We start from the raw sequence: 114,238 nt of genomic DNA, 5'->3' as shown, positions 1-114,238 counted from the left end.
TTTACTCTTGAACAAAATCTCTCAGAATTTGGTATGGTGGTAAATATGGTTTTGTTTTTGTATTACAGTTTTTCAGATCAAATGGTTTCATTAAAAAGACAATATATCAAAACAATTAAAATCATGAATACAATTCTTCCCCCATACACCCCCTCCCCCCCACCCCTCTGCACACTCATTTAACCTTTATGCTTACCCTAGGGCTTCTGTATAGGGGTGCCCGTTTAACCCCCGTGATTTGACTGTGCTTCTGTATGGGAGTGTCTGTGTAACCACTGCGATGTGTGCCATACCCCATTTTGACCTGTGGACCTCTGTAATACGGTCCCAGTGTAACCTCCGGCCTGCCTTTTAAAACCATTGTCTTTACTGTCAGTAGCACAGTTCAATGGCCCTCCAGCTGTGGTTGTTATGGTAACAATATAGGGCCCTCTATCAGGAGCAACGGTGGTGCTGGCCACTGTACAGACTAGGGATCTTCTGACTGTGGCAGTTGGCCTGGCTTGGGTTTTGTTCCCCTTACAAGCATATAAAGCAACACGATCCTTTGCAGGTCCTGCACTTCAGAGCCTGGGACTGTTGAAGACTGTAGTGCAAAACTATACTGTGCTGACAAATTAACACTACATTTAGAGCATAATAAACAACTAAATCACCCAAAATAGAAAAAACAACAATACATAAAAATACAAAATAAACATGTTGTGCTGTGCTACACCAATAAGAACCAAAGAAGCTGAATTACATTACATCACTTGGTGTTGTAAAACCAGTGCAGATATCTGCAGAGTGGATAGGCAGTAATGGAAATGTAAACCCCATTCCTGTCAACAATACTGTATATACTACCAGGCCTGGGATTTGCTATAGGTACCCATTAGGGGGTCAGAACCAGAGAAGTGCAAGTGACATTTTCAAGATATTAACATATTCAAATTGAGCTTTCATTTTATATACAAGATTTGATTCACTTTATTATTATCCCTGAGGGGAAATCATTTTTGCAGTTAGTGTGCATACATAAAATCACATAATATAATGACATAGTACAGAGGGACATAGGACTATAACAATAAAATAAAAAATATGATGACATAGTTCATGCCAGACATACAATCAGAAGCACAGTAATATAAAATACAATATAAAGTCACTTCACAGTAACTTATATAGGCAAAAAATGAATAAATACATATGGCATGCATTTGTATCACAATTTATGTGTTAAAAAGAACAACATTCAAAGAAATAAAGACGTTTCTTGCCTGTTATATGACATGCCATATCAACAAACAAATGTCACTGCTCTGGTTCTGAACCCCCACTGTAATAAAACTTTATTTGGGTACCACCACGGTTTGTCACTTGGTCTTCCTGTGGCTCAATAGGTGTACTGTTGTCTGGTATTCCTGGCACATTGTTCTTTTTCCCACGCAGTTTTTGTCCAACTTTTGGATGATCAAACAGTACATATATCACAAAAGGAAAACATTCTCCTGGTCGCAAACATATATCAGAAACTGTTCCAAAGACACCATTTACTAGTCCATCCTCAACATCTATGTTTTTGAGAAGCATGACACGAGCACCTGCAGCCAAACTGACTGTTTTTGCCAAACAAGTGTTCAACACTTTGTAATGATGACTATCTTTTTTTTCTAACTTGCCACTTTTTGGATTCCTGGAAAAGTCTTAATCTTTAATATAGATAGGCTCTGGGCATATTGAATGCAGCATTGTTAGGTTATATCTATCAACTTCTTCATTGGTTGCAAATATGTGAATCTCTGGAGATTCTTCTCCAGTTTCACAACTTTTAAGAATGGTTGCATCATTTTCATTCAATTGGTCACACTTTTTCCGGGTTCTTAATCGGTTGAGCATCTGTGCAAACTAAGGATCTGTCTGTCTCATGATTTCAGTCAGTTCTGCTACACAAAACTCATCATTCCATAGATTGACTGCCCTTGTGTCATTATACAGTGCTGTTCCTTTCACTGGCGATAGCTGATAGAAATCACCCACAGCAATGATGCTTACTTTTCCAAACAATGAATGGTCACCAGTTTGCTTAATCTGTCTTAATCTCCCATGAATATAAGCAAGAAGTTTGTGGTCTACCATCGATATTTCATTAATAATCAAAACCTAGAGATTTCCAAACTTAGACCGGAGAGTGTTTATCTTTTCCTCACCAAGTGGCTGATAGTGTAGTTTTACATCTATTCCTATTGCAAATGTACTGTGTATAGTTGCAGCTCCAATATTGTATGCAGCTACTCCTGTTGGGGCTGTCAATAGAACACAAATATCATCAGGATTTGGCGAAGCACGAGCAAGAATTCTTGATGACTCGTAATACAATGCTTTTATCAAATGGCTTTTCCCGGTTCCAGCTCCACCAGTAACAAATACACGCAATGGTTCTGGATTGTCACCAAGCGATTTAGTCAAACACCACTGACGGATTTTGTAGAATATCTCACACTGCTTATTATTTAAAGACCTCAGCAGATACTCAGCATCTTCCTTAAATATTGTACACTGACAGTTTTCAACCCGAGAAACAACATTCTTGTCTTTTAAAAGCAAGTCTGGAATGTTTTCATCAGTATCCGATGCATCAACTTCAGTGTTGTTTTCTGTTGATTCAATGCACTCTAACCATTCTAATTCTGATTCAGGACAGATTTGAGCCCATGCATCTTCCAATGGACCAGTAGCTTCAAGAAGTTCCTGTGCTGTATCAATATTTTCGGCTTCCTTCTGAAATGCAGCTCTGTTGTTGTCAACTATGATTTTTACTGGTTCCACTATTTTATCTGCACACTTTACAGCACCTACTTGATAGAAATTTTCAAATGTCTCAAAGTCTAAGGTTTAAGTTGAGAGTCTACATAATAGGGCAGGAAAAGTTGCAGTATACTTTTATAATATTTTTCTGGATCTTTAGTGGGGGATAATCAGGCATACCTCACAACTGCTGGCTGAGTGCGTGATCTTCTCTTAACATATCCAAGACCATTGTTCAATTCCACTGCTGTAGTATTTGTCTTGTTTCTTGATATTTCAGATTTTGACAGCACTCTGTATTCTGAACAAAAGCTAGCAAGACATAGGTTGTGAAATTCTCCTCCTTTAGGTCTATTTTTATAACGATCTACTATACTTGTCATCCAAATGTTGTCTTTGTGAATGTCATCAACTTCACTTTTGTTTTGTAGAATGTGTAGTGGCAAACTCATTTTAACAGGATGTTCCCCAGTAGGAATGAACTGTACCTTACGAGATCCTTCTTTCAGCCTCATGGTGGCAACTCTATATACAGCCTCTTGAGCACTAACTTCTCTATTGTGAAGATACACATCGCCAAGTCTTTTCAGAACATGTTTTGCATCTGCATTTCCTTCATTTGTGGCTTCTTTCTGAGCATGATCCAGTAACAAACCCATTTCTCTTTCTGCTTTTGAAATGTAGGAGATAATGTATACTACACAAGAGTAAACATCCACAACAAACTGTATATCCATATTTGCATTCCAGCTTCTCAGCAGATCCTTATTGTACTGATTTACCCAGATATTGTTAGGGTCTCTTTTCAAAACTATACTTCTTTTCATGGCTAATGTAGCACAAGCTTTTTCAAAGATATATTGTGATATACCAATACTGTCAAACAAAGATTCTGATGATGCAAAGTGTGTATCAGAATTTGATACAGCTTTCTTGATCACTTCTAAGATTGCTTTGCGTCTTGCTTTGTCATTTGTGTTGTTTCACATTCTGTACCAGAACCCATATTCTCATCATGTGTATCATTAGATGAACTTTGACCTTGTGCATCAGCACTACAGCTCTCACCATTTATATTCTGCTCTTCTGTTGCCAGATTCATTTCATCATTCTGTGCAGGTCTTGAAATGAAAGTCTCCTCAGATGGTGGGCGAGGGAAGTTAAATCTACAAGTTATGCCTTTTTTCTTACAAGTCTTTGAATGCTTCGTGCTGTGGTTTTGAACACTGTTAACTATCTCATTCAATTCCTTATCATCGTCTGAAGATGGGATTTCACAAGTGACAAGTCAACAAATTCTACAACTGCTATGTCATCATCTTTGTCAATTTGAGGTGCATCTTCAACCCATAAAAGGCAATGGACATGAGGAGATCCACGTTGCTGAAACTCCACTCTGTAGAAATAATCTTTAATCTTTCCGATTGGAGCTGCAGGTGACATTATAACCTGTTTTAAGAAACAGTGAAATCTGTGATCAAACATTCTGGCAGCTGTCACTGGATTCTTTTTCAGTATGGCACATTTGGCACACCAGTCAAGCTCATCAGCACTTTGTTTACTACCTTCCTCTTTAAGGACACTTTCTATAAATTCTTTCCATTTCATGTCTGCCGAAGAATATGAACAAAACCACGTTGGAATTCCCAGCTGTCTCAACATTGCAAACAATCTTTTTGTGTAGCCTGCCAAAAAGGAGGTGTGCCCCGAATAGGTTTCAAAAACTTGTAACCCTCATCATGTTTAAGTATCTTTTTAAGAGATTCTGTATCAGTTAACATTTCAGATGTTACCTTGTTTCCACCTGCATCATCAGATCCTTTTCTCAATGCGATTGACACATTGGACACAATTTGATTCACTTCTGACAAATACTGTGCATAAAAAATAAAATCAGTGTTTCTAGCAAACCTACCATCAGCATTTAGTAAGCGTGTATGAAGATATCGTGCTAATGTTATCTTTTGCTCACGTTTATCATGAAAAGTAGGTCCTCCTGTAGGAAACAACACCGGAAAAGACTTTGGTTCATTACTCACATCCATAAGCAATTTTACAGGACTGTTTCCTTCTGCAGGTGCAACACACATAATGCTGTCAAAATGCTGATTTGTGCAATATCAACAGGCTGTAAGCATGTGTCCAAAAACAATCCATGATGATTATTATCTTGCTCTGACTGAGCATTATTTTGCTCATCTGTATCCTCAATGTCTGGATGATTTGACAAAGTGTCATTGTCTTGGTCACTGCACTGTCCACTCTGCTGTACGCTTTTTAACAAGGGGTTTACCCAATCGTGATTGAAATGCACATCCTCATACCACATATTATTTTTTGTCAGGTATTCTAAGGCATTTTTCACATGCTCATTGCTTACAAACTGGTATTCATAATGACCTTTATAGGTAAGCTTCCTCTTTAGTTTTACTCTAATCATCAGATCATCTGCTTAACACTGGTCACTTTATCAATGCTGAATGGAACACATACAACAGGCCCATGAACTCCATTCTGTCCCCCTTTTGGTAATGCAAGCATTTTCATGAATGGAATATGTTGTGCAATGAGATGTTGTTCAAAAGAATTTAAACACTTTAATTGTGGTGGAATAGGTTCCAAGTGGAGATTATTTGCTACACTTTCTGCTGGAATTTTCCCTTCAAGAAGTTTTCTGTGACATGTATAGAATATCCATAGTGTAGATATAAGTCCTTCACACAGTGAACAATCAGCACCACAAATGTTGGTGCACACATGAAAGTAAGTATCTGTTATAAACTTACTAGCAGCTGAAGCATCATTATTACCTTTGTTTGCATAACTCTCTCTATTGCATTGAATTACTTGTTTTTCGAAAAGCCGTCGATTACAAACTGAACACACATATTCTGGCCCATGAGCAATTGCAATTCTGAAACACTGAATTACATTATCCATTTGTTTTTGTTCATTATTCCTCTGCATTCTTGTTGCCCAATTCCTTTTTTTCAGATTTTCTCTGTGCTGTTCATCTTCTCTGTACTTTCTTACACTTCTTTCTTTTGTAGCTCTTTTGTGCTCCTCATCTTTGTCATATTTTTTCATACTGTAGTCGTTCACTGCATTTCTGTGCTTCTCATCTTTGTCATATTTTTTCATACTGTAATCTTTCACAGCATTTCTGTGTTCCTCATCTTTTCCATACTTTTCAATACTATGTGCTTTCACTGTTGTCCTGTATTTTACATCTGCTTTGTACCTTGCCATACCTGCTTGTTTTTTCTTCTCTCTAAATTCAACATTTGTTCCATAACACTCCCGTTCTTTTTCTGATTTGCTTTTCTTTACAACATTTTGGTCACCACTTTCAGTAGACTGTTGTGCAGCTCTTTTACATGTCCTTTCTATAGTTTCATCTTTTGATTTACATTGATACGCATTATCATGTACCTCATTTGCTTCAAGCATCTGCCTTTTCTGTGTAGATTCACAATTATGCCAATATTTAGCTTCAGACATATTTGTTCTTTTCCGTTTTAATGCTGTCATATCTGTGGGCTTTCTTTGCATCTTTTGGCACACACCCTGCATATCTCTGACCTTTACACATTGTACAACTTCATAATGACACTGACCACAGTTGTTTAAGTAAATTCCAGTTTCACTGTACCCCCTTGTGGCCAATTCACTGTTAATTTGACACTTTGAATATGTTAACCATCCATTACCTGTAAATGTGTGAATATCTGTTCCCAACAGATCAGCAGCTGCCAGTATTTCAACTTAAGTTGCCCATGTTCCCACATACTTCATTCATGAGTTTTCCACATATTCTTCAACTGATACTTGTCCTAATCTTAAGTGTGTCAAAAAATCTGTTGCTCTTTCAGTAAGGTGTTTAACAACAGCTAATCGCACTTTCCTGTGGTTATTTTCTGTACCACAAATTGCAAATGATAAAGCTCTGAAGAAACAGTTCCCATCACCTTTTATGGGTTTGTTTTGACAAGGTTCACCCATTGAATTAACATGCTCACCTTGTAATACATTGATACTCTATTCATTTTGCAGACACAACTGAGAAAATAACTGATCACACTGCTGTAATGTCAGAGGAGAAAATGACAACCTATGAGGCTCAGTTTGCCCAACAATAAGTACATCATTTGATTCAGAAGTGAATGCCAGATTGGAGATTGTTTCGGAGATTGTTTCCATTACATTAATACCTGTGACCTCAAATTGACCATGTTCACTTGTGTTTAGAGATGAAGCCAATCTGCAACAGTGTTCATGTACGTCATTGACAGTTTGCAAGTAAAGTACTATGCTTGTACCATTTGGCACTGCCATACCTTTAGCATTTCGTGAATGGGCGTCAAATACTGCAAACTTGTCATCAGCCTTGATAACTGCAAATGGTGATGCTGAAAATGTCACAAAACATGCATCAAACTGTGCCATTGTTTTCTCTAAAGCATTTTTAAATGGTACCAGGAAGTGAATATCATGATCTACATTAGTTGTGCCCATTAATCCAGTTAAGGATTCACCAGGGGTTATGGAGAACACTTTGTCAAACACGTCAAGAACATTCGGCAGATCAGACACTAACTGACCATGTACTGTAACTGACTTTTGTATAAACCCATATAATTCATTGCCTATGTGGAGAATGTTATCAAGATCTTGTGCTGCCCATGAAAACACATTTTTCATTTGACTGAATAGTACTGCAGCTAGGCTGTTCGCTACACATTGGCTTCCACTGTTTTCCAAAAACTGAGGGTGTCCTTGATGAAACCATCCTCGTATAGAACTCGCATTTGGTGGCGGTGTACACTTTTTTTGCAGTTTATCAATGTCATATATTGCATTACCTGTCAGTTCAACTGTCTTTGATCCATTTCCCAATACAGACCTATTCAGATGATCTCCAACTCACAAGCATTTATTTCAAATATGTGCCTTTTGGCTAATTTATTTGCATAGTTTATTTGTTCATATTTATCAGCATTATCAACAACCATAGGCAAATTGTCCTTGCAGGGTGGCACGTTGGCCTCAGTGGGCGGCACGTTGGCCTCAGCGGGCGGCACGTTGGCCTGAGCGGGCGGCACGTTGGCCTCGTTCGACAGGTCTGTAGGGGCATCATAAAAATGTCCCTTCTTTACCACAGATTTTCTCCAATTTGTCTTCCTTGGTATCTGAAACACAAACACAAAAAAACAAGACAAAGTTATGAACATTATTATTCTCACCCATCACTGTCACATAACCTCGTCTCATTATTAGTATCCTACCATGTCATTCCTTTTCAACTATAAAAGCACCTACCAACAGTGCTCATTAGGCTCTATCATTGGTATAATGTGTATGTCCACAATATCCCAAGTTGCAAATACAACCTGTAATCTGTTTTACAAATAATTGTAATTGGGGGGACTTTGTTCTCATCTCTCTCTGTGAAATCATAACTAATGGTGACATGTTATATACTCAGCTGTTCACATGTTCACAATTTCTGGCTCTACACAGTAGAATTGAAAGGGTGAACATAAGACATTTACTGTGCGAACTACACCCGAAAAAACTGACCTACTCACTGAGGCTTAATATTAATAATTGGAGATATGTGCCCCTTAATTAAAAACATTGCATTTAGAAGTTGTATTTATATATATAACGTGCACATCGGTAATCAATGTGACAATTCAATTAAACAAAGTAAGCAACTAAATGAGGTTTAGTGGTGGTAACTGTGAATTGAAAACCTGCAGCAGTTCTAAGCTATACAAGTTTTTAGATTGATGTACACAAACGAGACTTGTAGAACAAAGTGTTTACTAAATTATTATGATACCAGAGCTATTTATATTATTACAAATTAAATTAAAAATGATACATTGAAATCAAATCAGGGTAGTTGATTTTTTGAGATTATTACTGGCTTGTACTTTAACATATTTGACCACAAGAGGGGGAACTTGACCATGAAAACCGATTTTGTCAAAATGTGCCTTCATCTGATTTATATGATTAGGATTCTGAAACCATACATTTCTTGACTGGAATCACGTGGAAGCCTCAATAGTATTATTATTATTATTTCTCTGCCATGATTTTCAAAAGCTTATACAAACAATACACTTCACACAGTGATACACACCTATGTAGTGTGATGCCATATGCAATATGGACTCCATATGTCAGATGGGCTGGTGGCCAGTTTTTTTTAAGTGACACATTTTGGACAATTTTCAAACGTCTTCTTCTCTGAAACCACAGGTACGATTGATGTGGAATTTTGTACACATGCCCTTGGCTAGATCCCTCAACAGATTTGTTAAAGGCAATATGATTTATGAAACGAGATGGTTGCCATGAGCCAATCAAATTTGAGGAATGTTTAAATTGCATGAGGTGTCATAAGAAGCAGTCTTGAAGTACATTATAATGTGTTAGAATGAATGGTACTGTGTAGATGTGTACCTGGCCCGGCACGCTGGTACTGATGCTGAAGGCCATGTCACATGCAGCAGTGAAAATCTACAGAACAGTGAAGCCTAAGGTGCTTAAATTGTCAGTGTCTAACACTAGTACAAACATCTGTCAATGTTGAATAAGCCAAGCTGATTGGACAAAAAACATGGCTGCTATACACCAATGAAAATGACAGCATCATCCTTATACTGACATTCGTTTGGTAGACCTCTACCTCCATCATGAGGACAAATTTGGAATTTACATTCTGTCTGTTTAATGGAGTAAACTTGAAACTTTCAAATGTCCCTAAAATGCTCATGTTGTAGACACCACTTATACCTACAAATACATTGAAAACTGCAGTTGCTGGTGTGATGGTGTTGCTAAATATTGTGATAGGAGTCTAAATTTTGAAATGCAACAGAAATCTTCTTCTCCAAAAACAACGGACACATGCATATGCCACTTCACACACATGCATACCTTATGCCACACTATTACGCTTGTTCTTCAGAAGTTCCCCGGGCGCATGCTTTGTCCGCCATGTAGCATATTATGATTCCAGCTTTGGTGCCCTCTACTCCATGCCACGTATACCTACTGTGACACAAATTGGCATACATGACACTAGTACAGAGTCCTACCAGGGGTGTTAAATGCTAATTGTCCCAGTGAAAATTATGGGTGCTGTGGGCCAATGAAATAAAACGTATGCGTTTCTTCAGACAAGTATCACATTACCTCTACACTGGAATACAGTTTGCACATGAAACTCAGCACCTATGTCTATGTCTGTGCATTGAATATAAAACCTGATAATTAAGTTTGTGAGGTACATGATTAAGCCGCAATGTTGGATTTAACATGTGTCCATGTGTGAAAATGAAAACAGCTTCTATTCCAGATCTCTAAAGCCCAGTGCCCTGAAACTTTGCATGTATTACGTAGACACTGCTGTTTATCACGTCTGCAAGAGACAAGTGACTGTGTTCAGCAACATGGCAGCCACAAGAAAATGACTGTGCACAAATGCAAAATACGCATATGTATAAAGGCATGAAACTTGACCCCAGAAAAAAACATGGAGCCATATTCAAAAACTCACCAAATTGTGTTACAATATGTGACTTATGACAGCAAATATCTTCAGAACTATAGCCCAATGTACTTAAATTGTCAGTGATTGAACTAGTAGAAAGATCTGTCAAAGTTGATGAAGCCAAGTTGATAGGACAAAAAATCTGGCTGCTGTACACCAACTAAAATGACAGCTTTACATGATAGCCACATCATGACATTCCTTATGTAGACCTCTACCTCCATCTTGTGGCCAAACTTGGGAATTGCATTCTGCATCTTGAATGACTCAAAGAAAACTTCACATACATGCTAGAATTATGTGAAAAATACAATGGTACCTTACAAAATTGATGCATGCAATCAAGAAATTAATATTATACCTCATTGACATTGAAATACACACTTCAAGTGACAAAAGATTGAAAACCTCAAATCTATACTACATTGGATTAACATCTGAAACCTACTGATTTAGCTTGGAAGCCTTAAAAGTTGCACACAACTTCTAGTTATAATTTTTTTTGCCATTTTTTAAAAAAGCCTATAAAATCAATCCGCTGGACGAAAAGTCATTAAACTTCATACAGTGATAGATGCCTATGTAGAACTATGGCATATGCAATATGGAGGCCATATGTCACGTGGTATGGTGGCCATATTGGTTTAAGTGACAACTTTTGGAAAATCTACAAAAATCTTCTCCAAAACTGCAAATGGGACAGATGTGAAACTTGGTGTGTAAAGTTATGTTATGGCCTATATTCACATTTGTTCAGTACAAGTCGATAGGTCATATAGTTTGGCAGCCATATTGGATTGGCCAAATGGTTCTCCAAAATGGTTGGTCCAATTGATATGAAATTTGTTTGTTGAAAAGTCACCAAACCTGGAATGGATGCAGGGGTCCATGGTATGGTTTGGTAGCCATCTTGATTGTAGTCCAAACAAAAACTGTCAGTTTTCAAACATCATTTTATCAGGAATGGTAAAGAGTTGAGCTATGACACCTTTTGTACATAGTGCACTGTTAGTACTTGATTTGGCTTTTTCCAAAAATTGATGGACTGTGTTCTACAAATATCCTAAAAGAAAAGTCGCTACAAAAAGAAACATGGCAGTAATAAACAAAATATTTAGACTTACTGTAAATGTTGTTCAATTGTAAGCCTTCAATGACACACTGTCACCACTGATAGCAGCATATACCAGAAACAGTACTGAGAAAACAAAACGACTCCACCATCTTTGGCATGTACATCTTAAAACCAAAGAACTATCAGTTACTTGCAACAGTATTAGAGTGGAAAGTATTCGTTTAAACACACAGACACTTCTGCAAGCAAATACAAATAGTGTAAACTGAGATGTGTTTGTAGTGAGGGATTGTTTCAGCTGTAGAGAAACCATTGAAGAACACAGTCTTGATGCATAGATGATAACATGTATTTATTTAACATGCCAGGCCTGGAAGGGCCCAACATGGAAGCACTCTACCTCAGCAGAGACTCTTTGAACAACAGAAGTGGATAGCTTTTATACAATGCATGACATGTGGGTCTGTGGGCAGGGACAGTCACAGATTTCCCAGAGTGTTGTCTGATCAGGTTTCTGAATGTTTGTGGTTGTCTTCCTGAGGAGGGGGTTCATCATGGAAGCAGGTGTTTTCCTGTTGTGGCATACAAACTGCCCAATCCCACATTTATTTAACAATGGACAATGAGGTAATCAATCACTATAATGTAACCTCTTCAGCCTTGAGAGAAGAACAGGAAACCCCAAACAAACACTAAGCAAACTGGTATCTGTGGGCTATTTATCTGTTTGGGTGTTCCTCTTATCATAATAAACAGAAGTCAAAGTGGAGAGAAGAATGTCTAGAGGGTGTGCCCTGAACAACTGCCTGTTGCTAGCTTGATAAATCTAATTTGCTCAGTTTGCATATTATTATTTCTAATATGTTATACAGTTTATATTAAACATTAATATTGGCTCTTCACCGTGAAGAAAAGTAAGAGAGAAACCGAAAGTGAAACTAAAAAATAGGATTAAATGTGATTCTAAACACACAGGAATACAAGTTTTATTAAATAAATGCATGAAAATGAACAGTGGTACAACAGCGATTACGTTGCTTAATCTATAGTGATCACCACGAGTGCATGATTCCTGGTTTAAATACAGTTAACGATGCATACACTGGGTGGCACAACTTTGTGTTCTTCTCTGTGGGTGAAATCATAACTTATAGTAACATGCTATATATATACACTCACCTAAAGGATTATTAGGAACACCTGTTCAATTTCTCATTAATGCAATTATCTAACCAACCAATCACATGGCAGTTGCTTCAATGCATTTAGGGGTGTGGTCCTGGTCAAGACAATCTCCTGAACTCCAAACTGAATGTCTGAATGGGAAAGAAAGGTGATTTAAGCAATTTTGAGCGTGGCATGGTTGTTGGTGCCAGACGGGCCGGTCTGAGTATTTCACAATCTGCTCAGTTACTGGGATTTTCATGCACAACCATTTCTAGGGTTTACAAAGAATGGTGTGAAAAGGGAAAAACATCCAGTATGCGGCAGTCCTGTGGGCGAAAATGCCTTGTTGATGCTAGAGGTCAGAGGAGAATGGGCCGACTGATTCAAGCTGATAGAAGAGCAACTTTGACTGAAATAACCACTTGTTACAACCGAGGTATGCAGCAAAGCATTTGTGAAGCCACAACACGTACAACCTTGAGGCGGATGGGCTACAACAGCAGAAGATCCCACCGGGTACCACTCATCTCCACTACAAATAGGAAAAAGAGGCTACAATTTGCACAAGCTCACCAAAATTGGACAGTTGAAGACTGGAAAAATGTTGCCTGGTCTGATGAGTCTCGATTTCTGTTGAGACATTCAGATGGTAGAGTCAGAATTTGGCGTAAACAGAATGAGAACATGGATGCATCATGCCTTGTTACCACTGTGCAGGCTGGTGGTGGTGGTGTAATGGTGTGGGGGATGATTTCTTGGCACACTTTAGGCCCCTTAGTGCCAACTGGGCATCGTTTAAATGACAAGGCCTACCTGAGCATTGTTTCTGACCATGTCCATCCCTTTATGACCACCATGTACCCATCCTCTGATGGCTACTTCCAGCAGGATAATGCACCATGTCACAAAGGTCGAATCATTTCAAATTGGTTTCTTGAACATGACAATGAGTTCACTGTACTAAACTGGCCCCCACAGCCACCAGATCTCAACCCAATAGAGCATCTTTGGGATGTGGTGGAACGGGAGCTTCGTGCCCTGGATGTGCATCCCACAAATCTCCATCAACTGCAAGATGCTATCCTATCAATATGGGCCAACATTTCTAAAGAATGCTTTCAGCACCTTGTTGAATCAATGCCACGTAGAATTAAGGCAGTTCTGAAGGCGAAAGGGGTTATATATATATAACGTTATATATAAAAATATGTATATACGTATAACATATTAATATACATACAAACCATTGTTTGAGCAGGCTACCATGTGTGTGTTTTCATGTCTATTTATATAGACATATTATTCTTAATAATATATTTCACCGGCATTTTACCCAACGTACTAGTAGCGGTGAGCCGGGTTGCTTAGCAACCGGTGTAAGGGGTCCTAGGACCTGCCGCTCGGGTTCATCACCAGCCAGATATAGAAGATGTCCTACTCTCCTCCATCTAAAAGAAGTCCACTATCCTGCCAGAAATATAGACAGGAATACACTACAGAATGGCCTTTTATTAAAACAAGTCAAATCTCTGACTCGCATGCCTACTGTGTATATTTCCGGACTGACTCCTCAGTGAAACATGGTGGACGTCACGATTGCATCGTTCATGTAGGTACAGAAAAACATCAACAATTTGCAAAATCTATTGCAAATCATAAATCTATGCATGAATTTGTAGTGAGTACAGGTGAAGATAATGCAGTGATAAAGGCAGAGACAATTTTTGCAAACTTTATTGTTGAGCACAATCTTCCAATTGCTGTTTCGGATCATATCGATCCTCTTCGCAAACCTGCATGTGCAAACCCGCACAAAAGCACTGCCATAATCCAAACCCTTTCAAATGACATATCAGTCTTTTGCCTTATCGCTGGTTTATTTTTCATTGAGCACAGACGGCAGCAGTGACACAACAACCAGTCAACTGTATCCATTTGTAGACAGTGAGATATTATGACGGGTCTCTTTGAAAAATCGTAATGCAATAACTATCGCTACCAGCAATAGTATGGTGTTTGGCTGTGATCTGCTTAAAAAATGCAGACAAGCTACCAATATACAAATAAGTGGAATTTAATACTAGAACTACATTAATACATTAAATACCAACATACAGATCAGGAGGTCCTTACCTTTTTTATATATATAAAAGACTTAAGTTGGAAATGTAAAAAGTTGGTAATGATGCAAATTGTACCAATGTTTTTGTATACCAATGCAATAGATTAATGTATGTTGTATGGAAGAGTATTTGAAATGCATTTGGTATACTCAATTGCATTTCAAATACTTTTCCATACAACAGACATAAATTGAAATCCAAAGTACTTGTATTTCAAAATGCAAATAATTCAAAATAAATACAAATTCTTCAATCTTTCTTGATGTTATTTTGTTTGTTATTTTTGATAAAGTTTGGAAGTTGAATATTTCAGTCCAGAATTGATTCTTCCTTAGGTGAGCACCTAGCAGCACCTAGCGCCTTGCTGCGCTCACCAGGTAATCTTTTTACTACTATTTTTGCTACTATTTTTTACGGCAAGTGCTACTATTTTCCACTTTCAGAACTTGGCATCTCTGCATTCCCCACCGAAGAGGCTAAGATCGCCTTCATCGTCACCCTCCTGACTGGGAAAGCACTCTGATGGGCTGCCACTGTCTGGGAGCAACAGGGTGAAGTGACAAGGTCCCTTAGTGCCTTCCTGAAGCACTTCCTGGATGTCTTTCATCACCCAGCGGAAGGGAGAAACACCAGGGAACAACTCCTTGCACTGCGCCAGGGCACCTCATCTGTCGCGGATTACGCCCTGATGTTCCGAACCCTGGCAGCAAGCAGCAGATGGTGTGATCGGGCTCTGCTCACTGTGTTCTGCTGGGGACTGGACCAGGACCTGCAAACTGAGCTTGCCTGCTGAGACGAGGCTGTCGCGCTGGAGCAACTCATCCAGCTGGCGGTCATGCTGGACAATCTGATGAAGACGAGGGGAGCCCGGTCCGCCTCCTGCTGTGTCTCGTCAGCCTGCCAGCCTCAGCCCTGCACCCAACCCCGTGTGTGAGATGCAGCCCATGCAGTTGGGCAGAACACGCCTGTCCTCCGATGAGACTGTGGACAGTCAGGGCACTTCTGGGTTGCGTGTCTGACTCGTCCTGGCTCCTCCGTCACTCCTCCTGATGACCCTGTGAGTGCAACAATGTGCCCACTTGTCACTCCGGCTCAGTGCCATGTTCGGGCCCGGATCCAGCTCAGCGACAAATATGTCTTTGTTTATGCGCTGTTGGACTCCGATTCGGTGGGGAATTTCATTAACAGGGAGACAGCTATCAAACATTACATCCCTCTCTCTCCGTGTGTGCCTCCTCTCCGAGTCCAGGCTGTCAACAACCAGCCCATTGGTTCCAGTCCAGTGTAATAAAAGACGAGTCCCATCACCATGTCCGTTGGTCTGCTTCATCTTTTCTCGTCATTGACTCGCCTGGAGCAGACATCATTCTCGGCCTGCCATGGCTCGCTCACCACAGCCCAGCCATTTCATGGACTAATGGGGATCTAATCTCCTGGGGGCAGAACTGTTTTTCCCGGTGCCTGTCTCACCCCTGCCCGGCGACACACATAGAGAGCCCTCTTCTCTCGGTTCCTATGCAGATCCCCCCTGAATACACAGACCTGGCGGCAGTGTTCAGCAAGACTCAGGCTTCCTGTTTGCCACTGCACCGATCCAGGGACTGTGCTATTGACCTCCTTTTGGGCACCTCTCCTCCCAGAGGGCGCATTTACCCGCTCTCTCTCCCGGAGTCACAGGCCATGGAGGAGTACATGAAGGAGGCCCTGGACCTGGGAATCATCCGGGGCTACGTCATTGATGCCGGCGGCAGAATGCCAGCAGCGTGCACATGGATGTGGAGAAGGTGAGCTCTGTCACCGACTGGCCGCAGCCCCGCACTGTGAAGGAGTTGCAGCGCTTCCTGGGCTTTGCCATTTTTTATCGGCGATTTATCTGCAACTTTCTCAGTTGCCTCTCCACTGGCCTCTCTATTAAAGGGATCCCCCCAGACATTCTACTGGACTGACGCTGCCACTGCCTCATTCGCCCACCTCAAGACCCTGTTCACGACAGCCCCCATTCTCAGGCACCCGGACCCCTCTCTGCCGTTCATCGTGGAGGTGGACGCCTCTGAGTCCAGAGTGGGGGCTGTGCTTTCCCAGCACCACGGACAGCCGCCCAAGCTGCACCACTGCGATTTCTTCTCCCGCAAGCTGTCACTGGCGGAGCACAACTACGACATCGGCAAATGTGAGCTCCTCGCTGTGAAGCTGGCTTTCGAGGACTGGAGACACTGGCTGGAGGGCGCTGCACATCCCTTCCTGGTTCTGACTGACCACTGGAACCTGGAGTACATCCAGTCAGCGAAGCGCCTCAACACCCGCCAGGCACGCTGGGCGCTTTTCTTCACCCGGTTCAGCTTCACACTGACCTACAGCCCAGGATCGAAGAACGTCAAGGCGGACTCCTTCTCTCGCCAGTTCGACTCCTCTCTTGCCCTGCAGTCCGCAGAATCCATCCTGTCTCCCTCCTGCATTCTGTCTCCCATTCAGTGGAGCATCTGGGACCAGATGCAGCGTGGACTCGCCTCTGATCAGCCGCACCGTCGCCTTGGTTTGGGGAAAATTCTGGTGGCCTGGTTTAGTGCGTGACGTCAACGGGTTTGTCGGCGCCTGCTCCACCTGCACACAGTCCAAAGCCTTCACCCCGAGTCGAATGGACAGACCGGGAGGATTCTGTGCTCCTATCGCTATCTACCCTGGGCCGAGAATGTGCAGAACTCCCTCACCAGCTCTTCCTCCGGCCTCACGCCCTTCCAGTGCACCCTCGATTACCAGCCTGCCCTGTTCCCCTGGGATGAGGAATCCACGGCTGTCCCGGCACTGGACGACTGGTTTCGCTGCAGTGCTGCAGTCTGGCAAGCAGCGCACACCCGGCTGCAGCGTGCAATCCACTGTCAGAAGACCGCAGAAGACCAACATCGCCGTCCAGCACCTCAATATCTGCCTGGACAGGAGGTTTGGCTGTCCACCCGGGACAGCAAGATGAGGCTCCCAGAAAATCCAAAAAATCCAGAAAAGCCCACGGTACATCGGTCCGTTCCAGGTTCTGCGCCAGGTAATCCGGTCGCCTACCGCCTGCAGTTGCCCCCGCACTACTGGATTGCCCTCACTTTTCACATCTCCCTCCTGAAGCCAGTGGTGTCGGTTCCCTCGCCTGCTCCTGCTCAGCCTGCCTCTTCTCCTGCTCCTCCTCCTCCCCCTCCTCTGGATCTGGATGACAGTCCTGCTTATGTGGTGCGCTCCCTCCTCCGCTCCCGTCGTCTCTGCGGGAGACTGCAGTACCTGGTGGACTGGGAGGGTTACGATCCTGGGTTCCGGCCTCTGATATCCTTGACCCTTCCCTCATTTCTGATTTCCATTCTGCCCATCCCTCTGCGCCTGCTCCTCGGCCCCGTGGTCACTGGAAAATCTGGTAATGTTAATTTTTGACTGAATCCTGAATATAGTCATTGATAAACACATTTTAAACAACTACACCAGTTGACCTATTGAAGATTCAATATTCTTGTCACAAATTAATTAATATAACACAACACAACCTACAAGCCAGTTGCATTAAAGCCATAATCTAGATGTAACTCCCAAGCAGGACTTAAAATCCAGTCTCTTCAAACTGACATTTCCTATCATGCTTTAACTAGAATGTAGTTTTGAAGTGAGTGGATTTCAAATCCTGCTTGGGAAGTATGCAACTGGCTCCTAGTTGGTTATCCCATTTATAAAAGAGATGCAACAATGCATAGAAATAAACAAGTCCTTTAATTTAAACAAAAATTAAATGGACAACTGTATTATATTCTTCAGCTTTGTAGAAAAAATTTGTCCACCAGGCAATGTGAAACTGGAGGTTTTCAACAACAAATCCAAGATGCTATAATTGTATCTCGGTCAGAATTACAAATAATTTGCCTATACATGCCAAGAGTAGTGTTATTGTGATGAGCCACACCATCTTTGGACTGAGCATTGTGACCAATAGCATGATGCTGTTGTTATTGTGAAAAGATGGGGTAAAAGTAATGCTCAGAAGGTATATGGGGACTTTTTCTGGCTATTATTTGTGTTTGGGGTGGGCTTGAGTGTAGAGGCTGCGGAGCTGCCTGTTTTATTGAACTGAACTCTGTGTGGTGCGCTGTGTGCGAGAAGGAGGAACACCAGAAAAACCAGTAACCTTCACTAAGTCACCTGTACTAATTCAAGTTCACACAGTATGTAACACAAACAGGCAGTACAATCTAAAAGCACCTACTTCTAATATTGAACATTATTAAATGTCAACCGTGTGAACTCTAGATTGCTTCTATATTTACTATTTCTTAGGGTGCTGCTCTAGGGGTGACCGGCAGCAGTACGCTGGATTGTTGTATTGTCCAGGGATGTTTTTATGTATCTGAATATGCATGGTGCTGTAATGTTTTTAATGCTTTTTTTGCTAACTGTTGCATTTCGGGACATTAAAGAATTTTTGGATTTGGACTTGGATTGGATTGGAACCACACACTTTTCATGTTAATAACAATACAACGTAAATGTCAAGAATAAAATTCCTGACACTAATTTTAATATTTCAGTTTTTTATTTTGCATTTTTGTACATAATTTATGAGATGTTTACTGACCTTTATTCTTTTTGCCTTCTGTAACTAGCTTGACCATCACAAGCTTACAGTAGCCATGGCTACGTTCACTTGAAACCGCTGAGTTCTGATTGGATAAATTGGCAGATTATTATTGGAAAATTAGCCAATCAAAAACATTAAAAGTCAGCCGTTTAGGGTTAGCAATTGGTAAATAATTATGACACAAATAATACGTCAGAATAGGCTTACAGCTGTCTGACAGTAATGCGCGATGGGTGCGGGGGTGTCCTAACACAACCTCCAAGATTGTGTATTGGTTATTTCATCTAAAGTATCGACTAAAATATAACCAATAAATTACGTCTAAAACACGTTGCCTCGGTGTGGTCAAAAAGACGTAAGTCGGTTATATTTTGTTTGTCAGACTTTGCGACTCAAATACAACCACTAAAAGACGTCTAAAAGAGATATTGCTGACAACGAGGCGATAAGACGTTGTGGATTGGTTATATTTTGGTTGACCGACGTCGCGACTCTACCAACATTGTGTGCCCAGTGGGATTTGGTGCAAAATAGTCGTTAAGTGTGAGCTGCCACCGTTCACAAAATCGGGTTGGATTGTAGAAATCATGTAGTGTGACCCCAGCTTTAGTCTATATTGGTTTTAAAGTTGCACTACTTTATTTGTTCAGCTGCAGGTATTATTAAATTACACACATCCAGAATGCAGTGTCAGTAATGGTAATTATGACTTACATGCAGTATGTAGGGTTTTAGTATTTAAAAAAAATACATTAATATTGTCTTGTTATACCACGCCTGCATTCTGTATTTTCTTTCATTATTAGCAAATTCACCAGAATAATAAAATATCCCCAAACCTCGTTTTTTATTAGTTATTAACCAAAAATAAAGTGACCATTATAAAATTTAGATAACATTAATTATTAACACACATTTAACTATAATATTTCAGGAGCGTTTAGCATTTACTTTTGACCAGGGGTCTATTCTTCGTACGTAGGTTTCAGGATAATGCATCATGTCCAGCATCTCAAACCTGCTCCTTGGCAGTTAGCTGGATAAGAATCTGAATGAATTTAATCCTGCCCAATGAAATGACAGCTGACACCCCCCCCAACAAGGACGCGCATTCCTAACAGATCCACTTAATGTGGGATCAATCTTAATAAGGCACGCTTTTCGTCTGTATTGTCTGTATTCAGATCTATAGCAGCCATTAATTGTGCTATAAGCAGTCCTGCCTGGGAGGGATTGCGCCATCCAGACAGCCTTGTGTCATTCAACACAATGCAGGTGTGTACCTTCCTAATTAGCTACAGGTGGAGTATTTATCAGCCCCCTGGACCTCTATGCCAGTAGTCAGCGCCAGTGCCCCCCTTCCAAAGGTCACAATTCCAAAGGGCAAGGACTCTATCTGTGGGACACCAGCAAGGAGAAGGCTGTGAGGAGACACCGCACATCAAGAGCAGGCAGCCATGACGATCTCTCCAATTCCAGTCCTGCTCTCTCCTTCCACCTACACTCTATTGCTTCCCTAATCCCTCTAACCTCATCTCCCTGCCTCTCCCCCCCCTCCTCCCTCCCCTCCATTCCCCTCTCTGGAGGTCTGTGGAACTGCCACTCAGCTTCCAACAAGGCCGATTTCATCTCTGCCTTCGCCTCCCACCACTCTCTGAATTTCCTCACTTTCACCGAGACATGGATCTCCCCTGAGAACTCAACCACCCCTGTCACCCTATCCTCTCTGTTTTGTCCTGTCCCACTCCCCTCGTCTTACCAGGTGGGGAGGAGGAGCAGGGCTCCTGCTCTACCTTCTCTCCTCTTCTCTGTCCCCCCTTTCTCTCCTCTATCATGACTAATAGCTTTGAATTCCATGCAGTAGAATTCACCTTTCCCTCTCACCTTTTCCTTCTAGTTATCTACCACCCTCCCGGTCCACTCGCCTCCTTCCTGGATGAACTCGACATTCTACTCTCCTCACTCCCCTCACTGTCCTCACCTACCATCCTCCAATGCAAACCTTCCCACTTCAACATCCTCCAATACAAACCTTCCCAATCTGCAAGATTTCTCCCCCTCCTCCACTCTTTTAACTTCTCTCTCTCCCTGCCTCCCCTGACTCACAGGGCAGGCCGCCAGCTAGACCTCATCTTCTCAAGAGGCTGCTCCCCTTCGACACTCTCCATGACAACCCTGAACATCTCAGACCATCACTTCATCTCCTTCTCCCTTTCTCTCTCCTCCCTTCCCACCCCACCCACTCCCTCTGTCACCTTCCACCGTAATCTCCGCTCCCCTCCCCCTCCACCCTTGCCTCCACTGCTCTCACTCATTTACCTTCCATTGATTGTTTTTCCCATATGTCTGTTAACTGTGATACCTCCTCTTTATCTCCTCCCTCACCTCCTCCCTTGAATCTCTATGTCCTCTCAAATTTCATCCTGTCCATCCCTCCCCTCCTCAGCCTTGGATCTCTTAATTTCTCCACCCAACCCGATCCAGTCTGCGCACCGCTGAACAGAAGTGGAAGAGCTCCAAACTCCCAGCTGCCCTCGAACTCTACCGCTCTCTACTGTCCACATTCTCCTCCTCACTCACCTCAGCCAAGAATTCTTCCAATCAATATTTGAATCCACTGTCAGCAACGCCCGCAAACTCTACTCCACCTTCTCCTCCCTCTTCGCCCCCCCTCCCCCACCTCCTCCCTCGTCTCTCACTGCAGATGATTTTGTCTCCTTCTCCTCCAAGATCACAGACATCCCCAAGCTCTTCAACAGTCAGTCCCCGCTCCTCTCCCATCCCACCCAAGTCTCCCACTGATCAAGCTTCCTTTTCTTCATTCTCACCTCTCTCGGCCTCTGAACTTTCCTCTCCTCCTAGGTCACAAACCTACAATGTGAGCCCTGGACCCTCTCCTCACTCGCCTCCTCCAAGCGATTGCTCCTGATCTTCTCCCCTTTATTTCCTCCCTCCTCAACACCTCACTCCTCTCTGGCTGTTTCCCCTCTGCATTTAAATAAGCTCCTGTCACCCCACTCCTCAAGAAAACTACCCTTGACCCCACCTCTCCCCAGAACTACCCTGCTGTCACCCTACTCACCTTCCTCCCAGCACCCTTGAGCGTGCTGTCCACTGTCAGCTCTCCGCATTTCTGTCCCATCATTCACTTCTTAATCCTCTGCAATTCAGCTTCCACATAGCTCACTCCACTGAGACTGCTCTCCTGGCAGTCACTGACACCCTCAGCTGTGCTTGGGCGGCCTCCCTCTCCTCAGTCCTCATCCTCCTCGATCTCTCTGCAGCATTCGACACTGTCAATCATTCCATCCTCCTCTCCTGCCTCGCTGACCTTGGAATCTCTGGGACTGGTCTCACCAGGTTCTCCTACCTCAACGACCAGACCTACCAAGTGGCATGGCGAGGTTCCTCATCCACCCCCCCAGTCTCTCCTCACAGGCGTACCCCAGGGCTCCGTCCTGGGCCCCCTCCTGTTCTCTCTCTACACTTGCTCTCTGTGTGCCCCCTCATCGCATCCCATGGTTTCTCCTACCAATTCTACACAAATGATGCCCAGATCTTCCAGTCTTTTCCCTCCTTTGACCCTCTCATCCCCTCTCGCATCTCTTCCTGTTTGTCTGCTATCTCCGCCTGGATGCACTTGCACCACCTCAAGCTCAACCTCTCCAAATCGGATCTCCTCTTTTCCCCCCTCTTTCTCACCTGCTGATCTCTCCATTTCAATCACTCACACTCTCTCCCTCTTCTTCCACTAAGAAGAGTGGAAGAAACTCAGTCTTCAATCAGGTGGGGGTGTATTTTGATAGAGCATTTTAGCTCTGAGCTGAAGCACTGATCTAAAGAAGATCTCTCCCCAAAAGTTATCAGATTTCCTAAGCTCATCAGCGTGTGAACTGTTCTACATCAAAGTGGCAGTCTTGGGAAGATGGCATCTATCTCGCTCTCTCACCTGAACCAGTAACTCGCTGCCACAGTTCAGCCTGTAGCTCTGTTGCCAGAACCGGAACCAGAAACCAACCAAGTCTTTGCCGGCAACAGAAGAGTTAAACTGGTAGAAGGAGATTGAGCCGTACGAAGAATTCTGAAATTGACACAAGTTAATAGACATTAGATTATTGGTGGCCCTGCCTATCCTTAACCATTAAATAATAATCAGTTAAGGGAAATTGTGGTAACAAGTAATGATAGGATCTTTCTCGGCACCTAAACGTAAATGAGACTGATATATATATATAACGAGAAGTTACCTGACATAAATACTAACCTGCGTAGTTATTTGATGTCCGACTAACAATACTAATGAGAGACTCACCTTCGTCTTACTAACTGGTATTGTAGTCAATGTGTTTATAACCTTTTACTATTTGTGTGTTATCATATGCGATCCCATGGTCTTGGAAGTCACGGAAGTGATTTGTCTTTGATTTGTTGATCTTGAGTGAATTTTAATTAGTTTTTCCCTTTTTGTATGATTAGTGTAGTGCTACATTTAGTCTTTGTTTTTAATAAATTTGAGAATTTGTATCTTTGGAATTGGTGTCTGCATCCAATTATTACGGAAATTGAGTTCTACAAGATTCCAGGGTTCGTGATAAGGTGATACTATAAATTCACTTCTTTAATTGAAATGTATAAGTGTACCTTACGCTACATGAGTCAAATACAAATAAAGACAATGGTCTCAGATATTTATACGTTAGATAAAAAGGAAATAGATAAGCACATTGTTTTGAAAGTTTGACAGTTCCACACAAAAACTGAATATTTACACTAGGAAGTAAAGTTGATTCAGTAAACACAGGAGATATTATTTATTTTTTATTTCTTGGCAGACCCCTTATCCAGGGCGACTTACAAAATATAAACCCAATACAAAGTGCAAGAATACAGTTCAGTACAAGGCATCAAACATTACAAATTCAGATTTACATAATACAAAGCAATTCAAGTTTGTAATACATTTTACAAGAAGTGCGGTCAAGATGTTAGGTCACAGTCAAGGGCTACGGGAAAGGAAGCAAGGGGGAAATCAATAATACAAGTATTAGTAATGCAAGAAACATGGTAAAATGTTGTGAAGTGCTATCTTACAGGAGAGTAAAAGGACTAATATTACAAGTACTGTCTGAAAAGATGTGTCTTGAGGAGAGGGGAGTGGAGTGGAGGCAGAGATAGTCTTCTGGCACTGGAAGACTGCAGTGGTCTGGAGGGGATGTATGGGGAGACGAGGGACTGAAGGTAGCTTGGTGCAGTGTGGTCAAGACAGCGGTAGGTGAGGGTCAATGTCTTGAACTGAATGCGTGCCAGTATCGGGAGCCAGTGGAGGGAGCGGAGCAGTGTGTGCGAATCGGGGCAGAGAGAATACCAGACGAGCCACAGAGTTCTGGATGAGCTGGAGCAGGCGAGTAGTAGTTGCATGCAGGACGGCCACTACTGAGTTACAGTAGTCAAGGACCAGTGACTGGACGAGCAGCTGAGCTGAGTAGTTGGTGAGGAAGGGACGGATTCGGCGTATGTTGCTCAGGAAGAATCTACAGTTGCGTGTCAGCATGGTGCTGGGTGTAGGAGAGCGCAGGATTGAGGGTGATTTTTAGCAGAAGGAGAGAGTGTGGTGGATTCCAAGGGGATTGAGATGGAGAGATCAGCAGAAGGTGAGGAAGAGTGCGGGAAAAAGAGGAGATCCGATTTGGAGAGGTTGAGCTTCTTGAGGTGGTGCAAGGTGGAGATAGCAGACAAACAGGAAGAGATGCGAGAGGGGATGAGAGGGTCAGAAGAGGGAAAATACAGGAATATCTGGGCATCATCTGTGTAGAAGTGGTAGGAGAAACCATGGGATGCAATGAGGGGGCCCAGGGAGTGAGTGTAGAGAGAGAACAGGAGGGGGCCCAGGATGGAGCCTTGGGGTACGCCTGTGAGTAGAGGTTGGGGGGTGGATGAGGAACCTCGCCATGTCACTTGGTAGGTCTGGTCGTTGAGGTAGGAGGAGAAGCAGGTGAGAGCAGTTCCAGAGATTCCAAGGTCAGCGCGGCAGGAGAGGGGGATGGAGTGATCGACAGTGTCGAATGCTGCAGAGAGATCGAGGAGGATGAGGACTGAGGAGAGGGAGGCCGCCCGAGCACAGCTGAGGGAGTCAGTGACTGCCAGGAGAGCAGTCTCAGTGGAGTGAGCTGTGTGGAAGCCGGATTGCAGTGGATCATGGAGTGAATGATGGGACAGAAAGGCAGAGAGCTGATGGTGGACCGCCCGCTTGAGAGTCTTTGAGAGGAAGGGGAGTAGGGAGACTGGGGGATAGTTCTGAGGAGAGGTGGGGTGAAGGGTTGGTTTCTTGAGGAGTGGGATGACAGCAGCTTGTTTAAATGCAGAGGGGAAACAGCCAGAGAGGAGTGAGGAGTTGAGGAGGGAGGAGATGAAGGGGAGTAGATCAGGAGTGGTCGCTTGGAGGAGGCGAGAAGGGAGAGGGTCCAGCGTGCATGTTGTAGGTTTGTGATGTAGAAGGAGAGAGGAAACTTCAGAGTCCATGCGAGGTGAGAATGAAGAAAAGGAAGCTTGGTTGGTGGGAGGTTTGGGTGTGATGGGAGAGGAGGGGGGACTGTTGAAGAGCTTGTGGATGTCTGCGATCTTGGAGGAGAAGGAGGCAAAATCATCAGCAGTTATAGATGAGGGAGGAGGAGGGGGAGGGGGGCAAAGAGGGAGGAGAAGGTGGAGTAGAGTTTGCAGGGGTTGTTGATAGTGGATTCAAAGTGTGATTGGAAGTAAGACTTCTTGGCTGAGGTGAGTGAGGAGGAGAATGTGGACAGTAGAGAGCAGTAGAGTTTGAGGGCAGCTGGGAGTTTGGTCCTTTCCCACTTCTGTTCAGCGGCACGCAGACTAGTTCGGGTTGAGCGGAGAATGGATGAGATCCAAGGCTGAGGAGGGGAGGGATGGAAAGGTCGAGACGTGAGAGGACAGAGAGAGTCAAGGGAGGAGGTGAGGGAGGAGAACAGGTAGCACAGTTGACAGATAGATGGGAAAGGCAGTCAATGGAAGGTAAGAGAGTGAGAGCAGTGGAGGCAAGGGTGGAGGGGGAGATGGCAGATTACAGCAGAAGGTGACAGAGGGAGTGGGTGGGGTGGGGTGGGTAGGGAGAGGAGAGAAAGGGAGAAGGAGATGAAGTGGTGGTCTGAGATGTCCATGGGTGTCACTGAGAGTGTTGAAGGGGAGCAGCCTCTAGACAAGATGAGGTCTAGCTGGTGTCCTGCCCTGTGAGTTGGGGGAGACAGGGAGAGAGAGAAGTTAAAGGAGTGAAGGAGAGGAAGAAATCCGGCACAGTGGGAGGGGTTGGAGAGGTGGATGTTGAAGTCTCCCAGGAGGATGGTAGGTGAGGACAGCGAGGGGAGGGAGGAGAGAAGAAAGTCGAGTTCATCCAGGAAAGAGGCGAATGGACCGGGAGGACCGTAGAGAATTAGAAGGAAGAGGTGAGAGGGAGAGGTGAGTTCTACTACATGGAAGTCAAAGCTGTTAGTTCTGATAGAGGAGAGTAAGGGGGGGACAGAGAATAGGAGAGAAGAGGAGAGCAGGAGCCATGTTCCTCCTCCCTGCACGGTAAGACAAGGGGAGTGGGACAGGACAAATAGAGAGGATATGGCAGCAGGGGTGGTTGAGTTGTCCGGGGAGACCCATGTCTCGGTGAGAGGGAGGAAATCCAGAGAGTGGTGGGAGGTGAAGGCGGAGATGAAGTTGGCCTTGCTGGAAGCTGAGTGGCAGTTCCACAGGTCTCCAGAGAGGGGAATGGAGGGGAGGGAGGAGGAGGGGAGAGGCAGGGAGATGAGGTTAGAGGGATTAGGGAAGCAAAGGCGTGCAGGTGTACGCCAAGAAGACGGAGAGAACAGGACAGGAATCGGAGAGATCGCCATGGTTGCCTGGTGTTGTTGTGCAGCGTCTCCTCACAGTCTTCTCCTCTCTGGAGTCCCACAGCTAGAGTCCCTGCCCTTTGGAGATGGGGCCGTTCAGAAGGGCGGCACTGAGGCTGCCGGCGCTGACTGCTGGCGCATACGTCCAGGGGGCTGTTAAATACTTCACCTGTAACTAATTAGGACAGTGCACACCTGCATCCTCATTGAATGATACAAGGCTGTTAGGATGACAATCCCTCCCACGCAGGACTGCTAATAGCACAATTAATGGCCACTTTATATCTGAATACAGACAAAGACCATGCTGGACACATGCAGTTACACTGATCAACAGCTCACAGCAATGCTAAATAAATGCTAAATAATAACAGCCTACAACAGTGGTCTCAAACTCAATTCCTGGAGGGCCGTGTGTATGCTGGTTTTCGTTTATAATGTAATTTTCAGTGGAGATGTCAAATTATTCAAATTAATAGAATAAGAGCCATGAAGTAAGAATAAGTCCATTGCCCATGTCTTAAGATTGAATAAGGGAGAGATTTGTAGAATTTGCAATGTTTATACGTTAAGATACAACAGAAATATGTGTAAACTGAACTTGTAAAAATAACAGATATTGCTGACTTTTGTATACCAGGGAATACCAGAATCAGAAAACGAGGCAACATCATGGGTCAAAAGCCAGATAAGAAAAGATCACTCCTGCCAACCTGTACACATTTTGCGAAGCATGTACGCATTTTGACATTACAGTATGCTGGTACGAATTGTAACACCAAAATACGCAAAAATTGGGCTGAAGTTCCATCACTCCATCACTCTCCCATACCCCATTTCCACTGGCCATGTGTGTAGCCAGGCTGTAACTGTGCACCTAAACTTTGCTGGCAGCGTTTCCATTCATTGTCATAAGGTACCACTGCCCTAGGTGACTGTGAGACACGAAAGGTCAAAACACAGTCTGGGACACTTGGCACTCTGGGATTTAGTGTTTTAGTGTTTTAGTGTTTAGTGTTTTTTAGTGCAATAAACTTTGGGCTGAAATGTTTTAACAATATCTAACATAGTCTCATAGTATAAGTTATACCAGATATTCAAAAGTAGAAACCAGGACACATTGAAACAATATATAAAACAAATTATATCACTTAAAAATATGATTTAGTGATTTAGTGACTTGATTAAGTGTTCATTTTGACGTATCTTTTACCGTTTCATCTAGTCTATTTTATTTACCAGCACATTGTAAATAACTGTGTTACGTCTCCCTGTATCATGATCTGGTTAACATTGACAATATAGTTTAAGTTTCCTAGATATTCTCCCTTATTATTTATCTGTGGGAGAATTAACTGTGTTGCATTATTAAATACAGTGCACGTGGGTTTAAATTTTTCCAGTGTAGCCACTACATATCTATGTCATGAAATATACAGTATGATATATACAGTCACAGCCTATATGTAGTTTCTTCAGAAAAACTAATACATGTACAGTACTGTGCAAAAGTTTTAGGCAGGTGTGAAAAAATGCTGTAAAGTAAGAATGCTTTCGAAAATAGACATGTTAATAGATTATATTTATCAATTAACTAAATGCAAAGTGAGTGAACAGAAGAAAAATCTACATCAAATAAATATTTGGTGTGACCACCCTTTGCTTTCAAAACAGCATCAATTCTTCTAGGTACACTTGCACACAGTTTTTCAAGGAACTTGGCAGGTAGGTTGGCCCAAACATCTTGGAGAACTAACCACAGTTCTTCTATGGATTTAGGCAGCCTCAGTTGCTTCTCTCTCTTCATGTAATCCCAGACAGACTCAATGTTGAGATCAGGACTCTGTGGGGGCCATACCATCACTTCCAGGACTCTTTGGTCTTCTTTACACTGAAGATAGTACTTAATGACTTTCGCTGTATGTTTGGGGTCATTGTCATGCTGCAGAATTAATTTGGGGCCAATCAGATGCCTCCCTGATGGTACTGCGGGACGGATAAGTATCTGCCTGTACTTCTCAACATTGAGGAGACAATTCATTCTGACCAAATCCCCAACTCCATTAGCAGAAATGCAGCCCCAACCTTGCAAGGAACCTCCACCATGCTTCACTGTTGCCTGCAGGCACTCATTCGTGTTCTGCTCTCCAGCGCTTCGGCGAACAAACTGCCTTCTGCTACAGCCAAATATTTCAAATTTGACTCATCAGTCCAGAGCACCTGCTGCCATTTTTCTGCACCCCAGTTCCTGTGTTTTCATCCATAGTTGAGTTGCTTGGCCTTGTTTCCACATGGGAGGTATGGCTTTTTGGCCGCAAGTCTTCCACGAAGGCCACTTCTGACCAGACCTCTCTGGACAGTAGATTCGTGTACCAGGGTCCCACTGTTTTCTGTCAATTCTGAGCTGATGGCACTGCTGTACATCTTCCAATTGTGAAGGGAAGTAAGCATGATGTGTCTTTCATCTGCTGCAGTAAGTTTCCTTGGCCGACCACTCCCAGATAGCACAGGACGTTGGCCCGACGTCAGCATATTATTGGCATGGTTGGACAACAGTCGCGGTTGGGGGGTGACGTATAGCCAACGTCAGCATATGGTTGGCATGGTCGGACAGCAGTACTAAATGGACCTATACAACTTTAAAATACCATACCTATGAATAATAATCATTATAACTATGTTTGACACTGTCAACAATGTTCAGCTTCAGTATTTGAACATGCTCGAGCGCTCTTCCTTGAGACCAGAAAAGGCGTGTCCTCAGGTGATGTCACACCGGAGAGCCGCTGGAAGGTAAGTTCACCTTCACGACCTATTATTAAAATGTTTAAATGTACTGTTTAAATGTACTGAAAAGTAGAATATTTCATTGTATGAAGTACAGGGTTGTATGACTGTGGTTGTTTTCAGAACATCAGTTTTAAAATATCAAATGATAGGCTTTTTATTTTCTGTGTTGCAGAATGGTTTAAAGTGAATGTAAATGACAATATACAGCCAGTTGGGTAATGAATTATGTAGCGAATGTATTTGAATTTGTAACTAATTTGTCAGAAGTGAAAAACAGAAGTGTTCACATTTTCTTTGCATATTATTTTTCTTCAGTGATCCGGTTTCATTAAGTACAGGTGATACCGCAGAAACGAGTTGTTTGTTTGTATTTGTAAGAGGGCACTGAATTAGCCACGAATGTAACTTCATGGCTACAGGACAGAAGGGAGCTTTTACATAACTATTTAAAAAGTGGTCAAAACTGACAATTAAAAATACAGTTATAAGAATTAATAAGGCTTATTGAATGCATTGTAGTTTACAGTTATTTTTGGTTTATCTGTTTATCTAGAATTGAGCCAGACGTGTCCAGAGGATTCAGGAACCTGATCACTGAGAAGCAAGATCAGACGTTTGTCGTTTATTCTTTTAAATGTTTCATCTACTATTTGTGAATAAAATTGGTGCTTCACCACTTCACCACTGACAGGTGAAGTGAATAACACTGATAATCTCATTATCATGGCACCTGTCAGTGGGTGGGATATATTAGGCAGCAAGTGATCATTTTGTCTTCAAAGTTGATGTGTTAGACCCAGGAAAAATGGGCAAGCATAAGGATCTGAGCAACTTTGACAAGGGCCAAATTGTGATGGCTAGATGACTGGGTCAGAGCATCTCCAAAACTGCAGCTCTTGTGGGGTGTTCCCAGTCGGCAGTGGTCAGTACCTATCAAAAGTGGTCCAAGGAAGGAAAAGCGGTGAACTGACGACAGGGTCATTGGGCGGCCAAGGCTCACTGATGCATGTGGGGAGCAAAGGCTGGCCCGTGTGGTCCAATCCAACAGACGAGCTACTGTAGCTCAAATTGCTGAAAAAGTTAATGCTGGTTCTGATAGAAAGGTGTCAGAACACACAGTGCATCGCAGTTTGTTGTGTATGGGACTGTGTAGCCAGTCAGTGTGCCCATGCTGACCCCTGTCCACTGCCGAAAGCGCCTACAATGGGCACGTGAGCATCAGAACTGGACCACAGAGCAATGGAAGGTGGCCTGGTCTGATGAATCACGAGTTCAAGGTGTTGACTTCCCCAAATTCCCCAGATCTCAATCCAATAGAGCATCTGTGAGATGTGCTAGACAAACAAGTCCGATCCATGGAGGCCCCACCTCGCAACTTACAGGACTTAAAGGATCTGCTGCTAACGTCTTGGTGCCAGATACCACAGCACACCTTCAGAGGTCTAGTGGAGTCCATGCCTCGATGGGTCAGGGCTGTTTTGGCGCCAAAAGGGGGACCTACACGGCAGGTGGTCATAATGTTATGGCTGATAGGTGTACGATCTTACATGTCTTACTGTTATGTTTTAATCTGGGGATCTGTAATCCTTATTTAATATTAAATTCATTATTTAATTAGGCTTGGTTCTGTTGAGCCTGTATAAGACGTCAGCTTTTTAAATAACTGTGTGTATGAGATAATACAATTTTAGAAATACTTGGTCAAGCTTCCTGCATTCGTACCTCAGGGAGAGAGAAAACGAAGCACTGACAGTGTGACTGTAGATCTGGTCTTCTGCAATATCTTTCTACAACATCAAGAACGGGCTCTGAAAACACTGAGGGCTACAGGACGAGGAGAGCGAAACAACAAGCAACACTGGATACAGGATAAGAGCAAAGGATACTTTTGGGAAATTAACATTTGCAGGTCAAAACATGGATGGACCGACCGATCATCATCGGACCGTCGTCATTTTGAACATCAGGCCAACGTTGGCCCGATGAACAAAAAGACGACGGCCTGACGTTGTCTTCCAACGTCGGTCTGACCACTCATGATCCATCGGGCTGCTGTGCTATCTGGGCTGTGTCTACAGTCCTCAACGTTGCCCGTTTCTTTGTGCTTCTTCAAAAGAGTTTGGACAGCACATCTGGAAACCCATGTCTGCCCTGAAATTTCTGCATGGGAGATATCTTGCTGATGCAGTATAACTACCTTGTGTCTTGTTGCTGTGCTCAGTCTTGCCATGGTGTATGACTTTTGACAGTAAACTGTCTTCAGCAACCTCACCTTGTTAGCTGAGTTTGGCTGTTCCTCACCCAGTTTAATTCCTCCTACACAGCTGTTTCTGTATTTGGGTTACCATTAACATATGGTTAGCGATAATGAGGGCTTACAAATATAATTAAAATATGTGCTTCTTCATGCGATTTATCACATAAAAACTAGCCTCTGTTTTAATAGTTTTAAGATAGTGTAAACAGGGGAAAGCTAAAAAACATGCCATTTAAATTATTTTGAGAGAATTTACAAGACATTTAATTTAAATCCAAGACGAATATTTCATGTTTGCATGTATTTATAACCAAAAAAAAAGGAATGTATTTTGTTAAGGCACATTGTATTGCAGTCCGATGCAATCCTTTCGCCAGTTGATCTTTTCAAACACTTTTAAATGTCTTTCTGCTACAAGCAATTAATCCTGTGTGGCATTTTTCCACCATACATTAATAACTGCTCCAGATTAATTGTTTTCCCAAGGTAAACACACATTCCTTCTACCGCATCTCTCACATTGAGAGTAGCCGCCATTACTGTAGTTACAATTTCCAAATGCAAAGTTGTTGCGTAAGGGACGTCATAGTATGTGCCCTGGACCAGTTTGGGATCCAGCCGGTACGATGTACGAAACTGTGAGTCCTGAAATTAGTTTGGGCACAGGCGGAATTGCAGCTGAGCCTTAGTGGAAACGCCATGGACCGGAAAGGCCACGCTGAGGTGTTCCTGAACATGGCTAGTTCAGGGACGCTCCTGTGGCTTCACAGGGGGCTTACGAGGAGCTTATAAGGCGCACAACAGATCTCTGTAGAGGGGCTGAAAGCTGGCTCCGAGCAAGACTGCCGCTGTACAATTACCTTGTCCAAGAAGCACACTCTTTTAAGCAACCACGTTGCAGAATACTCTGAAGAACACAGTAGATATTCAGATTAAGGAATAAGGAAATTACCAACTCCGAAGAGCTAGAGAGCACATTTCTCTAGCTTTTAGCACCCCCTGCAAAGCGAAACCAAAACTAAAGCTGTATCACTTGCAAAGTGAAAGAAGACATGCCAGGCAGCTGCAGTCAGGAGGAGACTTATCACAGACGCCAGGGGTGGGTCTTCCTCCTGCCACCAGGGCCCCTATTGTACAGCTTTGGTACATGTTTTCACAGATTGGCAGGTCAGAAGGCTCTTCCCATTCAGTAATGGCTGTCTTTCGATTTGAAAGAGAACTATAGTTTAACATAATTTATTGTCTCCACATATCACTCATTCTCAACACAGTAACCGCTTTGTCTCTCTTTCAAAACAACAACACTGTGCAAGATCCTAGGAGACCGAATATACTGTAATTACACGTATACATGGAGTTTTAGAATACTGAACATACCGTAATTACTTGTGTAAAAGGACTATTACAAATACTGAATTTAACAGCATCAACCACAGAATGAAGCTCTGGGGTTGATTATTGATTAATGCCAAAAATGCCTGGCCCCCAGGGGGCATACCCCTGGCCTAGGTTGTAGCGCATTTGGCACTCTTCAGACTTTCAGATTTTTTTATCTTCACCCACTCTCATGTCTGGAGTGTTGGAAACAAAACTAACATGTGTGATGCCTTCTTGCAGCCATGCACAGCGTAGTAAGGTTAGCTAGAACAAAAAGTGCACTATTATTGTAGGTATAATTCATTGACTGTGCTGCTGTTGAGCTACATATACTTATGTTTTTGGTTGCTACAGAGGCTCTGTTTTTATTTATTAATAATTTACTTGCACTTTATGTTGAGAATAAGCCTATCAGGTAGCACTATCCAGATAGTAAATAAAGGAGTTATCTGAAGTATATGCATAATGTATTGTTTCCTGGTTAACACGTTTTAAGTGACTTTAGCTTATATCACTGATGAGGTACTCAAAAAAAAAAAAAAAAGGGTTGGCAGGTCTGAATTGTGTGTAACACTCAGACTCTAACTAGGCAGTGAACAAGACTTAGCAGTGATCTGGGAGAACAAAGAGGTTTATATAATGAGATGATTAACTGTGAGAACTGGGGACAGGTGTGCTGATTGATAGAATAATTGGCTAGAATTAACTTGGCTGAAGGGAGCAGCAAGTAAGAGGATAATGGAGCAAAACTGGAAAAAGGGTGACTTCTGGTGGTGAACTCAGGATGGGGATATGACACCTCCCTTCTTTATGCTTCTCTACGTTTCTACTCCACTGATCATCATTTACGATTTCTCCCCAAACTTTTCAAGTGCTTTCACATTTAAATCCACAGGAGCAGTACACAATGGCTCAGTGTATAGCTTAGAAACTACTAGCTACATGTTGTCATTTCCAGACGGCCTTGACAACTGACTGTTGCACTAAAACTGTGTCTTTCATGGTTTGTTCGTGTTCCACTCTCCAACACTTTGCTGTGCTTTATCCTAAGGATATAGGTGTCTACAAATGGTGCTTCTTGACATAATTGCCTGCATACAGGTTCGGCCCACTGATGTGCCCTACAAAACACAGAGAATGTGTCTTCCGGGCCATTAGAAACAGACATTACACCTGTTGCCCTGGCACATAGACTGCTGGCTGGCACATTAAAGACTCTTACTGATTCTTTGCTCGAAAACCAGGATGGAAATAAAGCATGGACAATGCGAGGTGCAGCTGCACAGGTCAAAGCCCTCCAATCAGTTGGAGGTCTGTTTTCAGATTTCTGCAGCTCTTTGTCTCTTGTAGTGTTTCTGCTTTCTGTATATCTATGTTGTTATTTCCAATGTCTTATTTTGGAGACTAGCTTTGAAGAACTGCATTTTTCTCCCTGTGTGTTTGTGTAAACAAGGTCACTGTCTCACAGTCTTACAGTGCTACGGTACTGTGCTATAGTTCAATCCTGATAGCCAGAAGAACAGGGTATGCTAAGAACCAGTTTTCTCTATCAATTTGGGCTTGATACATCATACAAGCCCCCCTTGTATTGAACCATATATGGTTAAACCGAGCTTACGCCTATCACTGGACAGACATGCGGACTGTTATCTTTCTCTCCTGTCTCGTTTGCATTAAAGTGCCTGTGGTTTGTAACTTTTTTAAGACTTTTCTTGAGATTGCCTTTTGAACACCTCTTCCATGAGGCCGCTTGCATCCTAGTAGGTTCCACCTTGGATGGAGCTGCTGAGAAACCCCTTCCCTTGACTTCCCTTGACTATGCCCCAGTCAAGCACCCATGAGAGCTGCTCCTGGTTTGTGAATATTGCCCTGTCTAGCAGAATTGACTCCAGGGCTCCTTCACGCAGCCTAGCAGGAGCTGTTGCCTTGCATGGCCACCCTGTATATAGTTTGTTTGTTGTTTCCAGCAGAGGCTATGTATGCCCTGTCAAGCCCACTGATATATATACAGACACGGCCGAAAGTATTGGTACCCTTGCACTTTATTCAAATAGTGCACCATTTGCCCTGAAAAGTTGAAATTAAAAGATCTTTTGTCATCCATACTTGGTTTTCAGTGGAACAAAGGAAAAAAACTGTGAACAGAACTGAATTCCTGCTTATTCTATAAAGACATTCTAAAATGGCCTGGAAAATATTATTGATACCCTTTAGAAGTTATATAAAATAATTGTATTGTAGTGATACCTCAAGCAGACCATTCTCTTTTAATTAGTATCACAGGTGTCTTCAATCGCATTATTATCACTCATTCAGCCAGTTTAAATGGAGAATAGTACTCACTCTGCTGTTTTGTGTAACTGTGTGTATTACACTAAACATGGAAAAGAGAAGGAAAACCAGAGTTGTCTGAGGAGGTTAGAAAGAAGGTAATAGCCAAGCATGGTTCTACAAGACCATCTCTAAAAGAGTTTGATGTTCCTGTGAGCACTGTTGTCAGTATAAAGTAGTTTAAGGCCCATGGGACTATAGTCAACATCCCTGGATGTGGCTGCAAGAGGAAAATTGACCCAAGAATGAAGATAAGGATTGTTCGAATGGTGGAGAAAGAACCAAGGAAAACCCCAAAACAGATCCAAGCCGACGTTCAAGCTCAAGGTGCAACAGTTTCAAGTCGCACCATCCGTCGCTGTCTGAATGAAAATGGGCTCCATGTTAGAAGACCTCTCTCTAAGAGAGAAAGAAAAAAAAAAGGAGTTTGCCAAAATGCATATGGACAAGCCACAGTCCTGGGAGAATGTCCTTTGGACAGACGAAACAAAAGTAGAGCATTTTGGTAAATCACAACAACTCCATACTTACAGGAAAAAAAAATGAAGCTTTCAAAGAAAAGAACAACATCCCTACTGCGAAACACAGAGGAGGCTCAGTGATGTTTTGGGGTTGCTGTGCTGCCTCTGGCACTGGGTGCCTTGAATCTGCATGGAACGATGAAGTCAAAAGACTATCAAGGCATTTTGGAGCGAAATATACAGCACAGTGTCAGAAAGCCATGCCTCAGTTGCAGGTCATGGGTCCTCCAGCAGGATAATGACCTGAAACATACCTCAAAAACCACCCAAAAATGGATGAGAAGAAAACACTGGACCATTCTGAAGTGGTCTTCTATGATTCCTGATCTAAATCCCATTGAACATCTGTGGAAAGAGCTGTAACTCGCAGTTGGGAGGCACCCATCAAACCTGAGAGAACTGGAGTTGTTTGCTCAAGGAGAGTGGGCCAACTATCAGTTGAGAACTGTAGAAATCTCATTCAGAGCTACAGACAGCGCTTGATTGCAGTTATTGTCTCTAAAAGCTGTGCATTTAAATATTAGGTTAAGGGTCCCAAAATGTCATCCATGCCATTTTCATTTGTTTTACTATTTAAAGTTATATGTTACGTCATAAATCAAAAGCAAAGTTTTCATTCTATTGAATGTGTAAAAAGGAATGGTGGATACCAAATACTTTTGTCAATTTCTACTTAGTTCAGAGAAAATTGTGAGTTTTTTTAAAAGTGGAAGAGTACCAATACTGTTGGCCATGTCTGTATATAATGTGTATATAGTGTTGTGGGTGTACTTCATGTTCCCCTCCTATGTATATGATTCATTGGCACACAGTAGAGCTTGTGGCCCTGCTCCTAGCTGTGCTGGTTGACCATGGAATGACTTCTCCTGTGTTAAGCAGAGGGCAAGTTGGTGCCCTGTTTACTCCGCATTGTTTTTAGTTTAGTTTTTCGATACAGTAGAGCACGTTGTACCCTGCTTCTAGTTGCGGTAGTGAGCAGGTGTTTTTTCTGCTCCTGTATTAAACAGAGACGCGCATGTTGATGTCCTGGTGCCCCACTTGTTAGGATTTTTGCCACTTAATCACCCAGTTTCAATAACGTGATTCTTTAGCATTTTATGTTTAGGTGTTTATCCCATTTCACCAGGGGGTTATTTTTTATTGCCGACTTTGTGCCCTGTGTTGTTTTGTATTCTGCTATACTGTTTAGAAAATAAAAACACATTTTCCTTACCTGCATGTGTTACACATACCGGGTTCCAAGACAAACCTGAACAAGGGAGTTTCCCCCAATTTTAGAAAATAACTGGGGTGGCATAGTCTTAATTTGGTTGTGTGTTGCAAGCCATCTGTGACATTCCTGTTCACATTTAACTTGTTCCTGTAGCTTTATATACATAAAAAAATCCAGGATACTCAATGCATCTGTTTCCTTCCTGTACATTTCTAAAATGAGCATTTGTAATACAATATAAATAAATTAAAAAACTATCAAATCAATCCCACTTGCTGGGCCATTTCTTTTGGCATCCATCAGTGAAAAACATGTTCAGCATTAATGTTTAACTCTTAATTTCCTAGAAAATGGATAAGAGCCAAGGTCAGGCTCAGGGTTTGGAAGTTGAGAGCACAGCACATTTTAGTTTAACATGTTTTTCATTGTAAATGTTGAATTATTTTATATTACACTCAGCATCACCACTGCTTCCTATGGGGGTAATTTACTTGTCTTTCTGGAATGTGGTATTCACCATGTGGCATTCTGATATTTACAGAAATTTCCTTAGATAATTGAGGAGCTGCAGACATACAGTAAGTATCAGTGTCCCCTGTGTGAACTACAGTTCAATCAACTGGAAAACTTCCTACAGTACTGTACTCCCTGCTAGGATGAATCAGTGTTAAAAACAAACACTAGAAAGGATTGATATAATAACCGAAACAATTATAACTGCATTTATCACACCAAATAAATCAGTAGGCAACATGGTTTCAAATGAAGGCTGCCAATACTTTAGTCTGTGTTTGCATATTCAGTTAAACTAGTGCGTGATTAGCCTCCAGGTAGTTGCAGTCAGGAGGAAGATATGGTGCTGGAGTAGGCTGTGGGCATGAGGGCAGCATGTGGAGGGGAGGGGGGTGGAACAATGTGGGCAGACCCTAGGGAGGGGGCGGAAGTGGGGCACAGTGGGGCACAGTGGAGCACTCAGACTCTGCTGGTTACTGGGGTCACAGTACAAAGTGTCTCCTTGAGTAAACATCCTGGCTGTGGCTCAGCAATACTGGAATCACAACTCTGTATTCTGGAATGTTCTCCAACGGACGCCAAGTTTGTTCTGCCAAAGTCTCTTACCTTTATCTTGGGCAGCTTTTTGTTTGCGGCTGGGTCCCTTCACTGCACTGCAAAATGGTTAGCTAAGCAGCAGGCCCAGATGGTGCTGAGCAAGGGGGAAAGGAGTCTGCCCCAGGATAACTGTCAATTCACTGGAGCCACTCTAAGCCTAACTGTGGACAATCAATTAGGCCTGATGTCTACAATATGTCTAGCAAGCAAACAAAGACAACTAAACTCTCTGAAAACAGAAGCCAATCAGCCTTGTGTTCTGCAACCTCTTTAAGCTAGTTTTGTTTGGGCTATGAGCTGCAGGATGGCATGATGTTGCCTGGTCAAAAAGTCTAGTCAAGAACACATAGTAATCACAGTAAGACAGACATGTATAGTGAATGGGGAGAGAGGAAGACACCCTGACAACATGACGGTTCATAAATATTTAGACACCTAGGAGAGTGGACGATGACAACGTAGTGCACACTACATCTGGGACGCAAACAGCTGAAATATTTTTACTGTCATAAACAGTATTTAAAGACTAATCACTATCCTGAGTTTAAAGCAGATTAACTCTTGTGTTTTCAACTGTTTACTCCTGTTTAAATATTTTTGAATAGTTACTTTATTTTAAAAGAAACACTGAATATTTTATAATTTTATTGACATTGTTAAAGCCCCATTTCTAATATTTACACTTCTGTATACATAAAATAAATAGTACAATTATTATATATGTTCTAGGTCTGCTGGACACTTGGAGAACACATTCCCTGTGGTAACACAGCTGTATGATTTCTGTTAATACATTGATCAGTATTGTTCTGTATTGCCTTCTTGTGTGTGTGTCACATACATACCACCCTGGATAATGTTGTCTTCTAATAAATAAATACATACATACATACATACATACATACATACATAAATTCATACATAATGTAGCCAACCTGAGTTCCTGAGAAAGATAGTAGGAATCTACGTATGGGAGGGGTTGTTTTGTTTTTAGTTGGAAAAATACAGCTATAGCCCTAGATTATAGTGAACCGCAGTATTGATTTTAAGTTTGGCAGTTTGCAGTGACCACTAGAGCACACAAAGAGCAAACATTTGCTCTGTGTTGGGACATATTGTTTGAACAGGAAGATCTGGACAAGTGGGCAGAGTTTACCTGCCCAGTGGAGTGTATATAATTATCAGCCAGTTGCTGCCCTTTAATCTGAGAGCTGCTGTGCACAGGGGCTCTGTGCAGTCTGCTGTAGATCCCTGTTGGTCCTGTATTTGTGTGGACATGCTGAGTCTCAGGCTGCTATCCCTGCTTCTTCTCTCCCCCAAGCTGTGCCTCTCTGCAGCTGGGGCTGACAAGGTGCAGGTCTTTTGCGATGACAAAGATGTGGAGGCAGCTGTAGATCTGGCCATACTTGAGTACAACCAGCAGCTGCAGCACTCCAATCACTTTGTCCTGTACCAGATCAATGAGGCCTGGAGTGTAAGTGTTAATCCAACACAGTTCAATAACTGTTGTTATTGCTGTCATTGTAGCCTGTTTTGTGTGTCTTTAAAAAATGTTTTAAAGAAAATTAATTCAAAGAAATTGAGACTAATTCAGGGTTCAATGTTGAATTGCCTGAGATCAGTGTATTTGTATACTGTCACATAAGTTCTGTACTGGTTGTTGTTTTCTTTCAATATATAAACAATTTATCCAGGGAAATTATTGCACTTCTCTTTTTATTCTATAAAAACTAAACTAACTCTTTCTGAGAGATCAAGGGCCTGATTTCCCAAAGTTAGGAACAGGTTTACTAAGGAATGAGGACAGAATATATGTCTATAAGACTTACTGTAACACACTGGCAGTTTATCTACTGACTGGATATGGTAGCAAGAAGTTGCCATAAGTGATTATAATAAAAAAATCTGCATTCAATTTAAGAAATTTTACTTTTACCACCTATGGGATTTAGGGGAAATTAGGCCCTGTAAAATATCCAGTTTGGTGTTTGAACTGAATTGAACTCCTGTAAATCTGAAATCTGACAAGGAATAATTACTGCAAAGACTGCATTAAATCAAAACTTTGACCCACCCGCTAATGGAAAACTACACAACTGTACTCAGTTGCGGCTTAATTTTTAGTTAGATGCCACTTTCTTCTAATCAGAAATGTAACCGCTATGATGTACAGGTTTGTAGTTTGCAATTAGCAGGTGGGTGAAAGTTTTGATTTAATCTGGCCCTAAGTCACTTCTCTCTCTCTCTCTCTCTCTCTCTCTCTCTCTCTCTCTCTCTCTCTGCATCTCTTTCTTAGGCTACCAATGACTTGGACAAGGAGTACTCCCTGACCTTTTCAGTCAAACCATCTGACTGTCCTGCAGGGCAAAAAAAACATTGGAAAGAATGCAACTATGTGGCCAACAGTAGGCTGGTGGTGAGTAGTTTATCTTATTGCCTGAAGCACGTCTTTCATAGGTGGAGGAAACAGCTGTGTATCAACTATGTCACCCTCTCTTCTACAGGCACCCATGCCTTGCACTGCTGCAGTCCTGATCAACAATGCTGAGAAGATACAGAATGTAATTTCAGTTAACTGCACTAGTGTTGGTAAGATTAAATGTGACCAATAATAATAATAATAATAATAATAATAATAATAATAATAATAATAATAATCTTAGTAGGGTTGTTTTTCTTAGCTCTGTGTAGGGTGTACTTTGAGATCAGTACTAGTGCTAAATCCCAGCCATAGTGAAGACAGCATGTCATGTTGTGTGGGTGGGTGCTTGTGTAACTGGAGTGTGTCTTCTACATTGTCTGTTTTGCAACCCTTATAATAGAATAGAAAAAATATGTGTAATAATCATATATTCATCTAATTTTAATAGTTATTTTATTCTGTTAATTATGTATTAACTCAGTAATTTATTATTTATTTGGTCTTATTTGTATGTAGCTGAGCCCACCATTGTACCCAGAGAGGCTCCCTGTGTAGGATGCCCTTCGGAAATATCAACCAACAGTCCAGACCTGGTTGAACCAGTGAAGCTGGCTGTAGCAGCAATCAACACGCAGATCAATTCCTCTGATCACTTTTCCCTCCACCAAATCCACAAAGCCACACGACAGGTCTGTGTTATGGTCAGAACAGCACAGTGCAGCCTGAGTCACTGAGAGACAGAACAGTTTAGATATCTGATGTATCATTTTGCAATTAAATACATAAATAAATAAATAAATAAATAAGCACATATATAAATCTCATAGGACAAGATATCTTTTCACTGCTTTACATATTTTGAATTTGTCCAAAAAACAATACTCATTTGAATTCTCTATTGCAGACATTTTGTTTCCCAAACCTTGTACTTTGTACTGTACTTTGGAACAAAAAGCTGATAGCAGCTGCAATCACTCAAATATTTTTGTGTGCAAGTGCTGCCCTCTGTTGTTGTCAACAGGCAGAGGTGCTCAGGGGCCACACTGGAGCCCAGTGGCACTGCACCCCATTCTTCTGCACCAGATGTAAATATCTCTTTGCAGAAACTCATAATTTAATATAGAATTCAGTGATCCTGCACCAGAAAGTGAATTTGTAATTGTAACACTTTAATTGGGTTTATCTTTTATATCGTTTTATGATATTTGTGTAAAATAAGTTAATTGTGATATTTATTGTTTTTTTCTAATTTGAATGTGTTCAGAATATCATCTTCTGCAGTAAAACAATAGTCTGAGCCCCCTGACTTTTGTTCTGTATAAAGTTGCTGCTGGTGAATAATGACCATGAATTTATGCTTACAACTTTTGTAGGTGGTAGCTGGATGGAAATATGCCCTTCAGCTGTCAGTCAAAAAGACCAACTGTTCCAAAGCAGAGCACAAGGAGGTTACCTCTGACTGCCACCCAGACACAAAGCTGGCGGTAAGGGGGAGAGATAACAAAGCACAAGGAATGACCATTACTTGGACTGGAAAGGAACCTGTAAAACACACACACACACACACACACACAAACACACAAACACACCCATATACATACGCTCTCTCTCTCACACGCGCACACAAACAAACAAACATACACATTGACCTATACTTTTTTAGCAGTAGTGTAATATTACTCTTTATTATGCCAGGGGCTCCTGTTCCCCATGTAACACAGAGTTAACCATCACTTCTGGACAATGAAACTATCAACCCAGCTCCTTTCCCTGCCCATTTAATTTAAACTGGAATTCTTTATATAATAAGAATCATTATCTCTTTAAACCAATATATAACATATATATACAGTGAGGGAAAAAAAGTATTTGATCCCCTGCTGATTTTGTACTTTTGCCCACTCACAAAGAAATGATCAGTCTATAATTTTAATGGTAGGTGTATTTTAACAGTGAGAGACAGAATAACAACAAACAAATCCAGAAAAACGCATTTCAAAAAAGCTATCAATTGATTTGCATGTTAATGAGGGAAATAAGTATTTGACCCCTTCGACTTAGTACTTGGTGGCAAAACCCTTGTTGGCAATCACAGAGGTCAGACGTTTCTTGTAGTTGGCCATCAGGTTTGCACACATCTCAGGAGGGATTTTGTCCCACTCCTCTTTGCAGATCCTCTCCAAGTCATTAAGGTTTCGAGGCTGACGTTTGGCAACTCAAACCTTCAGCTCCCTCCACAGATTTTCTATGGGATTAAGGTCTGGAGACTGGCTAGGCCACTCCAGGACCTTAATGTGCTTCTTCTTGAGCCACTCCTTTGTTGCGTTGGCTGTGTGTTTTGGGTCATTGTCATGCTGGAATACCCATCCACGACCCATTTTCAATGCCCTGGCTGAGGGAAGGAGGTTCTCACCCAAGATTTGATGATACATGGCCCCGTCCATCGTCCCTTTGATGCAGTGCAGTTGTCCTGTCCCCTTAGCAGAAAAACACCCCCAAAGCATAATGTTTCCACCTCCATGTTTGACGGTGGGGATGGTGTTCTTGGGGTCATTCCTCCTCCTCCAAACATGGTGAGTTGAGTTGATGCCAAAGAGCTTGATTTTGGTCTCATCTGACCACAACACTTTCACCCAGTTCTCCTCTGAATCATTCAGATGTTCATTGGCAAACTTCAGACAGGCCTGTACATGTGCTTTCTTGAGCAGGGGGACCTTGTGGGCGCTGCAGGATGTCAGTCCTTCATGGCGTAGTGTGTTACCAATTGTTTTCTTGGTGACTATGGTCCCAGCTGCCTTGAGAACATTAACATGATCCTCCCGTGTAGTTCTGGGCTGATTCCTCACTCTTCTCATGATCATTGAAACTCCATGAGGTGAGATCTTGCATGGAGCCCCAGAGCGAGGGAGACTGACAGTTATTTTGCGTTTCTTCCATTTGCGAATAATCGCAACTGTTGTCACCTTCTCACCAAGCTGCTTGGCGATGGTCTTGTAGCCCATTCCAGCCTTGTGTAGGCCTACAATCTTGTCCCTGCCATCCTTGGACAGCTCTTTGGTCTTGGCCATGGTAGAGAGTTTGGAATCTGATTGATTGATTGCTTCTGTGGTCAGGTGTCTTTTATACAGGTAACGAGCTGAGATTAGGAGCACTCCCTTTAAGAGAGTGCTCCTAATCTCAGCTCGTTACCTGTATAAAAGACACCTGGGTGCCAGAAATCTTGCTGATTGATAGGGGATCAAATACTTATTTCACTCATTAACATGCAAATCAATTTATAACTTTTTTGAAATGCGTTTTTCTGGATTTTTTTGTTGTTATTCTGTCTCTCACTGTTAAAATACACCTACCATTAAAATTATAGACTGATCATTTCTTTGTCAGTGGGCAAACGTACAAAATCAGCAGGGGATCAAATACTTTTTTCCCCCACTGTATTTTAGAGACAAATAAACATACACCTACATGCTTATCACAGGACATGTTTGAACTAATTAGTAAAAACTAGATTTATTGTCCCTAATTGAGAAAGGCAAATCAGGGCATTGTTGTGGGAATGGCCGCTGCACTCACTGTTACACTTCATGAAGAAACACAATTCAAATGCAGGTAGACAATAACCAGTTTCCGTTCAGGCTGTTGTTGTTGTAGCACTTCCAAATGCCTGTGTTTTTCCCACCCTGTAGGTTTACACTCTTTGTAATGCCACAGTTTACATTGTGCCATGGAAACAAGAGAATGACACACATGCTGAATGTGGATCGCTTGTGGTAAGTCTTCTAGCATTCTAACCATGTGGTTCCAATAATGCTTTGCACATGTATATTATTTTTCTTATGGAAAATGTGTGTATTCAGGAATTAAAATTCCGTAACATTTTTCACATTTCCCCATAAGTGAAAAGATATTTACCTGCCACAACAGGACTGAGTATGTGCATGTGGTAAATATATTCTCTGTGCCTATTTTATAATTGAATGATTAACCATGCTTGTGTTTACAAGGGCTGCTATTGAGCACACTCCCCAAAGCTACACACACCTATGCTACAGTTGTATTAATTGCAAAATATAATAATTCCACTTGATGAGGTGGGACTATAGATGTTGCTACTGCTTCTACAGACAAAACTAAACTTATTCTTACCATTGTGTGCATGTATGTGTGTTTATGTTTTTATATTTTTTCATTTAGGATGATTTGGTGCGTCGGCCACCGGGCTGGTCTCCATTCCGCAGTGTTTTGTATGTAAGCCTTGAGGAGGTGTCCACCAGGGCACGTCGACGTCAGGATAAAAAAAATAAGAAAGGTCAAGGGCACGGACATGAGTACGGGCATGGACATTTACATGGGCATGGACATGGGCAGAATCATAACCATGAACACAAGGAGCATGGCAGAAGCAGCAATCATGATGAGCATGGCAAAAACAAGAAAAACGAGGAGCAAGAATCCTCCGAGGAGTCTCACGAGTATGGCACCACGAAGGCCCAGCCCGCCCCCATCACCACTTTGGCACCACTGGCCCCACACACCCCACGTGTCACTGCAGCCCTCCCGAACAGCACCATTGCCCCAGCCAATTCTCCAACCACCAATGCTGGGTTGCATGCCGGACTGGAGCTGCCTGAGGCCCCACCATCCCCCTTCCACTGCCCCTCCAAGCCCTGGAAACAAGAGGCCATATTGACCAACCCACCCCCACCACACCCCCCCAAGCCACAGCCCAGTGCCGACATCATCAATGATGCAGGCTCTTTCAGCAACTTAGACTTAGTGAAGTAAATGCACCCCTCCCACTGTGGGGCAGGTACAGCTCAAATTAATACACAGCTTCCCCAAACTACACCTTGTCTGTGTGCTTTTATATTTTATTATTTACATGTGAAACATTGCTTTTACGTCAAAGACTAATTTTTGATTCAAGTTGTAATTAGTCTGTCTAAAAGATTTTGAATGATTTAGGTACATACATTCAATTACTTTTCTGACCTCTCTGGCACCTGGATTCACACAGAAACAAGTGTGTGTATGAAGTATTTTCATGGTTTATTAGAAGTGAACTTTTCTACACTTTATTAGGCCTCATCTGATGTAATGTATATGTGCTTAAAGTATTTAAATATACAGTAAGTACCAAACTCTTTTTTTGTCAGATTTTTTCTAGTACACAAAATAGACATTCTTGAAAAATGATGTGTGTGTGTGTAAGCAAATTGTTAATTGTTTATCCACCATAATACTATACATCTCTTAAGGCATACACTGACATAACTTACAAACTAAGGGCGGTTTAATTTGCCCTAGATCAAGTCCAACAGGAAATAAAGAACAGAGATTTTTTTGTTTTTGTATTAATGTTCCACAATAACAATGCATAATAAAAAATGACTACATATGGATGACAGCTATATAAGATTCTAATCTTCTGGCATACGATAATTGTATTCACAATGCCTAATATGTGTATATGTATATTATTTTAAAGTGATGTTTTACCCTCATACTATTATATGGAGCTGGGGGTTCACAATCAGGGGTGCAGAAAATAAAATAAAAAACACTGGTGCATTTAATTAGTAGTTGTTATAGGCGTTTGTTAAATAACTTTACGATATTTACGATACGATATTACAATAGTATAATTGTATGGAACACATAATGCTTAATACATGGTATATAAACTACGACTTGATCTATAATTACGATAAGGCCATGAGATCCCTTTCGCTTTATTTTTTCACACTTCGACCAATACCAACCCGATGTACTAAAATGCTGGCGGGGCTTCCGGTGTACTCATATGTAGGGTTTTTTGGGAGACCCCGTAGCAAGACGCAGCGCCATTTGTTTTACTGCAATATCCTTCCGCGACGTTACATAGTTCGAAATAATTTACTAAAAACCACCGCATAGAAACGTATTTGTAACGTAATATACAATTATATTGATATTTTGGCTTCCTTTTTGATAATCAGGGTGCTGTACAAAGTGCAGATTTCGTATTTCTCTTGATTCGTGTTGGCCGGAAGGTCGAGTCCCGGCCTAATAAAACGATGTGCGAGGCAACAGCTCCTCCTTTTCAGTTGAACGCTGAAGCTTCGGCTGGATCATGTCAAGTGGTTCTGCGGATTATAACAGGTAAAGAAAAAGAAAATATTGGTTTCAGTGACAAAATTAAACTAACTGCGTTTAAAATGCTGTAAATCATACTCTCGTCGCCATACTGTGTTGTAAGATCAGATTTATTTATATTATCGCAAAGGTACCCACGTTACGTGGAGATCAATTTAGTAAATATTTGCTGCATATTAGTTTCTTTTTTAAGTTTCCACTGTAGTATGTAAGTATATTGTTCTCTAGTCAAGATCATGTCAGGACGTTGTACTGGAATTGGGGGTGCATTCCTACCAGTTGTAGGCTAGGCCATGAATTGTTTGCTTATTGAAATGCATCACATTAAACCACATTACAATCAAAAACGTACTTTGTTTAGTGTATAGTAAACTAAACTAAACATTGATGTTCCGTGCCTTAAAAGCTAACGCATGATCATATCGACTGACCCCCATCTTTATACGTCCCTATATTTAAAAAATGGTAAAGTGGACCTAGGCTAGATCGTGAATGTGCGTTAGGTTTAGGTTAGGTATCGGCAATTATTGGTATTATACAGTTTTGTTAAGCAATTAATCTTGGAAGTGATGTCGATAGAGAAAAAAAAAATAGAATCCTAGCAAGCGAATATTACGAATTTGTCATTTATTGGAAATTTGAGTTATGCAGTTCGGTGCTTTTTTGTATTCTCAGAAGCTTCAAAGTAGCCTAAATGCAGTCGAAACATCGCCGTATATTCTTAAAATTCCGTACAAGGAGACACGAGTGAAATGATGCGATTTCATCTTTCGGGACTGACCGTAATGAAGTCATTTTTTTATGCTGATCACTCGACTCTACGGCATTCCACGTGGCGGGGGATGGGCGCCTGTCTTCGAGTGGAAACTCTAGAGGATAATGAATACGTCAATTTTATACCAACAATTTGAAGTTAATATTTAATTTTACTGTTTTGCGTCGGTTAATTTAGCCCATCGCAGGTTATTGCAAAAAGTATGCGTTACACTTCTCTTTACTTTCTAGCTCTAGAGACCGAGACCATGGGGGGCCGGAAGGAATGGAGCCTGATGGTGTCATTGAGGTGAGCAGGCTACAATACCCACGTGTAGTGCAGTTTATAGGGGCCTGGCACGTGTCTTACAGTGGGCCTTTTTTCTTGCAGAGCAACTGGAACGAGATTGTTGACAACTTTGATGACATGAACTTGAAGGAGACTCTCCTTCGTGGTATCTATGCTTATGGTTTTGAGAAGCCATCAGCCATTCAGCAAAGAGCCATCATTCCATGTATTAAAGGTAAATTGGGCTTCTTCCATGCAGGCTGTATGTGTGAGATGCAGGTTGAACATGGAGTGAAATGATGCTTTACCATCTTTCGGGACTGACCTGGAATGGAGACAAGTAAAAGCGGTTACTGATCACTCTAAATGTCCTCATAATTTGAGGCCTATTACACAGTATTGGCCTTTGTCAAACACTTCAGACTTGTTTTAATGCAGTTAATAAACTAACAAAGCTTGGTACCTTGTTTCAGGCTATGATGTCATTGCTCAGGCCCAGTCAGGAACTGGCAAGACAGCCACATTTGCCATCTCTATCCTGCAGCAGCTGGAGATCGATCAGAAGGAGACCCAGGCTCTGGTGCTAGCTCCCACCAGAGAGCTGGCACAACAGGTATGCTGCACCTGAGGGCATAACCATAGAACCCTAGATTGCAGTGCTCTAGACCAAGGCAGCATATTTGGATGGTGTCCAAAAAAAGTAGGTACCATTTTTAATGTATACTTCCTCCCCCCCCCCCCCCCCCCCAAAATAACCAGACAACCCTATGTAGCTGTGCAGGTTAAGTTACAATATGGCTGTTAAGTGCTTTTATTGTCATTCTCCCCTGCAGAAAGCAATTTTTCATACTATCCCGGTCTACCTTGATTTGTTGGCTGACATTGATGCTTGGTCACTAACAGTAATAATGCTAGTAAAAACAAATTCAATGTGGATCGTATTCTCACAAATGACAATTGCTTGGCTTTTAGATACAGAAAGTCATTCTAGCTCTCGGAGACTACATGGGAGCCACATGTCATGCTTGCATTGGGGGTACCAATGTCCGCAATGAGATGCAGAAGCTGCAGGCTGAGGCTCCCCACATTGTGGTGGGGACACCAGGCCGAGTGTTTGACATGCTGAATAGGAGATACCTGTGTAAGTACTTATCAGTGTAAGTATCTGCCCCGGACAAGAGTGTGTGTATATACATTTATACATGCATATATACACACGTGTGTGTGTGTGTATATATATATATATATATATATATATATATATATATATATATATATATATATATATGTATGTATGTATATATATATATATATATATATGTATGTATGTATATATATGTATATGTATATATATATATATTATATACATACACACTTTTTTTTTTTTTTTTTTTTTTCCCCCCCCTCTCTTTCTCCCTCCTCCAAGTAGGGCTGTGCTGGTAAATAGAGTACCTCCTCACTATGGTGGAAATAAAAATTGTCAAAACGATAGCAATTCTGAAGCCTCCCAGATTTGTGATGTGGTAAGGTCACTGCACTGGTGTGGTAAAGTGGTTGAAATCCCCATCGTGGCTGTTTCATGAGCAAGTGCTCATGGATAGGAGGTGTGTGTTTGTATACATAGCTCTGAAGTCACGCATTGTGTGCGGGTCTCTTGCATTGAGACTCCACCTCAAGCGTTGCATGATATTTTTACATTTTGGACAAACTAAGCTACATGCAGGCACACCCCCCTCCCACTCTACAAATACTCGCCCCCTCCTAGGCAGATCAGTTTCTTTTAAGTGTTAAATATCACGCATTGATGTTTTGAATACTTTAGAGCTACCTGTGTTTGACAAGCATGCTTTGATCATTCTGCACAGAATCCGTTGGAAGTGTGAGCATTCATTGGCAAGAATGATGAGTCTGCGTGACGTGAACGCACCCCATGTAAACACGCTGACGGAGTGATGCCTCGCAATTGGTGGCTTTCTGTTGGAAGCCTGTTTACGGCCTTGTAGCTGGAGTTAAAAAGGGGTGAAATTAAAGTGTTGAAAACTAACTAGGATTTAAAGACCATTTTGGAATCGTTGAAGGACATTAAATATTCTACCTAAATCAAATGAGACCATAAGCGACCAGGTTTTATTTCTGAATCGCTGTAGCTACGATGCCATTATCGTTTAAAGTCAGTATTTTTGTCACAGAACCGCCAAACACAACTGAAAGCATGTGTTTGTAACACTTAAACAACTCAAACATTAAGTTACATAGTTTTTAAATATTTATTTGAATCTAAAAACTACTTAATGATTTGAACAAAAACAGTCCTACTTCAGAATAGTGGAACAAAGTCCCCCCCCCCCAGTGATCGTAATACTTAACACTGTGGTAAATTCTTCAAAGGTACATCGATGCCAAAAATCTGTCACCGGCACAGCCCTACCTTCAAGTTAAAGTGGTGGTGCATCATCTTTTTGAGACTTTAAGTAATGAAGAATCCCTTTAGTTTAGCTCTGATCACAGTAGACTGTGCACACATGCACATGTGCTGTACATTTTCCACATGCATGTGACCTTGCAACTTAACTTCTGTTGTCTTTGAACAGCTCCAAAGTGGATCAAGATGTTTGTTTTGGATGAGGCTGATGAAATGTTGAGTCGGGGGTTCAAGGATCAAATCTATGAAATTTTCCAAAAATTAAGCACAAACATCCAAGTGAGTGGTGCTTTAAATTGTATTGACTGGTACCCGTTTGTGTTTCAATACTTTTACTACCTCCTCTCAGGAATTATCTAGACATTGGAATGTTTTGTTAACTTCTGTACATTTTGAGTGATCCAAGTTTGGTGAAGACTGTTTTAAGGAAGAATTTTCAGTTGATTTTGTGTTTTAAACATTGCAGAAAGCAGTTTGAAAAGCTGGATTTCTTTCAAATCTGATCTTCCCTATAAAAGAACTGTGCTAAAATTGTGAAACCCTTTTGGTTTTTGCAATAATGCTAGCAGAGTGCAACTGGGAAGAAGAGCATGTGCACTGAACTGCAAATGAGATTAAGGGCAGACCTCTTTCTCAATGTCTGGTGCCCTTTGTCTCAAGTTCAGTGCCACACCATTTTAGAATAGAATTGTCGTCCCCGCCCCTTCCACTGTTGGGGTTAGTGGTGACCTTCAACCCTCAGTACTGAGCTTCACTAGAGTGCTCACATGTAAGTGCTTGGTATAGTGCAGCAAATTTAATTTTATGTAAATATGAAACCTATAGATCACAATGTAAGATGGAAGCTTTTCATTCTTTCTCACACAGGCATTATATATATATATATATATATATATATATATATATATATATATATATATATATATATATATATATATATATATATATATATATATATATATATATATAAATAAATATAATGCATGTGTATGTATGTACAGTGAGGGGAAGAAAGTATTTGATCCCTTGCTGATTTTGTAAGTTTGTTCAATGACAAAGAAATGATCAGTCTATAATTTGACCTTAATGTGCTTCTTCTTGAGCCACTCCTTTGTTGCCTTGGCTGTGTGTTTTGGGTCATTGTCATGCTGGAATACCATCCACGACCCATTTTCAATGCCCTGGCTGAGGGAAGGAGGTTCTCACCCAAGATTTGACGGTACATGGCCCCATCCATTGTCCCTTTGATGCGGTGCAGTTGTCCTGTCCACTTAGCAGAAAAACACCCCCAAAGCATAATGTTTCCACCTCCATGTTTGACGGTGGGGATGGTGTTCTTGGGGTCATTCCTCCTCCTCCGAACACGGCGAGTTGAGTTGATGCCAAAGAGCTCGATTTTGGTCTTATCTGACCACAACACTTTTACCTAGTTCTCCTCTGAATCATTCAGATGTTGGCAAACTTCAGACGGGCCTGTACATGTGCTTTCTTGAGCAGGGGCCCCTTGTGGGCGCTGCAGGATTTCAGTCCTTCACAGCGTAGTGTTACCAATTGTTTTCTTGGTGACTGGTCCCAGCTCCCTTGAGATCATTAACAAAATCCTCCCGTGTAGTTCTGGGCTGATTCCTCACCGTTCTCATGATCATTGAAACTCCACGAGGTGAGATCTTGCATGGAGCCCCAGAGCGAGGGAGACTGCGTTTCTTCCATTTGCGAATAATCGCACCAACTGTTGTCACCGTCTCGCCAAGCTGCTTGGCGATGGTCTTGTAGCCCATTCCAGCCTTGTGTAGGTCTACAATCTTGTCCCCAACATCCTTGGACAGCTCTTTGGTCTTGGCCATGGTGGAATCTGGAGTTTGGAATCTGATTGATTGCTTCTGTGGACAGGTGTCTTTTATACAGGTAACGAGCTGAGATTAGGAGCACTCCCTTTTGAGAGAGTGCTCCTAATCTCAGCTCGTTACCTGTATAAAAGACACCTGGGTGCCAGAAATCTTGCCGATTTGATAGGGGATCAAATACTTATTTCACTCCTTAACATGCAAATCAATTTATAACTTTTTTGAAATGCGTTTTTCTGGATTTTGTTGTTATTTTGTCTCTCACTGTTAAAATACACCTACCATTAAAATTATAGACTGATCATTTCTTTGTCAGTGGGCAAATGTACAAAATCAGCAGGGGATCAAATACTTTTTTTCCCCCCAGTGTGTGTGTATTATATTTTTGGTAATGAATGCAGAAATGTGTATTTGCAAAGAAACCTAAGTTATACACACACTATTTTTATTCTCAAAACAACGTTCCTTTCAAAATTAACCTGGCTTATAAACACCAACACTGTCGGGAGGGGAGGGGAGGGTGTTTTAAAAGTAACGGGCAAATTAAATCCATTATTTAGGTTGAAAAGGGGATTCTGACATTTAGGTTGACCAGCTGAAATAAACCTAGAAACATTTTAATCTGTTTCTTCACCCCCTCTCATATACATTATTGCGATTTAAACTTGTGCCCTTTCCAATTCAGTGTCATAACTGTCTACAACAGGGGTTCCCAAATGTTTTTGACCCAGGGACCACTTTGCTGCTCAGATTTTGGCTGAGGACGCCCACCTACCAAAGTATGGCAGTGGAAGGGGGGTTTATTGGTTCGCCAACAACTGCGCTACAAATACCCCCAAAACAGCCGCATTCATAAATAATAGGCTAGTCTATAGTCATTGTTTTTTAAACAAGAATAAAAGTAAAAATATGCATCAAAATGAATGAAAATGTATCCACTCATACAAAGTATATTCATATTGAACTGTATGCGTGGTGATGAATGCAGTACAGTAAAAGTGTCTGAAATAGGGAATTGGTGTAAATGCCTTAATGCATAAATAAAAATAAAAGGACGAGTTATCTTTGCATTTTCTTATAGTTGTATTTTTGTTTCTGCTTGTCTACATGCGATCTCATGGTTTTTGTTTTGTTTTTTACGATGTATTTGTGCCGTTTGTAGACGATGAATAAGTTTAATTGTGATGGATAAATAGGGTTTCAAAGACAGTAGTAAAGCTTTCAAATTAAGGACGCAGTCTGCCACGGTGCTGATTTTTTTTTTTTTTTTATTATTATTTTTCGACTTGTATTCCGTGCTTGGGAACACCCACGTCCAGTGACGTCAACGTTCGGTTCCCAAACCGGTTGGAAAGCAGGCCGGTTCGCAAAAAGTTTAGCTGGTTTCCAGGCTGATCACCAGCACTGGCACCATGTTGGTGGAAAAGCACTATCAGTGTTTTTAAGGCTAAAGTGTAGGTGGATGTTTAGGCCAAAAATCGGCCATCTAGTCCACTAGCAACATGCCTGCGTGTGCCAATTTCCAGCCCTGTAGTCCTTTGGGGGTTACCACTCGGGCTAAAGGGCAGATTTTTGGCCCATGCTGTATTGTTGCTAGAGGACTACAGGACCGATGTTGGTGGTACTTTTTAGAATCTGGTCTTTCCAGCACTACCATGTAACAGTGCTAATAAATTCCTTTCTTGCAGGTAGTGCTTTTGTCTGCTACAATGCCAGCTGATGTGTTGGAGGTGACCAAAAAATTCATGCGAGACCCAATCCGCATATTGGTGAAGAAGGAGGAGCTTACCTTAGAAGGTATCAAGCAGTTCTACATAAACGTGGAAAGGGAGGTAGGTAATCTTCCTTTAAATTGGCACTGTGTGCTCACGAAACCTTGCAATAGGCTGTGTGATGTGGTTAACAATAGATATTAACTCAAGAATTTAGTGATTTCACACACACCTTCCTGCTAAAGCACTCTGCTAAAATTACGGGGTCAAGCCTTTGGGTCTGGCTCGTGTAATGATGCCAGCCAGAGTACACCCAGGAAGGAGAGAATCTGCACAGCGTTTGTAACAAGTCCAGGAAGGACCTCTTTTTAAATGTCCGGTGTCCTTAGACTTAAGATCCTGTGCAACACTACTAACTGCAGGGTTCTGTGCATTTTTTTTTTTTTCCCTCTCGCCTCCTTAGGAGCACTATGCCCCAACATTTTTCAATTTAGGGGCACACTCAAAATTGAATGTAATGGATAACTAACAATTGTGTGAGCCTTCAGACAGTTTGTTCAGATGTTAAAGTTACTATTGAACATGGTTTACGTTCTTATCATACATCTAATACCACTATTACTAGTCACTTTACTACTCGGTACATCTAGTTTAGTAGTTTTCAAAAACCTCTCTGTTAGGCAGTAGCTGCTGTGATTATTATGGGGGCAGTTTATTTGCAGTGGTTTTATCTTGGAAGTGATGCACATGCAAATTTTGGCATTGGTTTTGTGGCCTAGAAAAATGGCCACAGAAAAGGACAGGGTCAATCCCAAATAAACTGCATTAATCACATCCTTAAATGGCTGCATTTTAGAAGTGCAAGATTGAGGTAAAGCAAGTTGTTGAGGGACAGTTCATGGTTCACAACATTACATTTTGTTAAAAGCTTTGCATAGTACTTTCGCTATGCTTTTGGATTTTTGTGCAAAAACCGCACGAGCTGTACGTAAAGCTAATTTACAGACTAAGGTTAAAATGCAAGTGAACTCGATCATAGTTGCCACAAGCAACGCTAAAAATACATGATGTGTATGCTGTACAGCAGGGGTGGGGAACGTCCGGCCTCCGGTCCGTATACGGCCCCTGACGCCGTTTGCTACGGCCCTAGAGTCCATTTGAAAAAAAATAAAAAATTCAGTTTATCTAATAAACATCTCTACTGTGTTTTAACTGCATAAATGCAAAAATAAGTTCAGGGTTTCTGTGGCTCCTTAAAAAGTCTTAAAAGGTCTTAAAATAAAATCTGGGAAATGAAGGTAGGTAAATTTGCTGTAGGTATTAAATCTGCAGATGCTGCGTTTAAGGCTGATGGGGGGGGGGGGGGGAATTGTCACACACCGTTAGGGCTGGGTGGTATACCGTAAAAAAAAAAACGATATACCGGTATTCATTTACGGACCGGTTTGGACTTTTACTATACCTTCATATTTTAAAGTTTTGAGTAATTTGCTATGACTCAATGACACCGTAAATCGTATTCAGCTACCAATAAATTGGATCGTGTTCGCGTATCCCACAACTTGCTGCACCGGCTGCTTGAGACTGCGCTGTCTGACATGAGACGCATCTCATCAAAAAAACACCGATTTAGTATTAGTCTAACGCAAATTTCCACAGATCTGCACAGCTCCACCAATGGGATATGTTGGATCCTGCAGATCTGCGCAGAACTGCACAAATCTGCGCTACAAGAACGCGACCACCTTTCTTCACAAACTTTGCAGAAATTGATGTAATGGGATTTATTTTTATATTTTAGTTATTTAAAAAAATAGAATTGCCAATCATTTCGCTAACAACAATTATTGAGCATCATAGATTTACATTTTTAAAAATAGATGTAATTTAATAAAGCATTGTCAAGTGTCGATCTAGAATTCTATATGATTTTGACAATGCGGTTCACGGCTTCATTGTGTAATGAAAGTTGACATTCGCCTTCGCTAACAAGGGGGCAATAGTAGTTTTCATTCAGCTTCATGCGTCCCTCTTGATTTCTGCATAATCTTTTGTCTGACAGCCTCCGCTCGCCTCTGCAGCAGCTTCTCGGAGCTATGCTGCGCTGTGCGATTCTGTGCAGATTTCTGTGACTCGGACTTAGTGGCGTTGCGCAGATGCACTGCAGTAACACGCATCTCTGAATTTCTGTGCAGAACTGCGCTTCTCGAATGCGACCATTGTTCTGGAATGAATGTGCATTTAAAATAAATAAATTCCATGTGTATTGTGTGTTGACATAAACAAACGTGATTAATGCACAATCAATGAAGACGAGATGATGGAGAGTAGTGTGGCTGAAACTTCGAGGCAAATTGACCCCAGTGAATCTGTCCCGAATAAAGGTGCGTCGTCTATAGTGTGGACATGATTTGGTTTCAAGACAACTGACTGAGAACAGGAAATGTAATTCAATATAAGTTGTCCCATTATTTTTGCTTTATGAACAGTATAAAATGGCCATTAAAAAATACCGTCATTGGCCATATCGCCCAGCCCTGCGCACAGTGGTACGGTATGTAAAACGTCTAATTAGCGTGTATTCCTTTGATTAAAGGACGACTTGGGCGGATCTGCCCAAAATTCGGGCATCAATTACAAAGTATTAATTATCTGATAAACGATTTGAGATAGACATGCGGTGTTTTTAGCTGCGTAGCTAAGATGCTGCTGAAAAGAGCGTGCGTTTTGTAGGGCTGTGCAATATGACTATATATAATAGAAAAATGTCTATCGTCATATATATTGTATGACGATAGACATTTTTCTATAGTTTCACATTATGCTCTATAGTTTATATCTTGGTGTCGCAAATCCCACTCTTTACAGCAATATTTTTCGTCATTAGGACGCTTTGCGTTCTTCCCAGTTCTTCCACACGTACCGGATGCGGCAAGAAATGTGTATCAGAAACGTGGACTAACATGGAGGACAGTGAACTGACACACAATAACCAAGAGATACTTTAATGCTGAAGCGCATGTTCCGCCCCGCTCTCGTCGCTGTGCTAAACTCGATCTGCAGGCACCCACATCCCCGCTAATTTAGATTGATATTTACTGTGTAAAATTTATAATAACTTTTGTTTGCATTTTAATAAATTGGAAAGCAATGCAAACGCATGCAGAAAGTATCATTTTCGTTTTATTAAGATGGTGAAGTGGTTCAACAGATTTATTATTAAAATAATAATAATAAATCTAACTTTTGTATTAACACGTGCTGTAGTGGTAAGCAGAATTGAAACGCGACAGTCAGAGAAGAAATATCCTTGTCTAGTAGATGTTAATGCGCCACTATAAACCCAGATTTGGTAAATCTTCCTGAATCTATACCGTTTTACAGTGCATGTGTTGCGTGATTACTATTACTTGTTATTGTTATGTGACGGTAAATCATAATGTATATATTTATATATGTGCTCTGAGGAAGATAAGTCGAAACGCGTAAGTATTATGATGTTCGCTTTTTATTTTTTCACATAATTTGAGACATCGGTGAATGTTTAGACGGGAGCTACTGTCCCATCCTTCCTTGACCGGATAATTGTTTTATATAAAATCCCTGGGATAAGGCACCCCTCATTTAAAATTTATTAAAACTATTGTAACACCAGCTATTTTTAAACTTGTGTATATATGTGTACATAACCTAACACACGTAATAGTAATCGCACAACACTTGCCCTGTAATGTGTTGCATTCTGTATTTCGCACGACAGCCTGCATGTAGTATTTGTTAGTTTTGGTAATTGAAGGATTAACAAAATACTTGTAGTTTGAATGTCTTTGGTCTTATTTTATGGCTTGATTGGATAAAAACAAGAAATATCGAGAGATATCGTGTATCGCCCAAACTTAAAAAATCTCCTATTTTTAAAGTCCTATCGCCGAGCCCTAGTGGTTTGTTTACATTGCATACTTCCTGGTTTTAGAAATTCAATGCGCATTGTAGCACATGGTGCTGGAATTGCCCAATGGAGAGGATGTTACTATGCGTGTCATGTGCGATGGAGATCTGCTTTCACTAACCAATCCAAAAAACCCTGTCTCAGGCAGCTGATCGGTGTCGGGTTACAGACTGTGCAGCACCAGAGAGTGGGGAGGAAGGGGAGAGGGGCTTATACAATTCAGCTCATATCTCGGCTATTATATTATATGTGGTATCTATGGATTCTGAACCGCTTCAGCTATGCATGTATTATGTACTTATAATACAGTATATATTATATTGCATATAAGTGGACAATGTGCAATAAAGTAAAAAAGAAACAAATCGATCTTATTTTTTATTTCCAGCAATGGAAAACAAGTGGATCAAGATTGTGAGGTCAGCAGAATATATAATAAAACTCGCTGGCATTCCTTACCAAAATGTATACCTTCTGGCAAGCTGTTGTGGCGAGTTTTCCGCAAACTTGCTGCAAGTTCACTTTTTCATATGTTTTGGCAAACAGTAGTGGTGATCTTTGGCTAACGGATAATTTGTCAGGTTAATGTTCCATAGTCTACTTGTACTTCATGGTGTGCAAACCGCTTGAAACAAGAAGTTAACTAATTATTTCTTGATCCATATTTTGATATTCAAATACCTTTTATGACTGGTAAAGACTGTTTGTTTTGAAGATTACACATTTAGAGTAGTCAATAACAGCCAAGTTCTAATTGTTTAAATGGCAGGTAATTCCTATACACCCTCTGTAAAATATCACATTGAAAACTACATTTCAAATTGTATTCAATACATAAATGAAATTATAACATCACCTTTTAAATGTAAAAACATGTTTCTATATAGTACCATATTATGATCAAACAATTTAAACTATAGCCACAAAATACCCTTCACATACTTGAAATAAGAGTAGATTAAATAACTGTCTAACATAAATCATAACACACTGAAAACTCTCTGTAAACTTTTACCTAATAGAACATTAGGAAAAACATGCACACATGGCAAAAAAAGAAATGTCCTCACACTTTCAACTGCTTTTATTTTCAGTAAACTTAACGTGTAAATCTCTGTATGAACATTAAAAAGATTCAACAACTAAGACAAACTGAACAAGTTTCACAGACATTTTCTAAGTGACCCCATACTTTTGTATACTAGTGTGTATATATGGCCTGCTCTTCCCCTGCTGTGATTTACCTTACACGATTAATCAAAACTGCCCTTTTGGAAGTGAGAGCCTTTGAATGTAGCGCTTTATTGAAGTCTGAATCCTTCATTCTTAGTTTGTTGATGGCATACACTAAAGAGAAGAAAAAAACATGTTCGTTTTATTACATAGTAGTTATAAAACATAAAACATAACATTAACACCGTAAGATTTCAGGATGAGAATAAACCAATCATTAGAACTCACATTAATATTGTCCATTGAATGGAAATAGAAATACTTACCAGCTTTCTGAGAGCAGAAGGCTGCACAGGTCAGGGTGATAAGAAGTCAGTTTACAGGTGCCCAATTGTCACTTTGGTTTAATAAAGTTAATACAAATTGTTATAATTGTATTATAGTGCCTATTGTTATAGTACTATAAAGTACTATGCTTTTCTTCTGCTGTAAAACAAAATCAAATGCATTAAATATGGCAAATGTTTTCAAATAAACACACTTTAATAATCTATGTACAACATTCTACTTTTATGTTTTTAGTAAGGACTGTATACTCGTAGTTTGTGTTTACCTTCATACAGTAATTTGATACCGATTTAATTTGAAACTTTGCATTTACCACACTATTGCTGCATGAACTATGAGTCAATAGTCTACTTACCTTCTCAGTCAAGCCTGATCTAATCGTCAAATGTTTTGGGTTTGATTTTTTTTTTTTTTTTTTCTCTGGAAACTGTTCTTGTCTTTCTTTGTTCTAAAAAATAAATCTTCAAGATCTGCTAGCTGGTGTAACACCTCCTCCACTGAACCTATGGAATGATAATACATTTTTCACTAATTATGTAAACAATAATACAGACTAGCATTGCAGACCATACTTGTATCACAAATATACTCCTAATACTACAACAGTGAAAGGTACAGTTTAAACAAATATTGCAGAAAAAGAAGCAGCAGACTAGAGGCCGGATTAAATCAAAACTTTGACCCACCTGCTCATAGCACACTACACACCTGTACATCATAGCAGTGACCTTTCTGATTAGGAGAAAGTGGCATCTTCTGGAAAATGCAGCCACAACTGAGTACAGTTCTGTAGTTTTCTATTAGTGTTTTGATTTAATCCCGGCCTAGGACCATTAAGGAAAATGGATCACCGTTATATATATTGCTGGTGACACTATTTGGCAGTGATGTTATTTCTAGCACCTATATCTTGCTAAATACTGCCGGGTAACATGATTTGGGACAACATTTATAATGATGATCATCATCAGACGTCTTTATCCAAGCAGTGAACATTTAAAAAAGTTAAGCATAAATAGAAATACAGAGGTCCTACGTACCTGATCTAAATAACACTAAGGCAGCGTATGTTTGCTTTCTAGCGTGCAGTGACTGAATTTCCATATTTGAATGTTTGGACATTCATAGACACAATGTCCTTTTCACCGATAATGCTGAGCGTTTAATCTTCCCATAAAACAACACACGTCACCCGTAGCTGCCATTTCCCAAACTACTGTTTCGGTTAACGCGTCCATTCTGTGGCATAAACAAATGAGAGGTTCATTCATATTGATCTTGTAAACGGCAAACCATTATACAATATCCACTGTATTTGAAAAACTGTATTTTCACCTTGATTTAAATTTTAACTTTTCAAAACCAATACATAACAAATATTTAGAAATTAAACTTAAAATTCATATCCAGGCCTACTAAAATAATTACCATTGTTACAGGGATATACAAATCTTAAGTTTAAATGTAAGAAGTACCTCATATTTATAGGATGTATAGTTTAATTAGTATTTTAGACTAAACGATAGCAAATTGTCATAATATACTGTAATAAATGAACTCCCCTCACGCAGTTGATCTTGAAGCTCTCTCTCGGGTCTGGCGGGCGACTCGGCCTCCCCTCAGGTCACGTCAAGACACATTTAAAGTCGTATTCGCCATCACGTTATTAATGGTGAAATTAAGAAACGTGGTTTAGTCAGTGACAAAAATATACTAATGTTACCAAATCGGTAATTTACATCAGCCAATTGTGTACAGAACGACGAGACTGTTTCAATGTTTGTTAGATTTGTACACGTTCTGGGACAGGAAGCTGCGCGCGCAGGTCACTCATACTCGCAGCGATGCTCGTGGTGCCATCAATCCGTCCGCATCGCAGCGTCTGAACTCATACTGCGCATGTGTTTTATACTCGCCATGTGTATGATTTATGAACCATATATTTAATATAATAAGACTACTAATTCTGCTGTCATTTAAGTAGTTAATATAGAAACCAACCAGAAACATTAAAGTTTAAATGTATATTTTACTCTACAATTTAAAATATAATATGTATTTAGTATTATAGATTTAACTTTCGAATTTGGAGAAAAGTCTGCAATCAATTGTTTGGGAGCATTCATCTTTGGAAAGAAGGTATAATTCGCTTTATTCTGTTATGCATTTAAAGCATTGTGTAGAGAAAAACATTGTAATGTTAATTCGAGACTGCAATAATCTGCATACCAGTCTCAAAATAAACATGAATTACCGGTTATGATTGGTGTTGATTTTACTTATACATGTAAAGGGTGTGAGTAGTTGTAATTGTCTATACTCAAGAATACATTGTTTTTATCTCCCCATTAAATGCAACTATGAAATCAGTGATAAGTTATATTTCCCTATTATTATTATTATTATTATTATTATTATTATTATTATTATTATTATTATTAATAATATCATCATCATGATGGTTAAATAAATTCAGTGCACATATCCTTTAATTTTCTCATAAAATAATAAAGCTGTGCTGTTTGCCAGACGTTCACCACACTGTTTTCCAGAAGTTCAATTAAATATTTGCCAGAAGTTTGTTACAAGTGAGCTGCTAGTGGCAAATGCTTGCAAATTTCTGGCAAACATTTCTGGTAAACTATTTAGTTCACTGCGAATTTGCAGCAAACTTTTAATTTCTGTAAGGGTTGCCAGGTGCCCCTCTGCTACTTCCTGGAGAGGCCCAGCTTTGCTCAGTGGCATGTCTGGGGGGGGGGGGGATAGAATCTCAATGTTCTCCTGGGTTAGTTTGCAAAAAAGGTGCATTATTTCAGTGTTATGTATATAGTTTATTGAAATACAATGCATATTTCAATACCTAAGGCTTTGAAGAGCATGTTCTAAGTGTCAAATCTGTTCACTATTACTGTGTGGGGTGTCAAATCAATGAAAAAATGAATTCTGTAAAAAAAAAAAAAAAAAAAGACAGTATTGAGTGAACAATGTGCAATACATTTTTAAGTAAATTTATACATGAAAAATGCATTTAGCAGAGGTTGTTCTGAATAAATAGATGTAACACACTTTGTGGTTTGTAAGCAAAAGCATATTGTTAATCGGCTAGAATGTAAAAGTGGTAAAAATGGGAAAAATTGTCTCGGTCCTCTGAGGGTTAACTTAGTATTAGACTCCGCCATTAAAATAAGTTTTACGTTACGTTCGCTAGCTACAGATGTTGACATCTGGCTGCGTGTCATCTTTTCATTGTTTAGACACTTTTTTTTGGTCTTTAAATTATATTTGTTGAGGTCTTAAAAAGGTCTTAAAAAGCATTGAATTTGACTTTAAAAATGGTGCAAGAACCCTGAAGTTATAAACACATTTACCTAGAAGAGCCAAAATCTGGTTATTTTCACCGGCCATTAAAATGTATAATAACTCTAATATAATCCTTTACAATACACTCAGTCTGGCGCTCAAGTGGTGATCTCGACCAGTCTACAGTTTTTCATGTGCTTGAAAAACACGCATTGTACAGTATTACAGGTGTTTTCTTACAAATGTAGTCAGATTGAGTGGATACAGTGATTATCCTGCAAATAAACATGGATTTGAAACGGAGATTGAATAGAGCTCGTTTTGGACATGCCCCTGAATCAGTCATGTTCATATACACGGCATCAGTGATGCTGCGAATGACAGATCATTCATGGGTTTGTGCCAGTGGAGTGAAAACACTGCGTGTGAAATGCCAGGTCCAAATGGCACAGAGTGCTTTTCTCTACTGATCAATACATGATTGCTACTGCATGTAGTAGAGTGCAATAGCACAGGTGCATCGCATGCAAAACCGTGATTCATGGACATTATCAGCGGAGGAGCATTTATTGCAATGCTATATATATTTGGAGTAAAAGTGTTCACCTGGAGAGGGCTGTCAAAATGCAGTGTGAGGTCATGCAGGGACAGTGCCAAAACATGTCCTGTGTGGACTGTTCCGAGCTGTCTGGTATGCAGGCTAAATACATGGTATATAGCTTATTGAAATGCACTGATTTTATTCACTGTAGCTTTGTATGTTGAAAACAAAGTTTACAGTGTTGCAAATGTTTACTTTAGTGTACAATTATGTTTTGATGAATGCAATAGTTATTTTTGAACTATAAAATATTGCTTTTGAGCATTATTCAAATATTTAAGTTTACACTTGTTTCATTATCTTATTGTATGCCGTTTTTTAGCTTTTTGCTTATTGTAGGCTATATAGTTATTTACGTTTTGACGGCAGTGTGTGCATTTAGAAAAAACTGATTTCTTCTTGCATTAGAATGTACGTTTCATCTGTATGAATGTTTTGATGTAGGTGTATTAAGGTTGTGGCCCGTGAATACATTTTGTGAACACTCAAATGGCCCTTGATCGGAAAAAGGTTCCCCACCCCTGCTGTACAGGGTTGTGCAGAAAGATGCACTTCAGCCAAATTTGCACAGGCGGATAGCTGAATCTCTGGTTCATTTTTCACCACAAAGATGGGCTTTATGTTCGTGGAATTACGGTTTCACCAAAATATGTATTCACCTCCAGTGCTGTACATAGTGGTAGAATAAAAAGTAGTGTAGAATGTGAATTGTCATGTTAATAAGTGGTCTTTATTACTTATTCTCATCATTATTTCAGACAAATACATTGAGCAAGGCAAATTTAAATTTAATAATTTTAAACCTTTAGAATTGGAAAAACCTGAGATTGAAAATGGTGCTGCCCTGCCCGGCTCCACTACACCCCTGTGTCAGAAGCGGAATTCTGCCTTGAATGGATTTTAAAGTGCTAGAGCAGTGCTCTGGTAGCATTACACCCTTGGTCACCTCTAACATTCACATCCGTGCTCTCTAAAATTGCAATGGGTAGACCATAATGTCTTGCTACAAATTTCAAATTAGTTTGGTTTAGTATTCGACCGTTAGGATTTGTTAAACCTGTGTGATGTTCGACTTCTGTGAATGCGGATTTTAACTTCGTCACAAGCCTATCTGTATGTACTGTACTGCTGTATCGCCTGCCTTTTTACTGTCTGGTTTGACTCTTGCTTGAATGTAGCGTGTGGCTATAAGAGTGCATTATAAATAAATGTATTCTATTAATGTAGTTGAGGTAGCACTGTCCTGAAGGGTTAATTTTTACCTTTGAAGTTCGGAACACATTCCCAAACGAAGCTTTGTTGGTGCTAATTTGTATAATTTATCTGACATGACATTAGCCAATTAGCTTAACATTTTTTTTTGTATTTTATTCAATACAGAAAGTGTCAGGAAATGGCGAATTGGTATAAACACCTTGATGCACCCTGTTTAGTAACGTTAAAAAGACACCTTTATACTGTAAATACTAAAGACACCAGAACACTGTAACCTTAACATTTGGGTGGACTCTTTCTACAGTTCAGAGTTCCTGCCAACATTGTATATTTTTTGGTATATATTACTGGGTCAATTGCAATGAACTAGTACAGAATTAGTACTGGGCTGTTTACTATACACGGGATCATCTCCAGTATGCTGCTTTCACTTCCATTCAATGACACATTAAGCCTAATAAATGCATAATAATTTAGTGGTTAAATGAAATTGCTTGTTCCTCTGTGATTTTTCAGTTCCATGGCTTATATTCAGCTTCCTGGAGGTCTTTTGTGCATTTAGCAAACAATTCCAAAACGGCCGATGCTTTTCAAAACAACATTTGTTTTAAGTTTCAATTATATTTTTATTTCTTGGCAGACACCCTTATCCTGGGAGACTTACAAAATATAAGCGCAATACAAAGTGCAAGAATACAGTTCAGTACAAGGCATCAAACATTACAAATTCAGATTTACATAATACAAAGAAATTCAAAGCATAATATATAAATAAATGAGGTCTTGCATCCTGCAAAGTAAAAGCTAAGTACACTCAAGGGCTAAGGGAAAGGGAGCAAAGGGGAAATCAATAATACAAGTATTAGTAATGCAAGAAGCATGATAAAATATTGGTCAACAGTTTGCTGTTAAGATGGCAGATAAAGAAACTATGAAGCAGAATAATGTTGAGTGGTCCACAGGCATGCTGGCAGATTAGAGCTCTTTCAGAGTATCGCTGTAATTCTATATTTTCAAAATACATTGTTTATATGTAATCTGGTCCAATGCCTGCTGACCCCACAGTGGCAACTGAGGGGCTTTTTATGACTGTTTTGAACTTTGTTAGCCTGTATCCAACAACTTTTAAGTAATATACAAATCAAATGGGTTTTACTTTAGATTATGTGGGGCATCTGCAGTGTGGTTTAGTATTGTAACGCTTGTGGGGGGGGGGTGGTTCCAAGGAGTAAACTCAATTCATCACTTTAGGTGTAACAACTTGTTTTTATTACTGCAGTACATGCAGGTCTTAGGGACTGAACACACTCCCACACTGACTTGTTCTGCTTCCCTTCACCATAAGCCCTCTCTACGCACCTCTGCACTGCCATTATCCCTTTATTGGGTGTGGTGTGGTGGCACGCTACAGTATTCACAGTCGGTTTCTATTTAAAAAAACGTGGGGGGGAAATTGATGCGATTGTCACATGACAAACCTTCGAAGACGGCCCTGAGTTGAGATAAAGAAATCAGCGTAGCTTGAGAGAGGCACACCAGTTCAAGAAACTGGAAAGTCTGTGTACCTTTTGCCATTTTAACGGATCGAACGTGACATGTCCATGATGGTCAACTTTTCGGATGATGGACTGTAAATGGTGCGTTGGATCCAGAGCCAACAGCCTTTGCCGCACTAAGTGTCGTAATCATGGCTCCAGTGCGTTTTCTCTTCGGGTGCTCATGCATTATTGTCGTGCTCGTGCCATGCGAGTTCAGCTTTGCAAATGTCTTCAGTGTAACGTGCTCCCATATTTTACAAGACTTGGATGTCTTTCCACAGGTGTATTTGCAGCCTCCACCAGCTTTCAAGTTATAATTTATGTAGGGTGTACCTGGGGCACAGCTACAACTAATTGATTTAAATGCTTTTAAAGATTTTGGTAGATTTTTAATTCACGTTAACTATTTTCTTGATTTTAGATGTTGCAGCCCTACTGTCGCTGAGCACTACTGTAACTAGAAGTTTATTTTAATGACGAGACTATCTGGGACAATCTGCAATCAAACTACATTTGTCAAATTTGTTAACGTAATAATTATTGTATAAAATGTAGCATTTCCTTTTTAGAGATCAAAAATTGTATTCCCACTGTGCGCACAAATTGTATTTCACATTCGCCCAGCATTTATATTTACTCGCAAATGTGAGTACAATGTTCACACTTTAGAGCCCTGAATTGGTAGTAGTGTTTAGACTGAGCTCTCTACCTGCTTGCCATTTGTCTTGCATTGCAGGAGTGGAAATTGGACACACTCTGTGACTTGTACGAGACCCTGACAATCACTCAGGCTGTTATTTTCTTGAACACAAGAAGAAAGGTTGATTGGCTGACGGAAAAGATGCACGCCAGAGACTTCACAGTCTCTGCTCTGGTAAGCCAATACTTGTACTGCCTCATCCACTCATTTTATTTGCATTCAAAATTTTAGCACAGCCTCAGACTTGTTTTTGTATTGCACTACTATGTAGAATGTTGGTTATCCTCATAGTCCAAGCAGTTGTTGGTGTTGCATACTAATTTCAAATGTTAATTGCTTTTGTACAGATTTCAAGTTGGCTGGTTGAGGTATGAAGTGTATTGCCGGTCTAACTGTGGTCAATTCCCCCTGCAGCATGGTGACATGGACCAGAAGGAGCGAGATGTGATCATGAGAGAGTTCAGGTCTGGGTCCAGCAGGGTTCTAATCACAACTGACCTGTTGGTGAGTGGAACCAGGCTGCTTAATACTGGCTGATTTTTCATTTGACCATATTATGTGAAAATTACCTTGCAAACTTTGTTAGTCACCTAACCAATGAATCTAACAACATATCTAGGACCTCTTACTCGCCACTAAACCATAACCAGAGTTTAATTGCTCTGTGTGCTGTGTATACAATGCACTGTATGGCTGCAGGGATTGTTGAATGGTAGTAACCAGTTTTGTGTAGGATAGTTTTAATTTAATTCCTGTATGATTTGGAATGTTAAGTATATAACCAAAGGTGCAAGTTGGTCTGTGTTGCCTTGTAGGTCTGCCTTTTGGGAGAGTAGTGTCTGCACTCCACAGTGTTTCACCGTTGAAACTTGTCACTAAAATGCAGACCACACAAGTGTTTTTTTAATCAATTTTTAATCTTTAATGGAAGATGGTCCTAAGTGAAATCTTCCCATTTTCCAGGCTCGTGGTATTGATGTACAGCAGGTGTCCTTAGTAATAAACTACGACTTGCCTACGAATCGGGAGAATTACATACACAGGTGAGTGAAGCCAAATCTAGACCAAGAAAAAAATACCCCCCCCAAGTCAAGTGGAGGTGTGGTGTGCTTCATGCCTGTTGCTCAGTGCTAGAGTAGACCTGCCAACCTGTATACATTTTGCATACCAAGTAAGCATTTTGACAGTATGCATTGTAACGCCAAAATACACAAATAGGCCTGAAGTTCTGCACAAAATTTTTTATATATATATATATATAAATATAAATGCAGCAGAGCCAATCCAGGCTCGACATATGGAAGATTGGCAATAAAATGTCACTTTCCCAGGCTAGTAGGCAAGATCCCGCCTCCTTTCCCTCACTCACTCACTCAAAATAGGCTACACTACGCACATTGCTCGGTTTCAAATCAATGCGAGGATACCCTGATGCAGAGGTATGGTGCTAGGATGCAAGTCAAGCACTAATGGTCTTGGCTGAAATGTATGTTAGTTGCACATAAGCATCTGTGTTTATGCATTCTGAAGCACTTAATCAGTTGCAGTTAATTTGACAGCTATAGTTTTAAAACTAGCTAGTGAAGGAGCTAGTTATCATTGGTATTACGCAAAGATTGATTATATTCACTAGCTAGCCGTATCCCTTTGTGCGTATCAGATCAATCACTTCCCTTGCATTTAAACCCTCAGAGTGCCAAGCTCAAAGCAACCGCTCTACGCATCAGGACTACAGCGGTCTCGCACATTGCAGTGCTTGGTACAGTCAAGCAAATTACTTAATTGTACATAAATATAATGATCACCTGAAACAAGACATTGAAGTTTTTCAATTTAGCATTTAGCAAAGAAACCAAAGTTATACAGACCATTTTTATTAAAATTAACCTGGTTTATGAACACTTAAATTCCAGGGATTTTTTATTAAAAAAAAAAAAATCAGTTCACCAATAACTGATCGAGAAGTTTTGCAAGGAGTGCACCTGTCTAGAAGCTCAACAAAACTACACCGCAAAACAAATCGACTGGTCTGGTTGTGCTGTGATGAAATCAATTTTAAGCATCTTCAAGTGTACTTATTATTACTGGTAGCAATTAGGGATGTACCGAATTAATCGGCCAACAATCAGTATCTGCAGATTATAGGCAGAAAATGTAATCGGTATCTGCCAACTACTTTAAAATGGCTGATTGCTTGCGACTGATTTGTGGTGTGTGAAAAAGCATCATACTACCTAATTTTTAACTTTGTTTTTCTCCAGTCACGTGTCAATGACCGATTTAATATAGTGCCAGGCTGCTTTGTTGTATATAAGGTGAGAGCTTTCACAATCCAGATGCTTATATGGGTGTTTCCACTGACTTAAACGTCTGGACGCGTCCAGGTTTTGTGGACGGTTAACCATCTCCTGCCAGACGTGACTGTAAGCATCAGTCATGACTACTAAGGAAATACTTTGCTTTCAGAAGCGGAGATGTGTGCTTGACTTGTAGACAGACGGAAGAGATCAGCTACATTATGTCTGAAGATATAATCTCAAATGCCGTGTGTGATCCCAAAGTAATTAGTTTTATTGGCAGCATGGAGTGAAATCCACATATAGAAACAAATGTTTTACTGCTTACAGTTAATGTCTGAGTATTTAAACTTGGATTTCAATGGACCCCGGTGCAGTGCCCGACTAGTTTAAAAATAAACTGAAGGATAATAATCGGATCGGTAGCAGTGGATTTTATTAATATTTTATGAACAACGACAGTGTTTCAAGCTGTTGTCCTGTGAATAGTTTGTAGGTCTGTTGTGTAACAGCCCCGCAGAGACAATCGGCATGAAGGCAAACACGATTTAGTTAACGTGTCCATGTACAAGTTGAATGAAATGAATGAATGAATGATTAAAATAAATACAGCCATAGGCGCTGACTGTGTGGGGGCTCAAGGGCCTGAGCCCCCACCCCCTGGACATAAAAAAGCGGGGCTCAGCCCCCACTGGAATTGTGATTAAGCTATGTAGTCATTCAAGGAAGAAAATGAAACTGACACCCCCCACTCTTACTGGAGAAAACGCCGTCCGCGAATCTGTAGTAAGAGTAAGTTAAGGGAGTCAAGTTGTGCCATTGAAAATGCATATCTACTAGCACATATCTCAATTACGATAATAGCAAATATTTTGTTGCACATGGAAATGTTTTCTTAAAGTAACATAATGCATGTCTGAATATAATGTCTATACACATTTTGCTGTTCTTAACAGAAAAGTGTATTTATTACGCTGTCTCCAATCACGTAAATGGATTAAAGAATAAAATAGACACAAGTCCTTTCCACATCAGGCTCTATTGCTCGTAGTGTTTTCGGTCTTTGTTTTTAACACTAAACAAACCAAACCCACAATCGCTCTGCTCCTCCACAACAAATTATCTTTCGACACGGCCGGGTTTCACAGACAGCTCTGGCGTGGTGCTCAACTAGTGGTCCAAGGTGCCAGCGTTTCAGTGGGTGTTCCTCTCCACGGGCATAATTTCACTTCTCTGCACATTGCTGCTTCATCACAGAGGTGAACTGGACTGCTGTACTGAATTATGGACTATCGAAAATTAATCTAAACATAGTTATTGAGAGAAGTAATTACTGTGATAATTATTGATATCAATGTATTGCCCAGCCCTAGTTCAAGGTGGGGGGAGGTTGGCAGTGGATGTAGGTAGGTGGGTGGGATGGTTCTATCTGTCCATAGTTTTTAGATTTTTCTGTTGGTTTTGTTTGTTTTGTTGGCATGTTTGCTTAACTTCATTACAACAAGAAATGTACATAAATCTTGGTTAGAAAAATGCCGTTTAGCCCCTCCTATAAAAACTTTTATATCCCTAATTTATCATTGGTACCCTCTGGCACTTGGCAAGGTAAATTAACCAGAGTTTGGGCACTCCATTCCAAAAAGGTTCGCCATCCCTGAACTAGTCTGTCTGAAATGTATATGTTCCTTCCTCGCTCATTTCCGATAACATGCATAATGCATGAAGCCTGCTACTATGGTAGTGAATAATCTTAATTTGAATAAGGTGTGCATATTTAGTTATCCAACTGTTAGCCTATATTGTACGTTGTTAAATGCACTAATCTGTAAAGAAATCGGATGTGTTCTTATTGAAACTATTACCACAGTATTAATTACAAAATGCCACGCTTTTACCCCATTCATACAAATCTGGGGTAAAATAGACTACCTCCGTTACAGGAAAGAAATATCAGTTTTGTAGATGGGTTTCCCTTTGTGTACCTTTCATTTCTTAAAAAAAAAATAAAAACAAATACACCATGTAAAATTGGTGACCTTTTATCCTATGTCTGAATTGGGTACAAGTCTTTAGTTATTCAAATATATGGAAAAATAAATTGTATAATTAAAATTAGCCAAAATTAGAAACCTCATCAGAAGCAACATTTCTTCTACCCAGTCATAAAAAAAAAAAAAAAAAAAAAAGTAAAAATCGGCCAGGTTTCTTATCAGTGCATCCCTAGTAGCAATAACTACAGTATTTTAATCCTAACAATAAATGTACATTTCCTTGCTTTGCATTGATTGTAAAAGTGTGCGTGTAAAATGTTTTATTTGAGAAATCGTCTGGTTGGATTGCCGTGTTGAATACTTGTTTCTTAATCGAAGTTGTTTTTTTTTTTTTTTGGTGTGTCAGTTCTGTAATATGGGTTGAAAAGGGGATTCTGACATCTTTGTCTGCATGGTCACCCCCTCGCATCTATGTCCTTGTTATAAACTTTTGCCTCCCTCTTGCACATCGCTGTCAACTGTACAATACTTAAATCAAATTGTAAACTTATTTTACACCCCCCCCCCCAAACCAACCAAAAAAAAAAAAAATCCAGCAGGCCTGCCAACCATTTTTTTTTAACCTAAAATACTCTGAAATCTTTCTCTTCTTGCCCTTTACAGAATTGGTCGTGGTGGTCGATTTGGCAGAAAAGGAGTTGCTATTAACTTTGTTACTGAAGAAGACAAGCGGATTCTTCGGGATATTGAGACATTCTACAATACTACTGTGGAGGAGATGCCTATGAATGTGGCTGATCTGATTTAAACCCTGGGGATGAGATTTTTCTTATGTGGTGCTCACTGGAATAAAAATTGAATCTCGTCTCAATGCTGAAAACGGATCAGAATTTCAAATTTTTGATAAGTGAAGCGACGTTTTGCGTGAGGACGGCTTTAGGCCTTGTCCTCTTAAGTTAGACTGCTGGGGTGGGGGATAAAGACATGGGGTCTTTATATTTTTCCTTTATTAGATATTTTTTTCCTAGTTCAATAAAATTGTGTGTACTAGACGTTCTCTATCGTTTAATAATTTACTTGTGGACTAAAAGATACAAGTGCTGTATTAAGTCTGCCAATTATGTGAAACTAACATACTTGCAGTTATTGTAAAACTTTGATCACTTGGGAGGGCCTTCCAAATTTTGTCAAAGCACTTTCTAATTTCTTTTGTGGATATCCATGTATTTATTGAATAAACAATTTAATCACTGAAGTCTTTTAATTTATAATGAGGTATAAAACCCAAACTGATTTCTGAACTAATTTTGTATATGGGCCAATTTAAAAATTCAAAGTACCTAAACTGACCTTTTCAATTATTGGCAAACTAAATTGTATTTGAATAGTGTCCAAGAGGAATATATGGTTAATTTTAAGACCACCATGGATTTCTTTAGTCCCTTGCCCATCTATCTGTAGCTAAATTATACTAAAGTGACAGTACTTGTATCTTGAAGTCAGTGCCACTTCCATTAAGTATTCCACCACTGTGGTACTTTTTGAGATTTTCAGTGTTTCTTGATTTCTTGTATTGAAATAGAATCTTGCATTCCTCAGACTTATTGCCAAGCACTACTGCTAAGAAGCGTGTGTGCACTAGTTTTACATTTGAATTAATTATGTTGCTAGTTTAGTCTCAACTTCTGCACCTTGCACTTAATTTACATTGTAACCATATGAACTTTTTTGCATGTAATTGTATAAAACAAATTAACTGTCAATTTGGAGAATTCTGTTGCTGCAATACTGATTAAAGTTAAATTGAAACTTGTTCTTGCTTACACACTGGTGTTTTAGGAGTAGGGAAAGCCAGAAGTGGCTCACAGATGTGAAATTCTGCTTGTGTCAGGAAGTGCATTTAGTGATTAACAACTGTATTGCCTTAATGGGAGTGGCATCTATTTAGTGCATGGATCAAGGGGCAGTTTAAACCCATTTGTGCAAAATACTCTCTTAAATATAAGTGCTTATAATATTGCTGTAGTACTATTAAAAGTATATTTTCAACTGGTTTCCCGGTTTCCCTCCACAAGCAAGCTTGAAGGTTCAAAGTATGCAAATGTCTGGATGAAATTGAATTGAGCTCTGGCACCTACAGCATTAAAGAACTCCACCGAAAATCCATAATTTCTCTGCTCATTCTATGTACCAGAAATCCGTGATTGAAAAATATGGCATGATGTCACTGGGGTGCGAACATGATGGAAGTCAATGGGGGAAATTGGAGAAGTCATGAAAAATAAAAAATAAAATGTGTGTTCCGCTGGCCCCATCACCCTATTTTTCCGAAAGAACCGTTGGTTTGTAGTCAAAGTTCTTCAACACCCAGAACAGTTATTTTACATTATTCCAGGCATTGCCATGTAGGGTATAGCGGAGTGTGAACTGTGCATGCACATTCTCCAAAAAGCTTGCGCAGTTAACACACTGCTGTAGCCTACACAGCAGTCCCCTGCATAAAATAGTCATGTAAAATAATAGCAACAGTTCTTGATGGTGAAAACTTTGTAGGAATACAAACTGATGGTGCTTTTGGAAAAATAGGGTTATGGGGCAATTGAATGTGCATTAAATGTTTTTTTTATTGATTTTTGTGACACTTCTGATTTCAACACCATCACCATGAACACCACCATTCACATCCATCAAAGCAGCTCTAGAGTTAGCACCCTGGTGATGTCATGCCATATTTTTCAATCTTTGATTTCTGGTACATTGAATTAGCTGGACATGGAAAAACTCACTCCACAGAATGTTTCTAATTGGAGATGAACCTTATAAAATACAGATTTTTGGTGAGTTCCCCTGTAAGTAGTAGTTAAGATAGTGGAGCAAATAATGCATACAATCTTTGAAATTGTGATAGAAGCATGAAACTTGGTTCAAATATTTATTTTAGGTCACTATCAGAAATAAATACTAGCCATTTGAAATTTCAAGATGGCCACACAAAATGGGACATTTTGTCATCTGTCCAATTTAACTGATCATGGTGGTGATTGAAGTTTCCTACAATAGGAAAACCGATAATGATATGAAAACACGTATGATAGGGTACTAACCTCTTACCTGCCATATGTGGCTTCAGGTACTAAAGTATAGTTTTAGATTCACCCAAAAGAAAATCATGTAGTCTGACTGATGTGGAAATATTAGTCTGTGGATCTCAAGTTCTTTGCCTCTTACTGCACTTCTCTTCTCTGCATCCAGAAGTGCTTGGAGTTGCTCTCTTCTGTGTCCATTGTAGCTTTGTGTTACTGAACAACAATTTACAGCTTTGGTGATATTTTGCTCTATTTTGTGCCAGTGTGTCTTCTATACCCCCACCTTCATCTACTCTGGCTGGATTAAGTGGTATTGGCATGTAATTGATGGCATGAAACAATGGTAATTTTTTTTGCAATGTCACTATAACCAGCCTAGTCCTGTTCCCTTTGAAATGAATCTGTTGATGAGATTAGCTTTTCATTTGTGTCCTTCTGAAATAAATTGGAAATCTGTGGTGATGTCTGGTTAAAAGTTGTTTGTATTTTTCATACTCTAGTGGCCATGTTGAAATTTCAAGGGGCTATCACCATTTTCTTACAGTGACCTTGAAGGAATGAATGTTCATACCAAATATCATGCTTGTAACACCATTTTAAAGATTCTGCCCCCCAAAAAAAAAAATCACACTTATCTACTAAGATGGTTTAAAAAATTGTGAAAAATATTTTACTCTCTTGGACACTGATGCAGTGTGGCAGAATACCACTGGTGCAAGATGATGAGAGACATACACAGTACTCAGTTCAAGAGACCTACAAGTATATGAAGTAAGTTTTTAGTTGGATAGATTGCTGCTGCATCAGGTAGAATAATGCTGGTAGATCATTTAATACCCTGAGAACTACTTGAAGGAGCAGTATTTAGCCCTAGTTATGGAGAGCTACAGTTTTATTTATTCCAGCACTCAATTACATCAAACAACTAGGGCTTATTGAAACAAGATTATTTATTGGCAGACACCCTTATCTAAGATAAATGATTTGAAGATGCCTTTAAAATTGATTGGGGATCCAGACAATACAATGTATAATCAAAATGCAAATCAAGTTTTTTTTTTTATTTATTTAAATTTACAATTGTTTTATTTTTTAAATATGTATCCCATCAGGAGTATTACAACTTACAAATAAAGGTCCATGTTTTGTGCGTTTTAAAGAATGCTGTAGTAGAGCAAGCACAGAATAGTTTAACACTGCAGTTAGTTTCTCTGGGATGCCTGCTGCATGATCACAGAGCACAGCCCCAGCACCTGTAAGTATTCATCAGCACCGTCAGACAGACACTTGTCCACTTCCTGCAGAGCAATAGAAAACAGCATCACACATAACCAAGAACAACCTGTATTTGCACCATTTATGGCATTTACATGTACACAAAAATATACAGATTATATATATACACATACATTTGTATATATACACACATGTAAAAATGCATAATAAGGGTTTAAATACTGAAGTACATCCCTTCTGAAATATGGTACAATCATAAAGCTAGGACTTGACAAGCTAGCTTGCTCCACAAAAAAAAAAGTATTATAAGCAGCCTGCAATATAGCGAGCCATTTGTTTTGCAGGAGAAATTATTTAAAAGCTGCAGTGTTAAGTTATGCAAATGAAACCATCCCTGAAAATACACATCGGCAAAGCAAAGACTACAGGCTGTGATTTGCACTGATAATTAGCTGGCCCCTCAGTTCAACTTCTACTCTGTTTTGTGCAGGAAAGCAATGGAATGCTGTTTTAATTAGGTGACAACAGACATTAGTACTTGGTGGTTAAATGATTTAACAAGGACATGTAGCAGGAGCTGTGTCTTAATTAAGCCCAGGGCAACAAGACTGCTTGGCAGTTACACCCTCCAAGTACATCTGGTCAATCTGTGTGATGTTATTTAGGAGCCAGATTAAATCAAACACTGACAGGATAGAATCCTTGGAACACTAATTAGATACTAATGGACACCAAATGAGCATGATGGGTCAAATGGCTTCCTCTCGTTTGTAAACTCTTACGTTTCTTATGACCCCACCCACCTGCAAAATACAAATTGCAGCCTAGTACTCAAATGAGAAGCCTCTGACAGAAATTATTTAGGCAATGCAGACTTAAATTTTTGTGATTAGTGGGTGGTGAAAGTATTGGTTCTGTTCCAGCCTAGGTGTTCTGTGCAGTGCTTACCGCCATCTTCTCCACGATCACTGATGTCTGCTGGTCACTCAGACTGTCTCTCAGGATCACGGCGTCATGCAGCTGGCTGAGGACCTGTATAGCTGCATAGCCCTCGTTGATCAGGTTCTACAAGGCATCCACCACATGAGAAAAAGGTTTGATATGCTCTCTCTTCTATCTGTTTCCAACTAGGAACTGCAGTCCCATATTTTACTCATTGAAGCATGAGCAGTCTTTCACACTTCTGATTCTCACATAAGTGTGTAATGAAGAGGTACATCCAGTTGTCAATATGAAGCTGAAACTCCTACCTTGACGGACACTTCCAGTTTTTCAAAGGTGCTTTTGTAACATGTTTGGAGCAGATTGTCGATCATCTTGGAGGGAACCACCTAAAATGGGATAGTATTAAAATTAAATTCCTTAAAAAAAAAAAAAAAAAAAAAAATTATATACATACACACATATACACTCACCTAAAGGATTATTAGGAACACCATACTAATACTGTGTTTGACCCCCTTTCGCCTTCAGAACTGCCTTAATTCTACGTGGCATTGATTCAACAAGGTGCTGAAAGCATTCTTTAGAAATGTTGGCCCATATTGATAGGATAGCATCTTGCAGTTGATGGAGATTTGTGGGATGCACATCCAGGGCACGAAGCTCCCGTTCCACCACATCCCAAAGATGCTCTATTGGGTTGAGATCTGGTGACTGTGGGGGCCAGTTTAGTACAGTGAACTCATTGTCATGTTCAAGAAACCAATTTGAAATTATTCGACCTTTGTGACATGGTGCATTATCCTGCTGGAAGTAGCCATCAGAGGATGGGTACATGGTGGTCATAAAGGGATGGACATGGTCAGAAACAATGCTCAGGTAGGCCGTGGCATTTAAACGATGCCCAATTGGCACTAAGGGGCCTAAAGTGTGCCAAGAAAACATCCCCCACACCATTACACCACCACCACCAGCCTGCACAGTGGTAACAAGGCATGATGGATCCATGTTCTCATTCTGTTTACGCCAAATCCTGACTCTACCATCTGAATGTCTCAACAGAAATCGAGACTCATCAGACCAGGCAACATTTTTCCAGTCTTCAGCTGTCCAATTTTGGTGAGCTTGTGCAAATTGTAGCCTCTTTTTCCTATTTGTAGTGGAGATGAGTGGTACCCGGTGGGGTCTTCTGCTGTTGTAGCCCATCCGCCTCAAGGTTGTACGTGTTGTGGCTTCACAAATGCTTTGCTGCATACCTTGGTTGTAACGAGTGGTTATTTCAGTCAAAGTTGCTCTTCTATCAGCTTGAATCAGTCGGCCCATTCTCCTCTGACCTCTAGCATCAACAAGGCATTTTCGCCCACAGGACTGCCGCATACTGGATGTTTTTCCCTTTTCACACCATTCTTTGTAAACCCTAGAAATGGTTGTGCGTGAAAATCCCAGTAACTGAGCAGATTGTGAAATACTCAGACCGGCCCGTCTGGCACCAACAACCATGCCACGCTCAAAATTGCTTAAATCACCTTTCTTTCCCATTCAGACATTCAGTTTGGAGTTCAGGAGATTGTCTTGACCAGGACCACACCCCTAAATGCATTGAAGCAACTGCCATGTGATTGGTTGGTTAGATAATTGCATTAATGAGAAATTGAACAGGTGTTCCTAATAATCCTTTAGGTGAGTGTATATATATATGTGTGTGTGTGTGTGTGTGTGTGTGTGGCAGTGTGGGGGGTTAGTGCCCACACTGCTGGGGCTCTGTAAGGTGGGGTTCAGGAAAACACACATGTTAAAGTGGTGCATTATTTATAGTGCTCACTGCTCACACAAAATAGACCTACAAAAACCCAGAAACAAAACCGTAGCTCATCTACTAGCATAACTAAATCCCTCTCTAAACACACAACTAATTATAAAACACAAACACAGTAAACAAGCAAGTCCATGATCCAAATCTGTTGTCCAAAAGCCAAGTTCCATAATCAATCCTTTTTCAAATTCTCTTCTCTCTCACAAACACTGGGTATCCTCACCAGGAAGTCAGGCACTTGTTTTATCAAAGGGAAAGACAGTCAAAGGGGGAATAGTGGTCATTCTTCATTCATCCCTGGTAATTCTTCCCCAGACCCAGGTGGAGCTGAACTGTGCAGCTTCGGGCAGATCCTTAGCATCACAAATATAACACTTCAAAATATACATTAAAAAAAAAAAAACATTCTGGGTGCAGCTAATTTAAGTACATGTTGTATAATTTTCCTATGAAAGTCTAGATAACAGCCTAGAACCTCCTTAATGAAAGTTACTACACAAAGTTTTCTGAGAGTTCCTATTGCACAAACTAAGTTACGGGGGTCTGTGCAGCCTACCCAGTTAAGAACATAAAGTTTACAAACGAGAGGAGGCCATTCAACCCATCGTGCTCGTTTGATGTCCATTAATAACTAAGTGATCCAAGGATCACTGGGGAGTTTGTTCCAGATTGTGACGACTCTCTGTGTGAAGAAGTGTCTCCTGTTTTCCATTTTGAATGCCTTGAAGCCCAATTTCCATTTATGTCCCTGCTGATCTGGAAAAGCTCCTCGTTTGATGTGGTCTATGCCTTTCATGATTTTGAAGACTTGGATCAAGTCCCCACATAGTCTCCTCTGTTCTGGGGTGAAAAGGTTCAGTTCCCTCAGTCTAACCGAGTAGGACATTCCCTTCAGACCTGGAATAAGTCTGGTTGCTCTCCTCTGATCTGCCTCTAGAGCAGAGATATCTTTCTTGAAGTGTGGTGCCCAGAACTGTATACAGTATTCCAGATTAGGTCTAACTAGTGCATTGTAAAGTCCTAACATTACTTACCTTGTTTTAAATTCTACACAAAAACCTCTGAAATACTCATTTAGAATATTTGCCACATCTTGCTCGTTTTCTAAGATACTTCTATTTTTGCCCTTTATCGGTTTCACTTCCTCCTTTATTAACCTATTGCTGTTGTAGTATTGAAAAAAGCTCTTTGCATTAGCTTTAGCTCCAAGAGATACGTTTCTTTCTATTTCCCTCTTTGCTTTCCTGATCCCTTTCTTAAGGTCTCTTTGCAGCTCAGCATATTCTTTGTATTTTGTTTTAGTCTCCATCCCTTTTGTATGCACTATACATTTTCTCTCTTGATATTTTTTTGCATACTTCTATTAAAACCATTTTGGCCAATGTTTGTTGGTCCCCAATTTGCTAAGTTTTGGTACAAATTTCTCCTGAGCCTCAAGTAGTATATTCTTAAAATATAACCATCCATTTTCAACCGAGTCTGTATCCAGTGTGCTCCAGTCTAACTCTTCTAAGTGCTGCCTCATACCTTCAAGGTTTGCTTTTCTAAAATTGTAGACCATTGTTTTAGACTTTTTTTTTTTTTTAAAAGAATGTCTCAAAGCTAACCATATTGTGATCACAGTTTGCCATTGGTTCTCTAATCAGTGTCCCTCTGACTCGGTCTTGGTCATTTGAAAATATCAAGTCAATGCATGCACTGGTTGTTTCCCTGATAAATTGAATTAGAAAGCAGTCATTTACCATCTCAACCATTTCTGCTTCTGTATTCCGGAATGGGCTTTCCTAGTCTATGTTTAGGAAATTGAAATCCCCCATTATAATGACCAAAACCTTGCTACATGCAGTCCTGATTACACTGTACAATGCAACATCTTGCTGAATATCTGAGTTGGGTGGTCTGTAACACACTCCTACCACTAATCCTCCAGATCTCTTGTTCAAAAGTTTGACCCACAAAGATTCTGTTCCGTTACTGGGATCTAATTTCAGTTCTTCTGCCTCAATGTCATTTTTCACATATATTGCTACCCCACCACCTCTTCGATTTTGCCTGTCCCTTCTAAACTGTGTGTATCATTTCAACTTGTATTCATCCCCATAATTTTCTGTAAGCCATGTTTCTGTCACTCCTACAACATCATAGTCACATGCCAGCACTGTGGCCTCCAGGTCTAACATCTTGTTCCTTATACTCCTGGCATTGAGGTACAAACATTTCAGGACTTTCCTACTAGTTTCCCTTTGTTTTCTTTCCTTAGTGGAACATCTCACATTGTCAGAGCTCCCTGCCACCCTGGTCCCTAGTTTAAAAAGATTCTCAATTACTCGGAACATACGCTCTCCCAATGCATTAGCCCCCCTTCTGTTTAGATGTAGGTTTGTACAGGTCCCATCTATCCCAGAAGAAAGACCAATGCTCCATAAACCTAAACCCCTCTTCCCTACACCAAGATTTCAACCACGTGTTAAACTTTCTAATCTCAGCCCGTCTCCCTGGCCATGCATGTGGTACCGGAAGTATTTTAGAGAAAACTACTGTGTTTTGGTTCTGCTTTTTAGTTTTGTTCCTCTTTAAAACTCTTTAAAATTGTCATGCAGAACCTCTGCCCTATCTTTTCCTGTCATTGGTTCCAATGTGGACCATGACCAGTGGATTCCCCCGGGCTTTGGCCAGAAGCCGTCTAATAGTTTAGGGAGATCTGCAACCTGAGCACCTGGCAGGCAAGATACCATGCAGGTCTCATTATCACTAGAACACACTGTGTGATCTACACCTCTAAGAATTGAATCTGCTACTATAACTACCTCCCTGTTCTGGGGGGGAAGTGGGCACCATGATGCTCTCCCATCACCCTCTGAGCTGTCACTGTGCAATTTAGTGTCCAACAGTTGGAACCTGTTGGGCAATTCTATCTCTTGGGGTGCCTCTAGGGGTTGTGGCAACATGTCTGGGCTTCTTCAGGTAAGCATGTAGTCAAAAGATGGTCTGCCACCATTCTCAGCCACGCCTCCCCAGGTCACTTCACCTGTCTTAACTTAGTTTATTCTCCAGCCTCTAGAGGGGACAAATTCACAAGAGACATTTTCAACAGACAAACAATGAGAACAATGTAAATTGTTAGTTATTTTGGCTCCTACACTACACTTTCTTATGATTATCTGCCGTTGTTTGATAATGGTGTCAGTTAATGAGGTAGAGTCCTCCCCCAGGGTTCCAGTAACAACCCCTGCCCCACCCCCAAATTCTCCTACCCCAGCAATCTCCGTGATGACGGTCTCTGTGATCTCCTGCCCTCCTGTCAGGCGCGCAGCACTCTGCAGGAAGGTAATGGCTTTCCTTAGGTCCCCCTCAGACACCTTGACCAGCACCCCGATACCCTGTGGGACAAAGTGTTACACACGTGTGCTTTTGTAGGCAAGCAAAAAGCAGTACCATGATGCCACTGTAGCCCCCATACCTCTGTGTTGTATTTCAGGTTCTCTTTCTCACAGATTTCCAGCAGCCGTTGTTCCTGTATTTGATCATTCAGAGGCCTGAAGCGGAATTTGGAGCAGCGAGACGTGAGGGGCTCGATGATCCTAATCAAGCAAGGGGAGGACAACAGATTGTTTGCATTGTGATTGTCCTTCTGCTTATTTGTTTTGTGAGCTTCCATAAAAGATGATCATTCAAATAATAACATTATAATATATGCTCAACAATAGATTGTGCATTAAGAGTGTGTCTGTGGTTGTATGACCTGGCCTGGAGCTACAGTTAGGCTACTAGAGTCATAGGCTACAAACAGAACACTGGCAGCCCTCTGTGGAGAGATGGAGAGTGGTCACTGACCTGCTGACGTAGTTGCAGATGAGGCAGAAGCGTGTGGTCTTGGACTCCTTCTCCATGGTGCGCCGGAGAGCTGCCTGCGCCGCACTGGTCATGGAGTCTGCCTCATCCAGGATGATGATCTTAAATGGGGGGCATGGCTTCCCACTATGCATGGGGGCAAAACAACAGTCACTCCAGACTTTACTCACTCTGCAAGTCATGCCTCAGACAAAAGCCACTCCGACTGAGCAAATGACTGATGTTTACACAGGTCACCAACCCCCTCTAGCTTAATCACACCTTCCTCCTACTCACTCGGCCCGTGTTCCCATCACCGACAGCTGGGCGAAGTTCTTCACTTTCTCTCGCACCACCTGGATCCCTCGCTCATCTGAGGCATTTAGCTCCAGCACCCTCTGGCGAAACAGCTCTGGACTGCACCAGTTATTATTGGAAAATAATGTGAATGTTAATTATTAAAGCGATCGATCATGTAGTGTAATTAGATAGACCCACACACACATCGGTGTGTGATTTTTTTATTTAAATGTATTCCTTAATTATTCTATCCAAGTGAAGGTTTTTAGTAGTTTACTTATTTTCTGTCTGGTCTGATGGTAGCATAGATATGATAGCTGTGAATTATTCTGAGACAAAAAAAAAAAATGTTATATAGGTTTTAAATATGACCTGTTCTACTCTGTTTATCATTCCCAGTAAGTGCAGTTTAAGTTATTTGTTGTAGACAAGAACACAGACAGAAAGAGAGCACACACACCCCCGCCCCCCCCCCCCGCCCTAAATCTTTAGAAAGCAGTGTAACAGTCAGGCTGTGCTTCTGTAGTGACTTGAGGGATTAGGATTTTGGACAAACAGAGAATGTAGTGCAGTCAGCAGTCTGAGGCTGGCTGGATAATGTGAGAGCAGGTTAGGCAGTGCAACAGCACTGGGCTGCAGTCCTCTTACCCGTACAGCCCCCGGGCTGCAGCCAGGATGGTGGAGGTCTTTCCAGTCCCAGGAGGGCCATAGAACAGGAGGTTAGGGAGCTGTGACGGAGATGGGGAGAGGAGCACAACATAGTCACTACACGGGCACCTTCCTACATCTGATGTCCTACAGGGTTCTATATTTGACTAGAGAGGCCCTGCAGTGCTCACAAACACTGTTACTCTGTGTGAATTAATTTGAAAATGAAGCTGATGGAAAGAATTCTTGGGACATGAGTTTCAGTCAATCAGCTAATTTACAGTAAACGTAAAAAAAAAATTGCATAAGAATTCAAAACATGCAAAATCGAAGAGGAGGTAGGGTAGCATTATGTGTGAAAAATGACATTGTGGCAGAAGAACTAAAATTAAATCCCAGTAACGGAACAGAATCTTTGTGGGTGAAAATTTTGGCCAAGAGATGTGGAGAATTAGTGGTAGGAGTGTATTACAGACCACCCAACTCAGATATTCAGCAAGATGTTGCATTATACAATGTAATCAGGACTGCATGTAGCAAGGATGTGGCTGTTATAATGGGGGATTTCAATTTCCCCAAACATAGACTGGGAAAGCCCGGTTGGGACTACAGAGGCAGAAATAGAGATGGTTGAGATGGTAAATGACTGCAAACTCAATTTGTCAGGGAACCAACCAGGGAGAGTTCATGCATTGACTTGATATTTTCAAATGACCAAGATAGAGTCAGAGGGACACTAGTTAGAGAACCAATGGCAAATTGTGATCACAATATGGTTAGCTTTGAGGCATTCTTTCAAAAAACAAGGCCCAAGTCTATAACAATGGTCTATAATTTCAAAGTCTTTTTGGGTAAGTTTCTACCAAATTTGGCAGATTTGCTTAGCTTTTGCAAGTTGCTTGGGGATCGCTTATATGCAGTTTTCTTTATTTTTTATTTTTCTTTCAACAGATCCTCAATAGGACCAAAAGTCAGGACTCAAGTACATTCACTTTCTTAATCTTTAGCCACTCCAGTGTAGCTTTGGATCACTGTCCTGCTGAATGGTTAATTTTCACAACAGTTTTAAATCTTTTGCAGACTAAAACAGTTTTACCTCTAGTATTTGCCTGTACTTTGCTCTATCCATTTTTTCCTTCAATCCTAACCAGCTTTCCAGTCCCTGCCAAGGAGAAGCATCTTCATAGCATGATGCTGCCACTGTCATGCTTGATTGTAGGGATGGTGTTAAATGGGAGGTGTGCTGTGCGGTGTCTGCACTAAACTTGGCATTAGGTTCAAAAAGTTCCAATTTGGTCTCATCTGACCACACCACCTTTTGCCATATTGGTGCATAGGTGCTTTGTTGCAGACCCCATGTGGGCTTTGAAAGTAATAAAGAATTCTTCATTCTTTTCACTTTGCCATACATGACAGTTTTGTGAAGTGTTCTTGATGGGCCAAAGCCTCACAGTGGCATCTCTCACTACTTCCCTCATTTCCTGGCTGGCTGCACCTTCCATTTCTTGATGATTGAGTACACTGTGGTCACAGGGATATTCAGTGAATCATCTTTTTTGTAACCTTCTCCTGACCTGTGCTTTTCAATTACATTATCCCTGACTTGCTTTGAAAGCTCCTTGGTCTTCATGATTGAGTCTTTGCTTGAAATTCAGTGCATGACCAAGGAACCTAGAGACAGTGGCTCTCATGTTTTCAGAATAAGATACATATTATTGGACACAGATAGAGGCCATTCATCTAATTGTATGGCTTGTGAAGGTCATTTTGTGCATTTAGTTTGGATACTTATGCAATCACAACTCTTACATTTTTATTTCATATGAATTCTATGTTTACTTTTTTGTTTTTTCTTTGAATGTGTGGAGTAGGTTGTGTATATAAAATCTATTAATTTCTACTTCAAAGTGTCATTAATGCAAGCTTTACTGCAACAAAATGTGAAAACAGAGAAGATATGAAAACTTTTGCAGAGCACTGTATTCACACACATAATACATACAAAATGATTAATGACTGACTTGGAATAAAAGCAAGGATTTGCAGCACACTTTGCATTAAACTTGCTGCCAAGACTTTGTAGCACATTTTGATAGAAAAAATAAAACCTGACAAATATGCAGCTCTAAGCAGAAGCAGTTATGCTTCAGTTATGTGCTGCTCGTGCGAGGAGCTCAGTTACACTTGGACCTGTAACCTACAAAGATGGGCTCAGATTGAAGACCAGGGGACAGGCACTTGGATATTAATAGACATGGAAACATAATCAGGACAGGGAGGACTATTTAAGGCACAAGCATGGGAAATCCAACAGGTGAAGCAGTGCAGGACTGTTCAGCAGACTTAGGGCAGTGTTCCGAGATCATAATTTCCTTAAACCCGCCTGTCCTCACTCTCTCTTTCTGGACCACAGCAAGTCAGAATCTCCACTGGTGCTGTATGTCATCATATCTGGTCTGATTCACAGCTGTGAGCAGATGCTGGTCCCCAAAAGGACTAACCAGAACCGGGCCCCCAATTCATTGTTTTGATAGAACTCACTCTCCTCAGTTCCAACATGGCAGACCGAAAGAAACAAAACCAAGACAGGTAACATACTATTCTGATGTCTGGATTACCAGCAACAGCTCCTGTCCTGATTTCTTATTCCTTATTACTTTTGCTGTGTCTTCAAGAAACAAGTTCCAAGACAGTCTTTTCTTCAACGATGTGCCTGTACATTGATTATACCATATCAGAAAGGCATGATTCATTTGCAGGAGAAACAGCACTCAATATTTATTTTCATGCTGCTATTTTCCCAGCTGTAGTTATAAAGGGCTGGTCCAGTTTTCAGCTCATAGACAAGAGTGCAGAGAGAACACAGGGTGTATGCAGTTTTATAGCATAAGCTCCTGCATGCTGAGGGCAAAAGTGTTTTAATATGAAAAAGCATATTGCTTCTGTGAAGTTGTATATATTTTAACCCTCAGAGGACTACAGAGACTAATTTCAGCCCAAGCCTCCGCCAACACTTCAGCTTTAAAAAGGTTTTTATTGGACAATTCCACATAGCAATAAACTTAACCAATAGCAGAGGGGTTTGTTGTGAGTATTAACCAATCAAAAAGCTTTCAAAACAAACTTTTTTTTTATTGGTTAAAAGAAAAAAAACTAAAAATGTAGCACACTGAAAGTGCTAACAAAAACTAAAAGTCAAATGAGGAATGTTTTGAAAATCGTACTACTTCGAAGACCGATAAAAATTAATTAAGCAATTTCTTTTGTATTGTAAACTTTTATTTGGGCACATTGTTCAGTATTGTAGGCAATTATGACAGCGATTTGGAAGAGGGGGAGGCAGAAGTTTATCAGGAGAATGTAAATGCTAGGGGGTGAAGGTACAGATTAGATGTTTCTAGTTTATTTCAGCTGGTCAACCTCAATGTCAGAATCCCTTTTTCCCAAATTACAGAATTGACACAAAAGAAAGCTGCTAAGATTTTGATATACAGAAGTAGTAGTCCGAGATGTATTCAACACCACAATCCCGACCAGTTGATTTCTCAGCAAAGAAGAAAAGACTAACACACGCATTTACAATCAATGCAAAGTAAACAAATGTACATTTAGTATTATTGTTATTATTTAATATTACTGGTAGTAATAACGACAACAACAATAAGTACATTTGAAGATGCTTTCATATTTATTCAACACTACACAACCGACCAATTTTGTCAGCTTTGTTTTTCTTGTTTTGCCATGTAGTTCTGACGAACATCTAGACAGGTGCACTCCTTGCAAAACTGATCTCTTGAACAATTATTTGTAAGCATCTTTTTGTGTTTTAAAAAGAATATTCTGGGGTTTCATATATAATTTTGTAAGTGTTTATAATCTGGGTTAATTTGTAAATGTTGTTTTGAGAATAAAATGGTGTCTATACAACTTGGGTTTTTTGCTAATGCACATTTCTGTATTCACTACAAAAACAAAACTAATTATTGAAAGAATTAAATACTTCAATGTCTTATGTTTCTTGTGATATATAGTTTTCATATGATTAAATTGAAGTATGTAAAATTTATGAATTTGCTGGGCTATACCAAGCATTGTGATTTGTGTGAGAACGCTGTTGTCTTGATGCATAGAGTAGTTGCTGACAGCTTAGTACTCTTTAAATAGCTCACATTCAAGGATTTACCAGAAAGACTTACATCAGCACCCTCTAGTGACCGCTTTAGTACTGCAACCACGTCCTCCTGAAAGGCCACTTCATCAACACATTTTGGTCTACTGGGGAGAAAATAAAAATAATAAAAAATAGATATGTAGCAGCAAATCAGTACAAATTAGTCTCTTCAGGGTATATTCTTAATAACAAAATGGCTGCCTTCAATGCATTTGCAGCTGCGTCTGTAGAAAGACAGGATAGCCTACTGAGTTGACGTAATGAAAGCATGTTGAGGAATGTGGTGTAAGTACTCCAACACCAAATCCCACTGCAGATGAAGAAGTGTCCATTATATAGAAACTAGAAGAAGTAACTTTTTTCTGTGTATTGAAGTCTGCTGCAAACACGGTGATACAGCTTTGTGAAAAAATGTGTGTCTCATTCTTTGAAGGGGAAAGACAACCCCAAGGAACAGTTAAATTTCAGCAGCATGACTGTTTGTCTGTGGGTTGCTCTCGTGTGTGTGTTAGAAAGCATCATGTTAGCTCTCAACTAATTAGGGCTGCAACAACTAATCGTTGAAATCGATTACGTTAATTATTAAAAATCTTTGGCAACGAATTTCATCGTCGATTAGTCTGGTCTACCGGCGCGCAGCTACTAAAACAACAGAACAAAACAAAAAAAACATTAAATATGGCGCCGGCTGCAACTACAGCAGTGGAAAGCCGTGAAAGTCTTCTAAAGTATGGGAGCACTTTACACTGAACACTGCAAAGAAGACAGTTTGCTGCAAAATGTGCAAAGCTGAACTCACATGGTGCAGGAGCGTGACAATGAGGCATGAGCACCTGAAGAGAAAACACACTGGAACCATGATGACACGGGAAGAAGATGCTCTAGTACACAGCCTTTCTGTTTCTTGAACTGGTATGTGTCAAACAAAGCAACGCCTGTTTTTTTTATCTCCTCAACTACAGTGAGGGAAAAAAGTATTTGGTCCCCTGCTGATTTTGTATGTTTGCCCACTGACAAACAAATGATAAGTCTATAATTTTAATGGTAGGTGTATTTAAACAGTGAGAGACACAATAACAACAAAAAACCCAGAAAAACGCATTTCAAAAAAGTTATAAATTGATTTGCATGTTAATGAGGGAAATAAGTATTTGACCCTTCGACTTAGTACTTGGTGGCAAAACCCTTGTTGGCAATCACAGAGGTCAGACGTTTCTTGTAGTTGGCCACCAGGTTTGCACAGGAGGGATTTTGTCCCACTCCTCTTTGCAGATCCTCTCCAAGTCATTAAGGTTTCGAGGCTGACGTTTGGCAACTCGAACCTTCAGCTCCCTCCACAGATTTTCTATGGGATTAAGGTCTGGAGACTGGCTAGGCCACTCCAGGACCTTAATGTGCTTCTTCTTGAGCCACTCCTTTGTTGCGTTGGCTGTGTGCATTGTCATGCTGGAATACCCATCCACTACCCATTTTCAATGCCCTTGGTTCTCACCCAAGATTTGACGGTACATGGCCCCGTCCATCGTCCCTTTGATGCGGTGCAGTTGTCCTGTCCCCTTAGCAGAAAAACACCCCCAAAGCATAATGTTTCCACCTCCATGTTTGACGGTGGGGATGGTGTTCTTGGGGTCATTCCTCCTCCTCCAAACACGGCGAGTTGAGTTGATGCCAAAGAGCTCGATTTTGGTCTCATCTGACCACAACACTTTCACCCAGTTCTCCTCTGAATCATTCAGATGTTCATTGGCAAACTTCAGACGGGCCTGTACATGTGCTTTCTTGAGCAGGGGGACCTTGCGGGCGCTGCAGGATTTCAGTCCTTCACGGCGTAGTGTGTTACCAATTGTTTTCTTGGTGACTATGGTCCCAGCTGCCTTGAGATCATTAACAAGATCCTCCCGTGTAGTTCTGGGCTGATTCTGCACCGTTCTCATGATCATTGTAACTCCACGAGGTGAGATCTTGCATGGAGCCTCAGACCAAGGGAGACTTCTTCCATTTGCGAATAATCACACCAACTGTTGTCACCTTCTCACCAAGCTGCTTGGAGATGGTCTTGTAGCCCATTCCAGCCTTGTGTAGGTCTACAATCTTGTCCCTGACATCCTTGGACAGCTCTTTGGTCTTGGCCATGGTGGAGAGTTTGGAATCCAATTGATTGATTGCTTCTGTGGACAGGTGTCTTTTATACAGGTAACGAGCTGAGATTAGGAGTGCTCCCTGCCATTTCTTCTTTCACCTGCCTGTGAATGTGCTTATGCTTTCGCTCGCGATTGCTTAAGGCTTGAGAAGTGTGCTCACCTACTCTTAGGAGTGTGGTTAATTCTTACCTTTTCCTTACAGTCTTGTCTCTTCGGAGCTTGGACTACAGTATTTTTCATTATATTATTGCTTCTCATCGGAGGCAAGTGTGCTGTAGGAGTCTCGATCGGAGCCAGCCTCGGTCCCTACACGGAGATCTACTGTATGGATTTTACCTTCTTGTACTATTATTCTCTTTTACAGATTCGAGTGTTGTAGGAGTGGACAGAGACAGAGACGACTCCTCTGGAGCAGCCTTCCCGTGGCTGGTTGGTGACCACCCTGCTCTGTCCTGGATTCTCTCGACCTCTGTCGGCGGACTTTAAAACACTCAATACTTCCAGAGCAACGCTCGACGAACATCTTGTCGACCTCGATCACACCAACCTTGACGAACTGTCAATCCCTCGACTCTCATCGACTCTCATCGACATCGACCTACCCTCGACCGTTCTGCATCTCGTGTTGACCTCGACCGACCTCGTCGACCTTCGTGTTCCCTCGACCTCTCAACAACACGACCTGCTCTCGACCTCTAGACACCCTTGTTGACCTCTCAGACCTCGACATTGACAACCTCGACTTAAACATCGAGGGGGACAGTATCAGTGCTGAGGAGTTTGGCGAGATCCATCTGCCACAAACACTGTCACTATACCTAGAGATACTGAAAGAGAGAGACAAACACAGATCTGCTGACAGGGATGAAGCCGAAGGGGGCTTTCCATCGTTGTTCCAGATGTCAGGGCAAGCTGCCCTCGGACGATGGACATGACCTATGCGTGCGCTGTCTGGGTGAGGAGCATGCCCAGAGTGCACTGACAGGAGAAGGGGGCTATGTTCACTGTGCGGCATTTACGGAGGCCACGCGCTGTAAGAGGGCCAGGAACTCCCCATTGGGCAGCTGTCACAGCGGAAGCTCCGCCCACCGCTCTTCTGTGGGCTCGGCTCCGCACAGACCCCCGTCGAGCGTCTCTCCAAGGAGGCGGTGCTCGTCTTCCCCCCCAACCTTCAGCAGCAAGGGAGTAGTCCATCTCCCCCTCTCTGCTTCCTCACAGGCACTCCCCCGGGAGGAGAACGCGATCCCCCAGATGAAGGTCTCTGAGAGTGAGGCGCTCCGCCACGTCGCAGGAAGAAGGAAGCAGACGACATCACGTCTCTAATCAGAACAGTGGGGGAGGTGTCGCATAGGCTGGACTCCTAGCAACAAATGCTGCACTCCATGGCGGCGCGACTTCAGACGGGAGACAATGTTCACCGACCCCCTCAGCTTCCACCGCCCCCACCGGAAGAAGCGCTGTCCCACGTGGCCTCATGCTTGGATACATCGGATCCTCCATCCTTTACAGGTGCCAGAGCATTTCCAGGCGCCGAGTATGGAGTTTAAAGCCCTGATGCGACGTACAGCTTTGACGGTAACATTCCCTGGTGCCCCCAGGAAGAAATTCCCCAAAAAACGATTGGTGAGAGAGAGGTCCGCTAAGCCTGAGGAGACCCTCCCTTTCCTTGAGGATTACATGGACATCCATGTGGAGCCAGCAGGCATCTGCTCCTATGACTTCTAAGCAGGCAGATGCCATGTACGCAACGGTGGGGGCGGAGGCAAAAGGACTGGGATCTTTTCCATCGATAGGAGACTCGGTGTCCAGGCTGGTTCAGGTGAATGCTATATTGGGCAAAGAACCGCTCTGCCCTAATAAGCAGTGCAGAACAACAGACGCTATGCTGAAAAAGGCAGAGACTTCAGCAATCCGGGCTAATAATGCACACAGGCCATTTTAATCCTGTATATGGGTTACCTGACGGGACGTTTGAGGGAGCGCCAGTCTATGGTGGATATATTGGAGATGGAGTGCGAACAACGATGACCCACGGATAGACTCTAAAATTCCAATCTGCCCACCCCAACCCCCCCAACAACCCCCCCACCACCCTTCAGAGGGGTGCTGCCCATTACTGTCGGATGTCCCTAAAGGGCCCAAGCTCTCTCGGGAGATCGCTGTGATGCGGGAGAAACAAGCGATAAGACTAGTGGCTGACGAAGACTCTCGAGCAGGCTTCTACTCGGGGTACTTCCTGGTGCCAAAGAAGGACGGAGGCTTCCGGCCCATTCTCGATCTGAGGGGCCTCAACATGTTTCTGAAGAAAAGACCCTTCCGCATGTTGACGGTGAAGCATATCCTCTAGTCCATCCAACCGGGCAACTGGTTCACATCGACAGACCTCAGGGACGCTTATGTAAGATATTATTTGTTAGAATGTATTTTTCTATGGGAAATTCTGTTCTATCTGGTTCAGTAGAGGAAACAGACTTCCTTCCTTTTATCTAAGTTCCCTGGTAGCCTCTGGTAGCCCCTGGTAACCTTATCTGTATGTCCAGAAGACCAAAAGGGACCTGTCCTCTTATTGGCTCCTAGCCAAATTTGAAAGGACCCCCACTTCTAAATTACATTAGCATAAGGCAACCAAGTCATGGTGGTGGCAAAATGCGATTATAAATATTCCTTATAAAAAGGAAAATAAAAGAGAAGTTTAGTCTCTTAACTTCTTCATTCTGCAACGAGACACAAGAGAGAGCTGGAGGGAGACCGAGAGACACACCACTTCCTGCCTGACCAGACTGGCCTATAAGCTGTACTGTGAGGAGAAAGAAGAAAATGGGTATTATAGATTTCCTATTTTTGTCAAATATAATTAATAATTATTGCACATCTGTGACTTGACCGCATCTTCCCTCTAAAAAGAATCTTAAAAGAGAAACCAATTGACCTATCAGTTTTCAGTTCAACTATTTATTTAGATTGACTGAAAAACCAAGCATATCAAATTCTCTTACACTTACTTCCACGTCTCCATCCTCCCGGCACACAGGAAATATCTACACTTCACCTTCCAGGACCAGGCATACGAGTTCAATGTGCTGCCGTTCGGCCTTTCCCTGCTTCCCCGCACATTCTCCAAGTGTATGGACGCAGCCTTGGCCCCCCTCAGGACAAAGGGGATAAGGATCCTGAACTACCTGGATGACTGGCTGGTGTGCACAGACTCCAGGCTTCAGGCAGAGGAACACACAGCGGAGGTCATACATCACGTCACTGCACTGGGTCTCACAATTCACACAGAGAAAAGCTCCCTCAATCCCGCAGACGGTGGGCTTCTTGGAAATTAATCTGGACACTCAAAAAATGCTTGCCTACCTGTCCAGAAAGCTCAAGGTAGCTTTTCTTGTAGCAATAACATTGGCAAGGAGAATTAGTGAAATTCACGCCTCGTCTGTGGATAAAGCCCGTCTGATCTTCTCGGGAAGCAACAACAGAGTCACTCTCAGGACGAACCCAGCCTTCCTGCCCAAGGTCGTGTCAGCATTCCACATAAACCAGCCTGTTGTCCTGGAGTCTTTCCATCCCCCTCCACACGAATTGGATGAGGACCACAGACTACACACACTCTGCCCTGTCCAGGCTTTGAGGTGCTATATGTGGAGGACTGCGCAGAGCCGCAAGCAAATCAAACCAGCTGTTTGTCTGCTACAGATCCACCACCAGAGGGAGGGCAGTTTCAAAACAGCAACTGGCGCACTGGGTGACGGACGCGATCCGGCTCACCTATGAGACTGCTAATGTTCCCATACCTGAACACATTTCAGCGCACTCAACTAGGGGACAAGCCACGACATGGGCTCTTTTTCACAGTGCCACACGAAGAACTGTACAATACTGCGACCTGGTCCGGTCCACAGACCTTCACAAGGTTCTACCGCACCAATGTAGCGGACCGGCTGCACCCAGGCTTGGGCTCCCAGGTACTTCAAACTGCTAGCCCTCAGGCACCGTGAGGCTCTGCTATCCTTGTCATTGTGGGTTTAGGCTTAGTCAGGTGTCAGGACTCAAGACAGCTCTGATATAGTCTTCCCATTCAGAAATGGCTGTCTTGATTTGAAAGGGAACGATAGGTTATCATCATAACCCCGGTTCCCTGAAATAGAAAGACAGCCATTACCCTTCAAGGGTCACTCGACCAGACGACCTTCCTGATGAAGAAATGGCAGGGAGCTGCAGTCAGGAGGAGACTTTTCGCAGACACCAGGGGCGGGTCTTCCTCCTGACAGCAGGGCCCCTATTGGGCAGCTTTGTTACATGTTGTCAATGATTGGCAGGTCAGAAGGCTCTTCCGATTCAGTAATGGCTGTCTTTCTTTTTCGGGGAACCGGGGTTATGATAATAACCTATCGTTATTATTGCATAATAAAACGACAATACAGTTCATTAAATAATATGCTATGAAAACTCAGCATCTCAAAATGAAAAACATGTGCTTTGAACTAGAAAATAAAGAATAACAGCCATAGTAGAGTTCCCCAGCTCTCCTCTCATTCCATGTCTAGATCACTTTCTAATTAAATCATTAGGTTATAATTGGTAGTTCAGTTGTAAACGCGAAATTCGTAGCTACACTGAATAACAGTATAGTTATCATTGACTAAGCAAAGTGAAAGTACATTGCACATATTTATAATAAATATTATTTAATAGTAATTATTAGTATTAATAAAATAATTTTCTCTTTCATAAATCCACTAGCGTCCCACAAGTATCCATACGAGACTACAATCTACGCACTAGACCCTATACCCACTAAACTAAAACAATCTCTACCATTAATTATTCACCTAATACACAATATTATCAACACCTCTTTATCCTCAGGATCTGTATCCGAATCGTTTAAAATAGCTGTAATTAAAACACTTAACCATTACCAACCTATTTCGAACCTCCCCTTCCTTTCTAAGGTTCTAGAGAAACTAATTGCAAGCTTTTCTAACTGATAATCATCTTTATGAAAAATTTCAATTTACACAGTACAGAAACGGCCCTGTTAAAATTATTAAACAACATGTTTCAGTCCTCTGACTTAGGGCACGCCAGAGTTATTATTTTATTAAACGTAAGTGCGGCTTTTGACACAATCAATCACAAAATCTTGATACAGTGCTTAGAAAACCTTGTTGGCCTGTCTTGCAAAGTTCTGTCTTGGTTTAAATCATATCTGTGAAACAGACTCCAATATGTACAGATTAACGAGAACCACTCAAATGTAACTAGGGTTAAGTTCGGAGTCCTCGGACCTATACTTTTTTCATTGTACATGCTCCCTTTTGGTGATATCATTCGACAACATAATATTAACTTTCACAGTTACGCAGATGACACACAATTATATTTGTCAGTAAATCCTAACTAATCAAAAAATCTAACTGTTCATCATACACTGACAAAATTGAGAAATGATAACTTTAATTTCTTTAACTTTAAACTGCGGAACGATCTTCCAGCCAATGTAAGAGATGCCCCCTCCGTCTTAGCCTTGAAATCGCAGCTGAAGACTCATCTGTTTAGTCTCTGTTTTTCTAGCCTATAGTGTCGCCGGTGTGCCATGGACAAACAATGCACAATTGTTTTTGGAAATGTCCTGCATTGCATGACCAGTATCTGAGCACAACCGTCTTTTTGTCTTCCAGCAACATCCCCCTCTGAGGGTCCAACGAGGCACCTCGTCTCCCACCATGGAAGTCTGACGAAGCACAACCCCCCCACCCCACCCCCGAAGGCCGGCGAGAGGCCCCCTCCAAAGGGAAGACAACAGCCAGCAGCACCGATCAAGAACTTTCTGATCTCCTTGCTGCTGTAACAACTATACTGCCTGGAGGGGAGGCAACCCTTAGGCCTAGGCCCTAAGCCGTGGACCCCCAGAGATTTATTTTATCCTACATGCCATCCATAGGAGTTTTTAGATTTTCTCTCCTCCGTGCCTAAATGGTTTAATATTTAAATGTTCATTTACTTTAATTTAGATCATGTAAACTGTTTAAAGGTCTATTTAATTTATTGTATTACTTATGTATTATTTTAGTTTGTTGTACATTTGTTGTATGTTTACCAGTCCGTAAAACGCTCTGTGGCTACCCTGCGAAGGGTGTTATACAAATAAAAATTGATACAAAATTTATATGTGGCAAGTTATCATGGAGGAGCTGGGCAGGAAAGGTACCTACTGTCTGATGTAGCTAGAATTCTACAAAGCGCTTAAGCACAGATCAAAAACAATGTGACATATTTACAAAGATTTACACTTTTAAATAGTTTAACATTGAAACATGCACTCTGCTTTTGTGTCTTTATAGTGAGGTGTAGTTTGTGTGAGAATTTTTTTTTTTTAACATTTTGTAAAAATGTAAAAGCTACTCATTTCTACAGTAGCCCCATTGTAAACTCAAAACGAAACTCAAACGTTTCAATTTTGTTTGGTTTACGATATATATTTATATTTTGAATTCAATATTTACAACACTAATTCGATCACATAGTCCAAGCCTTCTGCAGCACTGTGCCACGGCTGTGCAATGCAATTCCAGAAGCTGCGAGAAGCGCCCCTACACATGCTAGTTTAAAGAAATGTCTTAAAAATTACCCTTTTAAATACATTTTTAAGGATCTCTGTTAGTTTTAAAATCCTCTTAGCCTTTTTTTTTTGCTTGCTCCCCTTTATTGGCTAGCCTGCTTGTTTTCTTGCTTACTTTGTCTTTTCATGGTGTCTGGTTTGACTCTGCTTGAGTGTAGCACGTGGGTATAATAAGATTGCATTATAAATAACATGTATAATATGAATATTAATAATAATAATAATGTAGTTGAGGAGATAAAAAAAAACAGGCGTAGCTTTGTTTGACACATACCAGTTCAAGAAACAGAAAGGCTGTGTACTTAGTGTGGTTTTAACTGATCCAAAGTCTAATAATAATAATAATAAAGTGCCATGTCGTTGACGGACAACTTTTTGGATATCAGACTATAAATGACGTGTCGGATCCAGTGCCACTGCCTGTACTGGGCTGAGCATCTTCCTCCCCTGTCATCATTGCTCCAGTGTGTTTTCTCTTCAGGTGCTCATGCATCATTGTCGCATTCCTGCAAAATGTGAGTTCGGCTTTGCACATTTTGCAGCAAACTGTCTTTGCAGTGTTCAGTGTAAAGTGCTCCCATACTTAAGAAGACTTTCACGGCTTTCCACTGGTGTAGTTGCAGCCGGCGCCATATTTAATGTTTTTTTTGTTTGTTTGTTTTTTTGTAGCTGTGCCCTGGTAGACCCAACTTATCGACGATGACATTAGTTGCCAAAGATTTTTAATAATCAACGTAATCAATTTCATCGATTAGTTGTTGCAGCCCTAATCAGTTGAGAGCTAACATGATGCGTTCACACACACACACACAGGTATGACAAGACACTTCACTATGGGGACTGCAGTGGTTTAGCTGGTCATTGGCCCTGCACTAATATTGTTGGCAATTATTAATTCTAGGCTAACATTATGCTCTCTCACACACACACACACACACACGTATGTCAAGACCCTTCACTGTGGAGACTGCAGTGGTTTAGCCGGTCATTGGCCCTGCAATAAGATTTTTGGCATTCATCGATTCTAGGCAGTGTTGTAGTCGAGATCCCCATATCCGAGTCCAAGTCGAGACTGAGAACAGATGGGTCCAGGTCCGAAATTTTTGACCACAATGTTGACCACAACATTTTTTTTTTAAGCCAATATGTGGATATTGTAATTGAGAATAATTACAACTTCTATTATTAATAATAGTAAGATACACCACCACTACATAATAGTAAAATAAAAATCCACATCTTTATTCCACATTCTTTAATTTATATGTGATCATATAGATGTACATGGAAATACCCTACATTATGGGTTCAGAAAGTTGTTGTTAATCTTTCTCTGGATAATTAATATTTCGACCTTAAGTAAATCAGGGTTCTTGCACCATTTTTAAAGTCAAATTCAATGCTTTTTAAGACCTTTTTAAAACCTCAATAAATATAATTTAAGACCCAAAAAATTTCTAAACAACGAAAAGATGATACACAACCAGACGTCAACATCTATAGCTAGCTAACGTAACGCAAGCGTAAAACTTATTTTAATGGCGGAGTCTCTCACTGTCTAATACTAAGTTAACCCTCAGAGGACTGAGCCATTATTCCCCGTTTTTACCACTTTTACATTGTAGCTGATTCTATGCATTTGCTTATAAACCAGTGTTTCTTCAGAACCACTGCTAAATGCATTTTTCATGCATAATGTACTTATAAGACAGTATTTGAGTGAACAATGTGAAATAAAAAAAAGAAACAATTCTTTTTCTTGTTATTATTATTGATTCCACACCCCACACAGTAATAGTGAACAGTTTTGACACTTAGAACATGCTCTTCAAAGCCTTAGGTATTGAAATATGCATTGTATGTCAATAAACTATATACATAACACTGAAATAATGCACCTTTTTTGCAAACTGACCCAGGAGAACATTGAGATTCTATTTTCCCCGAGTTATTCAGGTCCCTCAGACATGCCACTGAGCAAATCTGGGCCTCTTCAGGAAGTGGCAGAGGGGCACCTGGCATGCCAGGGGGTCTTGTTATATATTCTGCTGACCTTACAATCTTGATCAGCTTCTGTTTTCCATTGTTGGAAAAAAAAAATCTAATAGTTTCTTTTTTTTTTTTTTTTTTAACTTTATTGCACATTTTCCACATATATATAATATAATAATATATACTGTATTATAAGTATATAATACTTGCATAGCTGAAGCTGCTCTGAATCCATAGATACCACATATATAGCAGTAGCATCTATAATAGCTGAGATATGAGCTGAATTGTATAATTGTATATTGATGCCCGAATTTTGGGCGGATCCGCGCCTACCGTGCCACTGTGCGTGACAATTTTCCCATCAGCCTTAAATGCACCATCTGAAAATGTAATACCTACAGCAAATATACGGTAAATTTATGACCTTAATTTCCTTTTAGGAGACCTTTTAAGACTTTTTAAGGAGCCGCGGGAACCCTGTAAATATGTACCAAACAACAGGTCTATGATTAGTACATGGTATAGCTATGATTAAACCAATGCAGATGTTAAAGCACTCCCAAAATGAATACATAAAGTGAGAAGATGTTAAGGAGCCTTACATTGCAAAAAGACAGGGACTTCAAACAGCAGCATTTGAAGCAACATTTTCTGTTTTATGCACCTACATGTGTGTTTTGTATATGGACAAATTGCAAAAGCAAGCAGTTCTTAATACTGTCATAAGACTACAATATTGAAATTAAATACTGACCTATGTTTGCATTAATAGTACAGTATTTCACAAGGCAATAAGGTTTAATACAGAATTTCAGTTATTGAATACAGAACTCTAACCTGCAACATCAAGGCAACTCAAAAGTAGATGCACACTGCACATTACAGCCATTAGGAAATAGAACATAGCATAACATATATTTAAAGTGTTTTGGGGGGTAACAATCGTGTTATTTCATTGATTAATTGTGAAATACAACATTTTATGAAATGTTCTCATATTAGGCAGTGGGGTGGGGGGAGGTTCCTGGCGGTCTCATGAGGGAGGGGCTGATGTATCGGCAACTATACGGGGGGGGGCTCTTGGCTGTGAGGGCAGGGGCTTGCACGTGCATGTCAGTGATATTAGGTAAATAAAGTCAATGCCAAAGTCTTAAACTTAAAGTCAACATAAGAGAATTAAGAAGATAAGAAATAATACAGTAATATCATCTGCTTTTTATAATTATGACGTTTGCTTTTTACATCGATCTCAGACGTTGAAAATTACACACCACATACCCAACACTAAAGATCACGGAATAAATCACTGAAGATACAATGTAAAAGTTAGTGTGAGACTTACTGACGCGGTCTGTAACTTATGTAATCATGTGATCTACTCACAGAGGAATCGCTTGGCTTCTGTCCGGTAACAGATAACAGGGTGCCGATTCCCGTACTGTGTGACAGCGGGCTGGATCTACACTTTCACACTTGTCGGTCGGTGTGGACGATGCTTTTTGCTCATCTTTAGAAAGTTTAGACTGCTTTGTAAGGCTATAAAATAAACTTACGCTGGCTTGTAGTTTCCCTCATTTCATTTTCATGAGTATAGCAATTGTATGTATATTGTATGTATATTCAAGTAATTTGTGCGGCTGGTGGAGTGACATCAGCTGTTTCCGGGGGACTGTAATGAAAAAATATAGGGCTCTTGCACAAACTCTGAAGACCTAGTTCAATTAAAGGTATTCCTGGAGAGGACTGGTGGGAATTTCTTCTCTCCCTTTGTCATTAAAGAAAAATCATCCTGACAGGGTAGAGTATTAGTACCCCAATGGGCTATGATAATGGCAAATACAACCCTGCTAACACACAATGTTGCTACAACGTTGCAGTGTTGCAACATGTGTGTGTGAGAGCATCATGTTAGCCTACAATTGATTAATGCCAATATACTTAGTGCAGGGCCAATAACCAGTACCCATAGTGAAGGGTCTTGTCATACCTGTGAGTGAGAGTGAGAGAAAGTCCAGCTAAACCATTGCTGACCTCATAAACCCTACTTTATCTAAGCCCGCCCCTTTTGTGCCCATCCCAATATACCTGTAGAATCTCAGGTGTCAGTTTCTCCTGGCGCATATACTCAAATTGAGATCTGAAGTGAAATTTGTGTTACTGAGATCATAACAAGCTGTTCCATACTTTTGAATAGGCTGTAGGACAAAGGGGAGTGTGGGTCCATCTAAACCATGGCTGGTACTGGTTTGTCAAAAATATCCTTATAGACTATAGTAACCTAAACACAGTGACACAGTGCAGATAACTAGCCAACCAAATGTTAAGGAGCAATGACAGAATGCTAACTGGTTCTAAATGGTGCTGCAATGTGATAATGTATGCATTAAATGTTTGAAAAACATCAAATAAAATACGTGAAGCTCCACCACAATACCAGTCGGAAGTCACAAATACCTTAGTCCCAATACAGAGAAAAGTAGTCAAAAGGGTCCATGTAATTGATTTTGAGTTTTCAGAGTTTTGAAAAGTTCAGTAAACTTCAGTCACTCATAATAGTTGTGTGTCATGCTGAAAGCCGTGATGTTTAGTATCAAAACAAAGCTCATGCTTTCCTCTTGTCAAACATAGTTTGTCATTTCAATGTGCACAATTTACAGTTGTATTTATTACTAAATCTATTTTTTCAACATGTACAGTGCAAGATAAAGTGCAATAAAAGTTCTGTGATTTTAAATGTTTGTGTGTCTGTTAGAATGTTTAGGTAAAACTTTCTCCACTATAAAGATGGGCACCACTAAAATGTTTTGCAACGAGGTGGGGGGCCCCACAATCATATCTCACCTATGGCCCCCAAAAGGCCTGACCTGGCATGACTAATGGTGTTTTTGAAAGCCCTTACTATTTCTCAACCCATGGCATGAGCCGCTGTTTCTTCTCTCCACTGGTCCCAGCAGCAGGTTTGTCTTTCTGTGGTTTAACTCCCAGGCTGGATGACCCTTTCAGGAATGCCTGCATGATTTCACCCTAGAAAAACAGCAAAATCAATTACTGCATTTATTACTGCTATGTTGATCTACAATCGACTGCCTTTCAGTTGCATTATAAGTCACATGGAACTATTAAAACATTACATACTATAGACCAGTGTTTTACATAAACACAGCAATTGAATAAGTTCTGCCATCTAAGTAGCAGCAACTGGTGTGCAGGGTTGATATTACAACTGAATACTAAACATGCAAAACTGGATATGAAAAGGAATTACTATTCGTATATGATATGTATTAAGCAGACAGTGCTGGCAGTAAGTGTGTATGTTACCAAAAAAAAAAAAAAAAAAAACTGAACACAGAAATGGTGTTGGGGATATTGAAGCATCAGGTGGGAGTATATGGGACAATTAGTTTAATTTATTATTTGTTTTACTCTGTCAATGTGGGTAAAATTAACAGTAACATTCACTGCCACAGAGAAAAAATACTATCCACAAGTAATGTGATATCATTCGCATGACATGAAAAGCATCACAAACAGACCAAGAAAAAAAGTCTACAGTCAACTCAGACAATGGTGTGTAAAATTACTTAAAAGACAAATTTCAAAGTGAGTTAGGATAGTCTGGGTTTAGATCTACATGAGCCGATGTGAGATTACAACACTACACGCATCTTCAGTACACAACGCATTGTCTTCAGAAGAAAGGGAAAATACAAGTTTTGTTAACTCTTGATCAAACGATTAAAACAAAACTAGACATTTTCTTCATGCACGCAAGCTGTCTTAAACAAGCTAGTTTAATGTACCTCTGCAGACTTACCTGATTGTCGAAGCAGAATTTCCCTGCCAACAAATAAACAAGTTAAAGCATTTAAAGACTGACCGAGGTAACAACTCACTATGGACAGGCTAAACTCCCGCCAGTTTCAATACAGCACTGTTACAAAACACTTCCTTCTACAGCGGGACTCTTTCCGGATCATGATGAAGCGACACAGGGTGTCACGTGTTGATGGTCAACCTTGCGACTACATGGTAACGGTGATTTTAATTAATAATTAAATAAGTCAACGAGATTACATTTTGAAATGTAAATATTGACTATAATATTAAGCAATTAATTCTACCTCGTATCCACCCCTTCTCCAGTGTTACCAAATTGGGGGATATTCCCCCAAATATGGTGGATTATTTTGTGACCAGGGGGAATTTGGGGGAAACATTTGTATGGGGAAATGTTAGTGGATACTTTGTTAACATGGGACGATTAAGGGATGTGCACAGTGCATTTGCAACTCTTCCACTGGTGACTAACAATGCTCTCTGGGAAACTGAAAATACTGTCACTGTCCCCAGATCGGTTGACATAAATTTTGTGAAAGGGTCTTGTGTCTGATACCACAAATTCCTCTAGTCTATTGATTTATTTATTTAGCCAGAACTGCTATGATCCATATCCAGTTTACATTTATTTATGTTTGTGTTTGAAGGATTAATGTGGTCATACATACTGAAAACAGGAGAGTGTATATTTATATATTTGTATATATGTATATACACTCACCTAAAGGATTATAAGGAACACCTGTTCAATTTCTCATTAATGCAATTATCTAACCAACCAATCACATGGCAGTTGCTTCAATGCATTTAGGGGTGTGGTCCTGGTCAAGACAATCTCCTGAACTCCAAACTGAATGTCTGGATGGGAAAGAAAGGTGATTTAAGCAATTTTGAGCGTGGCATGGTTGTTGGTGCCAGACGGGCCGGTCTGAGTATTTCACAATCTGCTCAGTTACTGGGATTTTCACGCACAACCATTTCTAGGGTTTACAAAGAATGGTGTGAAAAGGGAAAAACATCCAGTATGCGGCAGTCCTGTGGGCGAAAATGCCTTGTTGATGCTAGAGGTCAGAGGAGAATGGGCCCACTGATTCAAGCTGATAGAAGAGCAACTTTGACTGAAATAACCACTCGTTACAACCGAGGTATGCAGCAAAGCATTTGTGAAGCCACAACACGTACAACCTTGAGGCGGATGGGCTACAACAGCAGAAGACCCCACCGGGTACCACTCATCTCCACTACAAATAGGAAAAAGAGGCTACAATTTGCACAAGCTCACCAAAATTGGACAGTTGAAGACTGGAAAAATGTTGCCTGGTCTGATGAGTCTCGATTTCTGTTGAGACATTCAGATGGTAGAGTCAGAATTTGGCGTAAACAGAATGAGAACATGGATCCATCATGCCTTGTTACCACTGTGCAGTCTGGTGGTGGTGGTGTAATGGTGTGGGGGATGTTTTCTTGGCACACTTTAGGCCCCTTAGTGCCAATTGGGCATCATTTAAATGCCACGGCCTACCTGAGCATTGTTTCTGACCATGTCCATCCCTTTATGACCACCATGTACCCATCCTCTGATGGCTACTTCCAGCAGGATAATGCACCATGTCACAAAGGTCGAATCATTTCAAATTGGTTTCTTGAACATGACAATGAGTTCACTGTATTAAACTGGCCCCCACAGTCACCAGATCTCAACCCAATAGAGCATCTTTGGGATGTGGTGGAACGGGAGCTTTGTGCCCTGGATGTGCATCCCACAAATCTCCATCAACTGCAAGATGCTATCCTATCAATATGGACCAACATTTCTAAAGAATGCTTTCAGCACCTTGTTGAATCAATGCCACGTAGAATTAAGGCAGTTCTGAAGGCGAAAGGGGGTCAAACACAGTATTAGTATGGTGTTCCTAATAATCCTTTAGGTGAGTGTGTATATATATATATATATATATATATATATATGTATATATATGTATATATATATATATATATATGTATATATATATATATATAAACATTGGTGAAAATGTGTTAGCCTCCCTGTGGTTGGGGGTGCTGATTCCAGTGTGAATGTTTCTGTAGTAGGTGTGTTAAATTACAAACAGGGGAGGTGGTGGAGATACGGTACAATGGAGGTGTGGGTATTGAACAGGTGTAAAGATGAAGACAGCAGTTGGTAATATTTGTGAGTGCTGCAGAATTGTACAGGGACTGATTGTAAATGTGATTGAATTGAGGTATAGGACTGTGATATATAAATATATGTATAAGCAATGTAATGGTTAACAAAGCTGAAAATGCACTGTAAGTATGCTTATGTTGATTATTATGTGTGTTGTACTTGATCAAGTCAAAATATGTACATTTATATATATATTTATACTTACTGGTTGGTATTGTGCAAGGTCCTTTTTTATTTTTTGCAAGGTGTAACAGGTTGCCTGCTGTGGGCTGCAGTGAGGGAACTGGAGGGAATGTACCACTTCGACAGCAGACATTCTGGTGCATTTGATGTCGAAGCTGGATGTATCTCTGAAACCTGAAAAACAAGGTGTAGCAGATTACTTATTTGTGACAAAAGGAAGGTATTATTGTAGTAGCTGTGTTGTAAGGTGTGGACAGACAAATGTGTGTATTCTGGGATGAAAGGCAAAAGGTTTCTGCAGGGGAAATTATACAATGTGTTGGGATTGTAGTATAACTTAAAGATCAAGTATAAATTGAAGTACGGTATTCGATGTGCAAACTATATTGTAACCATTTATATGTAGATATGGGAGTTTTCTATTAGTCGACATTTGAATAATGGGAGTGCGTGTATCTTAAGCAAGAGTAATACTCAAATATAATATAGTGATAGCAGTATCAGAGATAGTAATGAAATTAAAATATTTGTGTAAATGTAAATGTAGTTACAACTGGGTGTGAAAAACAAAAAGTGTAATGTGCTAGACATCTGAAAGGAAAATAAATATTAGGGTCTGAATTGAAATGTTGTGAAATGTGAAAAGACATGTATTTGTATCAGTAGATCTAATGTGATATGCGGTAGCCTAGGTAATAGGGGTGGTCGGGTTTTGTCATATGTTAGTTTTAGAGATAAATTGATAAAGTTATGAGATAACGCGTTTAGTTCTATATCGCTCTGTTCAAAATATTAGTGGAGTGATACAGAAATAATTACAGTTTTGTTTTTATTATGAACATATTGGAGTAAATAAAACATTCTAGAAGTATTGCATTATTGTGCTATTTTGTTTTTTCACGTACTTTTCACACCAATATTTCATCAATAATCCTTTTTCATCCCCCAAAATGAATCACTAGCAAACCAACTAAGACGACGGTATGTCATATACAACGCAGGAAACAAATACTGGTATAATAAATTGTTTATGTATAAACTGTATGGTACTAATTCAGTTAAATAAATAAATAAACCTGAATCTTACTATTAATAAATCATAAGATACATTATGTATACATAAATAAACTCGGTCACGTATTGTCTTTTTTGATTTTTTGGGCGAATACTTCTTAATGTCCTATAATAATGCCACAACAGATTATTAAATGGTACAGTTACGCATGGCAGTTGTAGTCTGGTTTTGAACTCAATTTCACACGTTTTCATCCAAAACTCCGGCTACATGCCTGTAACCAGACTTCCTACAGAAAACTACCCTGCCCAGAATACATCACTTTGTCCATATTTACATAGGGTGCGTTGAAGTCAAGCAGACTTTCGTCATTCTGCACAGAATATGGCCATGTAGCCAACAAACGTGTTGTATTTGAAATAATCATGGTGTGAAGGTTAAAAACATTTTTGTCTTTTTTTATATTTTTATGACACTCGCCCTGCGATGGACTCGCGTCCTCTCCTGGGTGAATTCCTGCCTTGTGCACCATGCTTGTCGGGATCGCCTCCGGCTTCCCCGTGACCCTCGACAGGATAAGGGGTTTCGAAAATTGATGGATGGATGGATTATTACATTCTGAAAAGTAATGTGTGTAACACAAGTTTGTCATAAAAGTTACAAAAGTACATCCCGACAATGTGTATTTTAAAATGCACTTTTTTCGTTTTGTGTTTTGGTAAATGTTAACACGAAGTTGAATAATCACGGAATGTGTTGAATTGAACACATTCGGCCTAAGAGTGTATGGGGTCTACGTTATGTCTTCACGAACATCGAAAAGAACGTGATGAAAAGTGACGAGTAAATTACTGGATTCCGATATGGATTTCAGGATGTCGCCCAACACTAATAGGTGGCAATTATGTAAGTTTGAAAGAGCTGAAATAAGGAGCACTGTACAAACATGTGCTTGTTAAGAAATGTCACGTTAGAATTGGAAATAAGTATTTTAAAAATTATTGATGTTGTGCAATACATTAATTAAGATACTTATTCAGCGTTTTGGTGGCTTTTGTAATTTTCACTGGCGTCTTGTTTGTTGCTGCCTGGAGGAAGGTTGCGTGTTTTTCAGGACTGAAAAACACAGTGTGGTGGATGTCGTCCTGGTCATTTTGAATTGTGGCGTTGAAGTAGTGAGTATTTTTGGCCGACGATTTCACCGGTGTTACGTGATATGCTGTCCTCTTCCTCCGTTTTTTTTTTTTTTTTTTGTCCTTTGGGAGTTGATGCAGTCGTCATTTTCGTTTTGGAGATATTGTTGAGAAGGGTCAGGAAGAAATGTGTCTTTGTAAGGTGAAGGGAGGAATTTATAGGTATTTCTGAGGCGTCGGAAAGTCTGCTACTATACCACGCCTCTCTGTGGCGGAGCACCTCCCCTCGATCGACCTGTGCAGCACCTTCCCCCTGGACAGCTCCACTGCGGACTCGAGGCGCATGTGCACCCCATTCCTGAAATGAAACCTACGCCTCTGGCCAGATCTGTTTCAGGGGCTTGGGTCTCGTTTCAGGCTAATGTAAACAAGTGTAATTCCAAAAGCCATTGGCAACTCAAGGGTCGACTGAGATTTGAAAGTGTGCGATTTTGTTTGCCAACGTTGTGTTGTGTAGGTGGATAATAGTAATACTAATAAAAATAAAATAATAATAACATTAATATAATATTCTGTACATTGTATACATGCCCCTGGATAATGGTGCTTGGAGGTAAATACATACATACATACATACATACATACATACATAGACATAATCATAATAGGTAATCTTCAAATAGTGATTTACATCTATAAGCAAAGGGACGAGTTACATTAAAACTGTGACCCAGGCCATAGGCCTATGTTTAAGTAATCAGTAGTGCAATGTGTGTCGGAGTTTGTGGATAATGTAATTGGGAAACTATAGAAACTGCTCTACAGAGAAAAGTCTATTTGGAAAGGACATAATGTAAATTGTATCCTGTTATGTTTAATCTGCACTATGGTCGACCCTCGTAAGTACTGATATTAGTAGATAATAATAAGACGAATATGTTATATATGTGTGTGTGTGTATTGCATATTACTCTTATTATTGTTCTTGTATTATGTATTTATTATATATATATATATATATATATACACTCACCTAAAGGATTATTAGGAACACCATACTAATACTGTGTTTGACCCCCTTTCGCCTTCAGAACTGCCTTAATTCTACGTGGCATTGATTCAACAAGGTGCTGAAAGCATTCTTTAGAAATGTTGGCCCATATTGATAGGATAGCATCTTGCAGTTGATGGAGATTTGTGGGATGCACATCCAGGGCACGAAGCTCCCGTTCCACCACATCCCAAAGATGCTCTATTGGGTTGAGATCTGGTGACTGTGGGGGCCAGTTTAGTACAGTGAACTCATTGTCATGTTCAAGAAACCAATTTGAAATGATTCGACCTTTGTGACATGGTGCATTATCCTGCTGGAAGTAGCCATCATAGGATGGGTACATGGTGGTCATAAAGGGATGGACATGGTCAGAAACAATGCTCAGGTAGGCCGTGGCATTTAAACGATGCCCAGTTGGCACTAAGGGGCCTAAAGTGTGCCAAGAAAACATCCCCCACACCATTACACCACCACCACCAGCCTGCACAGTGGTAACAAGGCATGATGGATCCATGTTCTCATTCTGTTTACGCCAAATTCTGACTCTACCATCTGAATGTCTCAACAGAAATCGAGACTCATCAGACCAGGCAACATTTTTCCAGTCTTCAACTGTCCAATTTTGGTGAGCTTGTGCAAATTGTAGCCTCTTTTTCCTATTTGTAGTGGAGATGAGTGGTACCCGGTGGGGTCTTCTGCTGTTGTAGCCCATCCGCCTCAAGGTTGTACGTGTTGTGGCTTCACAAATGCTTTGCTGCATACCTCGGTTGTAACGAGTGGTTATTTCAGTCAAAGTTGCTCTTCTATCAGCTTGAATCAGTTGGCCCATTCTCCTCTGACCTCTAGCATCAACAAGGCATTTTCGCCCACAGGACTGCCGCATACTGGATGTTTTTCCCTTTTCACACCATTCTTTGTAAACCCTAGAAATGGTTGTGTGTGAAAATCCCAGTAACTGAGCAGATTGTGAAATACTCAGACCAGCCCGTCTGGCACCAACAACCATGCCACGCTCAAAATTGCTTAAATCACCTTTCTTTCCCATTCAGACATTCAGTTTGGAGTTCAGGAGATTGTCTTGACCAGGACCACACCCCTAAATGCATTGAAGCAACTGCCATGTGATTGGTTGATTAGAAAATTGCATTAATGAGAAATTGAACAGGTGTTCCTAATAATCCTTTAGGTGAGTGTATATAAGCAAACACAGATAAACACACATACATACCTATATCTCTTTAGTTTATATTTATCAATAGACACTAAAGACAAATACACCACTTTTCTTAGAGAACAACAGTGAAATGTATAGAATTATATATGTATATTTTGACCAGCCCTGTACTTATTATATTTGTTACAGTGAATGCTCAAACGTAGCCTTACCATTTATCATATTTAGGAATATACTGCATTTCATTACACACACACACACACACACACATACATATATATATATATATATATCTTGTTATGTTTTATTTATCAATAGACACTAAAGACATGTACACTACTTTTCTTAGAGAGACACAGTGAAGCACTATTTGTGAATACTCATATTTATAAAATAATACATAATATAATTTGTTTGTGCTCAAATGTATATAATTAATAAAATACACACACAATGGTGACTTTTATTGTAACAAACAAGCATTTTACAACATGGAGCATTGACAGAAGTAGAAAAAAATACTCCCAAAAATGTACAGATACTTGTAATCATTAATTTCACCAACATTGGACAGAAAGAAACACTGACCTGTACGGAGTAATGTCATTCCATAACATTTCCAGCATATTCCATATACATTCTATTAAGTCTTTCACTGTTGGCTTCTTTTTCAAAGTTATACCCAACTCCAGCAACAAAGTACATCAGGTATCTATTGTAAATAAAGTGAGAAACACTTTCCTTTGGAAATACCTTATTTTTCAAACCTACAAATACATGGTGACAACTGCAAGCATGAAACACATACAAAACACAGAAATAGGGACCACATTGCAAGGATATAATAAGCACAAATGGTATTTTACTGCAAATTTTAAGTTTTGTAAAATTATAATTATATTATAATTATATAGAGTAATCTGCAAACTGCATAGTGAAAATGGAATCAGTCTTCAGGGAACACACACAGCAGACAGAAATAAGCACAACATCATATTTATATGACCCAAAACTGCATTCTACTAAACCCTGAAACTCTGAAAAATCATGTTTTGTATTTCACAGACACAGAAACAAATAGGCTCACTCAACATATTCCAACACTTACAAAAATTATGATGTAAACTTAAAGGTTTACCAGTAGTACAGGGGTATTATTAATCTATTGATCTATTCATGCTACTTTTAGACACTTGTCTAATACTTAGCTAACAACTGCATTGACAGCGGGTAGCAGGGCTTAGACAATGCTGTGTGCTGGGGTTTAAAATGACTCTGTAGGCCAGGGCTTCAAAACTTTACCCCATTTAAACATTGTCAAATTTGCCTCCAACCCCTAAAATGCTTTTGTATCATAAACATTGTATTACTATGTACATTAATGCTTTTGATGTAAGGTGTTAAACATAATGTTATCATATTTTAATTACAAATTAATATATACAAATAACAAATGCTATATTATTATTATTATTATTATTATTATTATTAATTCAAAAACATATTAAACAATAATATTTTTATTTACAAAATAATATATGAAAATAACAAATCATATATAATAATAATAATAATAATAATAATAATAATAATAATAATTCAAAAACATATTAAACAAAACTCACCCTGACATAAACCCCAGGGTGGGGAACCTCTGCTGTAGACCCTCATCCACTCTTTCAACAGTTTGTAGGTGACTTGTAACACAAGGGCAGAAACATGAATTCTCAGTCTTGGTGGGTGTTCCTGTGCAGTGGTCTGATCTGACACAACGTTCTACTACATTTTGTATTCTATTAAAATAGAAAAAATTAGTAGTTAAATGTGTTAAAAGTGTTAAATCTACTACTCTTATGAGGGTCTCTACACTACAGCCCCTCATTGCTCCCTTGCATTACAATGTGTGACACGGGCTCTTCATATTAAAATTAAAATTCATGTTGATGTAGAACTCATCAACACAGAATTGTACAAAAATACATGAAATAAGTAAGCAAGACAAGCATTAAGAACAGCAACATCTTTCAGTCCATTTCACAGTATAGAAATTAAATAAGTTAATTACCTCATGGTTTTCTTCAGGCTCAGAGCCATGCCCCATTTTGCCATCAGTGTCAGAAGCTGAGCGCTCCTTGTAGGATGCAGAATATAGTTCTGTGAGCGATGAAGAGGGGAAATGGAGATGCAGAGCAGGCAGAGTGTCTGTGAGACTGGTCTCTGTCCTGCTTGTCCTACAGAGCCTCTCTTATCTGAAATGGCACTGGACACACCCAAAGCAGCAACACCCCCAGACAGCAGGTCCTTAAGAGAGGACACTGTCAAATTTAACATTCAAATTTAAAAGTCCACAGTTTTCAGTTGAATTAATCCTCAGCATCAAATGCATTGAGACCGTACACAGCTTTCAGATGCCTTGTACATTAAGATATGTTGTATATTTAGACTGCCCTGTTATTGCTTGAATAAAATGTTATTTTAAACTGGCTATCTAGTAACTGTTTAGAAATAAATGGTTTTCTGTGAGTGTGCTAGTGAAGCTCCAAAAGAGCTCTATTTAAGCCCTACCGATTATTTAGTAAGATAGATATTTTTCCCTACATGAGTGAAGCTCCAAAAGAGTTCTATTAAAGCCCTCCTGATTATTTATTAACATAGATATTTTACCTACGCTAGTGAAGCTCCAAAATAGTTATATTTATGCCCTCCAGATTCTTTAGTAACATAGATATTTTTACCTAAGCGAGAGCCGCAAGGCTGTCTCTTCAACAGAGCCAAAGGGGTTACCTCTTTCAAATGGACAAGGGTGATGCCGGTCTGGAGCTTTTTGAGCTAGAGGGGGTGGTTACAATTTGATAACAGGCTCTGTTTACATTTGAGGTGATGTTACTGGGCCCCTTTATAGCGGAATGTGTTGAGAGATAGCGTAGAAGTGGTGGGGGCTGTGGGTAGTTTAAGAGGCACAAGTCATTCACCCCAAACAGCTTGTATTAGGAGCATCTTGTTAAAATAATGTTACAATAATAAGAAATAACAACATATATAAAGAATGAAAAATAAATCAGTGTCCTTAGGGAGAAAAAAGAAAAAGAAAAAAGAAAGAAAGAAAGAAAGAAAGAAAGAAGGAAGGAAGGAAAATGAAAGAAAAGAGAAACTATTAAACAAGTAATTTCTTCGCACGGAACAACTTAGTAATAATGAGAAATGTCTAGAGATCTCGATTGTTTTAGATGCGGTCTTCTCACCAAGAGATGGTGTAAAACATACGTGCCCAGATACCCTGAACATAGATTGAATTAAAAGAAATGGAAAGAGAAATAAATATATAATATAATATAATATAATATAATATATATATGTAACAATATAATCTACTACTACACAATACATTTCCAGAGTTACAGACAATATCAGACACCTTATTTAAAGAAAAAGTTAATGTAAAGCTTGAATAAATATGATGATCAAGTATATGTGTGTGTGTGTGTGTGTCTGTGTGTGTGTGTTTACATATATACTGAGTGCAGGCTGGAGATCACTGCCCTCTGAACACTGCGTTTCAGCCCTTCCTATACTTTGCTCGATACGGCAGGGTGTCTGTGTTTTTGAGTGTGTGTGTGTGTGTGTGTGTGTTTACATATATACTGAATGCAAGCTGGAGATCACTGCCCCAGGTTTCTTTTAGTTTTCTTTTTCAGATCCTAATAAGATTCAGCCCTTCCTCCACTTAGCACAGATTTGTACTAGATTGCAACTTTTACTTTTACAGAGCTAAAGAATGATAAGTCAGGCTAAATGGTCTAAACTTTAGAAAATCCTGAATATGCACAAAAGTAAAAGAAATGTAATACAGAAAATGTAATTGGAACTTTCAGTAATCAACATAATATCAGTAATACCACTCCTACCCAAGACCTATATTTTCCTGCATTGTAGAATATATCAAACGTATTATTGAAAGAAAAGGTAAATGTAAAGATTGAATAAATACATATATTATGTTTTAAATGTGTGTGTGTGTGTGTGTGTGTGTGTGTGTATTCACAACACCCTGTGATGTAAATGAAATGTAACGTTACTAAGTTAACTTAAGAAATCCTTAGAACCATAGAATATATATGTACTATAAGCACAGAATATATATGTAGAAACTGTGAAATTTCAATAAAACTCAATAAAAGCAGCATTTGTAATAATATTAGTAACAAAACATCAAATTATTTTAAATAAATATCTAATGTAATCCATTCATGCAATAAGATTAAGTAAATACACAATATGATTTATGCAAAAACCTACGTGTGTATGTATATTTATATAATTTACACATTACAATAGCTTGGGGGTGCAGTCTGAAGACCTTAATGGTCTTGGTTGTATTGACAGTAAGACATCTGAACAGCCTTCAGTACAACTAACTAGTAACATTCTTACAGACATAAAGAACGAAAACACAATTTTAATAACGACAGTAAGTAAATTAAACTAAACTACACTTATTTAATTTAAGAAATACAGTATATAACTGACATTTAACTGAGCACAGCTCTCTTTGCTAGTTAGATAACTCTCCAAGGTCAAACAGAATCCTTATAGTAGTAACTTTCTTACAGAAATAAAGAATGCACCCCATGATGTTAAGAAAAAAATAAATTAAAAAATACTAAAGTAACTTTAGACATGTTAAATATGTATCATTCATTAAGTATGTGTCTATTAAAACAGTAGATTTATACTTTTTCTAGAAAAATAATCTCCAGTCTCAGCATCTCAGGGAGTGAGACCTACCTAGCAGCACATAAACAGAATACAGACAGATGCAAGAAGGAGCAGCAACCTTAGAGACAACAGAAAAAGATAAGCGCAGGGAGACACAGTCACACTAGAGTTACACCGGATCATGCGTGAATCAAGCAGGTCTTTAGTGAGATAGGGTTAACAAAAAACAATCAGGCACAGAAAAAGAGAGATTGGCTAGGAATAGAGAAAAACAATAAATAAATAACATAATATAACAGAACATAACATAATAACAGGGTGAGTAATAAAGACCAAACCGACACAGTCGAATATTTGAACGTTTTATTAAGAATTTGCTTCACCAAAACAGTTTACACAGTCATTCCACTGAGGCCCCTGACACAATCACACTGCAGTGGAGGGGCTTCAGAAGCAGCACGCCATGCTTTCAGTAACACAAAACAACACAAAACTAACCCCCCTAACGACTGAGAATTTATCACCAGAAATCCTGTACAAATCCAGCGGTCAGGCACTTCTACCCTGTCTGAGTAACGTAATTCAGTAACATCTCTAAATGATATTCTGTATAAATTCTATGAAGTTCTTATCTGGGTGTCT

The 114,238-nt window shown here is 40.4% G+C and overlaps 3 protein-coding genes, 1 long non-coding RNA gene and 4 other non-coding genes across 9 annotated transcripts; 6 read left to right on the top strand and 2 right to left on the bottom strand.

Annotated features, from left to right (window-relative positions):
* The first annotated feature begins 40,006 nt into the window (after positions 1–40,006).
* kng1 (kininogen 1) lies at positions 40,007–46,640 on the top strand. The gene is made up of 7 exons (XM_066708823.1): positions 40,007–40,290; positions 41,113–41,232; positions 41,321–41,405; positions 41,755–41,927; positions 42,612–42,722; positions 44,925–45,008; positions 45,433–46,640. Exons 1-7 carry the CDS (start codon positions 40,093–40,095, stop codon positions 46,021–46,023), a joined length of 1,362 nt encoding a protein of 453 aa, XP_066564920.1. The 5' UTR covers positions 40,007–40,092; the 3' UTR covers positions 46,024–46,640.
* A 631-nt stretch (positions 46,641–47,271) lies between these two features.
* Positions 47,272–73,554, top strand: eif4a2 (eukaryotic translation initiation factor 4A2). 2 transcript variants are annotated; one of them, XM_066708819.1, is made up of 11 exons: positions 47,274–47,379; positions 48,379–48,436; positions 48,518–48,650; positions 48,889–49,028; positions 49,388–49,556; positions 51,007–51,116; positions 54,370–54,513; positions 67,254–67,391; positions 67,632–67,721; positions 68,181–68,260; positions 72,169–73,554. In XM_066708819.1, exons 1-11 carry the CDS (start codon positions 47,351–47,353, stop codon positions 72,311–72,313), a joined length of 1,236 nt encoding a protein of 411 aa, XP_066564916.1. In that variant the 5' UTR covers positions 47,274–47,350; the 3' UTR covers positions 72,314–73,554. The 2 variants fall into 2 exon arrangements, with proteins under 2 accessions (XP_066564917.1, XP_066564916.1); XM_066708820.1 differs by lacking the exon at positions 68,181–68,260 and having other exon boundaries at positions 47,272–47,379.
* LOC136754186 (small nucleolar RNA SNORD2) lies at positions 48,119–48,187 on the top strand. Its single transcript, XR_010817563.1, has one exon. It is a non-coding gene; the product is annotated as a small nucleolar RNA SNORD2 (small nucleolar RNA).
* Positions 48,705–48,778, top strand: LOC136754185 (small nucleolar RNA SNORD2). Its single transcript, XR_010817562.1, has one exon. It is a non-coding gene; the product is annotated as a small nucleolar RNA SNORD2 (small nucleolar RNA).
* Positions 51,341–51,512, top strand: LOC136754181 (small nucleolar RNA SNORA81). The gene has a single exon (XR_010817559.1). It is a non-coding gene; the product is annotated as a small nucleolar RNA SNORA81 (small nucleolar RNA).
* LOC136754182 (small nucleolar RNA SNORA81) lies at positions 54,624–54,805 on the top strand. Its single transcript, XR_010817560.1, has one exon. It is a non-coding gene; the product is annotated as a small nucleolar RNA SNORA81 (small nucleolar RNA).
* Positions 73,555–75,631: 2,077 nt separating the features above from the next.
* rfc4 (replication factor C (activator 1) 4) lies at positions 75,632–102,248 on the bottom strand. Its single transcript, XM_066708821.1, has 11 exons — positions 102,111–102,248; positions 101,193–101,317; positions 87,561–87,639; positions 83,362–83,441; positions 82,711–82,830; positions 82,417–82,560; positions 82,043–82,163; positions 81,837–81,962; positions 77,078–77,158; positions 76,776–76,892; positions 75,632–75,889 (listed from the first exon to the last, which is right to left on the bottom strand). Exons 2-11 carry the CDS (start codon positions 101,306–101,308, stop codon positions 75,794–75,796), a joined length of 1,080 nt encoding a protein of 359 aa, XP_066564918.1. The 5' UTR covers positions 101,309–101,317; positions 102,111–102,248; the 3' UTR covers positions 75,632–75,793.
* A 7,127-nt stretch (positions 102,249–109,375) lies between these two features.
* LOC136754055 (uncharacterized) lies at positions 109,376–111,342 on the bottom strand. The gene is made up of 3 exons (XR_010817511.1): positions 110,946–111,342; positions 110,506–110,673; positions 109,376–109,592 (listed from the first exon to the last, which is right to left on the bottom strand). It is a non-coding gene; the product is annotated as an uncharacterized LOC136754055 (long non-coding RNA).
* Positions 111,343–114,238: the final 2,896 nt, after the last annotated feature.

The sequence above is a fragment of the Amia ocellicauda genome, chromosome 7 (genome assembly GCF_036373705.1).
Source record: "Amia ocellicauda isolate fAmiCal2 chromosome 7, fAmiCal2.hap1, whole genome shotgun sequence".
NCBI classification, from domain to species: domain Eukaryota; kingdom Metazoa; phylum Chordata; class Actinopteri; order Amiiformes; family Amiidae; genus Amia; species Amia ocellicauda.
Note: the sequence above shows the minus strand (reverse complement) of the source record. Positions and strands in the feature narration are given on the sequence as shown.

Excerpts from the sequence above, each read along its gene's own strand:
- eif4a2 (XM_066708819.1), top strand. The coding sequence starts at position 47,351 with ATGTCAAGTGGTTCTGCGGATTATAACAG. Across the intron at positions 48,651-48,888 it reads CATCATTCCATGTATTAAAG|GCTATGATGTCATTGCTCAG; the intron begins GTAAATTGGGCT and ends ACCTTGTTTCAG. Across the intron at positions 49,029-49,387 it reads CCAGAGAGCTGGCACAACAG|ATACAGAAAGTCATTCTAGC; the intron begins GTATGCTGCACC and ends CTTGGCTTTTAG.
- rfc4 (XM_066708821.1), bottom strand. The coding sequence starts at position 101,308 with ATGCAGGCATTCCTGAAAGGGTCATCCAGCCTGGGAGTTAAACCACAG. Across the intron at positions 83,442-87,560 it reads GGTCACTAGAGGGTGCTGAT|CTCCCTAACCTCCTGTTCTA; the intron begins GTAAGTCTTTCT and ends TCTCCGTCACAG. Across the intron at positions 82,561-82,710 it reads GTGATGGGAACACGGGCCGA|TGGGAAGCCATGCCCCCCAT; the intron begins GTGAGTAGGAGG and ends CCCCATGCATAG.
- kng1 (XM_066708823.1), top strand. The coding sequence starts at position 40,093 with ATGCTGAGTCTCAGGCTGCTATCCCTGCTTCTTCTCTCCCCCAAGCTG. Across the intron at positions 40,291-41,112 it reads AGATCAATGAGGCCTGGAGT|GCTACCAATGACTTGGACAA; the intron begins GTAAGTGTTAAT and ends TCTCTTTCTTAG. Across the intron at positions 41,406-41,754 it reads AGTTAACTGCACTAGTGTTG|CTGAGCCCACCATTGTACCC; the intron begins GTAAGATTAAAT and ends ATTTGTATGTAG.